We start from the raw sequence: 144,179 nt of genomic DNA, 5'->3' as shown, positions 1-144,179 counted from the left end.
GCCTTTCCCCATTGAGTCTGAGTCAGTGGCCTTTCCCATTGAGTCTTAGACAGTGGCCTTTCCCATTGAGTCTTAGACAGTGGCCTTTCCCCATTGAGTCTGAGACAGTGGCCTTTCCACATTGAGTCTGAGACAGGGGCCTTTCCACATTGAGTCTTAGACAGTGGCCTTTCCCCATTGAACCTTAGACATTGGCCTTTCCCCATTGAGTCTGAGACAGGGGCCTTTCCCCATTGAGTCTCAGACAGGGGCCTTTCCCCATTGAGTCTGAGACAGGGGCCTTTCCACATTGAGTCTTAGACAGGGGCCTTTCCCCATTGAGTCTGAGACAGGGGCCTTTCCCCATTGAGTCTCAGACAGGGGCCTTTCCCCATTGAGTCTTAGACAGGGGCCTTTCCCCATTGAGTCTTAGACAGGGGCCTTTCTCCATTGAGTCTGAGACAGTGGCCTTTCCCCATTGAGCCTTAGACAGGGGCCTTTCCCCATTGAGTCTGAGACAGGGGCCTTTCCCCATTGAGTCTGAGACAGTGGCCTTTCCCCATTGAGTCTGAGACAGGGGCCTTTCCCCATTGAGTCTTAGACAGGGGCCGTTCCCCATTGTGTCTTAGACAGGGGCCTTTCCCCATTGAGTCTGAGACAGTGGCCTTTCCCATTGAGTCTCAGACAGAGGCCTTTCCCCATTGAGTCTGAGACAGTGACCTTTCCTCATTGAGTCTGAGACAGTGGCATTTCCCCATTGAGTCTGAGACAGTGGCCTTTCCCCATTGAGTCTGAGACAGTGGCCTTTCCCCATTGAGTCTGAGACAGTGGCCTTTCCCCATTGAGTCTCAGACAGAGGCCTTTCCCCATTGAGTCTGAGACAGTGACCTTTCCTCATTGAGTCTGAGACAGTGGCCTTTCCACATTGAGTCTGAGACAGTGGCCTTTCCCCATTGAGTCTGAGACAGTGGCCTTTCCCATTGAGTCTGAGACAGTGGCCTTTCCCCATTGAGCCTTCGACAGGGGCCTTTCCCCATTGAGTCTGAGACAGTGGCCTTTCCCATTGAGTCTGAGACAGTGGCCTTTCCCCATTGAGCCTTCGACAGGGGCCTTTCCCCATTGAGTCTGAGACAGTGGCCTTTCCCCATTGAGTCTGAGACAGTGGCCTTTCCCATTGAGTCTGAGACAGTGGCCTTTCCCCATTGAGTCTGAGACAGTGGCCTTTCCCCATTGAATCTTAGACAGGAGCCTTTCCCCATTGAGTCTGAGACAGGGGCCTTTCCCCATTGAATCTTAGACAGGGGCCTTTCCCCATTGAGTCTGAGACAGGGGCCTTTCCCCATTGAGTCTTAGACATTGGCCTTTCCCCATTGAGTCTGAGACAGGGGCCTTTCCCCATTGAACCTTAGACAGGGGACTTTCCCCATTGAGTCTGAGACAGGGGCCTTTCCCCATTGAACCTTAGACAGGGGCCTTTCCCCATTGAGTCTGAGACAGGGGCCTTTCCCCATTGAGTCTTAGACAGGGGCCTTTCCCCATTGAGTCTTAGACATTGGCCTTCCCCATTGAGTCTTAGACAGGGGCCTTTCCCCATTGAGTCTGAGACAGTGGCCTTTCCCCATTGAGTCTTAGACAGGGGCCATTCCCCATTGAGTCTTAGACAGGGGCCATTCCCCATTGAGTCTTAGACTCTTAGACAGGGGCCTTTCCCATTGAGTCTTAGACAGGGGCCATTCCCCATTGAGTCTGAGGCAGGGGTCTTTCCCTATTGAGTCTGAGACAGTGGCCTTTCCCCATTGAGCCTTAGACAGTGGTCTTTACCCATTGAGTCTGAGACAGGGGCCTTTCCCCATTGAGTCTGAGACAGTGGCCTTTCCCCATTGAGTCTGAGACAGGGGCCTTTCCCATTGAGTCTTAGACAGGGGCCATTCCCCATTGAGTCTTAGACAGTGGTCTTTCCCTATTGAGTCTGAGACAGGGGCCTTTCCCCATTGAGTCTGAGACAGGGGCCTTTCCCCATTGAGTCTGAGACAGGGGCCTTTCCCCATTGAGTCTGAGACAGGGGCCTTTCCCCATTGAGTCTGAGACAGTGGCCTTTCCCCATTGAGTCTGAGACAGGGGCCTTTCCACATTGAGTCTGAGACAGTGGCCTTTCCCCATTGAACCTTAGACAGGGGCCTTTCCCCATTGAGTCTGAGACAGTGGCCTTTCCCCATTGAGTCTGAGACAGTGGCCTTTCCCCATTGAGTCTGAGACAGTGGCCTTTCCCCATTGAGCCTTAGACAGTGGTCTTTACCCATTGAGTCTGAGACAGGGGCCTTTCCCCATTGAGTCTTAGACAGGGGCCATTCCCCATTGAGTCTGAGACAGTGGCCTTTCCCCATTGAGTCTTAGACAGTGGCCTTTCTCCATTGAGTCTTAGACATTGGCCTTTCCCCATTGAGTCTGAGACAGGGGCCTTTCCCCATTGAGTCTGAGACAGGGGCCTTTCCCCATTGAGTCTTAGACAGGGGCCTTTCCCCATTGAGTCTGAGACAGTGGCCTTTCCCCATTGAGTCTGAGACAGTGGCCTTTCCCCATTGAGTCTGAGACAGGGGCCTTTCCCCATTGAACCTTAGACAGGGGCCTTTCCCCATTGAGTCTGAGACAGTGGCCTTTCCCCATTGAGCCTTAGACAGGGGCCTTTCCCCATTGAGTCTGAAACAGTGGCTTTTCCCCACTGAGTCTTAGAGAGTGGCTTTCCCCCATTGAACCTTAGACAGTGGCCTTTCCCCATTGAGCCTTAGACAGTGTCCTGTCCCCATTGAACCTTAGACAGTGTCCTGTCCCCATTGAACCTTAGACAGTGGATTTTCCCATTGAGTCTCAGACAGTGTCCTGTCCCCATTGAACCTTAGACAGTAGCCTTTCCCCATTGAGCCTTAGACAGTGTCCTGTCCCCATTGAACCTTAGACAGTGGCTTTTCCCACTGAGTCTCAGACAGTGGCCTTTCCCCATTGAGCCTTTGTAGTGGCCGCCTTCATTACATCCTTTAGCATGTCCTCTTGGAGCTTGGAATGTGCCAGTCTGCAACACAGTCTGCACCACAGCTCTTCGCACAAACGAACACGTTTCGGGCAGACCAACGAGTGTATTTGACAGAGTTGTAGGTCCTTCAGCAGCAGTGTTGTTGGTCTTAGTGTACGTCCCTGTGAGCAGCCCTAGAGCACATAGTCACGTGTTACAGTGGTGATCAGGATGAACATGGACACAATCCACTGCATCTCTTTGCGGACCTGCTTCACAAAGGCACATTTTGGGAGGTGTGTGAGGCCTTTTCTCAACAGCCGTGCCACCGAGAAAGGTTTGGGGGATTTGCCCTTGGTTCAGCTGCCAACTGCCACATCGCTTAATTTACATGGAAATGTTTACATATCAACGCACACACACGCACACACACACACACACACACACACACACACACACTATAATGAATGACAGTTTCCAGACAGATACACTCGAGGTTAAGATGCACACTCATGGTGACGGATCAGAAAACACCGTCACGACCATAATAACACAAAGCCCCCGAACGGACAACGCCAGACCAATCACAATCTTTCAGCAAGGAATGTTCTGACAGGTGTGAGTTGGTAGAAATTCCCACGTGAATAATTCTAATTGTAGGTGGCCTGTAAACTGCCTCTGCGTCTCACTGTTTGGAGTTTTTGTCCAGTCTGCAAAATACAATGTCCATTTAACACCTGCTTATCAGCAGGACTTAACAGGTGGGCACACGGTAGCACAAGTGGTTAGCACTGTGGCTTCACAGCGCCAGGGTCCCAGGTTCGATTCCGGCTTGGGTCACTGTCTGTGCGGAGTCTGCACGTCCTCCCCGTGTCTGCGTGGGTTTCCTCCGGGTGCTCCGGTTTCCTCCCACAGTCCAAAGACGTGCAGGTTAGGTGGATTGGCCATGATAAATTGCCCTTAGTGTCCAAAAAGGTTGTGAGGGGATATTGGGTTACGGGGATAGGGTGGAAGTGAGGGTTTAAGTGGGTAGGTGCAGAAGCAATGGGCCGAATGGCCTCCTTCTGCACTGTATGTTCTATGTTCTAAAGGTGCAGTGGTTAGCACTGGAGCTGAGGACCTGGATTTGATCCCAGCCCTGGGTTACAGTCTGTGTGGACTTTGCACATTCTCCTTTTTTCATAAGTTACTTTTTTTTCCAATGAAGGGGCAATTTAGCGTGGCCAATCCACCTACCCAGCACATCTTTGGGTTGTGGGGGCGAAACCCACGCAGACACGGGGAGAATGTGCAAACTCCACACGGACAGTGACCCAGAGCCGGGATTGAACCCGGGACCTCGGCGCCGTGAGGCCTCAGGAAGTATTAACAGCTTTGGAGACAGTTTTGAACCTCACAGTTGCTAGGAGTTTATAAAGACAAGGATTGATTCTATTGTACCGTCACTGGGATGGTTTCTCATTGGCCCAGATTTTAACATTTGCTGTCATTCCTCCTCTGAGGTGGATAGCAACTTCTGCAGTCCTCATATGTACAATTCAACATGAAAATTGCTGCCAGCAATTCTATGCTTCTCTCAAGGGTGTGCTGTTGAGATCCCTTCCAGACAACAATCAATTAGAACGCACTGAAGTGGGGCGGCACGGTGATGCAGTGGCTAGCACTGCTGCCTCACGGCACCGAGGACCTAGGTTCGATCCCAACCCCGGGTCCCAGTCCGTTATGTTAAATAGATTTGCATATTAAAAATAATTCTATTTGTTTCTGATATTTTAGCTTCTAACTTAATCTCATGTGTATTTTCCAATCTGTTATCTCACTATTTGTAAAGTTTTAAAATGAAAACGGGATTCTCCGCTCGCGGGATTCTTCGTTGCGCCGGGAATGCACCCACGCCCGCAGGTTTCCCATGGCGTCGGGTGGCCACAATGGGAAATCCCATTGGCGGTGGGCAGGAACGGAGAATCCCACTGCCAGCGAGGGCGTGCCACCCAGGAAAACGCGGCTGGGGGAACCGCTGGTCCCGCTCGAAGGCTCTCGGTGTTTTTTAATTTCCTGGTTTGCTGTCAGAGAGAATACTTTGACGTGATTGGCTTTGCTTGATGACAGCACTGCTGCTGGGTGCCTGGAGATGCCCTTGACACCAGATTCAGGCTAAAGTGGGGAAAAGTTTGATTTTAGAGGCAGGAGGAGATCATTCAGCCTTTGAGTCTTCTCCTCTATTCGATAAGATCATGACTGGCCTTATTATGGTCTCACCTCCAGCAAAGGGGGATGCCTGCACCACAGAGAGTGTCAGGTCTCTGTGGGCAGCTTCCTTCAAGGTCGGAGGTGAGTGTCACTGTACCCATACTCAGCATACATGGCAGGGGTGGAACATGCAACCTTGCAACAGAATATGACAGACATTTTGATTTTTTTTTTGCATAGTTGGAGGTCCATCTGCAAACTGTATTCATTTGGTGATGGCTTTTAATGAGTGCTTTGAGTGTATTTGAGCAACTCGCCTGATAAAGTGCCACACTCTTTTTCATAGTACACCTGTCACTCCTCTCCTCTGACTGGTGTGCTACAGACAGAACATCCACTGCAAAACTAGTTTTCACTTTCACCCATTGCGCAACTTGGGGCCTCAGTTGCAAAGGTCCTTAGTGACAATTCTAATTGCCTCACTTGGTCTAAGGAAATGCAATCTGAGCTCAGACCCTTCCCTATCTTTCTCCCATGCACTACAATGCCCTGACTAACCCTGTCTGTTTCCCATTCACACTCTGGCTGAGCAAAGCACCCAGTGAGTAATGCGGTGGGGGAGTTCAAATTGATTTACTGATTGTGAGGTTTTTGTACGCAAGGTTGTAACTTGCGTAATCAAGCAAGGTAATAATAACTCCAGAGCTTATCACTCTTTGCTTGGCAGTTGAGCCGCTCCCTATTCTGCTCTCCCTGTTCAATTTGCATTGCTGTCAGTCATTCCTCCAGCAAAGCTCACAAAGAACTAACTGTACGCTGAGCATTGCAGTGGGCTAACATGCTGCCCTTTGAACCGGGAGAGAGGGCGTTGTTCAAGTCCAGCTCAGAGAAAAGTCACAGAATCACAGAAAATGTGCAGAAGAGGCCCGTCGGACCATCGAGTCTGCAGTGACGCATGAAAAACACAGGGGGCAGGATTCTCCCAAATCCCCCGATGGCCAGACGCTGGCGTACAAAAATGGCGCGAACCACTCCGGCGTCGGGCCAACCGGAAGTTGTGGAATCCTCCGCACTTCCGGGGGCTAGGCCGGAGCAGGATGGGTTGGTGCCGCGGCAACCGGCGCCGAAGGGCTGGCGCGAGTTAGCGCATGCGCAGAACCGCCGGCGTGGTTCCGCGCATGCGCAAGGGGGGTGTGTTTTCCGCGCCGGCCATGGCGGAGCCTTACAGAGGCCGGCACAGAAGGAAGGAGTGCCCCCATGGCACAGGCCCGCCCGCAGATCGGTGGGCCTCGATCGCAGGCCGGGCCAACTTGCCCCCCGCCCCGGGGGCCGGATCCCCCCGCGGCCCCCCGAGGACCGCACCAGCCAGGTCCCGCCGTGTGGGTCCATGTCCAATCCACGCCGGCGGGACTGGCCAGAAACCGACGGCCGCTCGGCCCATCGGGGCCGGGAGAATTGCCGGGTGGGGCCGCTGCCAACAACCCCCGACCAGCGTGGCGTGATCCCCACCGTCGCCTGAAAACCGGCGCCGGAGAATACGGCGGCAGCCAGCGTCGGAGCGGCGGGGCGGGATTCACGCCGCCCCCCCCGGGGTTCTCCGACACAGCGGGGGGTCGGAGAATCACGCTTCTGACCTGTCTACCCAATCCCACTTGCCAGCACTTGGCCCTATAGCCTGGAATGTTGTGACGTGCCAAGTGCCCATCCAGGTACTTTGTAAAGAATGTGAGGCAACCCGCCTCTACCTCCCTCCCAGGCCGTGCGTTCCAGACCCTCACCACCCTCTGGGGAAAAAGGGTTTCCCTCAAATCCTCCCTGAACCTCCTGCCCCTCACTTTGAACTTGTTCCCCCCTCGTAACCGCCCCTTCAACTAAGGGGAACAGCTGCTCCCTCTCCACCCTGTCCACGCCCCTCATAATCCTGTCCACCTCGATCAGCTCGCCCCTCAGTCTTCTCTGCTCCAGCGAAACAACCCAAGCCTATCCAACCTCTCTTCATAACTGAAATGTTCCACCCCAGGCAACATCCTGGTGAATCTCCTCTGCACCCCCTCCAGTGCAATCACATCCTCCCTAGAATGTGGTGACCAGAATTGCACACAGTGCTCCAGCTGTGACCTCACCAACGTTCTACACAACTCCAACAGGACCGCCCTGCTTTTGTAATCGATGCCACGATTAATAAAGGCAAATGTCCCATATGTCTATTTCACCACCCTATTAACCTGCCCTTCTGCCTTCAGAGATCTGTGGACAAACACTCCAAGGTCCCTTTGTTCCTCAGAGCTTCCCAGTGTGATGCCATTCATTGAATACTTCCTTGTCACATTACTCCTTCCAAAGTGTATCCCCTCACACTTTTCAGAGTTAAATTCCATCTGCCATTTATCTGCCCACTTGACCATCCCGTCTCTATATCTTCCTGTAACCCAAGACGCTCAGCCTCACTGTTAACCGCTCGGCTAATCAAAGACTTACTGATTCTATCCCCCACATAGTCATCTATGGCAGGCTTGGTCAAACTTGGGGGCGCGACCCGCAGGCGGGTGTCGGGAGGTTTGCGGAGCCGTCCGTCGTGGCGCTCCAGATCGCGCAAATCTGCGCGCAACAGCTGCAGCAGCCGGCTGTTAATAACGCCAGCTGCAAGCGGCCTTCAAAATGGCCGCGAACATGTAAAACAAAAGTGGCCGCACTGCGCATGCGTGCCAGATCATCGGCGCACATGCGCAGTGCGGCCACTTTTTTAAAAAACGGTCGCACCTTTTTGTTTTACAAGTTTGGGAGGGTTTTATTCATTTTATTCATTTATTTTATTTATTTAATTTTTATTTTTTTCATTTATTTTTTTTTATTTTTATTTTTTTTACAAGTTCGGGGGGATTTTATTTGATAAAACGTTACAGGAAAAAAATTCAGAACTTTGGACAGGTGGGGACCCCATACTTTCCGACACCAGAAGGCTTCACCTTCATCCAAGGTTCCATTGGAGGAGCATGTACGAGGGCCAAAGGGACCCCAAACCATTTCCTCCATTTTTGTCAGCAGCAAACAAGGTAAGAGAAAATGGTGGGTCGCGCAGGTCGGCCGGCGTGGGTCGCGAAGGTCGGCCGGCGTGGGTCGCGAAGGTCGGCCGGGTTGGGTCCCAAAGGTTGGCCGGTTGGTAAAAATGGGTCCCCGGAAAAAAAGTTTGAAGAACACTGATCCATGTCATTTATATAAATGACAAACAATAGGGGGCTCAGCACGGATCACTGTAGTACGCCACTGGTCATTGGCTTCCGGTCACTATAGCAGCCGCCTGTTATCACCCTCTGTCTCCTACAACTAAGCCAATTTTATATCCACCGTATCAAATTACCATGTATCCCATGCGCATTTGCCTTCTTTTTGTCTCCCATGTGGGACCTTTGCAAAGACTTTGCTGAGATCCATGTAAACTACATCAACTACACTACCCTCATCTACACACCTGGTCACATGTAAAATCGTCGGCTCCAACGCACCCCTCCCTGATGAGCTCAACGCATTCTATGCCCGCTTTGAGCAAGAGGTCAGTGAGAGTGAGCCCTCCGCCCCAGAAGCCGCGGATGAACTTGTATCTGAGATCACCACTGCAGACGTCAGAGCCGCCTTCTCGAAGGTCAACCCACGGAAAGCCACTGGCCCGGATGGGTACCCGGACGAGCACTCAGGTCTTGCGCGGATCAGCTGGCGGGGGTATTCGCAGACATCTTCAACCTCTCTTTACAACAATCTGAGGTCCCTATCTGCTTCAAGAAGACGACCATCATTCCTGTACCAAAATAAAGTTAAGCAGCGTGCCTTAATGACTATCGTCCAGTGGCTCTGACATCCATCATCATGAAGTGCTTCGAAAGGTTAGTCATGCACGAATCAACTCCAGCCTCCCGGATTGCCTTGATCCACTACAGTTCGCCTACCGCTGCAACAGGTCCACAGCAGACGCCATCTCCATGGCCCTGCACTCTACCCTGGAACACCTAGATAACAAAGACACCTATGTCAGAGTCCCATTTATCGACCACAGCTCAACCTTCAACACCATCATTCCTACGAAACTCATCTCCAAACTCCGTGGCCTTGGCCTCAGCTCCTCCCTCTGCGATTGGATCCTGAACTTTCTAACCCACAGGCCACAATCAGTAAAGATAGGCAACAACACCTCCTCCATGATCATCCTCAACACCGGTGATCCACAAGGCTGTGTCCTCAGCCCCCTACTATACTCCTTATACACCTATGACTATGTGGCCAAATTCCCCTCCAACTTCCAGCAGAGGGCAGTAGAGCGGAGCTGCTGATTGGCTGTTGTGGGGGAAATTTGCAAACGTCTGTTGTGCTCACCCTAATTTGAAGGTGTATCTGAGCAAGAGACCCTAGCTGTTCAAGTGAAGACAAGCATCCAGCAGAGGGCAGTAGAGCGGAGCTGCTGATTGGCTCTTGTGGGGGAAATTTGCATATGTCTGTTGTGCTCACCCTAACTTTTGGTTTGTGGAGGAGCTGTTGTCAAGTGACACTTAAACCCGCAACACTTTTTCAGTGTTTCCCTCCCTACCCCCTCCTCTAACCAAAAAAAAAACAACCGCTGTAAAGATCAAGAGGAAGGCTCGAGGTCAGGTAGAAGTAGAAAGAAGTTGAACCGTGACGTCACTGCCTGCAGGTAAGGGATTGGCTGGTGACTAGTAAGTAGTTTTTCTTTTATTTTCCCTCAGGTGTTATCGTGCGGGGCGCAGAGGTTGCTGAGTGAGTGCTTGCTGAGAAGGGGAGTGAATAACAGGTAAGCTCTTTCTTTCTTTTTATTTTTTTATTGAGAGGGGATGGCAGGGAAGGTAGTGCAATGTTCCTCCTGCAGAATGTTTGAGGTGAGGGATGTCGTCAGTGTCCCTGCAGATTTCATCTGTGGGAAGTGCACCCATCTCCAGCTCCTCAGAAACCACGTTAGGGAACTGGAGCTGGAGCTGGATGAACTTCGGATCATTCAGGAGGCAGAGGTGGTCATAGATAGAAGCTTCAGGGATGTAGTTACTCCGAAGAATAAAGATAGATGGGTGACGGTGAGAGGGGCTGGGAGGAAGCAGTCAGTACAGGGATCCCCTGTGGTCGTTCCCCTTAGTAACAAGTATACTGCTTTGGATACGGTTGTGGGGGGGGGGGGGGGGGGGGGAGGGGGGGGGGCTTACCAGGGGTAAGCCATGGGGTAAAGGTTTCTGGCACAGAGTCTGTCCCTGTTGCTCAGAAGGGAAGGGGGGAGCGGAGTAGAGCATTAGTCATTGGAGACTCCATAGTTAAGGGGAACCTGAATTGTAGCTCCAGTATACAGGAGGTTGAGAGTAGTGAGGTCATGAGTAAGGTTTCAAAGTTGCAGGAGTGTACCGGCAGGCAGGAAGGTGGTTTAAAGTGTGTCTTCTTCAATGCCAGGAGCATCCGGAATAAGGTGGGTGAACCTGCGGCATGGGTTGGTACCTGGGGCTTCGATGTTGTGGCCATTTTGGAGACATGGATAGAGCAGGGAGAGGAATGGTTGTTGCAGGTGCCGGGGTTTAGATATTTAGTAAGCTCAGGGAAGGTGGTAAAAGAGGGGGAGGGGTGGCATTGTTGGTCAAGGACAGTATTACGGTGGCAGAAAGGACGTTTGATGAGGACTCGTCGACTGAGGTAGTATGGGCTGAGGTTAGAAACAGGAAAGGAGGGGTCACCCTGTTAAGGGTTTTCTATAGGCCTCCGAAAAGTTCCAGAGATGTAGAGGAAAGGATTGCAAAGATGATCCTGGATAGGAGCGGAAGCAACAGGGTAGTTGTTATGGGGGACTTTAACTTTCCAAATATTGACTGGAAACGCTACAGTTCGAGTACTTTAGATGGGTCCGTTTTGTCCAATGTGTGCAGGAGGGTTTCCTGACACAGTATGTAGATAGGCCAACGAGAGGCGAGGCCACATTGGATTTGGTACTGGGTAATGAACCAGGACAGGTGTTAGATTTGGAGGTAGGTGAGCACTTTGGTGATAGTGACCACAATTCGATTACGTTTACTTTAGTGATGGAAAGGGATAGGTATATACCGCAGGGCAAGAGTTATATCTGGGGGAAAGGCAATTATGATGCGATGAGGCAAGACTTAGGATGCATCGGATGGAGAGGAAAACTGCAGGGGATGGGCACAATGGAAATGTGGAGCTTGTGCAACGAACAGCTATTGCGTGTCCTTGATAAGTATTTACCTGTCAGGCAGGGAGGAAGTGGTCGAGCAAGAGAACCATGGTTTACTAAAGCAGTCAAAACACTTGTTAAGAGGAAGAAGGTGGCTTATGTAAAGATGAGACGTGAAGGTTCAGTTAAGGTGCTTGAGAGTTACAAGTTAGCTAGGAAGGACCTAAAGAGAGAGCTAAGAAGAGCCAGGAGGGGACATCAGAAGTCTTTGGCAGGTAGGATCAAGGATAACCCTAAAGCTTTCTATAGATATGTCAGGAATAAAAGAATGTCAAGAGTAATATTGGGGCCAGTCAAGGACTGTAGTGGGAAGTTGTGCTTGGAGTCCGAGGAGATAGGAGAAGTGCTAAATGAATATTTATTGTCAGTATTCACACAGGAAAAGGACAATGTTGTCGAGGAGAATACTGCTACTAGGCTAGAAGGGCTTGAGGTTCATAAGGAGGAGGTGTTAGCAATTCTGGAAAGTGTGAAAATAGATAAGTCCCCTGGACTGGATGGGATTTATCCCAGGATTCTCTGGGAAGCTAGGGAGGAGATTGCTGAGCCTTTGGCTTTGATCTTTAAGTCATCTTTGTCTACAGGAATAGTGCCAGAAGACTGGAGGATAGCAAATGTTGTCCCCTTGTTCAAGAAGGGGAGTAGAGACAACCCCGGTAACTACAGACCAGTGAGCCTTACTTCTGTTGTGGGCAAAATCTTGGAAAGGTTTATAAGAGATAGGATGTATAATCATCTGGAAAGGAATTATTTGATTAGACATAGTCAACACGGTTTTGTGAAGGGTAGGTCGTGCCTCACAAACCTTATTGAGTTCTTTGAGAAGGTGACTAAACAGGTGGATGAGGGTAAAGCAGTTGATGTGGTGTATATGAATTTCAGTAAAGCGTTTGATAAGGTTCCCCACGGTAGGCTCCTGCAGAAAATACGGAGGCATGGGATTCAGGGTGATTTAGCAGTTGGGATCAGAAATTGGCTAGCTGGAAGAAGACAAAGGGTGGTGGTTGATGGGAAATGTTCAGAATGGAGTCCAGTTACTAGTGGTGTACCACAAGGATCTGTTTTGGGGCCACTGTTGTTTGTCATTTTTATAAATGACCTGGAGGAGGGCGTAGAAGGATGGGTGAGTAAATTTGCAGATGACACTAAAGTCGGTGGAGTTGTGGACAGTGCGGAAGGATGTTACAAGTTACAGAGGGACATAGATAAGCTGCAGCGCTGGGCTGAGAGGTGGCAAATGGAGTTTAATGCAGAAAAGTGTGAGGTGATTCATTTTGGAAGGAATAACAGGAAGACAGAGCACTGGGTTAATGGTAAGATTCTTGGCAGTGTGGATGAGCAGAGAGATCTCGGTGTCCATGTACATAGATCCCTGAAAGTTGCCACCCAGGTTGAGAGGGTTGTTAAGAAGGCGTACGGTGTGTTAGCTTTTATTGGTAGAGGGATTGAGTTTTGGAGCCATGAGGTCATGTTGCAGCTGTACAAAGCTCTGGTGCGGCCGCATTTGGAGTATTGGGTGCAATTCTGGTCGCCGCATTATAGGAAGGATGTGGAAGCATTGGAAAGGGTGCAGAGGAGATTTACCAGAATGTTGCCTGGTATGGAGGCAAGATCTGATGAGGAAAGGCTGAGGAACCTGAGGCTGTTTTCGTTAGAGAGAAGAAGGTTAAGAGGTGACTTAATTGAGGCATACAAGATGATCAGAGGATTGGATAGGGTGGACAGTGAGAGCCATTTTCCTCGGATGGTGATGTCTAGCACGAGGGGACATAGCTTTAAATTGAGGGGAGATAGATAGAGGACAGATGTCAGAGGTAAGTTGTTTACTCAGAGAGTAGTAAGGGCATGGAATGCCCTGCCTGCAACGGTAGTGGACTCGCCAACACTAAGGGCATTCAAATGGTCATTGGATAGACATATGGACAATAAGGGAATAGTGTAGATGGGCTTTAGAGTGGTTTCACAGGTCGGTGCAACATCGAGGGCCGAAGGGCCAGTACTGCGCTGTAATGTTCTATGTTCTTTGTTCTATGTAACTCGATTTTAAAATTTGCTGATGACACCACCGTACTGGGTCGGATTTCAAACAATGACGAGACAGAGTACAGGAATGAGATAGAGAATCTGGTGAACTGGTGCAACAGCAATAATCTCTCCCTCAATGTCAACAAAACGAAGGAGATTGTCACCGACTTCAGGAAGCGTAGTGGAGAACATGCCCCTGTCTACACCAATGGGAACGAAGTAGAAAGGGTCGAGAGCTTCAAGTTGTTAGGTGTACAGATCACCAACAACCTGTCCTGGTCCCCCCATGCTGACACTATAGTTAAGAAAGCCCACCAACGACTCTACTTTCTCAGAAGACTGAGGAAATTTGGCATGTCAGCTACGACCCTCACCAGCTTCTACAGATGCACCATAGAAAGCATTCTTTCTGGTTGTATCACAGCTTGGTATGGAGCCTGCTCTGCCCAAGACCGCAGGAAACTAGAAAAAGGTTGTGAATGTAGCCCAGTCCATCACGCAAACCAGCCTCCCATTCATTGACTCTATCTATAATTCCCGCTGCCTCAGAAAGGCAGCCAGCATAATTAAGGACCCCCGCACCCCGGACATACTCTCTTCCACCTCCTTCCATCAGGAAAAAGATACCAAAGTTTGAGGTCACGTACCAACCGACTCAAGAACAGCTTGTTCCCTACTGCCATCAGACTTTTGAATGGACCTACCTCGTATTAAGTTGATCCTTTCTCTACACCTTGCTATAACTGTAACATTATATTCTGCAGTCTCTCCTTCCTTCCCTATGTACGGTATGCATTGTTTGTACAGCATGCAAGAAACAATACTTTTCTCTTTATACTAATACATGTGACAATAATAAATCAAATCAAAATCAAATTCCCCAGCGCATGAAAGCATATTTTTTGTGTATCGGGCCTCAGCCACATCCCTAAGGCTGCATGTGTGCTGCAAAATTGCCATGTTTCAGTCTGAATGGAGGATGTTACACAGAGGTTCAGTGCAATGGTGACCTTGACAACCACAAGCAGCGCTGTCCATGCCCTGCATTGAGGCTGCAACAGGTCAACATGTTTCAATCAAGGCCCGCTTCGTGAAGTGACAGCTCCTTAATGGAGCAGAGGCTTATCTTCTGTGGATAAAGGCCACGTGCCCTCCTCCTCTTGTGGCAGCTTCTCCTGCTCTGCTGTGTCTTGCTTCATGCTCTCAATCTCAGAGGTTGCCCTACCAGGCCTCCATGAGTGCAGAAAGGTAATATAAACAGCTTAACAGCGAAGAGTAGCCGAGCTTCGCTCTCGATTAACTGAAGTTGTAATTGTTCTAGAACCAAATCGAAACATGTATGTCGCCGCCAAATATAATAATACTGCTACTTCCCTTCAACTCCTGTATGATCCCTTGAAATAATAATAATAATCTTCATTATTGTTACAAGTAGGCTTACATTAACACTGCAATGAAGTTACTGTGAAAAGCCCCTCGTCGCCACACTCAGGCGCCTGTTCGGGTCACAGAGGGAGAATTCAGAATGTCCAATTCACCTAACAAGCACGTCTTTCGGGACTTGTGGGAGGAAACCGGAGCACCCGGAGGAAACCCACGCAGACACGGGGAGAACGTGCAGACTCCGCACAGACAGTGCCCCAGTCCATGTGAAGTTTGCACATTCTCCCCGTATTTGCGTGGGTTTCACCCCCACAACCCAAAGATGTGCAGAGTAGGTGGATTGGCCGCGCTAAATTGCCCTTTAATTGGAAAAAAAGAATTGGGTACTCTAAATTTATAATAAATAAATAAATATTTGCAGCAAGACATCTCTGCTCCTGTACTCGAATCCTCTCACTATGAAGGCCAACATACCATTTGCCTTCTTTACCGTCTGGTGTTCCTGCATGCTTACCTTCAGTGACTGGTGTACGAGGACACACAAGTCTCATTGCACATCCCCTCTCTCAGTCTATAGCCATTCAGATAATAATCTGCCTTCCTATTTTTGCTACCAAAGTGGATGGCCTCACGTTTATCCACATTACACTGTATCTGCCGTGCATTTGCCCACTCACTCAACTTGTCCAAATCACACTGAAGGATCTCTGTAGCCTCCTCACAGCTCACCCTCCCACCCAGCTTTGTGTCATCTGCAAATTTGGAGATATTACACTTAGTTTCCTCATCTGAATCATTAATATATATTGTGAATAGCTGATAGCACCGATCCCTGTGGTACCCCACTTGTCACTGCCGGCCATTTGGAAAAAGGCCAGTTTATTCCTACTCTTAAAAAAAAAATTTAGAGTACCCGATTCCCACGCAAACACGGGGAGAATGTGCAAACTCCACACGGACAGTGACCCGGGGCCGGGATCGAACCTGGGACCTCGGCGCCATGAGACTGCAGTGCGTTTATTCCTACTCTTGTTTCCTATCTGCCAACCAGTTTTCTATCCGTCTCAAATACACTGCCCCCAAATCCATGCACTTTGATTTTACATGCTCATCTCTTACATGAGATTTTGTCAAAGGCCTTCTGAAAGTCCAAATCAACAGGCTCCCCCTCATCATCTCTACCAGTTGCATCCTCAAAGAATTCCAGTAGATTTGTCAAGCATGATTTCCCTTTCGTAAAACCATGCTGACTCGGTCCGATTCTGCCACTGTTGTCCAATTGCTCTGCTGGGACTGTAGAATTTTCCCCACTACTGACGTCAGGCTTCCATTTTCTCTCTGCCTCCTTTTTAAAATAGTGGAGTTACATTACCTACCCTCCAATCTGGAGGAACTGTTCCAGAGTGTATAGAGTCCTGGAAGATGACCACAAATAGAACATAGAACATAGAACAATACAGCGCAGTACAGGCCCTTCGGCCCACGATGTTGCACCGAAACAAAAGCCATCTAACCTACACTATGCCATTATCATCCATATGTTTATCCAATAAACTTTTAAATGCCCTCAATGTTGGCGAGTTCACTACTGTAGCAGGTAGGGCATTCCACGGCCTCACTACTCTTTGCGTAAAGAACCTACCTCTGACCTCTGTCCTATATCTATTACCCCTCAGTTTAAAGTTATGTCCCCTCGTGCCAGCCATATCCATCCGCGGGAGAAGGCTCTCACTGTCCACCCTATCCAACCCCCTGATCATTTTGTATGCCTCTATTAAGTCTCCTCTTAACCTTCTTCTCTCCAACGAAAACAACCTCAAGTCCATCAGCCTTTCCTCATAAGATTTTCCCTCCATACCAGGCAACATCCTGGTAAATCTCCTCTGCACCCGCTCCAAAGCCTCCACGTCCTTCCTATAATGCGGTGACCAGAACTGTACACAATACTCCAAATGCGGCCGTACCAGAGTTCTGTACAGCTGCAACATGACCTCCCGACTCCGGAACTCAATCCCTCTACCAATAAAGGCCAACACTCCATAGGCCTTCTCCACAACCCTATCAACCTGGGTGGCAACTTTCAGGGATCTATGTACATGGACACCTAGATCCCTCTGCTCATCCACACTTTCAAGAACTTTACCATTAGCCAAATATTCCGCATTCCTGTTATTCCTTCCAAAGTGAATCACCTCACACTTCTCTACATTAAACTCCATAAACAGTGCCTTCAGGGGAGAAGTGGAAAAAATTAGTGAAGCAATTATTGTGACATTAGAAATTGTGTAAATATTAATCAAGCAGTGAATGATGCAATGAATAACTTTTTTCCTCAAATTATTCTAAAAACTGGTTCTACTGCGTGGCTGATATCACAAGACCGATCTTCCTTGAAGGACACCATGAAAAATGCATCCACTATTTCTAGGGCCACTTCCTTAAGTACCCTGAGATGTAGATTAACAGGTCCTGGGGTTTATTGACCTTCAATCCCATCAATTACCCCAATACTACTTCCACACTAATACTGATTTCCTTCAGTTCCTCCCTCTCACTAAACATTGTGTTCCCCAACATTACTGGCTCGTTATTTGTGTCCTCCTTTGTGAAGACAGAACCAAAGTATATATTTAGTTGATCAGCCATTGCTTTGTTCCTCATTATAAATTCCCCTGTTTCTGACTGTAAGGGACCTACATTTGTCTTCACCAACTTTTTCTCTTCACAAAACGGCAAAGGAGGTCTCCATCGTGAAATCATGAAGGGTTTAGATTGGGTAAATTAGGAAAAACTGGTTCCAGCTGATGACCAGAGAGCACATAGTTAAGGTGACTGGCAAATGAATCAGAGACGACATGAGGGAAAACATTCTTATGCATTGAATGGTTTGGATTTGGAATCCACTGCCTGAGAATATGTTGGAGGCAGTTTCAGTAGCAGCTTTTGAAAGGGAATTGGATAAATACTTCAGGAGAAAAAGTATTCTGGGGAACGAGCAGGAGAGTGGGATTAACTGAAGTATTGTTGCAAAGAGCCGGCACAGGCTCGGTGGTCCAAGTGTCCTCCTTCTTTGCCATACTGTTCTGTGCGATAGACATTAGACAGCATTAGACAACGTCAGAGCACCCCCAATGGAATTGTAACACTTCTATCCTTCGTCGCCCGAGTCACTTGTTATGAGATGAGTTCATTAATGTTGTGTAATTATGAATTGGGAGTGGTTACTGTGCAGAAACATGCTGCATGGACCTTGGTATGGGCATTGTACTCGACGTCTAGTTTGCCAACGGCTTTACCTGACATCCAGTCTGTTTGTGTAGGTAGATTAGACTGATTTGGGACACTCAGCAGAATTCCTATCTCCCCCACCCCTGTCCACTCACTCCCTGTCAAATTTTATAACTGCTCAGTTTGTTGGTATAAACATTTTTTTAAAAGCTTTATCGTACCCAATTCATTATTTCCAATTAAGGGGCAATTTAGCGTGGCCAATCCACCTACCCTGCACATCTTTGGGTTGTGGGGACGAAACCCACGCAGACACGGGGAGAATGTGCAAACTCCACACGGACAGTGACCCAGAGCCGGGATCGAACCTGGGACCTCGGCGCCGTGAGGCAGCAGTGCTAACCACCGTGCCGCCGTGCTGCCCCCTTGTTGGTGTTAAGATAAGTACAAATTGAATGAACCACCCAATACTTTGGGGGGCGATTCTCCGATATTGAGCCCAAGTGTTTGCGCCGTCGTGAACACCGTCGCGTTTCACGACAGCGCAACCCGGCCCGGGTACGATCGATTCCCCCACAGGGGGCCAGCACGGCGCTGGAGTGGTTCACGCCGCTCCAGCCTCCTTTCGCGGCGCCCACTTGGCGCCCCGCCAACCCGCGCATGCGCGGGGGACTTCATTAGCGCGCCGGCCCAGACTCAAGATGGAGTCGGTGTTCAGGGGCCGGCCGCGCCAGAAAGTAGGCCCGGTGGGCGGGGGGGGGGGGGGGGGGGGGGGGAGAGGCCGGCCCGCCGATCGGTGGGCCCCGATCGCGGGCCAGACCCCCGACCGTTCGCGCAGAGTTCCCGCCGGCAGCGACCAGGGGTGAACGGCGCCGGCGGGACTCTGTCGTATCGGCGCGGCCGCTCGGCCCATCCGGGCCGGAGAATCGGCGGCCCCGCCGATTCCAGCCGCCCGCGGCCAGCGCCGCGTCAAACGCGCCGGCGCAAATGGCGCCGATTCTCCACACCTCGGAGAATCACGCGCCAGCGTCGGGGCATCGTGGCGCGGTTGCGCCGATTCTCCGGCCCGGCGCGGGTCTCGGAGAATCGCCCCCTTTAACTTCAAATCTCTTTTGGGTATAGTCATGTCTTCAGTGTCATGAAATCCCAATTCAGACAAGGAACAGGGAGGTTTTCCCTGTAATTAATTTTTAAATTCATTGACGGGATGTGGGGGTCGCTGGGCTGGGTCAGCACTTGTTGCCCATCCCTAATTACCCTTGAACTGAGCGGCTTGTCAGGCCATTTCAGAGCGCAGTTAAGAGTCCACCACATTGTCAATGAGTGGCTGACAAGCAAAAAATGTCTCGGCAACCACTTTCTGAGAATTACAGTTTAAATCAGCCAGTCATTAATTAGGTGCCAGTGGCCTCTCGAAGCCAGAAGGTTGTAGGTTTAATTCAGCTTCAGAGACTTGAGCGCAGGCCAGTGCAGTACTAATGGAGTTCCAATCCACCTAACCTGCACATCTTTAGGCTGTGGGAGGAAACCGGAGCACCCGGAGGAAACCCACGCAGACACGGGGAGACTGTGCAAATTCCACACTGACAAGGCCGGAATTGAATCATGGTCCCTGGCCCTGAGAGGCAGCAGTGCTAACCACTGTGCCACCCATGGAGAGGAAATTTGAATGTTTCTGTTTTGAGAACCAAGAACAATTTCTCCCGGTGTCAATCGGAAGAGCTGAACTGGGCTGAGGTCAAGGGTCATGGATGATTAATGTTCATCCAGTGTCACCTGTCTGTTGGAGGTTCCTCCGCCATTTTGTCCTGAGAAATGATCTTTTTTTTTTCTCACAAGCTTTTGGTCATCTCTTTCGTACTGACCAGTGTTAGTACCCACTCTATGCCCTGTACACTCTGTGGGCACTAATTTTCAAAGCTTACATATACACACACACACGTGAACAATGATTGATTGGGCGAGACAGTGGAGGGCAGTTAGGGACCTATGGCTGGAACCACGGTAACAGTGCCTTCAGGGGAGGAGTGGAAAAAATTAGTGAAGCAATTATTGTGACATTAGAAATTGTGTAAATATTAATCAAGCAGTGAATGATGCAATGAATAACTTTTTTCCTCAAATTATTCTAAAAACTGGTTCGACTGCGTGGCTGATATCACAAGACCGATCTTCCTTGAAGGACACCATGAAAACTGATGACATAATGGACAGCTGAAAATGTAAACATCAGTTAGACACTCTGTAAAGACTTTAATGCCTGTTACTTTTATATCAAAGGCATACCAGACACCAGTTTGAGAATTCAAGGCTTGAATCCGTGGTGGGGTTCAAAGGGTCACGCAGGGCTCCAAGGTCCTGATTGGCCATCGGCCAAACGTTTTATATTTAGATAATGCAAATACCCAAAGCCGATGATAGCCTCCTCATTTACTGAGGTTGAGGTGATTACTCGGTGATTAGTCTGTAGAGGGGACATTCCTTGGGAATGTGCAGCACTGTGCCATAGGAATTGTCACAGGCGGGTCAGAAAACTTGACGGACCATTTAAAGGTCCGTTGACCTTGGGCGGGAATTTCTGATGTCCGGGCGGGGTGACCGGAAAGTCCCGCCCATTGTTTGCATCCCGCCACGAGTGCAGAAGAGATTTGTGCTGAGGCCCCAGTGGTGGAGGTTGACTGCACAGCGGCCCTGGCCTGTCCTGGATCTGTTTAGCAAGGAGGCCTGTCCTGGCAGTTCAAAACCATTCAACAGATAGGGGCGGCGTTCTCCAATAATGGGGCTATGTCCGCACGCCTGCGAAAAAGCACACGGAATCACTCTGGACTTACCTGGAGTAAGTCCAGGGTGATTCTCCGATTTGCAGGGGGCTAGCAGGACCCCGGAGTGCTCCTCGTAGCTCCGGCTGCCGATATGGGGCCCTGCACTTCCGGTCGGGGGTCCGCGCATGCGCCCGGCAGCCTGCGCGGCCGCCCTGCGTGACATGGCCGACCCACACCGTGGACCGGCACCAAGAAGATAGGCCCCCCCCCCCCAGATACCACGCTCCCGCGAATCGGTGGCCCCCGATCGCTAGCCTGGCCATCCTGGAGGCCCGCCCCCGTGAATGATCCCCCCGCCCCCCCCACCAGGGCGGCCACGGACTGAGTCCGCAGCCGCCACGCCGCGTTCCCACCGGGTGGAACCCATGAGAGAACCACGCCTTCAGGAACACGGCCAGCTGCACTTGGTGAATCGCCGTGGGGGCTTCTTTCAATGGCCCCCGACCGGCGCCGCGTCGACCGCGCACGCCCGATTGGCGGCAATTCTCCGGGGACCGGAGGATCATGGGAGCGGCGTCGGACCCGATCTCGGGTTTCACACCCATTCTCCGCCCCTGCGCCGATCGCCATTTTGTTTGTGGTGTTTGTGAGGACTGGAAGCCAGGGGAGAGGTGTTGAGTGGAGAGTTCCAGTTATGATGAACATTGTTGCATTCAGCAGAGTATCAACAAGTTATGTCTGTGATGACATTTGCCAGACAGGAGCACGATACTCTGCTGTGGAGTATGATGGCGTGCTGAGGTCAGGAGAGTTGTGACAGCAGCGTCCCAGGTAGATCCAGCAAATTTGGGTTGTGGATTATTTCTGGTTTTGACCGTTGCTGCTGTTTTGTTCAGACGTTCCTGGAAAGGCAGAGTCCTATCTAGAGTCACTCCCAAGTATATTGGGGTCGGATCATGCTTTAGTCTTTGGCCATCTTTGTAGATACGCAATTCTTTTTTTAGCTCTGGCATTGTGGAGGTGGAATATGCTGGGTATGATTTTCGAGGCGTTTAATGCGAGAGGCCACGGGCCAAGAGTTGGGAAACGGAATTAGAATACTTCGTGATTGTTTGTGACCGGCACAGACAATGGACCAAAAAGCCCTTTTCTGTGCTTTGTGTATCTTTGACTCTCGGCCATGTGCCATGTCCGTCAACTCTGAAACATAATAATCATTTATTGTCACAAGTTGGCTGCAATGAAGTTACTGTGAAAAGCCCCTAGTCGCCTGTTCGGGGAGGCTGGTATGGGAAGGCTCTGTTAATGATCTGGTCCAGAATGCAGAAGGATGGAGTTTGGGTAACTGATCAGGCTGGGTGAGCTTGCGCGATACAATCGTCAGGGGAAATGATCCTGTGCTGATCCAAACACCTTCCCAACCCATATAGGAAGGGGGTGAGAGATCATTTAGTGACCGTGGACTTGTCCATGATGGTGTTTGGCGAACTCCTGCAGTTATTTGCTGTTACCTTCTGCAGTATCAGGAAACTCTCCCACTCCTACCGCCTGCCATCGAGTGTATCGGAAGGATTTACAGACTGTTCACGTTGTGAACACAACTTCCACGGCCAAGAAATCCTGAAGTGAGATTCGAACCCAGAGCTTCTGGCCTAGGGGTAGGGATGGCACCACAGCAGCACAAGACATCCGTAGCAGAGGTCGATCACAGGCCCAATTTTAACTGTGACAGCGGGTGGGTTATGAGTGAGTTTAAATCGTGTCCAGTGATGAGGAATAGGAAAAGGACTTTTTCCTTTCTTTCTGAGAGGCACTGAGGACAATTGTTGTCTCCTCCAACTACTATCTAAGACAAAATCAGGCAACTTAGCTTAGATGGTGGATGGATCCTGGGGGATTCCTAGTCTGTTAGCCTCAGTGCCATAGCTTGGAGCATTTTCACTCACCAATTGATTAAAGAACCCTTTCCAGGTGGGCTGTTAGGATCCCATGGTAATAATCACTGATAATTCCACATTACTGTGTGGGAAAAAATTTGCCACGTGGATTCGAAAGGTTCAGGAAGACTGTCGTCTTCTCGGGGCAGTCTGGAATGGGCGAAAATAGGGCCTTGAAGGGTGGCACGGTGGCGCAGTGGTTAGCACTGCTGCCTCACGGCGCTGAGGTCCCAGGTTCGATCCCGGCCCCGGGTCACCGTCTGTGTGGAGTTTGCACATTCTCCCCGTGTTTGCGTGGGTTTCAACCCCACAACCCAAAGATGTGCAGGGGAGGTGGATTGGCCACGCTAAATTGCCCCTTAATTGGAAAAAAAAATACTTTAATACTCTTAATTTAAAAAAAAAAATCGGGCCTTGCTCGCACTGCCCATATTCCAAGAATCAAACCAATCCCATGCCCCTGGTGCAACCATGGAACTGAGGTTTAACTAAGGTACTATCTAGATACGTCCTGTAATCTTATTGAACTATGCTGGATGAATGCCTCCAAATAGACAAATATTTATACACATTTTTATATTCCGGCCACACCAAACTTCAATGTTGACATGTATACTATTAATCAGCAAACTCAATGATTGTGCAGGACATCCAGTTTTCCAATCTGCTTGTATTTTTGCTGTCATGGCCACCGTTCGTTTCATGCGATGGACGGACTTTGGAGATATTTCCAAAATGGGTGTTTCCTGCCAGAAAATGACTCCACTTCTATTCCATTAAGAGTTTGGATGCTTATTCAACCCATCCCAGTTAAATGGTGTTGTGAAAGATAACACCTGGAGCTTTGTGTAAAACTAATCGCACTTTTCAAAAGGAAACTCCAGGCTTCAATCCAGCATTAGGATCATAATCAGACCACTCCTCCAATATCTTGTTGCAGCCATTGTGCATTCTAATTATTTTGTTCTTTACAGTAAAGGCTATGCGGCAAAAGGAAGGTTTTCGGCTACCTTGAGAACTGCTTTGGAGAAACCTGCCAGCTCCCGCCTTAAATTACACCGTAATTTGGGCATTCTGTGAGCCTGGAGCATTTTATCCTCCTTTGCCACAGTTTAGGGCGGTTATTAATCCACAGAAACATACCTTTAATTATTTACTAGAATCACCTTTGTGATCATTTCTTCGACCCTTTAAATTCATAGCCCCTGAGAGCACTGACTTGTGATGGGGCCTTGTTCTCCAGTCTCCTGCAGTCCATCGTCAAAGTGCTTCTCTTCCAGCCTGTTGTCAGCCCCCACCTACTCTTCATCTAGTACAGTGATTAGGTAACCGTCTTACATTCCATCACTAATTTATCATTGCCTTGCATCAAATTACTTCAATTAAGGGTAATCCAGGGAGCGAATTAGTAGCCTGAGGAGAATTAACACAACAAAGCAGCAAATAAAGGAAAGGACATTAATCATGTTTATTCCACAGTTCAAGTATAATCCATTCCATTGTGAGTGTTATTCAGCCTTTCACATTTCCTGAGGAAAGGTTCATAATTTGCTCTCCATAGAAATTAATGGCGCGTAATATCAGGCAGAGTGTAAAACTACTGTCCAACCCGATCCTGTTGGTTTCCTACCAGGTGAATGAGGTTAAAATAGCCCCCGTTTTGTGCGCAGTGATTAGTGTTAACAATCTACCTTTGTACTGTTGAGCTCTACACCAAGATTGTATACATTCTCCATTAACACCCCTGGTAGAACGCAACACGAAGAGACCAGCATATATTTCAGGCTAAACCATGAATGGCATTTATTTTGAGTTGCACATTTATACAGAAGCAAAATACAATTGGGAGATGTCAACATTCTTGTGGCTAAGTCCGTCATATGTCCAATGTATAATTCCAGTCATTGCACTAGTTCACTTGTGTGGGGTCCATGTGTGTGGCATCGGATCCTCGCGTGCAGCCAGCTGCGCCCCAAAGATAAACTTGACAGAATTCGCTAAGGATGGTAGACCTGGCTTCAACTAATCCTGGCACATTTACTTTCAGGATTAAGGCAGCTGTACACAATCTGTGTGGGTGTACTGTACAGGCCAAGGTAAAGGGGCTGGAGGTAGAAATCTTCCCCTCCAGATCATCACATCTTGTAGGTCCTGCTGCAGGATCCACAGCAGTAGAAAGTACCTACATATGCAGGTAAAGGCTTTCTTATAAAAGCAGAGGCTGCAAGAATATATCTGGTGAAACAGGGAGCAAGTGTGTAAGAAGGTTTTAGGTATCAGGAAGGATGCCAGCAACAGTGTACCACTGTCTGGAGATTATGGCTGGGATTTTGCAGCAGGCGTCAATGGTGACGAGGGTGCAAAATATTGCGAGAGGTGAAAAATGCGATTTGCGCTGGTGGGATTTCCTGGTTCTCACCATACAACGTCAAGAACCCCATTTTAATTCATCTGCATGTCATTATCAGGCCTTCCCGCAGTGTTTACCAGAGAATCATAGAGGAGGCCATCTGGCCCATCGAGTTTGCACCGACCCGCTGAAAGAGCACCCTCTCGGCCCACTCCCCAGCCTTATCCCCATAACCTAACCTCGCTAGGTTATCTTTGGACACAAAGGGACAATTTATCACGGCGAATCCATCTAATTTGCATCCCTTTGGACTGCGGGAGGAAACCGGAGCACCCGGAGGAAACCCACGCAGACACTGGGAGAACGTGCAGACTCCGCACAGTCACCCGAGGCTGGAATTGAACCCGGGTCCCTGGCGCTGTGAGGCAGCAGTGCTAACCTCTGTGCCACCGTGCCGCCCTACACTATTTCCCTACATTAGAAAGTTTGCCCATGATGGCATGATGTCACTACGGCGCCATTTGCGACAGATGTTTAAAAACGGGAACCTGGTAAGCTCATCTCCAAGGGGAGTTCAGACGTGAAGAAAGGGGAAGAGAGGGCACTTGCAAGGGGCGAGGGAGATCCAGCATCGGGCCTCCGGGTTCAGCGGCAGTGGGGGGGGGGGATGGCTAAGGGCCTCAGGGTTCGGGCAGGTAATGGATGAGGGGGGTTGCAATGGCAAGGGGGGGGCCAAGCGCAAGGCAATGTGGGCAGAAGGGGTGTGGGGGTGTTGACCCGGCAAGGTTTTCACTTGGCGGAGGTTACATGGCCTGGGGGGGGGGGGGGGGGGGCAACAAACACAGGAGGTAACTCGGCAGAGGGGGACAGCAGGCAGAGGGGGGCAGCGGGCACCGGCCTCGTTGCCAGCATGGGGAATGAGTTGAGTCCTCAAAAGGAAGGACCTATCGGCCGAGCGGGAAGAAAGCCAAGTTTAAAACTGACCCACCCTGAGGCGGCACTCTTCAGCAGCTGGGCCTTCTTGGACGGCAGATCATCAACCACAAAGGCATCACTCCCTCAATGTTCAGCTCGTCTGCGACCGCACAAAGCACATCCTCCAGGTATGTGCCAGGTTCCCGGCAAGTGTTCACGATTCATACCCACTTAGCCGATCTCAGATCCCCGATGTTTCTGAGGGCGCACAGCGGCTCCTCAAGGTGAAGGGGTACACCTGAGGACATGGCCTGATGTGTCCAGTGCAGAGGCCACAGCAGAGACCAGATACAACAAGGCTCATGCTGCTGCTTGCACCTTGGTGGAGCAGACCAATGGTATGCTGAAACTGTGGTTCCGGGCCTGGACAGGTCTGTCGGAGCCCTTCAGTACAGTCCGCAGAGGTTGGCACGCATCATGGTTGTCTGCTGTGATCTCCACAACCTCTGGCGCTTCAACATGGTGGAGCTACCCAAGGAAGAGATGGAGGAATGGCACATTGCCTCTGATGAAGAGGACGTCGAGGTGGACAATGATGTCGTCATGGAGAGATCGACATAAGGTCGTGGCGATGGCCAGAATTGGCAGACGAGCACAGGCCACACACATATCCTCCCGTTTTATTGAAAGTGCTCATGAGGGCCAATAAAAAATCCCATCATCCTGCAGTCCCATCCGTGTGCACTGCTCTCCCATCTGACTACTGCCTCATGTGATGGGGAGAGTGCAGTTACCCATCGTCTATGTTGCTGGAGGAAGGGGCAGCACAGTGGCGCAGTGGTTAGCCCTGCTGCCTCACGGCGCCGAGGTCCCGGGTTCGATCCCGGCCCTGGGTCACTGTCCGTGTGGAGTTTGCACATTCTCCCCGTGTCTGTGTGGGTCTCACCCCCACAACCCAAAGATGTGCAGGGTAGGTGGATTGGCCACGCTGAATTGTCCCTTCATTGGAAAGAATGAATTGGGTACTCTAAAATTTAAAAAACAAAACGTTGCAGGAGGATGGAGTTGACTTGCATTTGTCACGATGGCTCATTGGTCCTCATAGAGCCACTGCAAATGTATGACTCCTGTCTGACTGAAGGCATTTCGCTCACTTTTGGTGACCAGCGTCATATCAGAGTGGAGTTTCATCTTATAGTTTTCTTATAGAACATACAGTGCAGAAGGAAGCCATTCGGCCCATCAAGACTGCACCGACCCACTTAAGCCCTCACTTCCACCCTATCCCCATAACCCCTCCGAACCTTTTTGGTCACTAAGGGCAATTTATCATGGCCAATCCACCTAACCTGCACGTCTTTGGACTGTGGGAGGAAACTGGAGCACCCGGAGGAAACCCACGCACACACGGGGAGAACGTGCAGACTCCACACTGCCAGTGACCCAGCGGGGACTCGAACCTGGGACCCTGGCGCTGCGAAGCCACAGTGCTAACCACTTGTGCTACCCTGACCTAGACTCCTCCTTTGGAATGTGTGCCCCTGAGTTTCAGTGTCACTGGAGGCAGATGCACATTTAACATAAGGTTTTAGCCTCTGAGAGAACACATTGACAATGACTAGGTTGAGTGGCGGCAGCCCTGAATATTGTATGGGACGTCCTCATTACCAGGGAGACACTGACATGACTGATGTGTTCTGTCTCTGTGAGGGGCCACCAACCAATCTACTGGCAACCATTCAGAGAGCAGATGGCGGAGGCTCTGGAATGAGAACTCAGCCTTTCTGTGGATCACAGATGCTGTTATCTCAGCAATACGACAGGAAGAAATCTCATGAGATCATAGAGCAAGGTTGCGATAAGTGAGATTTATTTCATTTACTGAGATGGGTGCTTACGTGCATAGCTGGACGCTATCTACAAGTGCTTCAGTCCCAAGCCCACGCTGTGCAACTAGACCATATTAACTTCGCTACCTCTGCTCTTATGCCTTAGTGTATCCCCAGGATCCACAGCTGAGGCCTGTTGTCTGCCACGCCCTGTTGTCTGTGATTGCCTTGGCGGGCGTTCTCTTGAGGGCCCCGGCCTGCTTTCGGGGTGCTGTTGTGTGGCAGTGCCACACTCCTCGGCCTGTGCGGCTGGAGCTGAATCAGTCATCGGAGGAGGGGAGTCAGATGTGTTGGGCAATCCTGGGTGGATGTCGCGGGTTATGCACCAGCTATTCCTGCTCCCAATGAGTGCTCAAAGGCCCCTGGCGTATTCCTTGGAGATTGAGGGGGAGCTGGAGTGAATCTGAGAACCCCTGCTGTCCTCTGGCGCCGGTCCTCGTGGATGCCCACTAGTGCCCTCCACCAGTGAAGGACAGAAGTCCTGCACCAACGTCTCCACTGCGGCTGTCACCCTCATAGTGCTGACCTGGTTACCTTGGAGTGCCAGCATGATCTCCTTGGACAGAAGGCGATGGGACTCCTCCATTCAGCCTTTCAATCTGAGGCATGTTATTAGTGAATGGCTGGGGAATGACGCTAGAAGAGACAGGACCTCACTTTAGCTGTCGTGATGGATGATGGTGTTCAGGGTCCTCACTTGGCATTTTGGTGCCCACCACTGTTATGGGCCGGGGTTTAGAGAACCTCAAAGTGTATCATGGAATTCACCTGACCCACAACTTTTACTAGATTGTGGCACAGGGAGCACACGGCCCACTCTACAGGTGTGGGACAGCAGAAATGGAAAACTATTTTTTAAAGCAAAACAATGTTTATTCTATGAACTCAAGTTAACCTTTTTAAAACATACAATGAACATCTTCGCAACCATTAATTCAAATACAACCCCAAAAGAATACAACACTAAGTAATCCTTAATAACTTCCCAAACAACATCCAGAAGACATTAAAAAAACTTTAGGCACATCAGGTTTAAATTCACTACTGAGAACAGTTATCACTCTGAATTCACCAAATGATCAAGAGATAGTCTTTACATGGCAGAGAGATCAACATTACACCTTCTCTGGCTGACTGCAGCTCCAACACTGAAAACAAAACCAAAAAAACACAGACGCACCCAAGCTTTTTCTCAAAGTGAAACTAAAAGCTGACAGACTGCCCAACTCCACCCACACTCTGACATCACTGCAGTAATAAACACCCATTTCTTAAAGGTACACCCACTACAGTTATTCGATAAAAAACACCCATTTCTTAAAGGCACTCTCACATGACACCACAACATTGGCACAGGCGTGGTCATCTTCCTCCCAAGCCAGCTGGAGGGTGAGAGGATTTTACACTCGGGCATCCCTCTGCCCATCTGGAATGTCTCCTTTTCATTATCTGCCACCTTGTCCTGTGTGAAAACAGATGGTGAGAGTGTAAGCAGGCCGCGTGCCAGGGCGGATGGTAAGGATGCCTGGCATGCGCGGTTGGTGAGTGGCAGCAGGGAGGTGATGGAGTCAAGCTGCAGGGAATATGAAGATGTGTGTGAGGGAGTGGTTGGTGGGTTTCCTTAGAGGTGACAGTGAGTGAGATTCCTGTGGATGTGTGCTGGGTTTGGGTGTGTGTTAGTCGAGATGAGACGAGTGACTTACCCTGGCAGAATGGAGGAAATCATTCATCCTCTTCCTGCATTGGCTGCCCGTCCTCCTTGGCAGGGAGCTGGCACTTACCAGCGCAGACATAGCCTCCCGTGCGGTGGCGCTCACCTTGTTTTATGCTCTCCTCCATGTGAGTGGGGTCACGATGTGCTGTCACTGCCTTCAGCAGCTTGCCAAGGGAGATCTTCACTGCCATTTTCATCGATGCGACATGAAGAACATATGTACATACGAATGAGGGGCAGGAGGAGGCCGCTCGGCCCCTCGAGCCTGTTCCGCCGTTCAATAAGATCGTGGCTGGTCTGATTGTCAACCGCACATTCCCACCTACCCCCGATACCCCCAGTAACCTTTCACCCCCTTGTTAATCAAGAATCTATCCCCCTCTGCCTTAAAAATAGTCAAAGATTCTGCTTTCACAGCCTGCTGAGGAAGAGAGTTCCAGAGACTCACCCCCCCCTCTGAGCGAATAAATTCCACCTCATCTCAGTCTTAAAGGACCGACCTCTTATTTTTAAACGTTGTCCCTCTAGATCTAGATTCTCCGACCAGAGGAAACTTCCTCTCCACATCCATCCTGTCAATACCCCCTCAGGATCTTAAAGGTTTTGATTAAGAGGTTGCTTTAAATGGCGCTCCCTGCCGATTGAAGGGCTCAGTTGATGGCAGTGTAGTCGAAGCCGAATGTCTTCCTGTCGGAGTCGCAAAAAATACGGTGTGTAAATCTACCAACTCCCCATCCTTACTGAACTAGACCACATAAAACATCAGCATCGTCTTCAACCAGGAGCAAAGCTACAAATCTGATGACCTATCCATCGGCAAGATTTGAAGTATTAACTGCTCCTGTCCCGACCTCTGTCCCCCTTTTGATGCGACCTTTATCCCTGCTTTTGTCTCCTCGATACTCAATTATTCCAATGGCTTCCTTACTGGTCTTCCCTCTTCCACAACTTCCAACTTGTTTGAAAACAGAAGCCCTTCACTTATCCGGCACTTTTGCCTGGTGCTTGTGCCCATCAACCTGGAGATTCAATTAAACAAAAACCCTTCTACCTCAATCTTAGAACCCTTCCTGAGCCTGAGCCTGCTCGATCTCTGGAGCCTCCTGCAGTTTCATATCTTCCCACCATCTTTTTATATGTTCTCATTCCCCTCTCACCCACCTTTGCTCGCATTGGGCTTTACTGTTGCAATCCTGCCGACATTTCCCATCTTTAAAAACCTTCCCAAAACTGTGACCACCGTCCAGCCTAATCCCAACCTGTTCTCATCTGTTAAATCACCTGGGGCTGATCCGTAAATGAAAGGCATGGGAGAAATGTCGGATGTTGGTGTTGTAAACTGCCTAGGAAGCAGTATGCACTATGTGGAGATAGAATGTCAGCCTTTGCACACAAGGTTTTGATGGTAATTCCACTGCAGGGCACACTTTCAAGGATGTATATCTGGCTCTGACTCCCAGACATCAATCTTGTGAGGCGTGTGCCCTGGAGCACCCGGAATCTGCATTCATTATTGTCATCGGCAGGTGAGGATATAGGTCTGCTTTTGAACATACCTGTATGGCTGCCTTTCCACGTTCAAACATCTGAATAAAGCAACACATCGCATTCATGTGAAATTCACAACTGGAGGGGCACTTTTACAGATATCTCCACGATAAAACCTATCCCTTTGACCAGGTTTTTCAGTAATGACTGATTGGAGGAGACAAAGATAGAGAAATAGAAAGTTTTCGGGGAGGGAATTCCAGAGCTTTAAAAGAAATTGTTTGTGTTATGTGGGCTTCGCTGGCTAGGCAGAGCATTTATTGCCCATTCCTAATTGCCCCTTGAGAAGGTGGTGGTGAGCTGCATTCTTGAGCCGCTGCAGTCCCTGTGGTGTAGGTACACCCACAGTGCTGTTAGGGAGGGAGTTCCAGGATTTTGACCCAGCGACAGTGAAGGAACGGCCGATATATTTCAAGTCAGGATGGTGAGTGACTCGGAGGGGAACCTCCAGGTGGTGGGGCTCCCAGGTATCTGCTGCTCTTGTCCTTCTAGATGGTAGCGGTCGAGGGTTTGGAAGGTGCTGCCTGAGGAACCTTGGTGAGTTGCTGCAGTGCATCTTGTAGATGGTACACACGGCTGTCACTGTGCGTCGGTGGTGGAGGGAGTGAATGTTTGTGGATGGTGCCAATCAAGAGTGCTGCTGTGTTCTTTGGGCCTTGGCGATTGAAGAGACTGTCGCCAAAGGTGGAGTGATTAAAATCGGGGTGCGGTTTGCCATTGCTAGCGGAACAATAGCTAAGTAAGTCAATTGATTCAGGAAGAGGGGAGAATGATATTTATTCCAACCCTTTTCATAGTATCACACAAACCAGGGGCGGGATTCTCCGCCCCCCCACGCCGATTTCGTAATCGGCGATTGGGCGGAGAATCCGTTTTAACGATGGAATCGGGGGCGGCGCCTGTTTGACGCAGTTTTCGGATGCTCTGCCCCCTCTGAAACGGCGTCATCGCGGCGCGCGCCGCACGCCATTGGGACGGCCTCAGGACGTCACCCGAAGGCCCTTCCCTCCAATACCCCGCCCCCGATGGGCCGTGTTCCCGACGACGCGGAGGACGTGTGGTCCCAACTGCCCGTGAACGCGGCGTGGCGGCTGCGGACTGTGTCCAGCGGCGCCACACTTGGCCAGGATCCGTGCTGCTGGCTGGAGGGGGGTTCTCCGAGGGTTGGGGGGGACTGGTAGGGGGTGGCTGGGGGGGGGGGGGGGGGGCACTATCTGGCAGGTCGGGTCCGCGCACGGCCGGCGGTTGTACGCCGAGACCGCTGTAGGCCGTCGCCGTGCGCGGACACTGACCCAGTCATTCTCCGGCCGTTTATTTTGTGGAGGCCGGGAGTTTTACCCAGCGTGGCTACTTAGCCCCCCATCGGTGAGGGGGCGCCGCCGATTTTTTTTCCACGTCAAACGCCACGGAACCCCCGCACTTAGTCTCAGAATTGGTGAATCGGGCCCCAGGTGTGCGATCCATTTAGGTTAATGTGGGCAGTTCACATTGCCTGGAATGTACAATTCAATCAATGGGGAGTGATTCTCCCCCTGTGCAGCGATCAGCACACATCCTGGAGCCTGGGCCCTCAATGGGGTTCACGCAGGCTGCCAAACGCCGATCGATGCTCCTGGCCATGATACCAGGCACAGTTTGGTTCATCCCTCACTGGGCGTGAACCAGATTTGCATATTTAAATGAGAATTTAAATGCATTTACATACGCGTTTCCGTCTTTTAGCCAAAGTCTCTCGGCTCCCGGGAAAGCCCGCCCCCTCGGGCAGTGTGAGGCTGGCAGGAATCACGACTGGTCTCCATCAAGAGATCCCGTTGGAGCCCCCGGATGATCGGGGGACAGGGCAGTGTCCTGGTACTGCCCCATGGCACCCTGGCAGTGTGCCGAGAGGCACTGCCAAGGGCCAGGGCCTGAAAGGCGGGGGGAGGGTGCCTTCGGAAAGAAAAGGGGCGGGATTCTCCGAGCCCCGCGCCGGGCCCAAGAATCGCCGGCACCGCACCACGCCGCCCCGCCGCGTGATTCTCCGAGGAACGGAGAATCGCCGCCATTTGCGCCGGCGCGTTTGGCGCGGCGCCGGCCACGGGCTGCTGTCCGCAGCCGAGCCGCCGATTCTCCGGCCTTGATGGGCCGAGCGGGCACGCGGAAACGGCAGAGTCCCGCTGGCGCCGGCCACACCTGCTCGCAGTCAGCGGGAACTCTGCGCGTAGGGTCGGGGGGCGGCCTGTGGGGGGTGGTGGAGGGGTGGGGGGCTCCTTCACCGGGGGGGGGGGGGGAGCCTCCGATAGGGTCTGGCCCACGATCGGGGCCTACCGATCTGCGGGCCGGCTTCTCCAGCACCAGCGCTATTTTGTTACGCGGCCGGCCCCTGAACCCCCGCGCCATGTTGCGTCGGGGCCGGCGCGTTGAGGAAGTCCCCCGCGCATTCGCGCGTTGACGCGGGCCAGCTGCGCATGCGCGCGTTGGCGCGGCGCCCAGTTGTCGCTGGGAAGAGAAGCTGGAGTGGCATGAACCACTCCAGTGCCATGCTGGCCCTCTGTGGGGGCCAGAATCAGTAGTGCCCGCGCCCGTTTTTCAACCAAGAAAAAGGCCGTGGTTTGATCCCTGGCCTCTGGTGAGTCAGCTGCCCCCAGTGGGGCAGTGTGAATGGGGCAGGCCCTAAAGAACAGGCCTGGCATAAATCCCACTTTCCCCAGGGGCGTCTACAGCCATGAGTTTACCAGCTCGTGCCTTCGCCCACTTTGACCAAGGAAGAAGGTTTGCAGAAAGGAATTGAAGCAGTAAGCTTCTGTTAATATTTTCCTCAGAATCTCTGATCAGTAAATATGAGGAGACGCTGGAATAAAACCGAAAACAAAGAGGGCAGCAGCCGCCATACTGCGCTGACATAAAACATACTCGTCCGTGAAAGCAAAATAGCACAGGGCTCAGGATTGAGTTACCAGGCAACACCTCATCTGCAAATCGTCTGGTCTTCGCTGGATTTGCATGCAACTTGTTTGAAGGTATTCTCCAGCCGTGGGTGCTCTGCTTGATGGCCTCTGGTCCTTATCACTGATACCCGGGACTGGAGTTCCTCCAGATATCAGTACAAATGAGGTTAGATAGCTGTGGATCTTAAATATTTATATAATCCTAAATTCCTGCTCATGTGTTGATCCCGATAGCAATTTAGCAGCTGAATTCTCACCCAAGCGACTTATAAGAATTTAAATAGGAGTTCGCCATTCAGCCCCTCGAGCCTGCTCTGTCATTTATTGAAATCATGCTTAATCTTCGACGTCAACTGTACTTTCCCACCTGACGCACTGTAAATCCCATCGCATCCAGAAATCGACTGATACCTGTCTTGAATATACTCAGTAACTCAGCACCACGACCTTGCATGACCACCAAACAGGTCAAAGTACTTTATGGCCACTTTTGAGGTCTAATCACGGCCGTAATGTAGGAAACTCAGGAGCTAATTTTACACAGCAAGATCCCACAAGTAGTAATGCGATAATAGCCAGATTCTCTGTTTTTTTTGTGACCTTAGTTGAAGGATAAATATATTGCCCAGGACAACAGGGAGAACTCCCTTGCCCTTCTTTGAAAGTGTACCACAGGTTCTTTCATACCTTGTTGAAGGTTTTTAACAGACATTTAAAATACCCAATTCATTTTTTTTTCCAATTAAGGGGCAATTTAGCGCGGCCAATCCACCTACCCTGCACATCTTTGGGTTGTGGGGGTGAGACCCACGTAGACACGGGGAGAATGTGCAAACTCCACACGGACAGTGACCCGGGGCCAGGATTGAACCTGGGACCTCAGCGCTATGAGGCAGCAGTGCTAACCACTGCACCACCGTGTCCCCCTATCATAATAATAATCTTTATTGTCACAAGTAAGCTTACATTAACACTGCAATGAAGTTACTGTGAAAATCCCCTCGTCGCCACATTCCGGCGCCTGTTCGGGTACACCAAGGAAGAATTCAGAATGTCCAATTCACCTAACAGCACGTCTTTCGGGACTTGTGGGAGGAAACCGGAGCACCCGGAGGAAACCCACGCAGACACGGGGAGAACGTGCAGACTCCGCACAGACAGTGACCCAAGCCGGGAATCGAACCTGGGTCCCTGGCGCTGTGAAGCAACAGTGCTAACCACTGTGCTATTGTGCTACAGCTCCAGGCATTTGCCTCCCCAGCAAGCCTGAAGGCAATGAAAAATACTCTTCCTTCAAAGAAGATTTAGGTAACCAATTCATTTTTTTTCCATTTAAGGGGCAAATTAGCGTGGCCAATCCACCTAACCTGCGCATCTTTGGGTTGTGGGGGTGAAACCCACGCAGACAATGTGCAAACTCCACACAGACAGTGACCCAGAGCCAGAATCGAACCTGGGACCTCGGCGCCCTGAGGCAGCAGTGCTAACCACTGCGCCACCATGCTGCCCTTCCACTGTGCTGCCTTATTGAAACTTACAGGATACTGCGGGGCCTAGAAAGAGTGGATGTGGAGAGGATCGGGCGGGATTCTCCGATATCGGCGCGATGTCCGCCGACCGGCGCCAAAAACGGCGCGAATCAGTCCGGCATCGCGCCGCCCCAAAGGTGCGGAAGTCTCCCCATCTTGAGCGGCCGAGCCCTCACCTTGAGGGGCTAGGCCTGGGCCGGACTGATTTCCGCCCCGCAAGCTGGCGCGAAACTGACTTTGCCGTGCGGTGCATGCGCGGGAGCGTCAGCGGCCGCTCACGGCATCCCCGCGCATGCGCAGTGGAGGGGGTCTCTTCCGTCTCCGCCATAGTGGAGACCACGGCGAAGGCGGAAGGAAAAGAGTGCCCCCACGGCACAGGCCCGCCCGCGGATCGGTGGGCCCCGATCGCGGGCCAGGCCAATGTGGGGACACCCCCCGGGGCCAGATCGCCCCGGCGCCCCCCCCCCCCGCCCCAGGACCCCGGAGCCCGCCCGCGCCGCCGTGTCCCGCCGTCCCAAAGGTGGGTCAATCCACGCCGGCTGGCGTGGGTTGACAGCGGCGGGACTTCGGCCCACCGCGGGCCGGAGAATCGCCGGGGGATTCCCGCCGACCGGCGCGGCGCGGTTCCCGCCCCTGTCGAATCTCCGGTGGCGGAGAATTCACGACACGGCGGGGGCGGGATTCACGCCGGCCCCCGGCGATTCTCCGACCCGGTGAGGGGTCGGAGAATCGCGCCCGATGTTTCCGCTAGTAGGAGAAAGTAGAACCTGAGGACACCATCTCAGACTAAAGGGACGATCCTTTAAAACAGAGATGAGGAGGAATTTCTTCAGCCAGAGGGTGGTGAATCTGTGGAACTCTTTGCCGCAGAAGGCTGTGGAGGCCAAATCACTGAGTGTCTTTAAGACAGAGGTAAATAGGTTCTTGAGTAATAAGGGGATCAGGGGTTATGGGGAGAATGGGTATGAGAACCATATCAGCCATTATTGAATGGAGTAGACTGGATGGGCCGAATGGCCTGATTCTGCTCCTATGTCTGATGGTCTTATGGGCTTATATCGACCTGAGTGGACAGACAAGGCTTTCAGTTTGATACCTCACCTGAAAGACAGCAGTTCCGACAGTGCAGCTCTCCCTCAGTACTGCACTGGAGTGTCAGCCTAGATATTGGTGCTGAAGTCTGCCATGATATGCAAACATGCAGCTAATGAACACATAGAATAGGACACGACCAATGAGCAGTCAGGACACTCAGGGGTGGTATCTCACTATAAAAGGGATGAAGCACTCACACCCCGCCTCTTTCCACAGACCGACATCTACAGAATGAGACAGGGTGTATCCTCAGCATCACACCCCAATACGTGGCTCAGACCAAGGCTGGCTCAGTTAGACTGAGTTACTACATTTAGATTAGCAGAGAGTCGAACTCATTGAGAACTGTGCTAATAGTTCAACAAAACACATTGAACTCACTTCAAAGTCTGGAGCATCTTTTACTCAAAACTGCATCAAGTGGCAGCTTGTGTTGTTCCAAATTGCACAACACAACATACCAGGAGTCTGTTCAATCTAGTTTGTTCAACTCAGCAAGATCCGTGACGACCAGTGAATGTATACCGGCACAATGGAAAAGATTCCGGCTCCTCACCAGCTCAGGACCTCCGGCAATCTCAGTGCCAACTGGCGGACATTCAAGCAGAAATTTCAGCTTTACGTCGAAGCATCAGACCTCAATCGTGCGCCTGATGCACGGAAGATAGCTCTTCTCCTCACCACAGTGGGTGATCACGCCTTGGAAATATTCACCTCCTTTCACTTCGCCGAAGACCAGGACAAGACAAAGTTTCAGACCATCCTGGATAAGTTTGACAGCCACTGTGAGGTGGACACCAACTAAATCTTCGAGCGCTACATATTCAAGCAGCGATTGCAAGGTAAAGACAAATCCTTCACCTCATATTTAACTAACCTTAGACTGCTAGCGCAATCCTGCAACTTCGGTGATATCACTGACTCCATGATCAGAGAGCAAATTGTTTTTGGAGTTCACTCTGATCCTCTGAGAGAGCAGTTACTGAAGATCAAGCACATGACCCTGCCAGTCGCGATTGAAACATGCACAGTGCATGAGCACGCTACAAATCGCTATTCCCAGTACAAAATGGCAGAAAATTATAAACTAGCCTCCCACGAGGCGGAGAGTGTGCAGGCCATCTCCCGGATGCAACGCCTCAACATTGATGAAAGCGGCCATTTTGCTCGTCCCGCGGCCCGACGCATGCGTGATGCAAACAGGATAACGAAGCGGCCGAAACCCGCACTGCACAAGTGCAGACGTCTGAGAACCGCACTGCGCATGTGCAACGACGCATGGAGCGTCAGGACGCCGACGTCATGACGTGTTCGAACTGTGGCACCGCCCATTTAAAGAAACACTGCCCTGCAAGAGGCAGGCGCTGTTTAAGCTGCGGGAAGCCAGGCCACTGTGCAGCCCTGTGCAGATCTGCACCACCAGTCAGCAGCCAGCGTTCCCAACTCCGGCGACGGCACATCCGGAGTGTGAAACATCGCCGACAGGATTCTGATCCCGGCAGTGCAACGGATCCAGATGATGAATGCCTGGACAGCGCCTACCGTGTGGGCATTATTACAACGTGTGAATATGCCACACCAGACCCATCGCAAGTCCAATCGATCCTCGCTGTGGATTCCGAGGACGAATGGCGAGCAGTGATGAAGGTCAACCACTGCCCCATCCAGTTCAAGCTGGGCACAGGTGCCTCTGCCAACCTCCTCTCACAGGCAGACTTCAGACGCATTAAGAAGCCCCTCACGGTCCTCCCAGCTGCCTGCAAACTCCTGGATTACAACGGGAATGCCATCACGGCATTGGGATCCTGCCATCTGCATGTATCCAACCGACACACACAAGCACGGTTGGGCTTTGAAATTGTTAAGCCGGACAGGGCATCCCTACTAGGAACGCACGCCTGCAAGCAGCTGAACCTCATTCAACAGGTTTACACCACAACATCCTCCCATGTGGATCTTCAGGCCGGCATCGACGACATCCTCGCCCAGTATCCAGATGTGTTCGACGGGCTGGGCACGCTGCCGTATCAATACAAGATTCTGCTACGGCCTGATGCCAAGCCAGTGGTCCACGCACCACGATGAGTGAAAGTGAAAATCGCTTATTGTCACAAGTAGGCTTCAAATGAAGTTACTGTGAAAAGCCCCTAGTCGCCACATTCCAGCGCCTGTTCGGGGAGGCTGTTACGGGAATTGAACCGTGCTGCTGGCCTGCCTTGGTCTGCTATCAAAGCCAGTGATTTAGCCCTGTGCTAAACAGCCCCTTTGTGTTTCAAGGAGAACAATCCCAGCTTCTTCAGTCTCTCCGCTTTAAGTGAGATGGCACACACGCGCCTCTTCACCAAGTTGGATGCATCACAGGGATTTGGGCAAATCCAGCTGGAAGAGTCCAGCAGAAGGCTCTGCACCTTCAACACGCCTTTTGGCAGATACTGCTACAATCGCATGCCCTTTGGCATCATCTCGGCATCTGAGATATTCCATCGCATCATGGAGCAGGTGATGGAAGGCATTGAAGGGGTTCGTGTGTACGTGGATGACATCATCATATGGTCCACGACCCCTGAAGAACACGTGTCCCGTCTCCAGAAGGTATTCCGCCATGTACATGCCAACGGCCTAAAGTTAAACAGGTCCACATGTTGTTTTGGCACATCGACGCTCAAGTTCCGAGGTGACCAGACCTCACAGCATGGCGTGCGCCCGGACACAGACAAAATCAAGGTCATCGAGGCGATGAAGATCCCCGAGGACAAAAAGGCGGTGCTGCGCTTCTTGGGTGTGGTCAATTTTCTGGGCAAGTTCATTCCAAACATGGCCACACACACCACAGCCCGCCCAACCTGGTGAAAAAGTCAACTGCCTTTGAGTGGAAGGCGGCACACCAGACAGAGTGGCTGGAGCTGAAAGCCAAGGTCACCACTGCACCTGTCCTGGCATTCTTCGACCCGGACCGGGAGACAAAGATATCCACAGATGCCAGTCGGGATGGCATCGGTGCGGTGTTGCTTCAGCGAGATGACACATCATCCTGGGCACCAGTAGCCTACCCATCAAGGACGATGACGGCCACTGAAAGCAGATATGCACAGATTGAGAAGGAGTGCTTGGGTCTTCTCACCGGCATCCTCAAATTTCATGATTATGTCTACGGCCTGCCGACATTCACTGTCGAGACGGATCATAGGCCTCTGGTCCACATCATCCACAAGGACCTGAACGATATGACGCATCGGTTGCAGAGAATCCTGCTTAAACTTAGGAGGTATGACTTCAACTTGGTGTACACACCTGGCAAGGAGCTCATCATCGCTGATACGTTGTCCCGCTCCGTCACCTCACCCAGTGAGCCGCTGGAGATCACCCAGCACATCGAATCGCAGGTGCAGCTGTGTGCTAGCATTCTCCCGGCGACAGATGAGAAGGTAGTTCTCATCCGTGATGAGACAGCCAAAGACCCCCTCTTGCAGCGCGTCATCCACAACCTCACCAATGGCTGGCAGATAGGGCAGTGCCCACAATTTTACAATGTGAAGGATGACCTGACGGTGATTGATGGTATCCTCCTCAAGCTGGACAGGATCGTCATTCCGCTCAGTCTCCAGAGCTTGGTGCGGCGCCAGATTCATGAGGGACACCTGGGCGTCGAGAAGTGCAGACGCAGAGCCCAGCAAGCTGTCTACTGGCCCGGGACCAGCCGGGACATCACGAACATGGTCCTGAACTGTGCTACCTGTCAGCGGTTCCAGCCAGCACAGAGCAAGGAGACGCTCCAACAGCTTGACATAGTGACCTCTCCGTGGTCCAAGGTTGGCATCGACCTCTTTCATGCGAATGGTCGCGACTACGTATTGATCATCGACTATTCCTCGAATTACCCCGAGGTGCTGAAGCTCCCGGACCTCACCTCTCGGACCGGCATCAAAGCCTGTAAGGCGACGTTCTCAAGGCATGGCATCCCAATGACCGTCATGAGCGACAATGGCCCGTGCTTTACCAGTCGAGAATGGTCCATGTTTGCCAGGTCATACAATTTCCGGCATGTCACCTCCAGTCCACACTATCCGCAGTCCAATGGAAAAGTCGAGAAAGGGGTGCACATTGTGAAACAGCTGATCTGCAAGGCCGCGGACTCTGCTTCCGACATACACCTTGCACTGCTCGCGTACAGGGCGACTCCATGGTCCACTGGCATGTCGCCGGCTCAACTCCCGATGAACAGGGACCTGCGGATGACGCTTCCAGCCATACGCCTGCCCAACCTGGATCACCTCCCGGTGCTGCAGAAGATGCAGCAGATCAGAGACCGTCAAAAGCAGGGCTATGATGCCCATGCCTCCGATCTGGCCGTGCTATCCCTGGCAGACACTGTCAGGATCCAGATACCGGATGGTGGGTGGTCTGCCCCGGCTGTCGATGTTCGACAGGCCGCGCCCCGCTCTTATGTTGTACGTGTGGCTGATGGCTCCATCGTGTGAAGGAATCGACGGGCACTGCGCAAAGTGGCCTGCCCACAACCACTTTCCCCTCCATTTCCATATGTTGAATTGCCACCTCCTGATACCTCGCACCACGAGGCCACCAGTCAGGCTTCCATCCCGCCTGTCAAGGCACCATCGTCCCCTCCGCTACCTCTCCGGCGGTCGACCAGGATCAGACGCAAGCCTCAGAGACTGGACTTGTGAACGTTTGTTTTGTTTGCTCTGTTCTGTTGTCCTCCGTCAGTCACGTTAGACAGACTCATTCACATGTAAATACATTCACAAAACATTTTTTAAAAAGGGGAGATGTCATGATATGCAAACATGCAGCTAATGAACACATAGAATAGGACATGACCAATGGGCAGTCAGGACACGACCAATGAGCAGTCAGGACACTCAGGGGTGGTATTTCACTGTAAAAGGGATGAGGCACTCACACCCCGCCTCTTTCCACAGACCGACATCTACAGAGTGAGACAGGGTGTATCCTCAGCATCACACCCCAGCACGTGGCTCAGACCAAGGCTGGTTCAGTTAGACTGAGTTACTACATTTAGATTAGCAGGGAGTCGAACTCATTGAGAACTGTGCTAACAGTTCAACAAAACACATTGAACTCACTTCAAAGTCTGGAGCATCTTTTATTTAAAACTGCATCAAGTGGCAGCTTGTGTTATTCCAAATTACAGAACACAATAAAGTCTTAGAGTGGGAACATAGAACATAACTCGGAGGCAACAGCGCTACCAACTGAGCCAGGGCCGATAAAGGACTCAGCACCTTGCAGAACCTGCCCAATTTCAGCCCCATTGAAATCAATCAGGATGATAATCAGGCAACGAGTGGGTCATTTCCTTCCGCCAATTTTAGCGACCAGGCTGTGGCGTTGAGAATGACCCCTGGGTGTTTGGTGTGCTCTCTGGCAGGGTTTTACTTCAAACAGGGTTCCTCGTGCCCCTCCCTCGGGCACCAGCTGGCGCAGGGTGACTCTGGGTCTGTCTGGGAGCTGGCAGCTGAGCCATTCTTGCAAAGGGCCAACATCCATGCCTCTTTGGTCCTTCAGAGCATGAGTCACAGGTGAGAGAATCAGGTAATCCAAGCCAATTACGTTACGAGCTCACCGCACAGCAGATTTGCATCATTCACAAGTCTCAAAGTCATACTGCTTTGCAACTTGATGTGAATTTGGATGGTAAGGCCAGGATACCTGGCTCCTGGCTGTATGTGTGGACGAGTTGGTGCTGAACATTTAACCCAAACTGACTCAAAGCACGGCCATTTTGTGAAATTTTCCAAATGCTTGAAATGGAGCTTTGCACCATTCCGTAAAGAAAGGACTTGGCCTAACCCATTTCTGAGCACATGTCCTTTCCTGTGTCCCTGTCATATATACAGGGGCAGCCTATCCCTGACCAGTACAGTCACAGTACAGTCACAGTGCAGTCACTCGGCCTAGTCGGGCGAGACACGGGCAACGGGAAAGTCCATTGACCGCGGGTAGAATTCTCTGGTCGCTGGGCGGAGAGTCTCTAAGTGTGTCATGGGATCTTTGACATCCACCTGAGAGGGCAGACATCTCATCTGAACAATGGCACTTCCAGCAGTGCAGCACTACATTGAAATAGCGGCCCAGATTAGGAGTTCAGTCCTGGAGAGTGGCATGTCCCTTTTGAATCAGAAGCAGGAGTGTTACAGCTCAGCAAAGCACACTTAAAGGCAATTGGTGGTGTGTACATGAATGAAATGAAAATCGCTTATTGTCACAAGTACGCTTCAAATGAAGTTACTGTGAAAAGCCCCTCGTCGCCACATTCCGGCGCCTGTTCGGGGAGGCTGCTACGGGAACATGTCAGGCAGCGGCGCAGTGGTTAGCACTGCTGCCTCACGGCGCCGAGGACCCGGGTTCGATCCCGGCCCCGGGTCACTGTCCGTGTGGAGTTTGCACATTCTCCCCATGTCTGCGTGGGTTTCGCCCCCACAACCCAAAGATGTGCAGGGTGGGTGGATTGGCCACGCTAAATTGCCCCTTCATTGGGAAATAAAATTGGGGACTCTAAAATAAATGTTTAAATGGTGTGTCCATGTCATGTGCTTTGGAACATGTGTGCCCTCACGTTGTGAAGTGAATTGGAGAAATGGTTGGGTGTTTGTGAATTAACTTGGAATAGTTCTAGCTCTGAAACAGAACGGCTGATAAAGATTCCCTGCTCAGATCAATGGGGTGAATTCTCTCAGGGCCGTCCCCGTTCTGCCACAGGGGAAAGTTGGCTGAAACTTGTGCACAGCAAGAATGAGCAATGTGGTAATGATTAGATAATCTGTTTTAGTGATGTGGGTTGAGGGATGTGGTGAACATATTGTGTTAACCATTCACCATGTATTACACTGGATCATGCTGTTGCCCATGTGGGCTCCACCTCCATTGTACGATATTACACAGAATGTATCATGTTGGTGCCCTTGTGGGCTCCGCCCCTGGCTCCACCCCTTGAGGGGAGGTATAAAGAGCAGCGGCCCTGTAGGCGGCCCTCACTAGCAGAGCAGTCGCAGGCAGGCACTGTTCTAGTCGATTAAAGCCTCTGTTCACTTCTATTCTCTGTCTCGAGTGAATCGGTGGTCGCATCAAGGGATAGATATTGGTTAGGACACGTGGGAGAACTCCCCTGTCTCCTGCAAAATGGCAGCATGGGAACTTCCACCTGAGAGGGAGAAATCGGTTCAACATGTCATCTGAAAGATAGCACCCCTAACGGTGTAGCACTCCCTCAGCACTGCACTGAAATCAACATGGATGATGTCACTGGAATGAGGAACTGCTGACCAACTGACCCACACCTGATACTGATGTTAAAACTGTGATTGTCACGTCAACCTGTACCAGGAAATGGCATGTGGCACAAGGAATAAGAGAGCAGAACTTCTAAAGGGAGCATAAATAAATAAAAAGACGATGATCAAAAGCTCGGAAATGAATTTGGCTGTCACAGTGTGCAATTCTATCCTAAATGGCTGTTATTCTACCTTTAACACATGGACCACAGACAGCTCCACACAGTGATTAAATAATGCATCGCCATTGTAAATGCACCCTTTCACCAGCTGCTTAGGTTTTGGAAGAACCCGCCACTGCCTTTATTTGTCTCATTTTCATCCTATTGAATGAATTTTCCTTTTGAAGGCAATCCCATGTAACTCACTCAGTAAGCCGCTGAGATATTTAGATCGGAAAGGATCCTCGCTTGATGCTGCACTGAGTTAATACACATGTCGGATCATAGAATTTATAGCACGGAAACAGGCCATTCGGCCCAACAAGTCCTTGCCAGTATTCCCCATGAGCCCCCTCCCACTCGATTTACTTCCATTAACCCCATCAGGATATCCCTCTCCCCCTTATGTGCTTATCCAGTTTCACCTTTGATACACTATCCACCTCAACCACTTTGTGTGGGAGTGGATTCCACATCCTCACCATTCTCTGGGTAATCATAGAATTTACAGTGCAGAAGGAGGCCATTCGGCCTATCGAGTCTGCACAGGCTCTTGGAAAGAGCACCCTACCCAAAGTCAACACCTCCACCCTATCCCCACAACCCAGTAACCCCACCCAACACTAAGGGCAATTTTGGACACTAAGGGCAATTTAGCATGGCCAATCCACCTAACCTGCACATCTTTGGACTGTGGGAGGAAACCGGAGCGCCCGGAGGAAACCCACGCACACACGGGGAGGACGTGCAGACTCCGCACAGACAGTGACCCAGGCCGGAATCGAACCTGGGACCCTGGAGCTGTGAAGCAACAGTGCTAACCACCATGCTACCATGCTGCCCCGGGGGGGCCTTCAGGGGGGGCCTTCAGGATAGCCAGGCTCATGACTGGGGACCACCGATCGGCGGGCGCACGTGATCTGGGGGGGGGGGGGCCTATATTGTTTGGGCCGGTCCGCTGTGTGGGTCCCCCCATGTTGCGTGGGGCCGCATGTGCAAGCATGCGGCCGGAAGTGCAGGGCCCCATATTGGCAGCCGGAGCTGCCGGGAAGCACTCTCGGGCTCTCCAAGCCCCCTTCAAAATGGAGAATTACTCTGGACTTTCTCGACTTTCCAGAAAAAAGTCCAGAGTGATTCGCACTCGTTTCTTCGCGGGCGTGGGGACATAGCCCCATTATCAGAGAATTCCGTCCTGGATTTCGTAGTGGCTAGGGTATTTGTGATGTATTTCTGTATACATCCCCACCTTCAGAAGAGTCTAAAACCATCACTGCAAAATTGCATGTTTAGGCACATCAAGCTTCCTCCCCGCAATATAATTGATGATCGAATCCCGCAGCCTAAGTTACAATACGTTGGTGTCTCACTGTAATCTCAGTATAACTATCTGATTTTAGTTTCTGACATACAGGTGGTTGCCATGTTCATTCTGCTGGGAGGCCCAGTTGAATTTGCCAATCAAGCCTCATTGAAATACGTGTGACGAACCATCAGCGCCAATCAGGTGGATGCTCGGCAGTTCACCATTTGGGAAGGTAGGCAATCCGGCACAAACCATTTCTTCAAGGGGAGGTTGTGGAGCAACAGGCACAATGTCGCTGGCCAAGGAACTCTGATTTTAGGATATTGGGTGGGGATGCTTATTGACAAGGTCAGGGCCAGAAAGGAGGTCCTGTTTCCTTTAGGTGGCAGACGGGTGCTACACCAAGTAAGAAAGGAACCGAGAGAGTGAGGTGGCCGGGCAGGTCAATGCCACAATGTCATTCCCAGTAGTGGACTGTAGTGCTGGCTGCAATGTTTAATCACCTTACCAGGTCTACCAATGTAACACTCTGCTGCATATCTCTCTAATCTGAACACAACACAACCATGTTCTTCCTCAGCACGTCCAATCCTTCTCTCCACTTCTGCACAACTCTCTCCTCCAATCACAGGACAGGACACTGCGCAATCCTGCTTACCTCCAACACCATACTGCCCTTAAGACTGACACACACAATATTCTGCTTTTATTTTGTGTGAACTTTGATGCTTTCTCAGGTATCTCTGAAATTCCTTGATACTTCCCATCGTACATACTTCCCTTTAAGAACAAAGAACTGTACAGCACAGGAACAGGCCCTTCGGCCCTCCAAGCCTGTCTCGTTCATGATACCACCCTTGGCCAAAACCCTCAGCACTTCCTAGTGCCGTGTCCCTCTATACCCGTCCTGTCCATGTGTTTGTCAAGATGCCTTTTCAATGCCGTTAGTGTATCAGCTTCCACAACCTCCCCTGGCAACGCGTTCCAGGCACTCACCACCCTCTGCGTAAAAAACCTGCCTCGCACATCTCCTCTAAACTTTGCCCCAAGGATCTTAAACCTATGCCCCCTGGTGACTGACCCCTCCACCCTGGGAAAGAATGCCTGCCCATCCACTCTATCTATGCCCCTCATAACCTTGTAAACCTCTATCAGGTCACCCCTTAACCTCCGTCGTTCTACTGGAAACAGTCCGAGTCTATTCAGCTTCTCCACATAGCTAACACCCTCCAGACCAGGCAACATTCTGGTAAACCTCCTCTGCACCCTCACCAAAGCCTCCGCATCCTTCTGGTAGTGTGGCGACCAGAATTGTGCGCAATATTCCAAGTGCGGCCTTACCAAGGTTCCAACTGTATGACTTGCCAGTTTTTATACTCGATGCCCCGTCCAATGAAGGCAAGCATTCCGTTTGCTTTCTCGACGACCTTGTCCACTTGTGTTGCCCCTTTCAAAGATCTGTGGACCTGCACGCCCAGATCTCTCTGACTTTCTATATTCCTAAGAGTTTCGCCATTTATAGTATATTTCACCTCTATGCTAGACCTACAAAGATGCTTTACCTCACATTTGTCTGGATTAAACTCCATTTGCCATTTCTCTGCCCAAGTCTCCAACCTATCTATGTCCTGCTGTATCCTCTGACAATCCTCAACACTATCTGCCGCTCCACCAACCTTGGTGTCATCCGCTAACTTACTAATCTACATTTTAGTAAGCTACATTTTCCTCTGAATCGATTATGTACACTACAAACAACAGAGACCCAAGCGCAGATCCCTGTGGAACACAATTAGTCACAACCTTCCATTCAGAAAAATACTCTTCTACTGCTACCCTCTGCCTCTGTGACCGAGCCAGTTCTGTATCCACATTGCCACCTCACCTCTGATCCCATCTGACCTCACCTTTTGTACCAGTCTGCCGTGAGGCACCTTGTCAAAGGCTTTACTGAAGTCCATGTAAACAACATCCACCACCTCTCATCAATCACCTTTGTCACCTCCTCAAAAAACTCGATCAAGTTAGTGAGGCATGGTCTCCCCTTCACAAAACCACGCTGTCCATCGCTGATGAGTCCATTTGTTTCCAAATGGTTATAAATCCTGTCCCTGAGAATTCTCTCCAATAATTTGCCTGCTACCGACGTGAGGCTCACCGGCCTATAGTTTCCAGGATTATCCCTGCTACCTTTCTTAAACAGCGGTACCACATTAGCTGTTCTCCAGTCCTCTGGGATCTCACCTGTAGCCAATGAGGATACAAAGATGTTAGTCAAGGCCCCAACAATTTCCTCCCTTGCTTCCCTCAGTATTCTGGGGTAAATCCCATCCAGCCCAGGAGAGCTATCTACCTTAATATCTTTTAAAAGACCCTGGCCGGGATGCTCTGAAATCCCGGCCAAGTGTTGACGCCGTCATAAACACTGCAGTGGTGTACGCCAGCGTCAACGGGCCTCTTGGCCCAGTAATTCTCCATTTTTTAGGGGGCTAGAACGGCGCCCGAGTGCTGCGCGCTGCTCTGGCGCCGAAGCCCGTGATCGCGGGCCTGGACCTGTGGAGGCCCACCCCCCCCCCCCAGAGTCAGATCCCCCTGCGCTCCCCCCCCCCCAATCAGGACGTCCACAGCAGTCGCGGGTCCGAGCTCTCGCCGGGTGGTACCAGGTTTGAACCACGCCGGCGGAACTCGGCGGGAGTTCGGCCGGTCGCCCGCGGAGAATCGCCGCGGGAACCTATTTCAGCGGCCCCCAACTGGTGCCATGGCGACCGCGTGGGCGTGCTTGGCGCCGATTCTCCGGTTGGCGGAGAATCGGTGGCCCGGCTTCGGAGTGGCGTGGTGGGAATGTCGCCGGCGCGGGCTCGGAGAATCCCAGCCCTAATACCTCCTCCTTTTCGATGTCAACATGACCCAGGCTGTCCACACACCCTACCCAAGAATCCTTTTCTTTGGTGAACACTGATGGAAAGTACTCATTTAGTACCTCACCCATTTCCTCTGGCTCAGCACATAGATTCCTCCCACTGTCTTTAAGTGGTCCAATCCTTTCCCTTTATCCAGCCACTTTCTACACTTGCACACTCTTTGCCCCATCCATTGTAGGATCTACCTCAGTCCCTTCAGCTACACCAATAGATAGTGTGAGACCAGCCGGTGTCAAGAGATGCTTCTTTGAGATCCAGTATTTGAGGTTTTTCAACTAGAAGGTTTTCAACCTTGAATCACCGAGTCCTCTACATTTCATTAAATTGTGACCCAGTCACCACTTATTCAAATTTCAGTCAGTAGTTTGGATATCTGGCACAATGAAAAGTTCTATATGTCGATAATGACTCAGAGGAGACTGATGAGAAACGTAAGGTGGATTTAATTACAAGTATTTACAATGGTCTTCACAATACAGCGTCTCGCCCCAGTGCAATCCTAGCTGGGATGGATTTCTCCCACTTGGCCCTGCTTTGTTTTCGGTTTTTCCAATTAAGGGGCAATTTAGCGTGACCAATCCACCTACCCTTGGGTTGTGGGGGTGAGACCCACGCAGACACGGGGAGAATGTGCAAACTCCACACGGACAGTGACCCGGGGCCAAAATTCAACCCGGGTCGTCAACGGCAGTGCCAACCACTGCGCAACTGTGCCGCCTGCCTGTGCCTGCTCATAATGAGCCCCAGGTGGTAAGGCCACGCCCTCTACCTGGGGAGTTTATACTCCATGAGTACCACAGGGAGGTCAATGGTGCTTTCTCCATGGACCCGATGGGGGTTATGACAATGTAAGACTTCTGTCGGTGTGGTCACTTAGTATAACCGACAATAGAATCATAGAATTTACAGGACAGAAGGAGGCCATTCAGCCCATCGAGTCTGCACCGGCCCTTGTAAAGTGCACCCTACTTAAGCCCACACCTCCACCCTATCCCCATAACCCCACCTAACCTGCACATCTTTGGACACTAAGGCACAATTTAGCATGGCCAATCCACCTAACCTGCACATCTTTGGACACTAAGGGCAATTTAGCATGGCCAATCCACCTAACCTGCACATCTTTGGACACTAAGGGCAATTTAGCGCGGCCAATCCACCTAACCTGCACATCTTTGGACTGTGGGAGGAAACCGGAGCACCCGGAGCAAACTCCTGTATGATCCCTTGAAATAATAATAATAATCTTCATTATTGTCACAAGTACGCTTATATTAACGCTGCAATGAAGTTACTGTGAAAATCCCCTCGTCGCCACACTCGCGCTCGGCTGAGTGGGTCTCACCCCCACAACCCAAAGATGTGCAGAGTAGGGTTGGCTGTGCTAAATTGCCCCTTAATTGGAAAAAAAAATTGTATTGGAGACACAGGGAGAATGTGCAAACTCCATATGGCAGTGACCCAGGGCCGGGATTGAACCCGGGTCCTCGGCGCTGTGAGGCAGCAGTGCTAACCACTGCACAACCGTGATGCCCCTGTGTTAGAGTCAACCCAATACAGTCAGCCGTGGGTACCCTCAATATACATAGATTGCGGGTTCAAGTCCCATTCCAGACTCATGAGCGTAACATCGACTGACATACTGAGGGAGTGCTGCTCCATTCTAGCTGCTGTCTTTCACAGAGGCGTTAAACCAGGCCTCCATCTGCCCTCTCATGTGGGCGGGAAAGATCCCATGGCATTATTTGAAATGGAAGAGCAGAGTTCCCCCTCAGAGCATGCCAATGTTTATCACTCAGCCAAGATCACTTCAAAGAAAATCGGATTATCACCAGGTAGCAGTTTGTGGAATCTTCGAACATAAAACATAGAACATTACAGCGCAGTGCAGGCCCTTCGGCCCTCGATGTTGCGCCGACCTGTGAAACCACTTTAAAGCCCATCTACACTATTCCCTTATCGTCCATATGTCTATCCAATGACCATTTGAATGCCCTTAGTGTTGGCGAGTCCACTACTGTTGCAGGCAGGGCATTCCACGCCCTTACTACTCTCTGAGTAAAGAACCTACCTCTGACATCTGTCCTATATCTATCTCCCCTCAATTTAAAGCTATGTCCCCTCGTGCTAGACATCACCATCCGAGGAAGAAGGCTCTCACTGTCCACCCTATCCAATCCTCTGATCATCTTGTATGCCTCAATTAAGTCACCTCTTAACCTTCTTCTCTCTAACGAAAACAGCCTCAAGTCCCTCAGCCTTTCCTCATAAGATCTTCCCTCCATACCAGGCAACATTCTGGTAAATCTCCTCTGCACCCTTTCCAATGCTTCCACATCCTTCCTATAATGCGGCGACCAGAATTGCACGCAATACTCCAAATGCGGCCGCACCAGACTTTTGTACAGCTGCAACATGACCTCATGGCTCCGAAACTCAATCCCTCTACCAATAAAAGCGAACACACCGTACGCCTTCTTAACAACCCTCTCAACCTGGGTGGCAACTTTCAGGGATCTATGTACATGGACACCACGATCTCTCTGCTCACCCACACTACCAAGAATCTTACCATTTACCCAGTACTCTGTCTTCCTGTTATTCCTTCCAAAATGAATTACCTCACATTTTTCTGCATTAAACTCCATTTGCCACCTCTCAGCCCAACTCTGCAGCTTATCTCTGTCCCTCTGTAACGTTTTACATCCTTCCGCACTGTCCACAACTCCACCGACTTTAGGGTCATCGGCAAATTTACTCACCCATCCTTCTACGCCATCCTCCAGGTCATTTATAAAAATGACGAACAGCAGTGGCCCCAAAACAGATCCTTGTGGTCCACCACTAGTAACTGGACTCCAGTCTGAACACTTCCCATCAACCACCACCCTTTGTCTTCTTGCAGCTAGCCAATTTCTGATCCAAACTGCTACATCACCCTGAATCCCATGCCTCTGTATTTTCTGCAGTAGCCTACCGTGGGGAACCTTATCAAACGCTTTACTGAAGTCCATATACACCACATCAACTGCTTTACCCTCGTCCACCTGTTTGGTCACCTTCTCAAAGAACTCAATAAGGTTTGTGAGGCACGACCTACCCTTCACAAAACCGTGTTGACTATGTCTAATCAAATTATTCCTTTCCAGATGATTGTACATCCTATCTCTTATCAACCTTTCCAAGACTTTGCCCACAACAGAAGTAAGGCTCACTGGTCTATAGTTACCGGGGTTGTCTCTACTCCCCTTCTTGAACAAGGGGACAATATTTGCTATCCTCCAGTCTTCTGGCACTATTCCTGTAGACAATGATGACATAAAGATCAAAGCCAAAGGCTCAGCAATCTCCTCCCCAGCTTCCCATAGAATCCTAGATTAAATCCCATCCATCCCAGGGGACTTATCTATTTTCACACTTTCCAGAATTGCTAACACCTCCTCCTTAAGAACCTCAAGCCCTTCTAGTCCCTTTGCCTGTATCTTAGTATTCTCCTTGACAACATTGTCTTTTTCCTGTGTGAATACTGACGAAAAATATTCATTTAGCACCTCTCCTATCTCCTCGGACTCCACGCACAACTTCCCACTACTGTCCTTGACTGGCCCTACTCTTACCCTAGTCATTCTTTTATTCCTGACATATCTATAGAAAGCTTTGGGGTTATCCTTGATCCTATCTGCCAAAGACTTCTCATGTCCCCTCCTGGGTCTTCTTAGCTCTCTCTTTAGGTCCTTCCTAGCTAACTTGCAACTCTCGAGCGCCCTTACTGAACCTTCATGTCTCATCTTTACATAAGCCTCCTTCTTCCTCTTAACAAGTGATTCAACTACTTTAGTAAACCATGGTTCCCTCGCTCGACCACTTCCACCCTGCCTGACAGGGACATACCTATCAAGGACATGCAGTAGCTGTTCCTTGAACCAGCTCCACATTTCAATTGTGCCCATCCCCTGCAGTTTCCCTCCCCATCCTATGCATCCTAAGTCTTGCCTTATCGCATCATAATTGCCCTGCGGTATATACCTATCCTTTTCCATCGCTAAAGTAAATTTAATCGAATTGTGGTCACTATCACCAAAGTGCTGACCTACCTCCAAATCTAACACCTATCCAGGTTCATTTCCCAGTACCAAATCCAATATGGCCTCGCCTCTCATTGGCCTATCTACATACTGTGTCAGGAAACCGTCCTGCACACATTGGACAAAAAAAGACCCATCTAAAGTACTCGAACTATAGTGCTTCCAGTCAATATTTGGAAAGTTAAAGTCCCCCATAACAACTACCCTGTTGCTTTCGCTCCTATCCAGAATCATCTGTGCAATCCTTTCCTCTACATCTCTGGAACTTTTCAGAGGCCTATAGAAAACTCCCAGCAGGGTGTCCTCTCCTTTCCTGTTTCTAACCTCAGCCCATACTACCTCAGTAGACGAGTCCTCATCAAACGTCCTTTCTGCCACCGTAATACTGTCCTTGACTAACAATGCCACCCCTCCCCCTCTTTTACCACCTTCCCTGAGCTTACTGAAATATCTAAGCTCCGGCACCTGCAACAACCATTCCTGTCCCTGCTCTATCCATGTCTCCTAAATGGCCACAACATCGAAGTCCCAGGTACCAACCCATGCCGCAAGTTCACCCACCTTATTCCGGATGCTCCTGGCATTGACGAAGACACACTTTAAACCACTTTCCTGCCTGCCAGTACACTCCTGCAACTTTGAAACCTTACTCATGACCACTACTCTCAACCTCCTGTATACTGGAGCTACAATTCAGGTTCCCAGACCCCTGCTGAACTAGTTTAAACCCTCCCAAAGAGCATTCGCAAATTTCCCCCCCAGGATATTAGTACCCCTCTGGTCCAGGTGTAGACCATCCCGTTTGTAGAGGTCCCACCTACCCCAGAATGAGCCCCAATTATCCAGGTATCTGAAACCCTCCCTCCTGCACCATCCCTGTAGCCATGCTTTCAACTCCTCTCTCTCGCTAGCATGTGGCACGGGTAACAACCCAGAGATAATAACTTTGTTTGTCCTAGATCTAAGTTTCCACCCTAGCTCCCTGAATTCCTGCCTTACATCCCTATCCCTTTTCCTAGCTGTGTCGTTGGTACCTATGTGGACCACGACTTGGGGCTGCTCCCCCTCCCCCTTAAGGATCCCGAAAACACGATCCGAGACATCGCGCACCCTGGCACCAGGGAGGCAACACCAACCGCGAGTCTCTCTCGTTCCCACAGAATCTCCTATCTATCCCCCTAACTATGGAGTCTCCAATGACTAATGCTCTACTCCTCTCCCCCCTTCCCTTCTGAGCAACAGGGACAGATCTGTGCCAGAGACCTGTACCCCAAGGCTTATCCCTGGTAAGTCATCCCCCCAACAGTATCCAAAGCGGTATACTTGTTATTCAGGGGAACGACCACAGGGGATCCCTGTACTGACTGCTTCCTCCCAGCCCCTCTCACCGTCACCCATCTATCTTTATTCTTTGGAGTAACTACATTCCTGAAGCTTCTATCTATGACCACCTCTGCCTCCTGAATGATCCGAAGTTCATCCAGCTCCAGCTCCAGTTCCCTAACGTGGTTTCTGAGGAGCTGGAGATGGGTGCACTTCCCACAGATGAAATCTGCAGGGACACTGACGACATCCCTCACCTCAAACATTCTGCAGGGGGAACATTGCACTACCTTCCCTGCCATCCCCTCTGGATGAAACAAGAAGAAATAAGAAAAAAAAAGAAAAGAAGAGCTTACCTTATATTCTCTAAACCCCTTAGGTTAGAGGAGGTGGAAGGGTGGGGGACACTACAAGTGTCGTGTCTCAGGTTTAGCAACCGCCCAACTTATATACAGAACCTACCTGATTCCCAAGCTGCACTCCGGCTCCCTCTCTCTCTCCCGCTCCTGGAAATGAAGGCCGCTGGAACCTGGGGGTAAGTTTAAACACTTACCTTATTCACAAGCTGCACTCCGGCTCCCTCTCTCTCTCCCGCTCCTGGAAATGAAGGCCGCTGGAACCTGGGGGTAAGTTTAAACACTTACCTCATTCACAAGCTGCACACCGGCTCCCTCCCTCTCTCCCGCTCCCGCTTGCTGTGTGCAAATTGGCTGCCGGGTCTTCTACATTACAGCAAAGACTGCACTTTGAGAAAATAGTTAACTGACTGCAAACTGCTTTATCGGGGTGTGGGGGGGTGCTATAAGTTCATGAAAGGAAGTTCTTTCATAAAGAATCAAACATGATCATCAAACTGAGTTTTACAAAGTCATCGTGCTGTGCCTGTTCTCCCCCTGAAAGCATTATTTTACAAACAATTATTCCCCAATCCTCAGTGCTGAAGCCAAACAGTGTCAGTAAAAGGTTAAGCTGTGTTTAGACTGATTACAGAAACAAGGGTCAATGTAGTCTTTTAAAAGGAATTCGACGTATGGGACACTTTTGGTAGCAGGTGAGTTTGCTTATCTCTCATCCTGCAGTATGGTAACGTGTTTGGTAAACTCACGATGAATAAGCTTGGAATGCAGTTCAACAAGATATCCTTCCAACTTCTGGGAGCGGGATCATGCTGGCTATGTCCTCCTTTCCATGTCGTAACCTTCCTTGCCTCTTCCTGCTTTGCCAACACTATCATAGTCAATGTTCAACAACTGCTGGTATTTATTTAGAGCCTTTAACGTAGTAAAATATCTCAAGGCTTCACACATGTGATAATTGAACAAAATTTGACACCGATCCACAGAAGGTATTAGGGCCGATCATCAGAAGCTCAGTCAGAAAGAATCACAGAATTGTTAAGATGCAGAAGGAGGCCATTTGGCCCATCGAGTCTACATCGAGGCCCTTGGAAAGAGCACCCTACTTAAGCCCTCACCTCCACCCTGTCCCCGTAATCCAGTAACCCCACCTAACCTTTGGTCCCTAAGGGCAATTTATCATGGCCAATCCACCTAACCTGCACATCTTTGGACTGTGGGAGGAAACCGGAGCACCCGGAGGAAACCCACGCAGACACGGGGAGAACGTGCAGACTCCGCACAGACAGTGACCCAAGCCGGGAATCGAACCTGGGACCCTGGCGCTGTGAAGCAACAGTGCTAACCACTGTGCATTGTGCCAGAGCTCCAGGCATACACCAGCAAGCCTGAAGGCAATGAAAAATGTTCTTCCTTCCTCGCTCCCCCTCAAAGGCCATGGTGCCAGCACCGTATTTGTAAATACACGCACCAAGTCACACCCCTGTGACTCCCAGCTGGGAGGGGTGGAGCATTAAGGAGGGGGTGGGGTTTGCAGATTCGGGCTTCTAGCCTGTTAATGACATTCAGCCGCTATGGCTGGCGGGATGGGACATCCCAATCAAGTAAGAAATCTCACAACACCAGGTCAAAGTCCAACAGGTCGATCCGCAATCCCAAGCTTCCGGAGGGCTGGAAATCGGAGATGCGCACGAGGTCACAATTGGAGGAAAGTAAAACATTCAGAGGGTTGTGGGGCTGGAGGAGGTTGCACATCGACAGGGGGCCAATCATCGATTCTTGGGGGACACCAGTGACGATGATGCAGGAAGGGAAGCCATTGCAGAGATTCGCGAGCTGTGTCCAGACAGATGGAACCAGGTGAGTAAAGAAGCAGCCAGCAGGGGACAGCAGTAGAGGCTTGGAGGAGAACGGACTGGCCAGCCACGGATGCAGAGAGGTTGAGAATGGTGAGGAGGGATAATACCCTACAGGTCACACTCACAGTGGATTTATTTTGTGGATTTGACGAGGGCCGATTCAATATCGTGGCAGGCATGGATGGAGCGGTTCCGACATGGATTACGGGAAAGACGGATGCACATTTGGGAGCCAACAAGGGCTTTGGGGGTTGAAGATGGTGTGGCGCATGGCAATGACAGTGGGGTCAAAGGTTGATATTTTAAGGTGGGAAGATTGGAGATTTGACAAAAAGGGGAGATTGAGCATTTAACAATATAAGCGAACATGGGTTTAAGGGAGAGAAATTGGGCAATCAGTTGTCGAAAATAAGGTTAAGGGAGTAGAAAATGAATCTCGTGCACAAGGTGAGCTTGCAGAAGGCGTGAGGGGAGATAGGACTAGTGCCTCCAATCCTCTTAGAATAGAATCAAAGAGGTTTACAGCATGGAAACAGGCCCTTCGGCCCAACCAGTCCATGCCGCCCAGTTTTTACCATTAAGCTAGTCCCAGTTGCCCGCACTTGGCCCATAACCCTCTATACCCATCTTACCCATGTAACTATCTAAATGCTTTTTAAAAGACACAATTGTACCCGCCTCTGCTACTACCTCTGGCAGCACATTCCAGACACTCACTACCCTCTGAGTGAAGAAATTGCCCCTCTGGGCCCTTCTGAATCTCTCCCCTCTCACCTTAAACCTATGCCCTCTAGTTTTAGACTCCCCTACCTTTGGGAAAAGATGTTGACTATCTACCTTATCTATGCCCCTCATTATTTTATAGACCTCTATAAGATCACCCCTAAGCCTCCTACGCTCCAGAGAAAAAAGTCCCAGTCTATCCAGCCTCTCCTTATAACTCGAACCATCAAGTCCCGGTAACATCCTAGTAAATCTTTTCTGCACTCTTTCTAGTTTAATAATATCCTTTCTATAATAGGGTGACCAGAACTGCACACAGTATTCCAAGTGTGGCTGTACCAATGTCTTGTACAACTTCTACAAGACGTCCCAACTCCTGTATTCAATGTTCTGACCAATGAAACCAAGCATGCCGAATGCCTTCTTGTTTTGTGACTGATACTCTTGTGTACATTGCTGGCCTGGAAATTTAATGCGCTCTAATTTTTCAATATATTTAACAGCTATTGTTATTTCTAAGGACTTGGTAGCATTACGTGTATTTGAAACTCGAGCTAGTGCAAAAGCCAATGCATTTCTATCACCACAATGTGTTGGGACATGCATGTCGATTCAACTAAGTGCTGATGAGATATAAAAGTTGATCTCATAAAGTATCACCTAACATAAACAGATATCACTCAGATTCTACACACTGGCCATTTTCACACACACACACACACACACCCAATGGCATTAATTTAAATTAGCCTTTGTTAACCCATCAGAATGTCTCACCACAGGTATTTCTCTGAAAAAGGCTGGTTGTGATTAAATGCAATTGTGGTAGTTCGGCCCCTTTAAGGGGGAGGGCTTTGCGGTCCACATGACTGGTTCGAGATCAATTGTGTGGGCGCCCCGACCAATGGAGAGAAAGCATGGGGTCCTGGGAACAGGTCCGGGGCAGTGTGGACCCCGGAGCTGAAGAGTTAAGATGTTATCCAGCATTGCTCTGTGCCTGTATATAGCTGCCTTTGCCAACTGTTAATAACCCCCCCTTTAGTTGTTACTGGAAGTCTCCAATGTGTCTCGAAACACCACAGCAACATGTTTTAAAGCGCCTGGGATAGTCACAATTATTTCTTTTTAAAAACTAAACTTAGAGTACCCAATTCGTTTTTTTTTTCCAACTAAGGGGCAATTTAGCGTGGCCAATCCACCTACCCTGCACATCTTTGGGTTGTGGGGGCGAAACCCACGCAGACACGGGGAGAATGTGCAAACTCCACACGGACAGTGACCCAGAGCCGGGATCAAACCTGGGACCTTGGCGCCATGAGGCAGCAGTGCTAACCCACTGCGTCACCGTGCGGCCCCATTCGCAACCATTTCACAAACAATGATGCCTTATTAAACATAAGGTAAGAAATAGGAGCGAGGGTGGGCCCTTTGATCATGTCCGGCCATTGAACAAGATCGTGACTGATCCTTCACCTCAACTCCACCTTCCTGCATTATCCCTCATTTCCTTAGTATCCCAAAATCTAGCGATCTCAGCCTCAAATATACTCAACAATTGAGCATCAAAGTTCTCTGGGGGTAGAGGATCCCAAAGATTCATGATCGTTTGAGTAAAGAAATTTCTCCTCATCCCAGTCCTAAATGGCTGACTCTTAATTCTGAGACTGTGACTGTGTCCTCGATTCGCTAGTCAGCAGAGCCATTTTTGCAGCATCCATCCTGTCAGCCGCCTTAAAAATTGCCCTGCCACAGGGCAGCACGGTGGCGCAGTGGGTTAGCACTGCTGCCTCACGGCGCTGAGGTCCCAGGTTAGCTCCCGGCTCTGGGTCACTGTCCGTGTGGAGTTTGCACATTCTCCCCGTGTTTGCGTGGGTTTCGCCCCCACAACCCAAAAGATGTGCAGGGCAGGTGGATTGGCCACGCTAAATTGCCCCTTCATTGGAAAAAAAATAAATTGGGTACTCTAAATTAAAAAAACTTAAAAAATTGCCCTGCCAGACACATCACCACGACGGCAGAAAGTGTAATGGGGTCGATTCCTCCACTCGCACATCTGGGGGAACTTTACTCTCTCATCCTGTGTGATACTAATCGCTTATTGTCACAAGTAGGCTTCAATGAAGTTACTGTGAAAAGCCCCTCGTCGCCACATTCCGGTGCCTGTTCGAGGAGGCCGGTACGGGAATTGAACCCACGCTGCTGGCCTTGTTCTGCATTACAAGCCAGCTTTTTAGCCCACTGTGCTAAACCAGCCCCTTGTACAGTTAAAAGTTTGTCACATTGGCTTCCTGCTACATTGATGTCCATTGATGTGGCCATGAATCCAGCGGGCTGGAATTTCCATTAAAAATAGGTGGGTACCTCATGTGTCCAGGCACATTGGGGTGAACTAATGCCATTGAGGTCCCAATATTGTTTCCTTCATTCAATGGCTGGCTATTGACTGCTACTGCTCTTGCCCACCAATGTTGACACTTCCAGACTATCCCCCCCCCCCCAAAAAAAGAGATTTGTTCCGTGTATGACAAAGTCTCGGGGCCATGGCCACCCTGAATTAAATTCTTTATTGACCTGTCTGAGGGCACCTCCATTTTGCGCTGCACTCCCCTCTCCCCGGTCCCCGACTTCCTCAGCAGCCTCCTCCTCTCCCAGTGTGGACGCTGAATCATCAGAAGCCTGTCCGTCATCCTTGAAAGGAGGTCACCTCCAGTAAAATCACTTCCAGGCACAACGGACAACCCCTTTAAGTTCCCAGTTGTTCTCAGGTAAAATCATCTGGAGTTTAGGGGCCTATGTTTCTGCCAATTTAGGACTTTCTGTTAATTCATTCTAAAGCCAGATGGTGGAATAAGAAACCAGTGCTTTCCTTAATGCTAGATTTATTTCCAGAATTCAACATTACAAATGTTTGCCTCCTTCCTAACCTACACCCAGTGATCCAGCAGTCTCTCTTTATGTGTGCTCAATGCAGTTAAATTTCTTCCCATAAATTTAGAGTACCCAATTCTTTTTTCCCCAATGAAGGGGCAATTTAGTGTGGCCAATCCACCTACCCTGCACATCTTTGGGTTGTGGGGGTGAGACCCACGCAGACATGGGGAGAATGTGCAAACTCCACACGGACAGTGACCCGGGGCCAGGATTCGAACCCGGGTCCTCAGCGCTGTGAGGCAGCAGGGCTAACCACTGTGCCACCGTGCCGCCCATCAAGGTACTTAATTAACCAATGCTCTCACCTGTATATCCCTAAGCTTAATAATGAAACTGTTGCCTGTTGCTCCATAGTGTTCCTTCTCTGGGTTCCGGACTGAAAAATACACATCCTCTTTGAGTTATAACCAGCAGTCTTCATAGAACTTACAGTGCAGTAGGAGGCCATTCGGCCCATGAGTCTGCACCAGTTCTTGGAAAGAACACCCCACTTAAGTCCACCCTATCCCCGTAACCCAGCTAACCTTTTTAGGACACTAAGGGCAATTTACCATGGCCGATCCACCTAACCTGCACATCTTTGGACTGTGGTCTTGATGGGTTGTTACAATGCTCGATTCCCGGCTCCAAGTTGGCAAGTGGCCTGATGGGGCAACTTTCCCACTGGCATTTCACCAACTCCATGGTAAAGAAAACATTTGCAGAGCTAGATGGGAAAAAGGCAGAGGAGTGTGGCAGAGAATTGCAGAGAATCGGCATGGATACAATGGGTGAATCACCTCCTGTGTAGTAACCGTTCTATGATAATGAGGGCTGACCCTTACATAAGATTGCGGCTGAATTCTGCTGGGGGGGGGGGGGGGGGGGTCGCCGTGTATATCCCGCTCATCGCCTGCCAAAATCGCTTGCTAGTTTAGCCAACAGACAAAGATAGCCTCCTTCACTGCTCATGCCATTGGCTCTCACTAATACTCTACCAGCTAACAGGGAGGTACATGATCCTGTAATTTAGTATTGAGTAAAGGAGACTTTATAAAGGAGTCTGCCAGAGAACACAGGAACATTGTACTGGAATTATGTACTGCAACAATAATCAACAGGACGTCTGCTTTCAAAGAATTGGTGGGAAGAGAGAATCGGAGAGGGAGCAGGACCCAAAGGTTCCCTCAGCAATGCCAGATTTAGACGTGTACTGGCATGTCACACATAAAGGGGAACCGTCTCACGTGCTTTTATATTTGTTGATGGGATGTATGTGAGCATCACTGGTAACATCAAGATTTGTTGCCAATAATTATAACCAATAGAATGACTCTCTTCTCAAACCACAGTATTACAGGGGCACTATTTTCATCAGAAAGAAATAACTTGACCCTAACATGTGTCGGGTTCTCGAAAACCGGCACGAGCCTCCAGGCCCAGTCATTCACCCCTTCTTAGGGGGCTAGTATGGCACCGGAGTGCTCTGCGCTCAAAAGCTGGCACGACACGGCCGGCGGGATCCGTGCATGCACGCCACGGCTGCCATGGGTCCGTTCATGCGCGTGGGTTGCCTTCTCCGCGCTGGCCCCCGGGCAATTTGGCGGAGCCCTACAGGGGCCCGGTGTGGAGGAACGTAGCCCACCCCCTCTGGAATCAGCCCGCCCACCGATCAGTAGGCCCCGATAGCAGGCTAGACCACCGTGGAAACCCCCCCCGGAGTCAGATGCCCCCACTCCACCAGGACGCCCCCGCAGCCAGAACTCTGAGGTCCCGCCGGGTAGGACCATACGTAACCAATGCCGGCGGGCACTCGGCCCGTCGAGCGTGGAGAATCGCCGGGGGGGGGGGGCTTTCAACGGCCCCCGACAGGCGCGGCGGCGACCCCGTGGGCGAAATTGGTGCCGATTCTCCGGCGGGGCGACCCAGTGCCGGAGCGGCGTGGCGAGATTCTCACGACCCCCGCCGATTCTCTGACCCGGCGCGGGGTCGGAGAATCCCGGTCATGACATCAAGGTGCCCCAACGTCCATGAAATACTTTTGAAATGTAGTCACTGTTATCCTGTAGGAAAACGCAGCATCCATTTTGTGCACATCAAGGTACCAAAAACAACAATGGGATCAATGATTCGATTTGGGTTTTTTAGTTTTTCTAATTAAGGGGCAATTTAGCGTGGCCAATCCCCCTACCCTGCACATCTTTGGGTTGTGGGGGTGAGACCCACGCAGACACGGGGAGAATGTGCAAACTCCACACGGACAGTGACCCGGGGCCGGGATCGAACCTGGGACCTTAGCGCCGTGAGGCAGCAGGGCTAACCACTGCACCCCATTAGATTAGTTTTAATAATGTTGCTTAAAGGATAAATGTGCACCAGGACACAGGGGAGAACTATCTTACTCTTTTATAAAATAAGCAATGACATCAATATTAAATAAAGAAACATTGTTTGGCGCAGTGTTTTTTTGTTCTTGCACAATAGATTTCAGCATCAAAATCTAGGCTGACGATCCAATTAAGTATCGAAGGGGCGTTGCTGTCTTTAAGATGGGACGTTAACACCCCAAAAAACACTCTTCAGAATGAGAGACACTGGAAAAGAACGGGAATGGGCATTGGCAGTTGAAAATAAAAGAAAGATTGGAATTTCACAACCTCGGGAACATCCCATCATGCTTTACAGCCAATGATGTACTTTTGAAGTGTAGTCACTGTTGTAATGTGGGAAACACCACACACAACATTGTGATAGTGACCAGATAATCTGTTTTTAGTGATGTTGATTGGGAGATGGATAGTGGCTAAAACACTAAGGTTAACTCCCTGCTCTTCTTCAAACAGATGGAATCCTTTCTATCAACGCCAGAGAGCAGGCAGGGCCTCAACTGAGAAACAGAGACCAGAAATCTCTGGTCATCGGGATTCACCGCTCCCTCCTGCGGGTTTCCAGGTGGTGTGGGGGTGGCATCAATGGAAAATCCAATTGACAAGCAGCGGGAAGATGGAATCCCACCGCCAGCGAACAGCGCGCGGCCGAGGAACACGCGGGTTTTGCGAAGGGAAGGCAGCTGTCGAGTAATATTAGATGTTTATTGAATGTGGTAATGACGAGGTGTATGGATGCGGACAAGATGTTTGATAGGGTAGAGTGGGGGCATTAGTTCAAGGTTCTGGGGGGGGGGTCGGGTTTGGGCCCACATTGTTATATGCGGCCCCCATGGCTAACGTTAGGAAAAATGTGCTTAGTTTGGGAGATTTCCAGTTACACAGGGTACGTGGCATGTGTGCCCGTTATCGGTTTTCACTGGCTATCGAACCCTTAACTATTGCGCTACGGGCATCAAGGGTGTGGTTGGGTATTGTAAGGTGAGTCAGGGAGCACAGGGGATCGCAGTATACAGATGATTTGTTGCTGTACATTTCCATTGCATTGGATTGTATGATAGGATAATGGGCATATTGGAGAGGATAATGGGCATATTGGAGAGGATAATGGGCATATTGGAGAGGATAATGGGCATATTGGAGAGGATAATGGGCATATTGGAGAGGATAATGGGCATATTGGAGAGGATAATGGGCATAATGGAGAGGATAATGGGCATATTGGAGAGGATAATGGGCATATTGGAGAGGATAATGAGCATATTGGAGAGGATAATGGGCATATTGAAGAGGATAATGGGCATATTGGAGAGGATAATGGGCATATTGAAGAGGATAATGGGCATATTGGAGAGGATAATGGGCATATTGGAGAGGATAATGGGCATATTGGAGAGGATAATGGGCATATTGGAGAGGATAATGGGCATATTGAAGAAGATAATGGGTATATTGAAGAGGATATTGGGCATATTGGAGAGGATAATGGGCATATTGGAGAGGATAATGGTCATATTGGAGAGGATAATGGGCATATTGGAGAGGATAATGAGCATATTGGAGAGGATAATGGGCATATTGATGAGGATATTGGGCATATTGGAGAGGATAATGGGCATATTGGAGAGGATAATGAGCATATTGGAGAGGATAATGGGCATATTGGAGAGGATAATGGGCATATTGGAGAGGACAATGAGCATATTGGAGAGGATAATGGGCATATTGAAGAGGATATTGGGCATATTGGAGAGGATAATGGGCATATTGGAGAGGATAATGGGCATATTGGAGAGGATAATGGGCATATTGGAGAGGATAATGGGCATATTGGAGAGGATAATGGGCATATTGAAGAAGATAATGGGTATATTGAAGAGGATATTGGGCATATTGGAGAGGATATTGGGCATATTGGAGAGGATAATGGGCATATTGGAGAGGATATTGGGCATATTGGAGAGGATAATGGGCATATTGGAGAGGATAATGGGCATATTGGAGAGGATAATGGGCATATTGGAGAGGATAATGGGCATATTGGAGAGGATAATGGACATATTGGAGAGGATAATGGGCATATTGGAGAGGACAATGGGCATATTGAAGAGGACAATGGGTATATTGGAGAGGATAATGGGCATATTGGAGAGGACAATGGGTATATTGGAGAGGATAATGGGTATATTGGAGAGGATAATGAGCATATTGAAGAGCACAATGGGTATATTGGAGAGGACAATGGGTATATTGGAGAGGACAATGGGTATATTGAAGAAGATAATGGGTATATTGAAGAGGATAATGGGCATATTGAAGAGGATAATGGGCATATTGAAGAAGATAATGGGTATATTGGAGAGGATAATGAGCATATTGAAGAGGATAATGGGCATATTGGAGAGGATAATGAGCATATTGGAGAGGACAATGGGTATATTGGAGAGGACAATGGGTATATTGAAGAAGATAATGGGTATATTGAAGAGGATAATGGGCATATTGAAGAGGATAATGGGCATATTGAAGAAGATAATGGGTACATTGAAGCGGATAATGGGCATATTGGAGAGGATAATGTGTATATTGGAGAGGACAATGGGTATATTGGAGAGGACAATGGGTATATTGAAGAGGATAATGGGCATATTGAAGAAGATAATGGGTATATTGAAGAGAATAATGGGCATATTGAAGAGGATAATGGGTATATTGAAGAGGATATTGGGCATATTGGAGAGGATAATGGGCATATTGAAGAGGATATTGGGCATATTGGAGAGGATAATGAGCATATTGAAGAGGATAATGGGTATATTGGAGAGGATAATGAGCATATTGAAGAGGATAATGGGCATTTTGGAGAGGATAATGGGCATATTGGAGAGGATATTGGGCATATTGGAGAGGATATTGGGCATATTGGAGAGGATAATGAGCATATTGAAGAGGATAAAGGGCCTATTGGAGAGGATAATGGGCATATTGAAGAGGATAATGGGCATATTGAAGAGGATAATGAGCCTATTGAAGAGGACCATGGGCATATTGGAGAGGACAATGGGTATATTGGAGAGGATATTGGGCATAGTGGAGAGGACAATGGGTATATTGGAGAGGATAATGAGCATATTGGAGAGGATAATGGGCATATTGAAGAGGATATTGGGCATATTGGAGAGGATGATGAGCATATTGGAGAGGACAATGGGCATATTGAAGAGGATATTGGGCATATTGACGAGGATATTGGGCATATTGAAGAGGATAATGGGCATATTGAAGAGGATATTGGGCATATTGGAGAGGATAATGAGCATATTGGAGAGGATAATGGGTATATTGAAGAGGATATTGGGCATATTGAAGAGGATATTGGGCATATTGAAGAGGATAATGGGCATATTGAAGAGGATAATGGGTATATTGGAGAGGATATTGGGCATATTGAAGGGGATATTGGGCATATTGAACAGGATAATGGGTATATTGGAGAGGATAATGAGCATATTGGAGAGGACAATGGGCATATTGGAGAGGATAATGGGCATATTGGAGAGGACAATGGGTATATTGGAGAGGATAATGGGCATATTGGAGAGGATAATGGGCATATTGAAGAGGATAATGGGCATATTGGAGAGGATAATGAGCATATTGAGAGGACAATGGGTATATTGGAGAGGATAATGGGCATATTGAAGAGGATAATGGGCATATTGGAGAGGATAATGGGCATATTGGAGAGGATATTGGGCATATTGAAGAGGATAATGGGCATATTGAAGAGGATAATGGGCATATTGGAGAGAACAATGGGTATATTGGAGAGGATAATGAGCATATTGGAGAGGATAATGGGCATATTGAAGAGGATAATGGGGAAGACTTCCGGGTGCGGCGATGACCAGCTGAGTCGCACGTTTCGGCAGCTCCCGGTGAAACGGACTTTTGGGCTCTTGATAGGAGCCCCAACGGCAATTTTGACGGCTAAAAACACTGTGCGGTAAACCAGAAGGGAATCCCCCCTGGATACGGATGAAAAAAGGAGGAGAACGTGGCCGGATTGCAGTGGATCCTTTAGAACAATGGCAAGGAAGGCAAGCAAAAACCAAGATGGCGTCGGAAGGTGGCAGTTTAACATGGGGCCCTGAACAACAAGAGTTCTTGAAATGCTGTGTGGAAGAGCTCATAAAGGAAATGAAGAAAGAGCTGTTGGCCCCGATACTACAGGCGATCGAAGGGCTAAAGGAGGAACAAAAGACCCAGGAGCGGGAGCTTCGGATCGTGAAGGCAAAGGCAGCCGAGAATGAGGACGACATACAGGGCTTGGTGGTGAAGACGGAGACGCATGAGGCACATCAGAAACGATGTGTGGAAAGGTTGGAGGCACTGGAGAACAACGCAAGGAGGAACAACCTGAGGATTCTTGGTCTTCCTGAAGGTGCGGAGGGAGCGGACGTCGGGGCATATGTGAGCACGATGCTGCACTCGTTAATGGGAGCGGAGGCCCCGGCGGGTCCGTTGGAGGTGGAGGGAGCATACCGAGTGATGGCGCGAGGACCGAGAGCAGGAGAAATTCCCAGAGCCATAGTGGTGAGATTCCTCCGTTTTAAGGATAGAGAAATGGTCCTTAGATGGGCAAAGAAAACTCGGAGCAGTAAATGGGAGAACGCGGTGATCCGCGTTTATCAAGACTGGAGTGCGGAGGTGGCGAGAAGGAGGGCGAGCTTCAATCGGGCCAAGGCAGTGCTTCATAAAAAGAAGATAAAATTTGGAATGCTGCAACCGGCAAGACTGTGGGTCACATATCGAGGGAGGCACCACTACTTTGAGACGGCGGATGAAGCGTGGACTTTTATTGTGGAAGAAAAACTGGAATGAGCGGGTTATTAAAAAGAACGTTTGAACAAAGTGGTGGGGCGAATGTGGGGGGCGAAGAGGGGGGTTAAAAAGGGGGGAAAGAGGAGTTTTATGTACTAATCCTGCGATGTGGTAACTTTTCTCTCTTCCACAGGTGGTGATGGGGGGAGGAGGGGAGGTGGAGGAGATGGGGCGTTGGCCATTGGGGGCGGGGCCAAGGGAGAAGCGCGGGCTTGGTTCCCGCGCTATGATAATCATGGCGGGAATAGAGAAGCAGGAAGGAGGGGGCGTCGCACGGTGCGAGCCGAGGTCACGGGGGGAAGCCGAGGTCGGCCAGAGTTTGCTGACTTCTGGGAGCAACATGGGGGGAGTAATTACGCTAGCGGGGGATCTAGCGGGGGGGGGGGGGTGGGAGGGGGGAATTACTGGGTTGCTGCTGCTGGGGAGAGGGGGGAGCTGGTATGGGAGGGGATGGGCGGGGGGGCACCGCCTGGGGGAGATACAGCTGCGTGGGAACCGGGTGAGGAGCTGGAAAAAGGGGATGGCTAATCGACAAGGGTGGGGGGGGGGGGGCCCCCAACCCGGCTGATCACGTGGAACGTGAGAGGGCTGAACGGGCCGATAAAGAGGCCACGGGTACTCGCACACCTTAAGAAACTTAAGGCAGATGTGGTTATGTTACAGGAAACGCACCTGAAACTGATAGACCAGGTTAGGCTGCGTAAAGGATGGGTGGGGCAGGTGTTCCATTCGGGGCTAGATGCGAAAAACAGGGGGGTGGCTATATTAGTGGGGAAGCGGGTAATGTTCGAGGCAAAGACTATAGTGGCGGATAACGGGGGCAGATACGTGATGGTGAGTGGCAAACTACAGGGGGAGACGGTGGTTTTGGTAAACGTATATGCCCCGAACTGGGATGATGCCAATTTTATGAGGCGGATGCTAGGACGCATCCCGGACCTAGAGATGGGAAAGCTGATAATGGGGGGAGATTTTAATACGGTGTTGGAACCAGGGCTGGACAGGTCGAAGTCCAGGACTGGAAGGAGGCCGGCAGCAGCCAAGATACTTAAAGATTTTATGGAGCAGATGGGAGGTGTAGACCCGTGGAGATTTAGCAGACCTAGGAGTAAGGAGTTCTCGTTTTTCTCCTATGTCCATAAAGTCTACTCGCGAATAGACTTTTTTGTGCTGGGAAGGGCGTTGATCCCGAAGGTGAGGGGAATGGAGTATACGGCTATAGCCATTTCGGATCACGCTCCACACTGGGTAGACTTGGAGATAGGGGAGGAAACAGGAGGGCGCCCACCCTGGAGAATGGACATGGGACTAATGGCAGATGAGGGTGTGTGTCTAAGGGTGAGGGGGTGCATTGAAAAGTACTTGGAACTCAATGATAATGGGGAGGTCCAGGTGGGAGTGGTCTGGGAGGCGTTGAAGGCGGTGGTTAGAGGGGAGCTGATATCAATAAGGGCACATAAAGGGAAGTAGGAGAGTAAGGAACGGGAGCGGTTGCTGCAAGAACTTTTGAGGGTGGACAGACAATATGCGGAAGCACCGGAGGAGGGACTGTACAGGGAAAGGCAAAGGCTACATGTAGAATTTGACTTGCTGACTACGGGCACTACAGAGGCACAATGGAGGAAGGCACAGGGTGTACAGTACGAATATGGGGAGAAGGCGAGCAGGTTGCTGGCACAACAATTGAGGAAAAGGGGAGCAGCGAGGGAAATAGGGGGAGTGAGGGATGAGGAAGGAGAGATGGAGCGGGGAGCGGAGAGAGTGAATGGAGTGTTCAAGACATTTTATAAAAAATTATATGAAGCTCAACCCCCGGATGGGAGGGAGAGAATGATGGGCTTCTTGGATCGGCTGGAATTTCCCAAGGTGGAAGAGCAGGAAAGGGTGGGACTGGGAGCACAGATCGAGGTAGAAGAAGTGGTGAAAGGAATTAGGAGCATGCAGGCGGGAAAGGCCCCGGGACCGGATGGATTCCCAGTCGAATTCTATAGAAAATATGTGGACTTGCTCGCCCCGGTATTGACGAGGACCTTTAATGAGGCAAAGGAAAGGGGACAACTGCCCCGACTATGTCTGAAGCAACGATATCGCTTCTCTTAAAGAAGGAAAAGGACCCGCTACAATGCGGGTCCTGTAGACCTATTTCCCTCCTAAATGTAGATGCCAAGATCCTGGCCAAGGTAATGGCAATGAGAATAGAGGAATGTGTCCCGGGGGTGGTCCACGAGGACCAAACTGGGTTTGTGAAGGGGAGACAGCTGAACACGAATATACGGAGGCTGTTAGGGGTAATGATGATGGCCCCACCAGAGGGGGAAACGGAGATAGTAGTGGCGATGGATGCCGAGAAAGCATTTGATAGAGTGGAGTGGGATTATTTGTGGGAGGTGTTGAGGAGATTTGGTTTTGGAGAGGGGTATGTTAGATGGGTGCAGCTGTTGTATAGGGCCCCGATGGCGAGCGTGGTCACGAATGGACGGGGATCTGCATATTTTCGGCTCCATAGAGGGACAAGACAGGGATGCCCTCTGTCCCCATTATTGTTTGCACTGGCGATTGAGCCCCTGGCGATAGCGTTGAGGGGTTCCAAGAAGTGGAGGGGAGTACTTAGAGGAGGAGAAGAACACCGGGTATCTTTGTATGCGGACGATTTGCTACTATACGTGGCAGACCCGGTGGAGGGGATGCCAGAAATAATGCAGATACTTGGGGAGTTTGGGGATTTTTCAGGGTATAAATTGAACATGGGGAAAAGTGAGTTGTTTGTGGTGCATCCAGGGGAGCAGAGTAGAGAAATAGAGGACCTACCGTTGAGGAAGGTAACAAGGGACTTTCGTTACCTGGGGATCCAGATAGCCAAGAATTGGGGCACATTGCATAGGTTAAATTTAACGCGGTTGGTGGAACAAATGGAGGAGGATTTCAAGAGATGGGATATGGTATCCCTGTCACTGGCAGGGAGGGTGCAGGCGGTTAAGATGGTGGTCCTCCCGAGATTCCTCTTTGTGTTTCAGTGCCTCCCGGTGGTGATCACGAAGGCTTTTTTTAAAAGGATTGAAAAGAGCATCATGGGTTTTGTGTGGGCCGGGAAGTCCCCGAGAGTGAGGAAGGGATTCTTACAGCGTAGCAGGGATAGGGGGGGGGCTGGCACTACCGAGCCTAAGTGAGTATTATTAGGCCGCTAATATTTCAATGGTGAGTAAGTGGATGGGAGAGGAGGAGGGAGCGGCGTGGAAGAGATTAGAGAGGGCGTCCTGTAGGGGGACTAGCCTACAGGCTATGGTGACAGCCCCATTGCCGTTCTCACCGAGGAACTACACCACAAGCCCGGTGGTGGTGGCTACACTGAAGATTTGGGGACAGTGGAGACGGCATAGTGGAAAGACTGGAGCCTTGGGGGGGTCCCCGATAAGAAACAACCATAGATTTGCCCCGGGGGGAATGGATGGGGGATATGGAATGTGGCAAAGAGCAGGAATAACGCAACTGAAAGATCTGTTTGTGGATGGGAAGTTCGCGAGTCTGGGAGCGCTAACCGAGAGATATGGGTTGCCCCAAGGGAATGCATTCAGGTATATGCAACTGAGGGCTTTTGCGAGGCAACAGGTGAGGGAATTCCCGCAGCTCCCGACACAAGAGGTGCAGGACAGAGTGATCTCAAAGACATGGGTGGGGGATGGTAAGGTGTCAGATATATATAGGGAAATGAGGGACGAAGGGGAGACTATGGTAGATGAACTAAAAGGGAAATGGGAAGAAGAGCTGGGGGAGGAGATCGAGGAGGGGCTGTGGGCAGATGCCCTAAGCAGGGTAAACTCGTCGTCCTCGTGTGCCAGGCTAAGCCTGATTCAGTTTAAGGTATTACACAGGGCGCATATGACTGGAGCACGGCTCAGTAAATTTTTTGGGGTGGAGGATAGGTGTGCGAGGTGCTCGAGAAGCCCAGCAAATCATACCCATATGTTTTGGTCATGCCCGGCACTACAGGGGTTTTGGATGGGGGTGACAAAGGTGCTTTCAAAAGTAGTGGGGGTCCGGGTCGAACCAAGCTAGGGGTTGGCTATATTTGGGGTTGCACAAGAGCCGGGAGTGCAGGAGGCGAGAGAGGCCGATGTTTTGGCCTTTGCGTCCCTAGTAGCCCGGCGCAGGATATTGTTAATGTGGAAAGAAGCCAAGTCCCCGGGGGTGGAGACCTGGATAAATGACATGGCGGGGTTTATAAAGCTAGAGCGGATTAAGTTCGTTCTAAGGGGGTCGGCTCAAGGGTTCACCAGGCGGTGGCAACCGTTCGTCGAATACCTCGCAGAAAGATAGATGGAATGGAAAAAAGAAGGCAGCAGCAGCAGCCCAGGATCGGGGGGGGGGGGGGGGGGGGGGGGGGGGGGGAGGGGGGGAGGGGGGGGGGGAGGGGGGGAGGGGGAGGAGGAGGAACCAGAAGGACTCTCAGGGTTGTTAATATATACTGTATAATATGTATAGGTTGTTGCTACAGATAATTATATATTGGACTGTTAAATTATATTTTTGGAGAGTGTTACTTGTGATAAGGCAGTTGCCAATTAGGGTTAGTTTTCATTTTTGTTATTTATTATTTATTCTTTTTTTTGTTTATAAAATAGGTCATTGTTACTTGTGTTGTTATAATATTGTGTAAAGGATGCACAATGTACTGTGTTGGTTGACCAAAAATTTTCAATAAAATATTTGTAAAAAAAAATATTTTTTTTATATTGGAGAGGATAATGAGCATATTGGAGAGGATAATGAGCATATTGGAGAGGATAATGAGCATATTGAAGAGGATAATGAGCATATTGGAGAGGATAATGGGCATATTGGAGAGGATAATGGGCATATTGGAGAGGATAATGAGCATATTGGAGAGGATATTGGGCATATTGGAGAGGATAATGGGTATATTGAAGAGGATAATGAGCATATTGGAGAGGATAATGGGCATATTGGAGAGGATAATGAGCATATTGGAGAGGATAATGGGCATATTGGAGAGGATAATGAGCATATTGGAGAGGATAATGAGCATATTGGAGAGGATAATGGGCATATTGGAGAGGATAATGGGCATATTGGAGAGGATATTGGGCATATTGGAGAGGATAATGAGCATATTGGAGAGGATAATGGGCATATTGGAGAGGATAATGAGCATATTGGAGAGGATAATGAGCATATTGGAGAGGATATTGGGCATATTGGAGAGGATAATGGGTATATTGAAGAGGATAATGGGTATATTGAAGAGGATAATGAGCATATTGGAGAGGATAATGGGCATATTGGAGAGGATAATGAGCATATTGGAGAGGATAATGGGCATATTGGAGAGGATAATGAGCATATTGGAGAGGATAATGAGCATATTGGAGAGGATAATGGGCATATTGGAGAGGATAATGAGCATATTGGAGAGGATAATGGGCATATTGGAGAGGACAATGGGTATATTGGAGAGGATAATGAGCATATTGGAGAGGATAATGGGCATATTGAAGAGGATAATGGGCATATTGAAGAGGATAATGGGCATATTGGAGAGGACAATGGGTATATTGAAGAGGATAATGAGCATATTGGAGAGGATAATGAGCATATTGGAGAGGATAATGGGCATATTGGAGAGGATAATGAGCATATTGGAGAGGATAATGGGCATATTGGAGAGGACAATGGGTATATTGGAGAGGATAATGAGCATATTGGAGAGGATAATGGGCATATTGGAGAGGATAATGAGCATATTGGAGAGGACAATGGGTATATTGGAGAGGATAATGAGCATTTTGGAGAGGATAATGAGCATATTGGAGAGGATAATGGGCATATTGGAGAGGACAATGGGTATATTGGAGAGGATAATGAGCATATTGGAGAGGATAATGGGCATATTGAAGAGGATAATGGGCATATTGAAGAGGATAATGGGCATATTGGAGAGGACAATGGGTATATTGAAGAGGATAATGAGCATATTGGAGAGGATAATGAGCATATTGAAGAGGATAATGAGCATATTGGAGAGGATAATGAGCATATTGGAGAGGATAATGGGCATATTGGAGAGGATAATGAGCATATTGGAGAGGATATTGGGCATATTGGAGAGGATAATGGGCATATTAGAGAGGATAATGGGCATATTGGAGAGGACAATGGGCATATTGGAGAGGACAATGGGTATATTGGAGAGGACAATGGGCATATTGAAGAGGATATTGGGCATATTGGAGAGGATAATGGGCATATTGAAGAGGATAATGGGTATATTGGAGAGGATAATGGGCATATTGGAGAGGACAATGGGTATATTGGAGAGGACAATGGGCATATTGGAGAGGACAATGGGTATATTGGAGAGGATATTGGGCATATTGAAGAGGATATTGGGCATATTGAAGAGGATAGTGGGCATATTGGAGAGGATAATGGGCATATTGAAGAGGATAATGGGTATATTGGAGAGGATAATGGGCATATTGGAGAGGACAACGGGTATATTGGAGCGGACAATGGCATATTGGTGAGGATATTGGGCATATTGAAGAGGATATTGGGCATATTGAAGAGGATAGTGGGCATATTGGAGAGGATAATGGGCATATTGGAGAGGACAATGGGCATATTGGAGAGGACAATGGGTATATTGGAGAGGACAATGGGCATATTGAAGAGGATATTGGGCATATTGGAGAGGATAATGGGCATATTGAAGAGGATAATGGGTATATTGGAGAGGATAATGGGCATATTGGAGAGGACAATGGGTATATTGGAGAGGACAATGGGCATATTGGAGAGGACAATGGGTATATTGGAGAGGATATTGGGCATATTGAAGAGGATAGTGGGCATATTGGAGAGGATAATGGGCATATTGGAGAGGACAATGGGCATATTGGAGAGGACAATGGGTATATTGGAGAGGACAATGGGCATATTGAAGAGGATATTGGGCATATTGAAGAGGATATTGGGCATATTGAAGAGGATAATGGGCATATTGGAGAGGACAATGGGTATATTGGAGAGGATATTGGGCATATTGAAGAGGACAACGGGTATATTGGAGAGGACAATGGGCATATTGGAGAGGACAATGGGCATATTGGAGAGGACAATGGGTATATTGGAGAGGACAATGGGCATATTGAAGAGGATATTGGGCATATTGAAGAGGATATTGGGCATATTGAAGAGGATAATGGGCATATTGGAGAGGATAATGGGCATATTGGAGAGGACAATGGGTATATTGGAGAGGACAATGGGTATATTGGAGAGGACAATGGGTATATTGGAGAGGACAATGGGTATATTGGAGAGGACAATGGGTATATTGAAGAGGATATTGGGCATATTGAAGAGGATATTGGGCATATTGGAGAGGATATTGGGCATATTGAAGAGGATAATGGGCATATTGAAGAGGATAATGGGCATATTGGAGAGGACAATGGGCATATTGGAGAGGACAATGGGCATATTGGAGAGGACAATGGGCATATTGAAGAGGATATTGGGCATATTGAAGAGGATATTGGGCATATTGAAGGGGATATTGGGCATATTGAAGAGGATATTGGGCATATTGAAGAGGATATTGGGCATATTGAAGAGAAAAGTGTCAAACTGTGGGGACTGTGTTGTGTATTTGAAAGATACGTTCATGTTTATGTGTGCCCTGGTTTGAATAAAAATATTTTTAAACAACGACCTACTCCTATTTCAGTAGTAGGATTTTAAATGAAATTAAAATCGCTTCTTGTCACAAGTAGGCTTCAAATGAAGTTACTGTGAAAAGCCCCTAGTCGCCACATTCCGGCGTCTGTTCGGGGAGGCTGTTACGGGAATTGAACCGTGCTGCTGGCCTGCCTTGGTCTGCTTTCAAAGCCAGCAATTTAGCCCCCCGATGTTTCAACTTATTATTTAAGTGTTACGGTGCTGGTTCATGCATCATAGGGGAAATCAGAAGGCGACCACAGAATTGTTTTTTTTCTAAACAGGAAAGATTTTGGTCGTGGATCATGTAACCAACAATGATCACATTAGATGTTGGAGTTTCACTCCTTTCTGCACACCGTACAATATTACAGGTCGCAGTCACAAACTACCTTTTCTCGTTCCGTTTGAGAGAAATCAAAAGGAGATTGTGCTCCCCTCACTTGTAGAATTATTTGAGAATGATTTTTAAAAAGACAAGTTGATTTTTAAAAATAAAAATCCAACTTTCCACTGGTCTTGTAGGTCGCGTCTTCAGAGTTCGAACGACAGTGGCAATCCTTTAAATCGCAGCAAAAAGCAAGACTTGGGGTTTCTGTTAACTATTTGAGTCCTGACTGGGTGTCGTTGGGGTTACCAAAGCCAGAAGCTTTTGCAACAGTGGCCCAGATCCTCATGTTGCAATTACTGAGTTGATTACGGGCACATTACATGCTCATTCATTTGAACAACAACTTACATTTATATAGCCCCCTTAATGTAGTAAACATCCCTATATGCTTCACAGGGGCGGAATCAGATTAGAATTGACACTGAGCCAAAGAAGGACGAGGACATTTTGGATTGGTAATAAATGCTGGTGTTGCCAGCAACACTCACATCCACGAGTGAAAATTAAATTAGGGCAAACAACCAAACATTTCAAAGTGATAGGTTTTAAAGAGCAGAGAGCTTAGGGCCTTGCAGCTAGTTGAAGGCTATGTGGATGGGTTGGGTTTGTGTCCTGTATAATTGAAGCCAGAGTGTGAGCCATTTGGGATGTTTCAATGTGAAAGGTGCTATATAACCTCTCACACACACAAACACATACACATGATTGAAGGTGAATGCTTATAAATGGTATAAATAATTCAGGTTAGAACCATAGACTTCCGTGGGCAGCACGGCGGTGCAGTGGTTAGCACTGCTGCCTCACGACGCCGAGGACCTGTGTTCGATCCCGGCCCCGGGTCACTGTCCGTGTGGAGTTTGCACATTCTCCCTGTGTCTGCGTGGGTCTCACTCCCACAACCCAAAGATGTGCAGGTTAGGTGGACTGGCCACACTAAATTGCTCCTTCATTGGAAACAAAGAATTGGATACTCTGAATTTATTTTTAAAAACCATAGACGTCCTACATTGCAGGAGGCCACTTGGCCCATCGAGTCTGCACTGACCCTCTGAAAGAGCACCCTACCTGGGTCCACTTCGCCTCCCCATAACCCCACCTAACCTGCACATCTTTGGACTGTGGGAGGAAACCGGAGCACCCGGAGGAAACCCACAAAGACACGGGGAGAACGTGCAAACTCCACAGTCACCCAAGGCCAGAATTGAACCCTGGCGTTGTGAGGCAGTAGTTCTAACCACTGTGCCACCCCGGTTAAAGGTTGAAGCTTTAACATTTATTGCTCAACTGGTTAATTGGGATTTAATTTTATAGAATACAAGCTAGTTAATGGTGTTTGCCAAGATTGTCTATTCAGTATACAAACCCAACCCACCCACATAGCAGGCAAACTGCTCTGTAACTGGCCAAAATACAGAAGTGAAAGAGATAAAAACAGATGAGTAAGAAATAAAAGCAGAAAAAAAGGTAAAAGATCACAGAGGGTGGAGACACAACAAACTTGGCTCCTCCAAACCTCTGCTGCCACTATCCGGACATGTACCCAAGTCCCATTCACCCATCACCCTTGTGCTTGCTGACCCACAGAGTCCAGCACTGCCTCAGTTTTCAAATTCTCATGTGTTCAAATCCCGAAATGGCTTCTCTCTCATCTCCAGCCCAACACCCCTGCAATCCTCCAACATGATTTCCTTTGCCCCTTTGGCAGCCATGCCTTCAATAATCTAGATGCAAAGCTCAGGAATTACCTCCTCAAACCTCTACTCCCTCCTTCTTGAAGATATATCTCTTAAAATATACCTTTTTGACCAAGATTGTGGTCACCTGTCCCAATATCTCCTAATGTAGTGTAGTGTCAAAGTTGATCTGATAACACCTCTTTGAAGTGCTTTGGGACATTGTACTATAGTTAATGAAAGTTGCTGTTGAAGCAGAGCACTTGTTTCTGCTACTGGGGTGGGAAGAGGCCTATACGAGGCATAAACACTACCACAGACTGAATGGCCTGTTTCTGTGTAAAGTCTATTTAATTCTATCTGGAGGGAATCAAAGAATGAAACATCACAGGGCTGATGAGTGATCTGGATTTGATCCACACCACCCCCGAAGGTTGAATAATTCGGACCTGAGCAGTGGCTGAAGGATTTTTATCAATATACATTACAGCTTGACGTTTTGCTGTAGCAGCTTTTGTTCATATCCCATTGAAGATGATTTTCCTCCTGCCCTTTTAAAAAGACGAGTCAAGATTGAAGGTCAAGCAGGGTCTTTATTTTTGATAACATTCAAAAAGCTAACAAACAGCAGATGATTACATTTTCCAACGCAGCTACAAGGGATCTGTCATGACAGTTGAAAGGTCGGCGTGGCTTTGTGCCAGTTAGTTGATTTGGACGGTCTCATCAGACACTATTTTGCCATCAACCACTTTCTGAGTGGTGACGATTGTCTTCTTGATAGTTTGTGAGGTTACACCTGTTCATGCAAATAAATGACATTGTGAGCGGGTTATGTTGAAGCACAGTTTATTACACAACAGATTACCATCCTTGCTGGCTGGATCACCTATCCTTGTACAATTACACACAAGTCTCATCCCAACAGAATGCAAAATAGGTGGGTTTCATAAGGAAATCTACCCCAAGACCTTTGCACCAGGAACATGTATAAAACTACACATATAAATTTCCTAAAAGCAATGGTATGTCTTACCTGAAGTTGACTCAACAAGTGTGCTGTGAAAACAAGGGGAAAGAACAGGTCAGACAAATAAACTAAGGTGTGTGTGTGTGTGTGTAATGGTAACAATCTTTACTTTTTCTTAAAACCATTTCTGCTGATGCTACTTACTTGATATCCTCTCCATCCAGTAGGCGTCTGTATGTTGCTATTTCAGCCTCGAGTTTCATCTTAATGTTAAGTAGGATTTCATACTCTCTGACCTGGGACTGCATATCGCCACGGATCTGAAGTAGATCTCCCTCCAGCTTGGCGATCATTCCATTTATAGTCTGCAGCTCCATCTCAGACCTGAGTTCTGTGTCCCTCAGCGAGCCTTCCAGTGAGTTTTTCTAAAATGAAAAAAAAAACGTCAGAGTGGCGGATTTTCTACCTGATGATTCGTTACGCTCATTCAATGAGACATCAGCCAGTGTTGCATTCGATGCGATTGCAGGCTTGTGTTTGAGGGACACACAGTGGAGTCCTCACCATGCTTAGAAGACTCTCCAGCTCAACTTCTAGAGACTGTATCTGGCGATGCAGTTCAGTGACTTGTAGTTTTGCACTGCGTAACTCGTCAGTATTGTGTTTAACTTCAACTTTGTAGCTGTCCATCTGGAACACAAAGAAATGTAATCAGACACAGCACTTTTCACCAAATTTCCCAGATATTTTGATGTAATTTGCAGTCCCATCTAAGTCTTTCTGCTTGGAACTGGCCAATTCATCGTGTTATCAGTGGAAGCATTATGCAGAGTTGTGCAGGTTTGTTTTAGTTTAAAATATCATCTCATTTACCTGGTTCTTGTACCAGCTCTCCGCATCATCCTTGTTTTTCTGTGCAACCCCTTCATATTCTTTCCTGATTTCAGCAAGGACCTTAGACAGATCTGGACCCGGAGTAGAATCCACTTCCACATGTACGCTAGAGTCAGCAACCTGGGAACGGAGAGCTCTGACTTCCTGTGGAATCAAAATACACATTATTTCTACTCCTTCTTTACCAAACCGTCCTGCTCCAAATCTAGAATGCAACGGATTGGAGTCAAAATGGGGCAGAAATACATAATTTCAGAGCCCATTTCCTGCACTGAACTCCCATTATACATGAATTTACCTTCTGCACAGATTGTTATTTATATTTTGCACCAGTAATTAGTTTCCCAATAGTATATGGAAATCTCTCTACTTATCCAATAGACTGCTAGGCACAGACGAATCGAGTCATTATTATCCTTATAGCCCCTTACAAACGAGAGATTAGTGGGACTCACCTCCTCGTGGTTCTTCCTGATGTAGATGAGCTCCTCTTTCAGAGACTCGATCTCGGTCTCCAGGTGCAGCCTGCCAATGTTGGTGTCGTCGATAACTTTGCGCAGTCCGTTGATATCATTCTCCACAGACTGCCGGATGGTGAGTTCAGATTCCCATCTGCCCAGGATAGGGAAAAGAGGCCGTGTTAAAGCTCGGACCAGGGGAGACCTTTGGCACCCACCCCCCTGAAACCCCTTTCACCTCATTGATCCAAAAGGGGGCTCAACAAGGACAACCTCAAAGCACCACCCAACAGAGAGGGGGAAATTGACACAAAGAAATCACCAACTTTCCAGCTCTGTTTGTGACATTGTTACAGTATGTTTGTGAGTCTGTGTGTGTGTGATAAGAGAGAGAGAGAGAACTCACTTCACTCTAAAGTCGTCAGCAGCCAGGCGAGCATTGTCGATTTGAAGTATAAAACGTGCGTTATCTACGGTCATGTCATAGACCTGGAAGATTTAAATGCATAGCATTAAAACATGATTTGCAAAAGAGAAAGGGCAAATGTGCCTGGGATGAAGTGGCACAGGAGGCGGTTAACGCCAGCAGAAAATCTCTGCTCCGGGTTAACAGTGCAGGAGGGTTTCAAACTTCTGCTGAACTCCACATTGCTGTGTGAACCCTCTCTTGCTGGGCAAGGAGGGTGGGCAAAGCACCATGTGCGAGGCAGACCGCCCCCCCCCCCCCAACCACCCCCCGCCCGCCTCCAAACTCACTCACCCCAGCAGTTAGATTTTTTTAATTTACCTCTTTACGAAGCTCATTCAACGGCTTCTCGTAGATGCTCCAGTCGCGAAAGCTGGGCCCCCTGGCGTCCAGATGCTCCTTAATCTGCAGCTCCAGCTTGGCGTTGCCCGTCTCCAGGCTGCGCACTTTCTCCAGGTAGGTGGCCAGGCGGTCGTTCAGATCCTGCATGGTCTCCTTCTGGCTGCCCACACCCCCCATGCCAATTCCGGCGGCGCTGCTGCCCAGGTTGGCCACCCGGGACATCCGGCTCACAGTCATTCTCTGCCCATAGCCACTGATGCTGCTGGCACTGGACTGCAGAGGCATTGACCTCCGCATGGACATGGAGCCACCGTGAGAGGACAGTGAGGTATAGCCCCTGTAGGTCATCCTGACTGCAAAGTGGTAGTGGCGATGGGGGGACTAGATGTTTGCAGAGACGGAGGAAACTCCAGTAAGCAACTTGTAGCGAGTTGAGAAACTTTATACCTTCTGACCAGTCGCTGATTGGCCCAGAGTTGGGTCCAATCACCATGGCAACCCGCTTCTGACACCATTTCCCTCCAATAGGAGCGCCAAGAAGTTTGCTATATACCACCCAGCAACTAACGGGAGCACACTTGCCGCGGGGCAAACAAGATTGGATAAGTTCTTGGTGAATTTCACCCCCTCCTCCTCCAAGTTGCACTCGTCAATTTCCACAACAGCAACATGTCCAGCCGCTCGTTCCGCTCCCGCAGCCACTTCAGCAGCCAGTCCTACACCCCCGGCTCCAGTATGCAGCGGGTGAGCTCCATTCGCGCCGTCCCCGGGCTGGGGCTGGGGATGGCAGGTGGCCAGAGACTGGTCGCTCTGACTGCCGGCAAAATCTCCCTGGAGGCTCCCCCAGCGTTCGAAGGTGGCCAAGCTTTCCAGGAGCTTCGAAGCCGAGAGAAGGACCAGATCAAAGGGTTAAATAACCAGTTCGCTCGCTTCATCGACAAGGTAAACACCCCAAATAATGTTCCTTGATTACAAAGAACTAGTCAAATCTGAAACTGAAATATTAACGGTGCCTTAAATTGTAACAAGATGTTCAACTGGGAAATAATTGAGCGTTTTCAAAGTATTGAACGAACCGATAAAGTCTGATTTCAACATATTCTGAGTCTGGCATCTTTCCATCCTTGCAAACCCGCAGAAACTTCGACTGGGCTCTTAAACGAGGTAGCCCCAGGGCGAATGCACCTTGTGTCACAAGAACCGTTTGTTTCATCTCATTGTTTCTCCTGAAATTCCTCCTTCCAGACTGCGTCGTTCTGTTGCAGTTTTTGACTGTTTAGGGTGAAGAATGACGGCCGAGTTATTGTAAGAAAGATGAGATTGTGCTTTCAACTCTCTTGCGGAATATCACATTTGACATGTGTAGCCATTTCACCGCCTCAACTGAGGGAGTTGCAAACGGAATCTCATTTTCTTGAGTGCCATTTGAAATCTTTGACTTATTCTTTCACCCAGTTGGACTTTTAAGATCGAATTTCCTGATGTTTGACAATGAAATATTCCTAGCATTTTTATACATGTTTATGACTTTTCTATATTGGTGCTGATATTGATGAGTTGGGTTTAAAAGTGTCACAAACAATGCTTCAAAATCCTAAACTATTAAACCATGATTTAAAACCTCATGTGCTGAGCAGTTTTTTTTTTAAATATAAATTTAGAGTACCCAATTCTTTTTTTTTCCAATTAAGGGGCAATTTAGCGTGGCCAATCCACCTACCCTGCACATCTTTGGGTTGTGGGGGCGAAACCCACGCAAACACTGGGAGAATGTGCAAACTCCACACGGACAGTGACCCAGAGCCGGGATCAAACCTGGGACCTCGGCGCCGTGAGGCTGCAGTGCTACCCACTGCGCCACCGTGCTGCCCCCTAAGTATCCTTACCCCCCCCCCCCCTCACCGTACATTGGTACTGAGGGGAGGGTACCCTGTTCATCCAGCACAAAATTAGTGTTTGTACCGTTTGGCCTTGTATATATTTTTTACTGTTGAAAAAAAGATATGGCCAATCCACCTAACCTGCACATTTTTTGGGTTGGGGGCGGGGGGTGGGGGTTAGACCCACGCAAACACAGGGAGAATGTGCAAACTCCACACAGACAGTGACCCAGAGCAGGGATCAAACCCGTGTCCTCGGCACCGTGAGGTGACAGCGCTGACTACTGTGGCACTGAAAACTGTTTTTCTAACCCCCCAGTGTATTTGCTTGTGTTTCAAGGTGCGGACATTGGAGCAACGCAACAAGCAGTTGGAAATGCACTGGAAGCTATTACAGGAGAAAGGTGTGCGCAGTTCCAACATTGATGGCCTGTTCCAAGTTTATTCCAACAACCTCAAGCAGCAGATCGATGCCTTGGCCCAGGAGAGGCATCGTCTACAAGACGAGCTGGAGAGCATGCAGGGGCTGGTGGAAGACTACAAGACCAAGTATGTGCAAAAATGGTCAAAAATGGCTCTTGATGTCTTTTTTGAATAGGGAGAGGGTGAAATTCCTCTGTGCGCTATTTGGCGTATGGCAGCTGATAGAAAATGGGTTGTTTTCACCGTGCTAGAATAGGCATGAATTTTATCAATGGGGAGAGAAACACCAATCTGACGCTGAATTTGTGCAAATTGGGCAGTGTAATACAAGTTATATTTTGTTTATAAGTTTTATTTTAATATTAGTTAGAAATATATTAGCAATCCGATAAAATTCCTCTGGCTGCTGGTTAAGCAAAGCTGCAAACCATTTTAAAAAGGTTTAGCTTGCTTTAAAGTAATAAAGTCACCATAGTCCCAGATGACCATAGGCTGTTTTCCCCTTTGAGGGGGGAGAGCTGACTGGTGTAGATTTAACCTGAGGGTCACCACAGGTTGAGAAGGCGGGGCTTTTATGAATAACCTCAGCCGGACGGGGAATTGAACCCGCGCTGTTGCCCTCGCTCCACATCACAGACCAGCTGCCCAGCCAACTGAGCTAAAAGAGGGGACAAGGAACATGTGTTCACACACATTATCTATCTGTGTGGTGCCAAGGAATTGGATTGCAAGGCATCTGGATTGGACATTGAATCTGTAGTGGAACTACAGTGGTTAGCACTGCTGCCTCACAGCGACAGTGTTACGGGTTCGATTCTGGCCTCGGGTGACAGTCTGTGTGGAGTTTGCACTTTCTCCCCATGTCTTCGTGAGTTTCCTCCGGGTGCTCCCACAGTAAAGATGTGCAGGTTAGGTGGATTGGCCATGCTAAATTGCCCCCTAGTGTCCAGATGTGCAGGTTAAGTTGCGGGGATTGGATGGGTAGGTGGGCATTGGTCGGGTGCTCTTTCAGAGGGTTGGTGCAGACTCAATGGGCCGAATAGCCTCCTTCTGCATTGTAGCAATTATGATTCAATGACCTACAGACAGACTTAAGGAGTGAAAAGTGACCTTGGGGGCCATCATAGTCATGCAACCAGTGTCATTACCATTGAGAATTTCCTTAAGGGTTCTTTCGATTGACCACTGGAACTATCTGGGAAGATCAGAGTAAATTTTGTTTAGCTTGGGTAGCCAGGGTTCCTGACAAGGTTAAGGGGGGGGGAGAAAGGGGAGGCAGTTTAATTTGTTGCTCCCCATTCACAGGGACTCTTAAGATTATCCGCAGCCAAAACAAAAGAGGTGGTGAAGCACAAAAGGCATTTTGTAAAGCAATTCAAGGATTGATTTTGCCACACATTAGGTTTCCGTACCCAGCGGTCTTGCCAACACCAGACACCAGTCATGTTCCTTTTAGCAAAAGGACCAGACAGGAGATTTTTTTTGAAGATAAAGCAGTGAGCCATTATGATCTGGAATGCACTGCCTGAACAAGTGTGAATTTATCATAGCTTTCAACGGTGAAATAGGTATCTACTTAAAAAAGAGGGGGGAGGGGGCTCAGCAATGGGGAAAGAGCAAAGGAATGGGGTTAATTAGATTGCTCTTTCATCCAGCCAGTACATACAGGATGGACCTAGTGGCTTCCCAGCTCTCATTCCCTGGACACACCACACTTTTTATAGCAGTATGAGGCGAGTAGAACTGCCACATCTGACTGAACAGGACTTCATTGACAAAGATCCCTTTAATTCAAATTTGTTTTTTTTTAAATTTAGAGTACCCAATTAATTTTTTCCAATTAAGGGGCAATTTAGCGTGGCCAATCCACCTACCCTGCACATCTTTGGGTTGTGGGGGCAAAACCCACGCAGACACGGGGAGAATGTGCAAACTCCACACGGACAGTGACCCGGTTTAATTCATTTCCCTAATTAGTTTGGCTGAGGAATTATGTTCCAGCTGAAGATTTGGACAGTATTCTTTGAACAGAAAACTCAAATGATTTGACTTATTTTAAATAAAAATCTCTTTCAGGAACACTGTACATAACAAAGATTAAACCGAACTGAGCTCCCCATCAATATTTGAGGCGAATCCAGAATATCATAGAATCACTACAGTGCAGAAGGAGGCCATTAGGCCCATTGAGTCTGCACTGACCTAGCCCGCACCCCGAACCCCACCCAGCCTTTTGGACACTAAGGGCAATTTAGCATGGCCAATCCACCTAAACTGCACATCTTTGGACACTAAGGGACAATTTAGCATGGCCAATCCACCTAACCTGCACATCTTTGGACACGAAGAGCAATTTATCATGGCCAATCCACCTAACCTGCACATCTTTGGACTGTAGGGGGAAACCCACGCAGACACTGGGAGAATGTGCAAACTCCACACAGACTGTCAACCGAGGTTGGAATTGAACCCGGATCCCTGGCGCTGTAAAGCAGCAGCGCTAACCACTATGCCACCGTGTTGCCCTTTACAGTGCAATGGGCAGAAAGCCATGAGCCAATGTCTCTAAGCCCCACAGCCTCTAAGCTGTGCATGTACACAGTTGTACAGCAGCATCAAGGTGCCATACAGTTGGGCAAAAAAAGATTGAAAGGTGCCATGCATTGAAGGGCAGTGACAACATTTTGCAGGCAACATTCATGCGAACCCCACTCCTAACAGCCCCCCGAAGAAAAGACGGAAATGTGATCTCTTGAAAATTAGTTAACATCCAGAGGGGAATGACCACCGTCTCTGTGGGCTAGGGTTAGGTATGCCTCCAGCCAGCTCCAATGAGCAGAGATCAAGTAAAAGGTTGATGGGACGCCTTAGCTATGTTTGCACCCCACCAAGGAGAAGATACCTCAGAGATTAAAACCCATGCGGAAAGCAACAGGAAACCACCTCAGCTATATTTCTCTAGTAAGTGGCTCAGGAAGTTCACGTGGCATGCTTGAATTAGGACATGCCACAGGGGCAGGACACAATGAACGGGTGGACTTTGCAAACAGTACTGTTATGGCACCATTACCGTCCGGCTTCAGTGTAAGAAATCTCCCTTCGCAACCTCACCTTCCCAAAGCACTTCACAGCAAATGAAGCACTTTGGGAGTCTTTTCCCCATTGTAGCGTCAGGGGAGGTGAGGGGCGATTTAGGCACAGCAAGATCCCACAAACTGCAGTCTGATAACTGACTAGGTCATTTGTTTCTCGTATTTTGGTTGAGGGATAAAAAACAATCAAGGCATTGGGAGATGCAACAAAACATAGAAAGTTTATGGGACAATTTGCCTTCCTGGCATAAATATATGACTAGTAAAGTTGCATATGAATTGTTTGTGATGCTTAACTTTAATCCTTGTACAATGAGTTCCGTTACTTACAAGTCTGGGCTTGTTGATTGTTTTTATGTTTCACTTGGCATACCATTCTGACACATGATAGGATTCTACTGTTCTAAAGGGTGTGTATTCATATACCACTTTTAACATCCCAAGGATGTGCCAAAATGTTACACTGCAAAATAAGTGCTTTGGAAGTGTAGTCACAGTTGTCATGTAGGGAAATGCAGCAACTACTCGGCGTAACCCAGTATGTCTAATTCAACTATTAGCCACCAAATTGGTTCTTTTGAAGAGGTGTTTGCACCTCACTTGAAGGTTCAGTGCAGACTGAAATTATACAGGTCATAGACTCCCAGATTCAATCCTCATACAGTTTGTGCAGTGGTCGTGGGTCGATGCCGGAAAAGGTTTGATTCACTTTGGTCAGCAGAAGGAGATCCCATGACGGATTTGAGTCCAGACATGCCAAACATCAGAGCACCCTTAAAGGTTTTGAGACCCGTTGTCACCAGCAAGGTGTGAGCTCCCATCCTTGCTTGCACCGAATCTGGCTTCATGTGTGACACACGGATCTTGGAATGCTTCATTATAACAATCATGCTCTTTAAACTATTGACTTACAATTTGTTCAATAGCATAACCCAAAGAGAGACGTTATGGGGGTAATTGTGACAGAGAAATTGATTGTTTGCCTAAGGAGGGACGTCAGTGCTGTTCAATTATATGTGCTGTACGACAGAAGCAATTATATAGTAATCATGTTGGAGGAAACTTTTTCTTATTCCCTGTTCAGCTGAGGTTGGAATCAAACCAGTACTTTTCTGCTCTGTTTTGGCCCAGTGCCCATGCAGACATAGTCGGTAATATTAAAAAAAAAGAAGATAATTTCTCTTAGCATTACTTCCTCTAGCAACACATCTCAAAGTGAACTGGCAGTAGGTAACGTTAGCTGGAGTACTGGGCGACACGGTGGCGCAGTGGTTAGCACTGCTGCCTCACAGCATTGAGGTCCCAGGTTCGATCCCGGCCCCGGGTCACTGTCCGTGTGGAGTTTGCACATTCTCCCCGTGTTTGCGTGGGTTTCGCCCCCACAACCCAAAGATGTGCAGGGTAGATGGCCACGCTAAATTGCCCCTTAATTGATAAAAACATAATTGGGTACTCTAAATTTAAAAAAAAGTTGGTTGGAGTAGTTCAGCTATCTTTCAGCACACCATATCTGCACCTGGACAACCTGAGGAATAGCTTTGAAAATGTTCCCTTCAATGGCAACTATGGCCACAGAAAGCACTTTATTTCAATCGATCTACAGCCAGTTCTGTTAGCCCCCCCACACTAGGTGCTTTAATTCTCCCTGAAAGCAGATGGGTTAATGGGTCTGCATAAAAGGCTTGTGGCTATATTGTGATGATCTGCCCAAGGCCAAATTCTACAAACATACAAAACAGGGGCAGAAGTTGGCCATTCGGCCCTTCCAGTCTGCTCTGCCATTCATTAAGATCATGGCTGATCCGTTTGTGTTTCTAATTCCACATTTTGATTCTCGGCTCATTCTCTTCCACCTTACTGTCCTGTGCTTTCCTCTTCGGCTGCTCATGGGTATCTCCTATGTTTCAACCTCAGTGAGCAATGTGACGAGGTGGCTTCTCCTTCCCTTCCTCATTGTGTTTTAAGCCAGCGCAAGTCCCATTCCCAAAGGATCCTTTGCCTGCAAGTAGCCAGTGTTCCTCAAAGTTCGAGCTCTGCTGCCATCACTACCGGAAATCCGCTGATGTTTAAAACAAATGAGAACTGATTTTAAAAAATACATAAATTTCGAGTACCCGATTCATTTTTTCAATTAAGGGGCAATTCAGCGTGGCCAATCCGCCTACCCTGCACATCTTTGGGTTGTGGGGGTGAAACCCACGCAGACATGGGCAGCACTGTAGCATTGTGAATAGCACAATTGCTTCACAGCTCCAGGGTCCCGGGTTCGATTCCCGGCTTGGGACTGTCTGTGCGGAGTCTGCACGTTCTCCCCGTGTGTGCGTGGGTTTCCTCCGGGTGCTCCGGTTTCCTCCCACAGTCCAAAGATGTGCAGGTTAGGTGGATTGGCCATGATAAATTGCCCTTAGTGTCCAAAATTGCCCTTAGTGTTGGGTGGGGTTACTGGGGACAGGGTGGAGGTGTTGACCTTGGGAAGGGTGCTCTTTCCAAGAGCCGGTGCAGACTCTCTGGGCCGAATGGCCTCCTTCTGCACTGTAAATTCTATAATAATGTGCAAACTTCACACGGACAGTGACCCAGGGCTGGGATCGAACTCGGATCCTTGGCACCGTGAGGCAGCAGTGCTAACCATTGCACCACCATATCACCCTAGATCAATGATCATTTTAACAATTTCCTTTGATGGGAAGAAAGAATTAGTAGAATGCCATTTTATAATCCCAGGGACTGCCAAAGTGCTTTACAATCAACAAATTACTTTGAAGACAGTCGTGGTTGTTTCACAGGCAAATGCTGCAGCTAGTTTGTGCACAGTAGTGTCTCAAAAGGACCGTGAGGTAAATGACTAGTTAATCTGTTTGGTGATACCCGTAGAATATCCTTTATCTGTAAATCCAAAAATCAAACCCATCTAAAGCTCGCACTTTTTCCTGAACCTCATTGACCTTTGGCCCAGGGAGTCTAGTTGTTTGTGTGCACTGTATACCTGACAATTTTAGGTGAACATCTACCCTGGATTTATTATTCAGTGATACAAGTGTAGGCTATTGTAATGTCAGTTTATGTGTGGTATCCATAAAGCAAAATGATCTGAAATCCGAAATGCCATTGGCCCTGGCGGTATCAGGTAAAGGACAGTTTACCCTGTAATGTTTGAATAAGAAATGTTGGTCAGGACACTCAGCCGATCTTCTGCAAATAGTGAGAAGGGCTATTTTACATCCACCTGGGAGATCAGACAAAGCCTCGAGTTTAAAGGCTCACCTGAAAGACAGCAGCTCCGACAGTGCAGTGTTCCCTCAGTACTGCACTGGAGTGTCAGCCTGGATTATGAGCTCAAATCTCTGGAGTGGAACTTGGAGGAAAGAGTGTTACTTCTTCAGCCACGGCTGGTATACGACCACACATTTCTCAAAACCACACACGGGGTCTAATCTGTTCCAGCCGTTGACTGGTTGACCACATTCACATCAAGCTGAACAACTGCATTGAAACCGTGCACAAAGGGATTTTATGTGAGCATGTCACCCCGTGCATGGCAGCACGGTAGCATTGTGGATAGCACAATTGCTTCACAGCTCCAGGGTCCCAGGTTCGATTCCGGCTTGGGTCACTGTCTGTGCGGAGTCTGCACATCCTCCCCGTGTGTGCGTGGGTTTCCTCCGGGTGCTCCGGTTTCCTCCCACAGTCCAAAGATGTGCAGGTTAGGTGGATTGGCCATGATAAATTGCCCTTAGTGTCCAAAATTGCCCTTAGTGTTGGGTGGGGTTACTGGGTTATGGGGATATGGTGGAGGTGTGGGCTTGGGTTGGGTGCTCACTCAGAGAGCTGGTGCAGACTCAATGGGCCGAATGGCCTCCTTCTGCACTGTAAATTCTAATCCTATGATGATCAAAAGAATTCAAAGGCCCCATGACACATGAACAAGCACCAAAATTATGACATAAAATAAAGCACCACTGAACTGGTCATGTAATTATTGACTTCTGGTTAATACCTTAGTGTCACTCGGTAACTGTTTTTGTGGATTCCATATCTACAAGTCCTGGCACTTCAGCATGTCCCAAGAACACTGTAGACGCCAAAGTCTAAAGGGCAATCCCAAAGAGCAAATAAGTGGCTTTACACAGACCGTATGAATTTAATATTAGCTTGCCCTGACAAACGCTTGTGGAAAGACTATAGGGCTGTGAATAGGACTTGTAGGGTTGTGAATCTTTGGAATTCTGCACAGTACCTCAGAGAGCTATGGGTGCTCAGTCAATGTTCAGCAATGGGATGGATGGATTTTGGGCACTAAAATCAGTGGTTAGCACTGCTGCCCCACAGCTCCAGGGTCTCAGGTTCGATTCCCGGCTTGAGTCACTGTCTGTGCGGAGTCTGCACGTTCTCCCCGTGTGTGCGTGGGTTTCCTCCGGGTGCTCCGGTTTCCTCCCACAGCCCAAAGATGTGCAGGTTAGGTGGATTGGCCATGATAAATTGCCCTTTAGTGTACAAAGATGTGGAGTTATGGGGATAGGGCGGGGGATTGGGCCTGGATAGGGTGCTCCCCCCCCGGGGAGAGAACACCAGAGGTGATCGTCTCCCTGGACGCAGAAAAGGCCTTTGACAGAGTCGAATGGAAATACGTCCTCACGGTACTGGAACGGTTTGGGCTAGGAGCGGGGTTCACTGCCTGGGTGAGGCTCCTTGAGCGGGATTCGCCGCCTGCGTGAGGCTCCTGTACAACGCTCCCAAAGCAAGCGTCCGAACTAACACCACCAGCTCTGAATACTTCCAGCTACAGAGAGGAACAAGACAGTTGTCCCCACTCTTGTTCGCGCTAGCGATCGAACCCCTGGCGATAGCCCTGCGGGACGCGAAAAGCTGGAAGGGAGTCCATAGAGGAGACAGAGAGCACAGAGTCTCACTCTATGCAGATTACCTGCTCCTCTATGTCTCGAAGCCACAGGAGGGATTGAAGGCAATACTGCAAAGACTGAAAGAGTTTGGAACCTTCTCGGGCTACAAACCCAACCTGGGCAAAAGCGAGACATTCCCAGTGAACCCGAACGGGGGAGGGAGAGAGCTGGAGGGGCTCCCGTTCAAAATGGCCCAGAACAGATTCCGCTACCTGGGGATCCAGCTAGCCAGAGTCTGGACACAGATCCACAAGTGAAACCTGACAAAGAACAAAGAAATGTACAGCACAGGAACAGGCATCTTCGGCCCTCCAAGCCCGTGCCGACCATGCTGCCCGACTAAACTACAATCTTCTACACTAAAGAGTAATTCATAGAACATAGAACATACAGTGCAAAAGGAGGCCATTCGGCCCATCGAGTCTGCACCAACCCACTTAAGCCCTCACTTCCACCCTATCCCCATAACCCAATAACCCCTCCTAACCTTTATGGACACTAAAGGCAATTGATCATGGCCAATCCACCTAACCTGCACATCTTTGGACTGTGGGAGGAAACCGGAGCACCCGGAGGAAACCCACGCACACACAGGGAGAACGTTCAGACTCCGCACAGACAGTCACCCAGCGGGGAATCAAAACTGGGACCCTGGAGCTGTGAAGCAACAGTGCTAACCACTTGTGCTACCATGCTGCCCTAATAATATTAGCTTATTTTCAGAAGTAGGCTTCAATTAAGTTACTGCGAAAATCCCCTACTCGCCATATTACGGCGCCTGTTCGGTGAGGCTGGCACAGGAATTGAACCGGCCTTGCTCTGCATTACTAGACTGCTCTTTAGCCCACTGTGCTAAACCAGTCCCTGACCAGCCTGGTGGAGGAAGTAAGAAAAGACCTTCAACGGTGGGGCTCACTCCCACTCTCCCTGGCGGGGAGAGTGCAGACGATCAAGGTGAACGTACTGCCAAGGCTCCTCTTCCTGTTTAGATCCATCCCGATCTTCATCCCCAAGGCCTTTTTCCAAAACATAGACAGGCTAATCATGGCGTTTGTGGGGGGATGGGGGGGGGGGGGGGGGGGGGTGGACCCAACCCCGAGAATTCCCAAACAGACACTGCAAAGAGGGAAAGTCAGAGGGGGCCTGGCTCTACCGAACTTACAATACTACCACTGGGCAGCAACGGCAGAAAGAGTGAGGGGATGGGTACCAGAACCCGACACAGATTGGGTACAACTGGAGGAGGCATCCTGTAAAGGAACGACCGTCCGGGCCCCGGCCACAGCAGGACTCCCATCCTCCTCAACAAGGTACACAATGAGCCCAGTGGTAGCGGCCACGCTGAGAACGTGGACCCAGTTGAGACAACACTTCGGAATAACCAAAATGTCCCTTATGGCTCCCATCTGCGGCAATCACAGATTCCCCCCCAGCCATGCTAGATACCACCTTCAAAAGGTGGAGGCAGGACTGACGGTCGGGGACTTCTACGTAGGGCACAGACTGGCGACACTGGACAAACTGACGAGGAAGTGGAAACTAGCAAAAGGACAGGAATTGAGACACCTTCAAATAAAACACTTCCTCCGCAAAGAGACAGTAGGGTACCCCAGGGCCCCAGAAACCACACTACTAGAGGACCCGATAGGCACAAGCAACGAGAAGCTATGTGGGAAAATATACGGACTGCTACTGGACAGAGCCTGGACTCCACTGGATGAGACCAGACAAAATTGGGAGGATGAACTGGGGACAGAGGTAGGGTGGGAACTCTGGAGCGAAGCACTGAGCAGGGTGAGCTCCTCCTCCTCCTGCGCAAGGTTAAGCCTCATGCAGCTCAAAGTGGTGCACAGAGCGCACCTGACCAGAACCCAAATGAGCAGGTTCTTCCCGGAGGTGGAGGACAAATGTGAGCGGTGCCAGAGGGGCCCGGCCAACCACACCCACACGTTCTGGGCCTGCCCCAGGCTTGTCGGGTTCTGGACAGCCTTCTCCGAGGCAATGTCCAAGGTTGTGAGGGTGAAGTCCTGCCCGAGAGTGGCAATCTTCGGGGTATCGGAACAGCCAGAGCTACACATGGGGAAGGGGGCCAACGCCCTCGCTTTCGCTTCCCTAATCGCACGCCGGAGAATCCTGCTCGGCCGGCGATCAGTAGCACCACCCAGAGCTGCAGACTGGCTCGCTGACCTCTCGGAATTTCTCCACCTGGAGAAAATTAAGTACGTCTTCCGAGTCTTCCTGGATGCTTGGGGGAAGTTTGTCGGCCTGTTCCAAAATCTGTTCGAAGGCAGCAACGAGGAATAAGCTGATAAGAATTTTTTTAAAATATGAGAAATGCCAATAAAAAGATTTTTTGTAAAAAGTTAGAAACAAACTCTTTGACTGTTGCGAACAAGCACTGTGTGAAAGTTTAGAAGTTAAACAACAACAATGTATATTTATGTAATTCCTTTGACATAATAAAATATTTACAGGCGCTTAACAGGAGCTTTTAAAAACGAAATATGACACTGATCCTCATAAGGAGTTATTGGGTCCAATGGCGAAAATCCTGGTCAAAGAGGTACAAAGAACAAAGAACAAAGAAAAGTACAGCACAGGAACAGGCCCTTCGGCCCTCCACGCCCGTGCCGACCATGCTGCCCGTCTAAACTACAATCTTCTACACTTCCTGGGTCCGTATCCCTCTATTCCCATCCTATTCATGTATTTGTCAAGATGCCCCTTAAACGTCACTATCGTTCCTGCTTCCACCACCTCCTCCGGCAGCGAGTTCCAGGCACCCACTACCCTCTGTGTAAAACAACTTGCCTCGTACATCTCCTCTAAACCTTGCCCCTCACACCTTAAACCTATGCCCCCTAGTAATTGACCCCTCTACCCCGGGGAAAAGAATCTGACTATGCCCCTCATAATTTTGTAGGCCTCTATCAGGTCGCCCCTCAACCTCCTTCGTTCCAGTGAGAACAAACCAAGTTTATTCAACCTCTCCTCATAGCTAATGCCCTCCATACCAGGCAACATCCTGGTAAATCTCTTCTGCACCTTCTCTAAAGCCTCCACATCCTTCTGGTAGTGTGGCGACCAGAATTGAACACGATACTCCAAGTGTGGCCTAACTAAGGTTCTATGCAGCTGCAACATGACTTGTCAATTCTTATACTCAATGCCCCGGCCAATGAAGGCAAGCATGCCGTATGCCTTCTTGACTACCTTCTCCACCTGTGTTGCCCCTTTCAGTGACCTGTGGACCTGTACACCTAGATCTCTCTGACTTTCAATAATCTTGAGGGTTCTACCATTCACTGTATATTCCCTACCTGCATTAGACCTTCCAAAATGCATTACCTCACATTTGTAATGCAGAACAAGGCCAGCAGCACGGTTCAATTCCCGTACCAGCCTCCCCGAACAGGCGCCTAGGTTTTAAAGAGTGACTTCAAGGAGGACAGTGAGGCAGAGCAATTTGGGGAGGGAATTCCACAGTATGGGGCTCAGGCAGCTCCCTTCTCTCTCCACAGATGCTGTCAGACCTGCTGAGATTGTCCAGTATTTTCTGTGTTTGTTTCTAATTCCAACATCCGCAATCATTTGCTTTTATTTTAATATTGGCATTCTACTTTATGATTTCAAATTTTGTGATTTTATCAGTAGCACACTATGTTGTAGAGTGCCAGTTATGTAGAAAAATACAAGAATAACATGTATATATATTCTGAGGCGTTTGAAAGATTTTACTTCCCATTCCGTGTAGTCTCCAAATCTGTAATTTGGGTTCCCGTGAGTTTCCAGGGATTAACAACAACTTGCATTGATATGGTGCCTTTAATGTAGCAGAAATGTGCAAAGGGTCATTATTAATAGACAATTTTACACTGCAAACCTCCTCTAGACAGGAAAATGGTGAAGTGCTGTAGTGTAAAGTGCAGGACACCAGTGAGAATGGGCAGCACGGTAGCATTGTGGATAGCACAATTGCTTCACAGCTCCAGGGTCCCAGGTTCGATTCCGGCTTGGGTCACTGTCTGTGCGGAGTCTGCACGTCCTCCCCGTGTCTGCGTGGGTTTCCTCCGGGTGCTCCAGTTTCCTCCCACAGTCCAAAGATGTGCAGGTTAGGTGGATTGGCCATGATAAATTGCCCTTAGTGTGCAAAATTGCCCTTAGTATTGGGTGGGGTTACTGGGTTATGGGGATAGGGTGGAGGTGTGGACCTTGGGTAGGGTGCTCTTTCCAAGAGCTGGTGCAGACTCGATGGGCCGAATGGCCTCCTGCACTGTAAATTCTATGGATGCAGCGGGTCACAAATTGGTAAGCAGTACCCTGGATATTAAAACAGAGGCTGGTAAGCTCATAGGAGGGCGTTTGTCATCTGTGCACTCTATACATATGCTTTCTAAAGTGATTAAACATGGTTCATGATTATTGTAACTTCTATTGAGAAATACTTTGCAGATTGCACATCTGGAATGCACTGCCTGAGAGTGTGTTGGAGGCGGGTTCAATCATGGCTTTCAAAAGGGAATTGGATAATTAGCTGAAGAGGGAAAACGTGAAGGGCCAAAGGGCAGGGACTTGGGAGCGGGATGAGATTAGTTGTTCTTGCAGAGCTCAATGGGCCAAAGGCCTTCCTTCTGTGCTGTAACCATTCTGTGATTCTACAGTTAATTGCTTGGAATTTCCACAGACAGCCCTGTCAAGCAATCAGTTAAGATGACGTTTCTCTTTCTTCTGAAGGTATGAAGATGAAATCAACTTGCGTACGGAGAGGGAGAACGAATTTGTAATGATCAAGAAGGTGGGTTCAAGCTGAACGTCAATCCCCTCAGAAAATACAGGACATCTCTGCCACTCAAGTAGGCAGCGTACCATCCAGTATGACAAAATGGGCTTGGTCCCCAACTTGATCCAAGTTACCTGCTCTCAGCCAAGGTGGCAATCAGATGCTGCAATGGCATTTAGGTGCGCGCGCCCATGTGTATATCCATCCACCCATCCATCCACCTGCCAGTCCTGATAATCAGCTGTGATGACTCCCCACCTCCCACCACCAAACTCCACATTTGAAAACCTGCTGATGTTTGCAAGGAATTTATGATGTGGAGGGGTGGATGGTATTTACAGCAACTGGGTGCACAAAGTAGGGTGAAGACCCTTTACACTAGATCCCCATCCATTTCTATACTTGGCAGATTTTCCTGGCATCACTCGTGCCCAATGCCGCAAGCGCTTCCTCACAAATGGACAGAGAGGGGTGTTTAAATCAGGTAACAATGATGGCATCAGAGTTCATTGCCCCCTCAGATATGTCGGAGGTAACTTGCACCTCATTATAGCAGACATTTCCAGCACTGCCAGGTACTGGGAAATGTGAAAAAGCTTCAGTGGGCACAGCAGACGCTTCGATGGGGAGATGGATGGAATTTTGCTCTTTAAGGCCACTGCAAGATTAACAGTGGAGACTTTGCCTGGCCCTCTAAGTTACTGCAGGAGATTCAGCTGCTATTTTCCTCATACCTGCCTCTTCCCATCCCCACTACAAGCCAGGGGATCAGCACCCAGTTACAGTCGACAAAACCTTGGCAAATCTGCTGAAAACAAGTAAATTAAGCTGACTGTAGAACATTCACTGGGGTCAAGGCTAAGTCCATTGGGTAGGCATGTATCCTACCATACTTAGACCAATGAGGAAAATCAAAGAATATGTAAAGAATGCTCACGGTGGCATGGCACTGGAAGTGTCTGACCATTGTGAAATTGGTTTTTAAACAGAGCGAGCATCTTCAGGAGAGCAGGGATGAAAATTGGAGGAGAATGAAAACCAATGGAGACCTTTCAAACCCCACCCGACCCATCCCCGTATAACTCGCATACTTTACGCTTCTCTCCTTCTTTGCCATATAGGATGTTGATGAAAGCTATCTCAACAAAGTTGACCTGGAAGCTAAGCTCGAGAGCCTTACTGATGAAATCAATTTCCTGAAGGACATATTTGAAGAGGTAAAGAACAATTTAAGCACAGAGAGTTTGCACAGTGAACACTCCGTTTTCAACCGGTAAGTTCAGGGATTCAGAGGAGAGGAAGCTGTGATTTGGCCCCGTCCCCTCGGGCAATACGGATCTTTTGTCATGTTTGTACTGAATAAACACTGTTACAATAGCACCAGCAGAAGTGACCTTTATCACAATGTTTTGCAATTTGTGCTATTGACACAACTTGGATTGGATTGGATTGGATTTGTTTATTGTCACGTGTCCCGAGGTACAGTGAAAAGTAATTTTGTGCGAGCAGCTCAACAGATCATTAAATACATGGGAAGAAAAGGGAATAAAAGAAAATACAACATACAATGTAACTACATAAGCACTGGCACAGATTAAGCAGACAGGGTGTAGTGTTAATGAGGTCAGTCCATAAGAGGGTCATTTAGGAGTCTGGTGACAGTGGGGAAGAAGCTTTTTTTGAGTCTGTTCGTGCGTGTTCTCAGACTTCTGTATCTCCTGCCCGATGGAAGAAGTTGGAAGAGTGAGTAAGCCGGGTGGGAGGGATCTTTAATTATGCTGCCCGCTTTCCCCAGGCAGCGGGAGGTGTAGATGGAGTCAATGGATGGGAGGCAGGTTCGTGTGATGGACTGGGCGGTGTTCACGACTCTCTGAAGTTTCTCGCGGTCCTGGGCCGAGCAGTTGCCATACCAGGCTGTGATGCAGCCCGATAGGATGCTTTCTATGGTGCATCTGTAAAAGTTGGTCAGGGTTAATGTGGACATGCCGAATTTCCTTAGTTTCCTGAGGAAGTATAGGTGCTGTTGTGCTTTCTTGGTGGTAGCGTCGACGTGGGTGGACCAGGACAGATTTTTGGAGATGTGCACCCCTAGGAATTTGAAACTGCCAACCATCTCCACCTCGGCCCCGTTGATGCTGACACGGGTGTGTACAGTACTTTGCTTCCTGAAGTCAATGACCAGCTCTTTAGTTTTGCTGGCATTGAGGGAGAGATTGTTGTCGCTACACCACTCCACTAGGTTCTCTATCTCCCTCGTGTATTCGGACTCATCGTTATTCGAGATCCGACCCACTATGGTCGTATCGTCAGCAAACTTGTACATGGAGTTGGGACCAAGGTTTGCCACGCAGTCGTGTTTGTACAGGGAGTAGAGTAGGGGGTTAAGTACACAGCCTTGCGGGGCGCCGGTGTTGAGGACTATTGTGGAGGAGGTGTTGTTCATTCTTACTGATTGTGGTCTGTTGGTCAGAAAATCGAGGATCCAGTTGCAGAGTGGGGAGCCAAGTCCTAGGTTTTGGAGCTTTGATATGAGCTTGGCTGGGATTATGGTGTTGAAGGCGGAGCTGTAGTCAATAAATAGGAGTCTGATGTAGGAGTCGTGGAGCGAAATTCTCCTACCCGCCCCGCCACATTTCTGCCCCGACCCGCCGGCGGGATGCTCCGTTACACCGGCCGGTCAATGGGGTTTCCCATTGTGGGGCAGCCCCACGCCGTCGGGAAACCCCCGGGCGGCGGCAAAACGGAGACTCCCGCCGGCGGAGAATGATGCCCCTTGTTTTCGAGATGCTCTAGGGATGAGTGTAGGGCGAGGGAAATGGTGTCTGATGTGGACCGGTTGCAGTGGTATGCGAATTGCAGTGGATCAAGGCGTTCTGGGAGTATGGAGGTGATGCGCTTCATGATCAACCTCTCGAAGCACTTCATTACGACTGAAGTCAGGGCCACTGGATGGTAGTCATTGAGGCACGTTGCCTGGTTCTTCTTTGGTACCGGTATGATGGTGGTCTTCTTGAAGCAGGTGGGGACCTCGGAGTGGAGTAGGGACAAGTTAAAGATGTCCGCGAATACCTCCGCCAGCTGGTCCGCGCAGGCTCTGAGTGCACGAGCAGGGATCCCGTCCGGGCCCATCGCCTTCCGAGGGTTCACTTTCAGGAAGGCCAATCTGACTTCGGAAGCTGTGATGGTGGGTATGGGTGAATTATGGGCTGCTGGGGCACTCGCCAGCGGATTGTTGGTTACCCGCTCGAACCGAGCATAGAATGCATTGAGTTCATCGGGGAGGGGTGCGCTGCTGCCAGAGATACTGTTCGGCTTCGCTTTGTAGCCCATTATGTTGTTTAGTCCTTGCCACAACCGCCGAGAGTCTGTCTGTGACTCTAGCTTAGTTTGATATTCTCTCTTGGCATCTCGGATGGCTTTGCGGAGGTCGTACCTGGATTTCTTGTATAGGTCAGGGTCGCCTGTCTTGAACGCCTCAGATCTGTCCTTCAGTAGGGAGTCAATCTCGCGATTGAGCCATGGTTTCCGGTTGGGGAACTGCTTTCTTTGACACGCAGTCGTCCACACATTTGCTGATGAAGTCTGTGACGGTGGTGGCATACTCATTTAGGTTGGTCACTGAGTTCTTAAATATGGACCAGTCCACTGTCTCCAAGCAGTCACGTAAGAGCTCTTCTGTTCCCTCGGACCATCACTGCACAACCTTCTTCGCTGGATTCTCCCGTTTGAGTTTCTGCTTGTATGCTGGGAGAAGGAGCACCGTCTTATGGTCTGATTTCCCAAAGTGCGGTCGGGGGATGGAACGGTAGGTGCCCTTGATTTTTGAGTAGCAGTGGTCAAGAGTGTTGTCGCCCCTGGTTGGACAGGAGATGTGCTGGTGGAATTTTGGCAGTACACTCTTGAGGTTGGCCTTGTTGAAGTGTCCGGCCACGATGAACAAGGCCTCCGGGTGTTCTGTTTCGTAGTTGTTTATTACTGTGTACAGTTCGTCCAGGGCCTTCCTCAATTCTGCCTGGGGTGGGATGTGGACCGCTGTGATAATGGCTGAAGTCAACTCACGTGGAAGATAATATGGGCGGCACTTCACGGTCAAGTATTCCAGGTCCGGGGAGCAGTAGGTCGCCAGGGTCGCCACATCCAAGCACCAGGAGGAGTTTTAAAAAATTTTTTAATTCTCCTTTTTCACGCTTTCTCCCACATTTACACCCATCAACAATAACCAATAATCAGCAAGATATGTCAGTCCCCATAATAACAACGATCCCATCCGCCCACCAACCCCCAATCCTCAACCCGCATGTTTTTATAAACAAATGACAAAAAGGAATCAGGGATTACCCGTAGTCACCCTTAATCTACACGGCTCTCCACCCCCCCCCAACCAACGCCACCCAGCCTCTAAGAGAGTACCGTGCATGATACCCCACAGTTGTACGCCCCCCCCCCCCCAAGTCTCCAGCTCCTCCCGTCCACTGCCTCTTGTAAAACTCCTCCTCCCAACCTCGGTTCCCTCCCCCAACCTCGGTTCCCTCCCCCCAACTTTCCACCCCGGCTAGACCACTCGGACCCTGTTCTGTCAGGCTCCGATGGCTGCAGCCCCTCCCCCCACCTCACTCCCGTTCACTGGCCGGCTTAAACCGGCCAGCGTGGAGGCCCCCACCCGGGTCCCTTTCCCCCTTGCCCGGCCCTAGGAAAGCCCAAAGATCCCCTTCTAGCACACAAACCCCTCATATCCACCTACACCCCAAAGAGCCCTCCTTTCGAGTGAAAGTCCCGTCCCTTCCCTTGTCCAAATCTATGCAACATTGGCTCCTTTAGCCCCTACCCCCGCTCGCATTGATACAAAAAAAAAAGAAGAAAATACAGTCATGAGGTTACATCGGCACATGGCCATTCCTCAATTTGTCAGTTCTGCCACAGTCCTTCTGCTTTCGCAAACTCCTCCGCTGCTTCCGCCGTCCAAAATAAAAGTCCCTGAGCTTGTAAATCACCCTCAGCTTCGCTGGATATACAATGCCACACTGCACCTTGCTAATGTACAGTGCCCTCTTCACCCGGTTGAAGGCAGCCCGCCTCCTCGCCAGCTCCACCGTAAAGTCCTGGTATACACGTATACCAGCTCCAGCCCACTGCACCACCCGCTTCTGCTTGGCCCAGCTCAGGACCTTCTCCTTCACCCTGTACCTACGGAAGCACAGAGTCACTGCCCTTGGCGGCTCACTCACCTTTGGTACAGGCCTCCACGACCGATGAGCCCGATCCAGTTCATATCAGGAGGGGTCCTCCCTCTCCCCCAGTAGTTTTGCCAGCATCGCGGCAAAATACTCAGTCGGCTTTGGTCCTTCAACTCCTTCGGGCAGCCCCACGACCCTCAGATTCTGTCGCCTGGATCTGTTTTCCAGATCTTCCATTTTTCCTCGCAGATTCTTGTTCGTGTCCATCACCTTCCGCATCTCCTTCCCCATCGAGGCAAGTTGATCACCGTGCTGCAATAACGTCTCCTCCACTTCCTTCAGCACCTCCCCTTGCTCTCGCACCTCCGCCACTGCGCTCGCCACCTCCGTCCTCACCGGGGAAACCGCCTCCTCCACCAGCGCACTCAAAACCTCCCTCATCTCCTTCCTCACCGTTTCCATTTCGCAATCTGCGCCAACTGCTTTTGGAATTCTGCAGCCATCACCTTAGTTAGTTCTTCAGCCGTAAGCACTGCGGCCTCCCCTGGTGCTCCAGCCTCCATTTTCTTTGTTGACCCCGCGGTGACCTTTCCCCTCTCCAACGGACTTTCAGCCGCTTTTTTCCCGGTCGTTTTTTTGGTGAATTTCGACATCCTTCTTCTCCTTGTGCTATCCCCCGACTTTTACTGCCGTCGCTGGCCCTAGGACCGGGCGTTACTCCGCGAAAATGCCGTTCCCGAACGGGAGCCCTCCAACGCGCGGCTGCCTCCCGCCCGCCGTCACCGGAAGTGCACCAAGAGGAGTTGATGAGGAGGCACACCCCACACTTTCACATGGTGTGTAATGCAAATGTGGTCTGCTTTTCTGATTTTTATTTAAATGAGAGCTGTAACTGTTAAGTGGGACACTGGCATTGTTAAATTGAAGTACATTTGCCCATCCAGGAAATCCACGATCTGCAGGCCCAGATCAAGAACACTGCTGTTACTGTGGAGGTTGACACCAGCCGTAAACTGGACCTTTCCAGCATCCTGAATGATGTCCGGTCTCAATATGAAGGAATGGTGGTTAAAATCCGCCAAGACACTGTGACCTCGTGGGAAAACAAGGTAATGTTTGGCTCAAAACGTATCTCCAGTTGGAGAACAGGCACCAGAATTGGCACCCACTTCTATGATGCTGTGATTCACATAGAGAAAGAGACAATCTTACTATCTTGTGTGGACATAAATACCGAACTTCAAAGAGAAATAATGAATAACATGGGGAGAATCTACTGCACATATTTGCACCTTTTTCCTAATGTCCCACCGTGTAATTTCAACAAACTTTCCAGTTACATCTCACCTATTGGTATAGCACAGAAGGAGGCCATTTTGCCCATTCTTTGTCTGAGTCAGCTATTGGTGAGGGTTCTGCATTTACTTACACTCCCCTGCTTCTTCCCCATAATTCCTTCTCTCAAATTACCCTTTTGAAAGGTACTATTGAATCTGTTTCCACCACCCTTTCAGGCAGTGTGTTCCTGATCGCAACTCACTGTGAAAATTCTCCTTGGATAGAATTTGAAGGATGGCGGGCAATCAGCCGCTGCCTCTCGAACTCCCACTGCCACTTAATGCTCACTTGAGCGTTGATTGGCAGTGGACAGGACTTCCATCCGCCCTTAGAAGGAAGTCCTGCCCGTGAGAGGTGTCATCAATCAGAGTGGCTGACGGCTCTTCAACCCAGCCAAGCACAGTGCTGCAGTTCAGGACCTTTGAAAAGGTCAATTCTGGGGGTCTTGAGGGTGCAAGATCGAGGCACCCTTGGACCCCCCCCCCCCCCCCCCCCCCCGAGTTGGGGAAAGTGCAAATGTCACTTTCCCCACACTACCCGCTTCCGCCAGCCTAAATATTGAGGCTGGGTGGGATAAAGCCCTTAAAGTGGCCATTAAAAGGTCATTAAATGGCCACTTTAAGGGCCTTAATAGGTGAATGGTTGGGTGGGTTTCCCACCCAAGGCTCTGCCACCCAAACTTGAAATTATGCCTGGGTTTAGGTGGGCAGATTCCATTCAATTCCACCCCCGCCCCCGGCCATGAGATTGGTGAATAATGGTCATTTCAAGTGCTTGTTTGTTTCAAGATAAGGCTCTACATAAATGTAAGTGACGGCCTTGAAAGTTTGAGGGAATTGTTCAACTTTTCACTCCTTCTGGTAGGAGACTGCTCCACTTCCCACAGGGTAATTGCTGAGTCCTTGGCAAAGCCAGGTCTGTGTGATCTATCCATGGATTGCGGCACTGGTCTCCTTCCAGCTCGCTGAATCACATTTTGCTTGATACATTCCTTTCCATTTCAAAGTCTTCAAAAATGTTGCATGGATATTGCTCATGAAAATCTCGAACATCACCCATTAAGTCGAAATTCCTTCACTTGGCAGCATGGTGGCACAGTGGGTTAGCCCTGCTGCCTCACGGCGCTGAGGTCCCAGGTTCGAATCCCGGCCCTGGGTCACTGCCGTGTGGAGTTTGCACATTCTCCCCGTGTCTGCGTGGGTCTCACCCCCACAACCCAAAGATGTGCAGGGTAGGTGGATTGGCCATGCTAAATTTGCTCCTTAACTGGAAAAAAAAAAATTGGGTACGCTCAATTTTTTGAATGCCTTCAAATTACTTTATTGCATATTGCTGGATGATAATCCACCACCTTGTACTCTCACATAAGAACATAAGAACTAGAAGCAGGAGTAGGCCATCTGGCCCCTCGAGCCTGCTCCGCCATTCAATGAGATCATGGCTGAACTTTTGTGGACTCAGCTCCACTTTCCGGCCCGAACACCATAACCCTTAATCCCTTTATTCTTCAAAAAACTATCTATCTTTATCTTAAAAACATTTAATGAAGGAGCCTCTACTGCTTCACTTGGCAAGGAATTCCATAGATTCACAACCCTTTGGGTGAAGAAGTTCCTCCTAAACTCAGTCCTAAATCTACTTCCCCTTATTTTGAGGCTATGCCCCCTAGTTCTGCTTTCACCCGCCAGTGGAAACAACCTGCCTGCATCTATCCTATCTATTCCCTTCATCATTTTATATGTTTCTATAAGATCCCCCCTCATCCTTCTAAATTCCAACGAGTACAGTCCCAGTCTACTCAACCTCTCCTCGCAATCCAACCCCTTCAGCTCTGGGATTAACCTAATGAATCTCCTCTGCACACCCTCCAGTGCCAGTACGTCCTTTTTCAAGTAATGAGACCAAAACTGAACACAATACTCCAGGTGTGGCCTCACTAACACCTTATATAATTGCAGCATAACCTCCCTAGTCTTAAACTCCACCCCTCTAGCAATGAAGGACAAAATTCCATTTGCCTTCTTAATCACCTGTTGCACCTGTAAACCAATTTTATGCGACTCATGCACTAGCACACCCAGGTCTCTCTGCGCAGCAGCATGTTTTAATATTTTATCATTTAAATAATAATCCCTTTTGCTGTTATTCCTACCAAAATGGATAACCTCACATTTGTCAACATTGTATTCCATCTGCCAGACCCTAGCCCATTCACTTAGCCTAGCCAAATCCCTCTGCAGACTTCCAGTATCCTCTGCACTTTTTGCTTTACCACTTATCTTAGTGTCGTCTGCAACTCCAAATCATCTATGTAAAATGTAAACAGTTGTGGGCCCAACACTGATCCCTGAGGGACACCACTAGCTACTGATTGCCAACCAGAGAAACACCCATTAATCCCCACTCTTTGCTTTCTATTAATTAACCAATCCTCTATCCATGCTACTACTTTCCCCTTAATGCCATGCATCTTTATCTCTTTTTAAAAAATATTTTTATTCAGGTTTTTTAACAACACAATTTTTTCCCCTACAGACAATAACCCCCCCCCACCCCGGAACAAAATAACGCAAATTCTCCCTGAGCAAGATATATACATGGCAAGATGGTATATTTACATAGCTTTATACACTGGCTCTTGGCCGCGCGTACTGTTTCCCCCCACCCTCCATGTTACCTCCCGCTCGTCCATCCCCTCAAACAGTCTCTCGTTACCCCCTCCCCCCCCCCCCAGGGTTGCTGCTGCTGCTGATCGACCTTCCTCTAACGCTCCGCGAGATATTCTAGGAACGGTTGCCACCGCCTGTAGAACCCCTGTGCAGACCCTCTCAAAGCAAACTTAATCCTCTCCAACTTTATGAACCCCACCATGTCGTTTATCCAGGCCTCCAGGCTGGGGGGGCTTCGCCTCCTTCGACAATAGCAAGACCCTTCGCCGGGCTACTAGGGACGCAAAGGCCAGAATTCCAGCCTCTTTCGCCTCCTGCACTCCCGGCTCATCCACTACTCCAAATATTGCTAGCCCCCAGCTTGGCTTGACCCGGACTTTCACCACCTGAGATATTGCTCCCGCAACTCCCCCCCAGAACCCCTCCAATGCCGGGCATGACCAAAACATATGGACATGGTTCGCCGGGCTCCCTGAACATCTTTCACATCTGTCCTCTACCCCAAAGAACCTACTCAGCCTCGCCCTCGTCAAATACGCTCTGTGAACCACCTTAAATTGTATCAGACTGAGCCTGGCACACTAGGAGGAGGTATTAACCCTACCCAGGGCGTCGGCCCATAGCCCTTCCTCAATCTCCTCCCTCAGCTCCTCCTCCCATTTTCCTTTCAGTTCTTCTACCAGTGCTTCCCCCTCTTCTTTCATCTCTTGGTATATTTCCGACACCTTGCCCTCCCCGACCCATACCCCCGAGATCATCCTATCTTGAACTTCTTGTGCCGGGAGCAACGGAAATTCCCTCACCTGTAGCCTCACAAAAGCCCTCACCTGCATATATCTAAATGCATTTCCCGGGGGTAACTCAAATTTCTCCTCCAGTGCCCCTAGGCTCGCAAATGCCCCGTCAATGAACAGGTCCCCCATTCTTCTTATCCCCGCCCGATGCCAGCCTTGGAACCCCCCGTCCATCTTCCCCGGGACAAACCGGTGGTTACCCCTGATCGGGGACCACACCGATGCTCCCATTGTACCCCTGTGTCTTCTCCACTGGCCCAGATCTTTAGTGTTGCCGCCACCACCGGGTTTGTGGTGTATTTTGTCGGCGAGAGCGGCAGCGGTGCCGTTACCAACGCCCCCAGGCTCGTTCCTTTACAGGACGCCATCTCCATCCTCTTCCATGCCGCCCCCTCGCCCTCCATAACCCACTTACGGATCATCGCCACATTTGCTGCCCAGTAGTAACTCTCTAGGTTTGGCAAAGCCAACCCTCCTCGGTCCCTGTTGCGTTCCAAGAACCCTCTCCTAACCCTCGGGGTCTTATTTGCCCACGCATACCCCATAATACTCCTACCTACTCTCTTGAAAAAGCCCTTGGTGATCACAATGGGGAGGCGCTGAAACACGAACAAAAACCTCGGAAGGACCACCATTTTGACCGACTGCACCCTACCCGCCAACGAGAGCGGGAGCATGTCCCATCTTTTAAAATCCTCCTCCATTTGCTCCACCACCCTCGTCAAATTCAGTTTATGTAGGGCCCCCCAACTTCTGGCTATCTGGATCCCCAGATACCGAAAACTCCTCTCCGCCCTCCTCAGCGGTAGGTCCCCTATCCCTCTTTCTTGGTCCCCTGCCTGTAATACAAAAAGCTCACTCTTCTCTACATTAAGCTTGTAGCCCGAAAACTCTCCAAACTCCTTCAGAGTCTGCATGACCTCCACCATCCCCTCCATTGGGTCCGCCATGTATAGCAGCAGGTCATCCGCATATAGCGATACCCGATGCTCCTCACCCCCGCGGACTATCCCCCTCCATTTCTGAGACTCCCTAAGTGATATGGCCAAGGGTTCGATCGCCAATGCAAACAACAGGGGGGACAGGGGGCACCCCTGTCTCGTCCCTCGGTACAGCCGAAAGTACTCTGACCTCCGCCGGTTTGTCACTACGCTCGCCACCGGGGCGCTGTAAAGGAGCTTAACCCATCTAATGAACCCTCCCCCGAACCGAAACCTGCGCAATACCTCCCAGAGGTACTCCCACTCTACTCGGTCAAAGGCTTTTTCCGCGTCCATAGCTGCCACTATCTCCACGTCCCTTGCAACCTACCACTCACCATCACATATCTCCCTCCATTATCCGCTACGATAGTCTTGGCCTCAAATGACACATGTTTTCCCACCAGAATTGCCACCCCTCTATTTTTTGCGTCCAATCCCGAGTGAAATACCTGTCCTACCCATCCCTTTCTTAACCTGACCTGGTCCGCCACCTTCAGGTGTGTCTCTTGGAGCATTGCCACATCTGCCTTCAGTCCCTTCAAGTGCGCGAACACTCGAGCCCGCTTCACCGGCCCATTCAGGCCCCTCACGTTCCACGTTATCAGCCGGATTGGAGGGACTCTCACCCCCCCCCCCCCCCCCCCCCCCCCGACTAGCCATCTCCTTTTCTGGGCCAGTCCCTTGTCCGCGTCTCCCTCACTCTCCAGTCCCCCAGCTGGGGGACCCCCGTCCCAGCCACCTCTTCTGTGTCCCGTTCTCTTTCGGCCAGTGCAGCAGCAACCCTTTTTCCCCCCCCCTTCCCCCCCTCCCTCCTCTCCCCCCCTCCCTCCTCTCCCCCCCCTTCCCCCCCCCTCCCGCTAGATCCCCGTCTAGCTTTTTTACTCCCCCCATATCCCTCCCGTAAGTCAGCTGACACCTGCTGACCCCGGCTTCCCCCGCCATCCCTTTAACCCTCCCCGTGTGGGAATCTCCCAATCAATGTACATTCCTTTGTTCCCCTTCCCGCCCTTTTTTTTTGTTGCCGCGCGCGGGAAAGACAACCCCGCGCTTCCCAAAGCCTGCCCCCCCCCCCCATGGCGCTGCTCCTGTCATGGCCTTGTCCCTCTCCCCCAGCCCATATATCCTTTCCTGCGCGTGGTTGACCCCCTATGTACAACAACCATCATACTTCACCCCTCAAACACCCCTCTCCCACACAAACCCTCAATTAGAGTCCAATTTTTCAGCTAGTATAAAGGTCCACGCCTCTTCGGGCGTTTCGAAGTAGTGGTGTTGGCCATTATGTGTAACCCACAGTCGCGCTGGCTGCAGCATTCCAAATTTCACCCCTTTCCGATGCAGCACCGCTTTGGCCCGGTTGAAACCCGCTCTCCGCTTAGCGACCTCCGCGCTCCAGTCCGGGTACATTCTGATCTCCGCATTGTCCCACTTGCTGCTCCGTTCCTTCTTGGCCCATTTCAGGACCCTCTCTCTGTCCGTAAACCGGTGAAATCTCACCACCATCGCCCTTGGCGGCTCTTTTGCATTGGGCTTCCTCGCCAGCACCCGGTGTGCCCCGTCCAGCTCCAGCAACCCCGGGGGGGGCCTCCGCACCCATCAGCGTCCCGATCATTGTGCCCACATATGCCGTGGCATCGGCCCCCTCCATTCCTTCTGGGAGTCCCAGGATCCTCAAGTTGTTTCTCCTTGATCTGTTCTCCAGGTCTTCGAGTCTTCCCGCCCACGTCCTGTGCAGCGCCTCGTGCCGCTCCACTCTCTCCGCCAGGCCCACGAGCTCGTCGCCGTTCTCACTCACTTTTTCCTGGATCTCCTGGATCTTCACCTCTTGGGCTTTCTGGGTTGCTCCAGGTTTTTCCACCATTGCCAGTATAGGCGCCACCATCTCCTTACGCAGCTCCTCGAAGCAGCACTTGATGAACTCTTTCATCTCCTCTCTGTCTGTGGGATCCGCCATTTTGTTTTTTTCTTCTTTCTTCTCCCGCTGCTCCAGGGCCGCTTTCCTCGCCGTTTCACTGCGGGTCCGGTCCATGCAGGTCTGTAGGGGACTTCCTCCGTTCTTCCCCACGGGTTGTTTTTTTTTTTACAGGTCCGTTGGGGCTCCGTTAGCGGGTCCAAAAGTCCATTTCTGCGGGAGCTGCCGACTCGCGCAGCTTAGCACCGCATCGCCGCGACCCGGAAGTATGCATCTTTATCTTATGCAACAACCTTTTGTGTGGCACCTTATCAAAGGCTTTCTGGAAATCCAGATATACCACATCCATTGGCTCCCCGTTATCTACCGCATTGGTAATGTCCTCAAAAAATTCCACTAAATTAGTTAGGCACGACCTGCCCTTTATGAACCCATGCTGCGTCTGCCCAATGGGACAATTTCCATCCAGATGCCTCGCTATTTCTTCCTTGATGATAGATTCCAGCATCTTCCCTACTACCGAAGTTAAGCTCACTGGCCTATAATTACCCGCTTTCTGCCTACCTCCTTTTTTAAACAGTGGTGTCACGTTTGCTAATTTCCAATCCGCCGGGACCACCCCAGAGTCTAGTGAATTTTGGTAAATTATCACTAGTGCATTTGCAATTTCCCTAGCCATCTCTTTTAGCACTCTGGGATGCATTCCATCAGGGCCAGGAGACTTGTCTACCTTTAGCCCCATTAGCTTGCCCATCACTACCTCCTTGGTGATAACAATCCTCTCAAGGTCCTCACCTGTCATAGCCTCATTTCCATCAGTCACTGGCATGTTATTTGTGTCTTCCACTGTGAAGACCGACCCAAAAAACCTGTTCAGTTCCTCAGCCATTTCCTCATCTCCCATTATTAAATCTCCCTTCTCATCCGCTAAAGGACCAATATTTACCTTAGCCACTCTTTTTTGTTTTATATATTTGTAGAAACGTTTACTATCTGTTTTTATATTCTGAGCAAGTTTACTCTCATAATCTATCTTACTCTTCTTTATAGCTTTTTTAGTAGCTTTCTGTTGCCCCCTAAAGATTTCCCAGTCCGCTAGTCTCCCACTAATCTTTGCTACTTTGTATGCTTTTTCCTTCAATTTGATACTCTCCCTTATTTCCTTAGATATCCACGGTCGATTTTCCCTCTTTCTACCGTCCTTCCTTTTTGTTGGTATAAACCTTTGCTGAGCACTGTGAAAAATCGCTTGGAAGGTTCTCCACTGTTCCTCAACTGTTTCACCATAAAGTCTTTGCTCCCAGTCTACCTTAGCTAGTTCTTCTCTCATCCCATTGTAATCTCCTTTGTTTAAGCACAAAACACTTGATTTTACCTTCTCACCCTCCATCTGTATTTTAAATTCCACCATATTGTGATCGCTCCTTCCGAGAGGATCCCTAACTATGAGATCATTAATCAATCCTGTCTCATTACACAGGACCAGATCTAGGACCGCTTGTTCCCTCGTAGGTTCCATTGCATACTGTTCGAGGAAACTATCGCGGATACATTCTATAAACTCCTCCTCAAGGCTGCCTTGACCGACCTGGTTAAACCAATCGACATGTAGATTAAAATCCCCCATGATAACTGCTGTACCATTTCTACATGCATCAGTTATTTCTTTGTTTATTGCCTGCCCCACCATAATGTTACTATTTGGTGGCCTATAGACTACTCTTATCAGTGACTTTTTCGCCTTACTGTTCCTGATTTCCACCCAAATGGATTCAACCTTATCCTCCATAGCACCGATGTCATCCCTTACTGTTGCCCGGATGTCATCCTTCAATAACAGAACTACACCACCTCCCTTACCATCCACTTCCGAATAGTTTGATACCCTCGGATATTTAACTCCCAGTCGTGACCATCCTTTAACCATGTTTCAGTAATGGCCACTAAATCATAGTCATTCACGATGATTTGCGCCATCAACTCATTTACCTTATTCCGAATACCACGAGCATTCAGGTAAAGTACACTTATGTTGGCTTTTTTACCTCTGTTCTGAATCTTAACACCTCGATCAGTAACCTCTCCTAAGTTATATTTCCTCTTAACCTTTCTCCTAATTTTCCTTGTCGTTGAACCCGTATCGTCATGTAACAAACTGCCGCGTCGCTTACCATTAATGTTTTCACTTCCAGTTTTAATCCATTTAGTCTTCCTGGTCCTATTCACTGAGCTCCCCTCAGTCACTGTACCTTGTACTGACACCCTTTTTGATTTTTGACTATAGCTTCTCTGCCTTACACTTTCCCCCTTACTGCGATTTGTTTCTGTCCCTGTTTTAGTACCTTCCAACTTCCTGCATCGGTTCCCATCCCCCTGCCACATTAGTTTAAACTCTCCCCAACAGCTCTAACAACCCCCCCCCCCGCCCCCAGGACATGGGTTCCAGTCCTGCCCAGGTGCAGACCGTCCGGTTTGTACTGGTCCCACCTCCCCCAGAACCGGTTCCAATGCCCCAGGAATTTGGGAGTGAGTTTACAAGTTGCTCTTTTTAAATTGTCCTGAATTGACTCCCCTCCCCCACCTGCTTTTAGATCAAAGTAGATTAAAGTGACTGACACTTAACTGCCAACCAGTTATGTGAGTGGGTGGGGCAACCCTTGTTAACCTACACTGCACAATACTAGCTTAATTTAAATTAATTTAAACTCCTGAAATTTGAAAGAGAATGCTGTTTCGTAAAGTGATCACATTCAACCTCTCCAGCCTGTGTACTCGATCTCCTGTTTCTCCAGCCTGTGTACTCGATCTCCTGTTTCTCCAGCCTGTGTACTCGATCTCCTGTTTCTCCAGCCTGTGTACTCGATCTCCTCTTTCTCCAGCCTGTGTATTCGATCTCCTCTTTCCCCAGCCTGTGTAATCGATCTCCTCTTTCCCCAGCCTGTGTACTCGATCTCCTCTTTCCCCAGCCTGTGTACTCGATATCCTCTTTCCCCAGCCTGTGTACTCGATCTCCTCTTTCCCCAGCCTGTGTACTCAATCTCCTCTTTCCCCAGCCTGTGTACTCGATCTCCTCTTTCCCCAGCCTGTGTACTCGATCTCCTCTTTCCCCAGCCTGTGTACTCGATCTCCTCTTTCCCCAGCCTGTGTACTCAATCTCCTCTTTCCCCAGCCTGTGTACTCGATCTCCTCTTTCCTCACACAGCCTGTGTACTCGATCTCCTGTTTCTCCAGCCTGTGTACTCGATTTCCTCTTTCCCCAGCCTGTGTACTCGATCTCTTTCCCCAGCCTGTGTACTCGATCTCCTTTCCCCAGCCTGTGTACTCGATCTCCTCTTTCCTCACACAGCCTGTGTACTCGATCTCCTCTTTCCTCACACAGCCTGTGTACTCGATCTCCTGTTTCTCCAGCCTGTGTACTCGATCTCCTCTTTCCCCAGCCTGTGTACTCGATCTCCTGTTTCTCCAGCCTGTGTACTCGATCTCCTCTTTCCCCAGCCTGTGTACTCGATCTCTTTCCCCAGCCTGCGTACTCGATCTCCTCTTTTCCCAGCCTGTGTACTCGATCTCCTCTTTCCCCAGCCTGTGTAATCGATCTCCTCTTTCCCCAGCCTGTGTAATCGGTCTCCTCTTTCCCCAGCCTGTGTACTCGATCTCCTCTTTCCCCAGCCTATGTACTCGATCTCCTCTTTCCCCAGCCTGTGTAATCGATCTCCTCTTTCCCCAGCCTGTGTACTCGATATCCTCTTTCCCCAGCCTGTGTACTCGATCTCCTCTTTCCCCAGCCTGTGTAATCGATCTCCTCTTTCCCCAGCCTGTGTACTCGATCTCCTCTTTCCTCAGCCTGTGTACTCAATCTCCTCTTTCCTCAGCCTGTGTACTCGATCTCCTCTTTCCCCAGCCTGTGTACTCGATCTCCCCTTTCCCCAGCCTGTGTACTCGATCTCTTTCCCCAGCCTGTGTACTCGATCTCCTCTTTCCCCAGCCTGTGTACTCGATCTCCTCTTTCCCCAGCCTGTGTACTCGATCTCCCCTTTCCCCAGCCTGTGTACTCGATCTCCTCTTTCCCCAGCCTGTGTACTCGATCTCTTTCCCCAGCCTGTGTACTTGATCTCCTCTTTCCCCAGCCTGTGTACTCGATCTCCTCTTTCCCCAGCCTGTGTACTCGATCTCCCCTTTCCCCAGCCTGTGTACTCGATCTCCCCTTTCCCCAGCCTGTGTACTCTATCTCCTCTTTCCCCAGCCTGTGTACTCGATCTCCTCTTTCCCCAGCCTGTGTACTCGATCTCCTCTTTCCCCAGCCTGTGTACTCGATCTCCTCTTTCCTCACACAGCCTCTCTCATTGTGTTGACACCAAGACTCGTGACAGCATCACCTACTCTTCATGCATCAATGCTATGTCTCAATAATGGGGGGCACAGTGGTTAGCACTGCTGCCTCACAGCACCAGGGTCCTGCGTTCAATTCTGACCTTGGGCGACTGTCTGTGTGGCGTTTGCACTTTCTCCCCGTGTCTGCGTGGGCTTCCTCCGGATATGTAGGTTAAGTGGGGTTGTGGGGAGTGGGCCTCGGTAGAGTGCTCTTTCAGAGGGTCGGGGCAGACTCGATGGGCCGAATGTCGTACTCTTGCGCTGTTGGGATTCTATGGCACGCTGATTCTGTGGTTCTAATAACTCCCTGAGGTAGCATGTTGCACATTAGAATCACTTTCCTATTAAAGTCGTTTCTTCTGAATTCTCAATTTGATTTATTGGTGACATTTTTATATTTGTGGCGCTGTGTTTTGGTCTTCCCCTGACCCCTTCCCTTCTAGCAAGTAGAAATGTTTTGTCCACTGTATGGAGTCCTTGCACAATCTTAATGGCCTCTATTAGGTCACTCCTTCAGCCTCTCTTTTATAGAGACAAGAGACCCAGCATGTTCAATCTTTGCTGTATAAGCTCTCAGTTTGTGAATTATTTCCCACAATCCGATCTCTGTGCCTTCCTCAGTTTTATCCTTCTCACACATTCTAAAACCAAAGCCTCCTGAGTTACCTCATCCTCTTGCCTACAGGGGCAGCACGGTAGCACAGTGGTTAGCACTGTTGCCTCACAGCTCCAGGCTCCCGGGTTCGATTCCCAGCTTGGGTCACTGTCTGTGCGGAGTCTGCACGTTCTCCCCCTGTCTGCGTGGGTTTCCTCCGGGTGCTCCGGTTTCCTCCCACAAAAGACGTGCTTGTTAGGTGAATTGGACATTCTGAATTCTCCCTCCGTGTACCCGAACAGGCGCCGGAATGTGGCGACTAGGGGCGGTTCACAGTAACTTCACTGCAGTGTTAATGTAATGTGACACTAATAAAGATTATTATTATTTTTAAAAAAAATCAAACTTCATGACATCCTGGACTATGGATCCTGGCCAGTCCCTGAAGTTTGTCAATAAACAAAAAAAATAACTTGGGGAAACACTGACAGAAAGAGGGCAAACATAGCTGCAATTTGGAACTCAACAGATTATGCGGGTCCATCATTATCTGTAAAGAGTGAAATAGGTTGATATTTGGGTGTGGACCCTCTATCGTTATTGTCAGTATAATGGCCATCTTTATTGAAGGGATGGTTTGGGCACCTTTAAAGAATGATTATGAATTTTACTTTGATGATAATTCTTCATTTTAGTTCAACGATATGAAGAAAAATTCCGGAAAACATGACGATGATCTCCGTGTTATGAAGACTGAAATTTCAGACATGCAAAGGCAGGTCGGACGGATAAACTCTGAAATCCAGGCTCTGAACAAACAAGTAAGATCTCTCTTCAGAAGTTGAAAATTGTTCCGTCATTGGTTTTTCTCAATTGTAAATGGCTCCCCTCCCCACATCCATTTGTTAAATTTAGATTTTCACAGATGTGGGCATCTCTGGCGAGGCCAGTACTTATTGCCCCTTGAGAAGGTGGTGGTGAGCTGCCTTCTTGAACCGCTGCAGTCCATGTGGTGTAGGTACACCCACAGTGCTGTTGGGAAGGGAGGTTCAAGATTTTCACCCAGCGACCGTGAAGGAACGGCCAATATGTTCCCAAGTCAAAATGTCTTGGAGGGCAACTTCCAGGTGGTGGGGTTCCCAGGTATCTGCTGCGTGGTCGAGGTCAGAGGTTTGGCAGATGTGTTGAAGGAGCCTTGGTGAATTGCTGCAGTGCATCGTGTAGGTGGTATCGACTGTTACCACAGTACATCGGAGGTGGAGGGAGTCGGTGTTGATGGTGGTGAATGGGGTGCCGATTTAGCAGGTTGCATTGCCCTGGATGGTGTCAACTGCACTCATCCAGGCAAGTGGAGACTATTCCATCACACTCTTGACTTGTGCCTTGTAGATGGGAAACAGGCTTTAGGGAGTCAGGAGACTAGTTACTCGCTGCAGAATTCCCAGCCTCTGACCTGCTCTTGTAGCCATGGTATTTATATGGCTGGGTCCAGTTCAGTTTCTGATCAATAGTATCCACAGGAATTCCCATCTTGCTTCTCCGAGAAGTGTTTATTTTCCGGTTCCACAGACGCCAATTGTCCTCCAGTACCTAATGTCTGACATTACTGAAAAGGACTATTGTCATGACCGGCTCGATTGATGGGAAGTCACTGGGTTGTATAAATGGATGGTCGATCTGTTATCATTCATTTTCCACCAAGTCAACCTTACGAGCAGGAACTGCTGAGCAACAGAGCTGGAATGAGAGCCTGGTAGATTGTCTCTTCTCTGACCTTGGGTAGCTGTACCATTCTGAGGACAGCTGACTCACCACAGACCACAGATGGAGTCTGGAACCTTTCTGATTTGGCTGGCTCAGTTCCACACTGCCTGGTAAAAGTAGAAATGGAAGTGGGGGGGGGGGGGGTGGAATGTAAAGACATTTCTACCATTATACATGTGGAATTGTGACTCCTTTGTGTTCACTGTCAGTGAATATGACACTTTGAAATCCATGAAAACATTCTTTTGAATTTAAAATGACTAAAGGGGCGTCATTCTCCGCCGGCGGGAGTCTCCGTTTTGCCGGCGCCCGGGGGTTTCCCGACGGCGTGGGGGTGCCCCACAATGGGAAACCCCATTGACCGGCCGGTGTTACGGAGACTCCCGCCGGCCGGTCGACGCAGAAATGTGGCGGGGCGGGTAGGAGAATTTCGCCCAAGGTTGTTGGTACTAACTCCCATTTTGTTTTTAACAACATGACAAAATGTACTTACAAGGAGAAAGGGAACTTGCAACATAAATGAGCCTGGGCTACATTGGCTGACGAACTAAGAGAGCATTGGCAGAGGCCAGTTGGTTTCCGATGTTATAGCTCAAGAAATGGGAGTGGAGGATTACAACCAATTAAATGTTTTATGAAGTAGAATCACTGCTGGAACGGAAGAAGCATGGCAAACATTTTGCACACCGCACACTCCCTCAAACAGCAGTTTTTGTTGTGCTGTTAATTGAGGAATATACATTGGCTTGGACACTAGGGAGTAATCCCCATCTCTTCTTCAAAATAGTGCCATGGGCTCGTTTCACCCGAGAGGGCAGACAGGGCCCCAATTTAAGATCTCAGCTGAAAGATGCCCCTCCGACAGGGCAGCATGCCTTTAATACTGCGCTGCCATGTCAGACTTGGTCTCCTTGAGTCTGTTCCACCATTTCATTTGTTTATGGTTGAGAACAATTGCTCAACAAAAAGAATCTGTCAATCTTGGTTCTGAAATTGTTGATTGACTCCCCCCCCGCCCCCCTAGCCTCATTGGCTTTTGTTTTTGGGGAGACAGGGGAGGACCTGGTACCAGACTCTCTTTTCCCACCCTGCCCATTGGAAGATGCAGTTTCTCTCAACTCAATCATAACCTAAGATGGGGCCTGGCTCACTTAGCATTGACAGTTTTTTCATATGTCATAGAAAGAGCAGCTGGAGGCAGCAATCGCAGAAGCAGAGGAACGTGGTGAAATCGCTCTTGTGGCAGCTAAAAAACGCATTGCCGACTTACAGGAAGCCATAGAGAAAGCTAACAAGGAAATGCTTCGCCAGGTCCGAGAGTACCAAGATCTGATGAACACTAAACTTGCCTTGGACATTGAAATTGCCACTTACAAAAAACTGCTTGAAGGAGAAGAGAGCAGGTTAGTACATTGAGTACCTCTTGACCTGGTTGAATTCAATGAGTTTGTCTGTTTTCCAGAGGGCCGCATTCAGCGATGCACAAAAGAAGGGTTCTAGTTAAGGTTATCCTTGTTAGGGTGTTGCACAATGTGGCCCTAGAGAAAGAGAGAGATATGGAGACAGTTGAATTTCTGGTGTCGGCCCAATGGAACCCATGGAAGGTGGCCAAGGACATGGTTTCCTTTGGTGTCTGCCATTTCCAGTTCTTCCTGGGCAGCCTTGCTAGGGAGTCAACCTCTGCCCACTCCATGCCAGGTAAATAACACCAAGGGGGAGGGGGGCGCACCAGCCTCTCGGGCCAGAGCCAGGGTTAGGGACTCTCTATGCCAAGAGTTCATAGAATTTATAGTGCAGAAGGAGGCCAGCCGGCCCATCGAGTCTGCACCGGCTCTTGGAAAGAGCACCCTACCCAAGCCCACCCCATCACTCTATCCCAGTAACCCCACCCAACCTTTTTGGACACTAAGGACAATTTATCATGGCCAGTCCACCTAACCTTGCACATCTTTGGACTGTGGGAGGAAACCGGAGCACCCGGAGGAAACCCACACAGACACGATGAGAACGTACAGACTCCGCACAGACAGTGACCCGAGCCGGGAATCGATCTTGGGACCCTGGAGCTGTGAAGCAACTGTGCTAACCACTGTGCTAACGTGCTGCCTGTTACCTGCTCCTCTGGCTCAGTTGGGTTCCAGTATTGGGCTGGAGACCACTATCCTGAGTGAAATGACATGCACCAGCCTCCAGGTGGCCATAAGTGAGTTATATCAGGGAGTCCTGTCAGAAGGGAAGGAAGGCCTGGAGCCCAAAACAATAAGGCAAATAGTTTTTCACCAGTCCATTTGGGCATGGCTGATATCTTGATGTTGTGGGTAGGGGAGGGGGATGGGCACCTCCTTGCCCCACTTTCACCTCCAATCCCATGATCAGCAGATGCCAGATCATTTGGGTTGCATGGAGCAAGTGAGCATGGACAGTATGTGTGCCATGGCTTATGTGCCTGCCAACCTGAAGCACATATGATGCTGCTGTCCCAACCTAAAGTTATTCCAAATCTCTGTCTCGCTACTTGTGTATTGATGACGGGGCCACTACATCTTTAAGTGCTGCAATGTGATGCATCTTTAACAATATAAACCAATCAGAGTCCTGGCAAGTGTTTTCACAAGATTAGGAGGCCCACTTGTCTGTCAGCTGGGTGAATGCTGCGGAATTCAAGTAGAATCTGCCACCCTAGCAGCTTTTGTTGTGACTATTACAGCTCCCACAGCCAGCAAGATGAGAACAAATGCTTAATGATTTTTGTTGCCCTGGATGAATTTGCTCGGTTGTTAATTGAAACAGCTCCGATGTACTACCTCACATTTGTATAATACTTTAAATGCAGGGGAGGGCACCCGAGTTCAAACTGACAATGATTCTTGATAATGACTGTCTATTTCTGGCCTTAGCCTGTACGTTTTCCTGAACAAAAGGAAGGGCCCGTTCCACACTAGGAACCGGAGCATTCAGACTATCGAGACTGGTCTGTTGTTCAAGTTGATCATGGCTGATCTGTATCTCAACCCCATTAATTTGCCTAAGTTCCATATCCCTTGATAGCATTGCCTCTGAAGATTGGAGCAAAACCTCCAGTTGTCCCCCCTCCCCCAGCATCCACTGCCTTTTGGGGAAGAAAGTTCCAGGTTTCTGCAAACCATTTGCGTGGAAAAGAACTTCCTATCTTCATCTGAAGCGGCCGAGCTCCAATTTGAAGGTTATGGGCGGGAATTCCCAACGGCAGAGGTGGCCCACCATTCGACAGCAACAGGACCTTCCTATATAGATATAGATGTTTCAATAAGATTAGGGAGGGTGGTAAAAGAGGTGGGGGGGTGGCATTATTAATTAGAGATAGTATAACAGCTGCAGAAAGGCAGTTCGAGGAGTATCACCCTATTGAGGTAGTATGGGTTGAAGTCAGAAATAGGAAAGGAGCAGTCACCTTGTTAGGAGTTTTCTATAGGCCCCCCAATAGTAGCAGAGATGTGGAGGAACAGATTGGGAAACAGATTTTGGAAAGGTGCAGAAGTCATAGGGTAGTAGTCATGGGCGACTTTAACTTCCCAAATATTGAGTGGATACTCTTCAGATCAAATAGTTTGGATGGGGTGGTGTTTGTGCAGTGTGTCCAGGAAGCTTTTCTAACACAGTATGTAGATTGTCCGACCAGAGGAGGGGCAATATTGGATTTAGTACTTGGTAATGAACCAGGGCAAGTGATAGATTTGTTAGTGGGGGAGCATTTTGGAGATAGTGACCACAATTCTGTGACTTTCACTTTAGTAATGGAGAGGGATAGGTACGTGCAACAGGGCAAGGTTTACAATTGGGGGAAGGGTAAATACGATGTTGTCAGACAAGAATTGAAGTGCATAAATTGGGAACATAGGCTGGCAGGGAAGGACACAAGTGAAATGTGGAACTTGTTCAAGGAACAGGTGCTACGTGTCCTTGATATGTATGTCCCTGTCAGGCAGGGAAGAGATGGTCGAGTGAGGGAACCATGGTTGACAAGAGAGGTTGAATGTCTTGTTAAGAGGAAAAAGGAGACTTATGTAAGGCTGAGGAAACAAGGTTCAGACAGGGCATTGGAGGGATACAAGATAGCCAGGAGGGAACTGAAGAAAGGGATTAGGAGAGCTAAGAGAGGGCATGAACAATCTTTGGCGGGTAGGATCAAGGAAAACCCCAAGGCCTTTTACACATATGTGAGAAATATGAGAATGACTAGAGCGAGGGTAGGTCCGATCAAGGACAGTAGCGGGAGATTGTGTATTGAGTCTGAAGAGATAGGAGAGGTCTTGAACGAGTACTTTTCTTCTGTATTTACAAATGAGAGGGGCGATATTGTTGGAGAGGACAGTGTGAAACAGATTGGTAAGCTCGAGGAAATACTTGTTAGGAAGGAAGATGTGTTGGGCATTTTGAAAAACTTGAGGATAGACAAGTCCCCCGGGCCTGACGGGATATATCCAAGGATTCTATGGGAAGCAAGAGATGAAATTGCAGAGCCGTTGGCAATGATCTTTTCGTCCTCACTGTCAACAGGGGTGGTACCAGGGGATTGGAGAGTGGCGAATGTCATGCCCCTGTTCAAAAAAGGGACTAGGGATAACCCTGGGAATTACAGGCCAGTTAGTCTTACTTCGGTGGTAGGCAAAGTAATGGAAAGGGTACTGAAGGATAGGATTTCTGAGCATCTGGAAAGACACTGCTTGATTCGGGATAGTCAGCACGGATTTGTGAGGGGTAGGTCTTGCTTTACAAGTCTTATTGAATTCTTTGAGGAGGTGACCAAGCAGTGGATGTAGTGTACATGGATTTTAGTAAGGCATTTGACAAGGTTCCCCATGGTAGGCTTATGCAGAAAGTAAGGAGGCATGGGATAGTGGGAAATTTGGCCAGTTGGATAACAAACTGGCTAACCGATAGAAGTCAGAGTGGTGGTGGATGGCAAATATTCAGCCTGGATCCCAGTTACCAGTGGCGTACCACAGGAATCAATTCTGGGTCCTCTGCTGTTTGTGATTTTCATGAATGACTTGGATGAGGGAGTTGAAGGGTGGGTCAGTAAATTTGCAGACGATGCGAAGATTGGTGGAGTTGTGGATAGTAAGGAGGGCTGTTGTCAGCTGCAAAGAGACATAGATAGGATGCAGAGCTGGGCTGAGAAGTGGCAGATGGAGTTTAACCCTGAAAAGTGTGAGGTTGTCCATTTTGGAAGGACAAATATGAATGCGGAATACAGGGTTAACGGTAGAGTTCTTGGCAATGTGGAGGAGCAGAGAGATCTTGGGGTCTATGTTCATAGATCTTTGAAAGTTGCCACTCAAGTGGATAGAGCTGTGAAGAAGGCCTATGGTGTGCTCGCGTTCATTAACAGAGGGATTGAATTTAAGAGCCGTGAGGTGATGATGCAGCTGTATAAAACTTTGGTAAGGCCACATTTGGAGTATTGTGTACAGTTCTGGTCGCCTCATTTTAGGAAGGATGTGGAAGCTTTGGAAAAGGTGCAAAGAAGATTTACCAGGATGTTGCCTGGAATGGAGAGTAGGTCTTACGAGGAAAGGTTGAGGGTGTTAGGCCTTTTCTCATTAGAACGGAGAAGGATGAGAGGCGACTTGATAGAGGTTTATAAGATGATCAGGGGAATAGATAGAGTAGACAGTCAGAGACTTTTTCCCCGGGTGGATCAAACCATTACAAGGGGACATAAATTTAAGGTGAAAGGTGGAAGATATAGGAGGGATATCAGAGGTAGGTTCTTTACCCAGAGAGTAGTGGGGGCATGGAATGCACTGCCTGTGGAAGTAGTTGAGTCAGAAACATTAGGGACCTTCAAGCAGCTATTGGATAGGTACATGGATTATGGTAAAATGATAGTGTAGATTTAGTTGTTCTTAAGGGCAGCACGGTAGCATTGTGGATAGCACAATTGCTTCACAGCTCCAGGGTCCCAGGTTCGATTCCGGCTTGGGTCACTGTCTGTGCGGAGTCTGCACGTCCTCCCCGTGTCTGCGTGGGTTTCCTCCGGGTGCTCCGGTTTCCTCCCACAGTCCAAAGATGTGCAGGTTAGGTGAATTGGCCAATGATAAATTGCCCTTAATGTCCAAAATTGCCCTTGGTGTTGGGTGGAGGTGTTGAGTTTGGGTAGGGTGCTCTTTCCAAGAGCCGGTGCAGACTCAAAGGGCCGAATGGCCTCCTTCTGCACTGTAAATTCAATGATAATCTATGATTAATCTAGGACAAAGGTTCGGCACAACATCGTGGGCCGAAGGGCCTGTTCTGTGCTGTATTTTCTATGTTCTATGTTCCTGCCGAGGAAATTTTGGCCTATGTCCCTTGTTTTTTGTTTTCCCACTGGAGACAATATGTTCTCTGTATCTATCCTGATAAATATTTATAAAATTGTTCATACCTCGATCAGGCCACCTCTCAATCTCCTCTCTTTAAGGGAATACAAGACAAGTTTATGCAGCCTATCCTAATAATTTAATCCACAAAGCTGAGTGTGCCTGCCTGCATGTGTATGGTTGCGTTCAGTCCAGTAACTGTTACACTCTGATTTTAGGCTGTCAACACCAGTGAATGTGACCTATCACCAATCATCCAAAGGTAAGAGAACTCAAGAATTACTTAAATGACAAATCTGTCATTTTGTGCAATGCAAGATACATTTTGCCTGGCATGGCAGTGAGTCCGAAGAACCAAATTGTTCTCTTAGCTGTAGCCTGGGCTGGGATGAGGTGTTAAATGGTGTGCGGGGTTGGGGGTGGGTGGGACTGGTGTCCGAAGGTGGTTGGGTGAGGTGCCAAATTAACCTTTGTCCTTTTGAGTCAACAATGAACCACCGTTGCACAGTGCTCAAGCCCAGACAACTTTTCGTTGACTTCAATGGAGAGGAAACCAGGCCATGATCCATAATTTTTCCAGCCAGAAGTTAAAATTAACTTCCCTTTAAGTAGAGGGATATTCAAACTTGACTATGATGTACCCCCCCACCCCAATTTTAAAGTAAAATGGCTTGTTTTCATTCACTGCTGGGGCTCACATACAAAGAAGAACAAAGAAAATTACAGCACAGGAACAGGCCCTTCAGCCCTCCCAGCATGTGCCGATCCAGATCCTTTATCTAAACCTGTCGTCTATTTTCCAAGGATCTACTTCCCTCTGTTCCCCGCCCGTTCATATATCTGTCTAGATGCATCTTAAATGATGCTATCGTGCCCGCCTCTACCACCTCCGCTGGCAAAGCGTTCCAGGCACCCACCACCCTCTGCGTAAAAAAACTTTCCACGCACATTTCCCTTAAACTTTCCTCCTCTCACCTTGAAATCGTGACCCCTTGTAATTGACACCCTCACTCTTGGAAAAAGCTTGTTGCTATCCACCCTGTCCATACCTCTCATAATTTTGTAGACCTCAATCAGGTCCCCCCTCAACCTCCGTCTTTCCAACAAAAACAATCCTAATCTACTCAACCTTTCTTCATAGCTAGCACCCTCCATACCAGAAAACATCCTGGTGAACCTCCTCTGCACCCTCTCCAAAGCATCCACATCCTTCTGGTAATGTGGCGACCAGAACTGCACACAGTATTCCAAATGTGGCCTAACCAAAGTCCTATCTTTAGACAGATATATGAACGGGCGGGGAACAGAGGGAAGTAGACCCTGGAAAATAGGCGACAGGTTTAGATAAAGGATCTGGATCGTCGCAGGCTGGGAGGGCCGAAGGGCCTGTTCCTGTGCTGTAAATTTTCTTTGTTCTTTGTTCTTTATACAACTGTAACGTGACCTGCCGACTCTTGTACTCAATACCCCGTCCGATGAAGGCAAGCATGCTGTGTGCCTTCTTGACCACTCTATCGACCTGCGTTGCCACCTTCAGGGTACAATGGACCTGCACTCCCAGATCTCTCTGTACATCAATTTTCCCCAGGACTATTCCATTGACAGTATAGTCCGCTCTTGAATTGGATCTTCCAAAATGCATCACCTCACATTTGCCCGGTTTGAACTCCATCTGCCATTTTTCCGCCCAACTCTCCAATCTATCTATATTTTGCTGTATTCCCTGACAGTCCCCCCCGCTATCTGCAACTCTACCAATCTTATTATCATCTGCAAACTTGCTAATCAGACCACCTATACCTTCGTCCAGATCATTTATGTATATCACAAACAACAGTGGTCCGAGCACGGACTCCTGTGGAACACCACTAGTCACCTTTCTCTATTTTGAGACACTCCCTTCCGCCACTACTCTCTGTCTCCTGTTGCCCAGCCAGTTCTTTATCCATCTACCTAGTACACCCTGAACCCCATACGACTTCACTTTTTCCATCAACCTGCCATGGGAAACTTTATCAAACGTCTTACTGAAGTCCATGTATATGACATCTACAGCCCTTCCCTCATCAATTCACTTTGTCACTTCCTCAAAGAATTCTATTAGGTTTGTAAGACATGACCTTCCCTGCACAAAACCATGCTGCCTATCACTGAGTCTATTTTCTTCCAAATGTGAATAGATCCTATCCCTCAGTATCTTCTCCAATAGTTTGCCTACCACTGATGTCAAGCTTACAGGTCTATAATTCCCTGGATTATCCCTGCTCCCCTTCTTAAACAAAGGGACAACATTAACAATTCTCCAGTCCTCCGGGACCTCACCCGTGCTCAAGGATGCTGCAAAGATATCTGTTAAGGCCCCAGCTATTTCGTCCCTCAGTAACCTGGGATAGGTCCCATCCGGACCTGGGGACTTGTCCACCTTAATGCCTTTTAGAATACCCAAAACTTCCCCCTTCCTTATGCCGACTTGACCTAGAGTATTTAAACATCCATCCCTAACCTCAACATCCGTCATGTCCCTCTCCTTGGTGAATACCGATGCAAAGTACTCATTAAGAATCTCAGCTATTTCCTCTGACTCCACGCATAAATTCCCTCTTTTGTCTTTGTGTGGGCCAATCCATTCTCTAGTTACCCTCTTGCTCCTTATATACGAATAAAAGGCTTTGGAATTTTCCTTAACCGTGTTAGCCAAAGATATTTCATGACCCCTTTTAGCCCCCTTTATTGCGCGTTTGATATTTCCCGATATTCCTCCAAAGCTTCATCAGTTTTAAGTCGCCTAGATCTTATGAATGCTTCCTTTTTCATCTTAGCTAGTCTCACAATTCCACCCGTCATCCATGGTTCCCGAATCTTGCCATTTCTATCCCTCATTTTTACAGGGACATGTCTGTCCTGCACTCTAATCAACCTTTCCTTAAAAGACTCCCACATTTCAAATGTGGATTTACCCTTAAACAGCTGCTCCCAATCCACATTCCCCAGCTCCTGCTGAATTTTGTTATACTTGGCCTTTCCCCAATTTAGCACTCTTCCTTCAGGACCACTCTCGTCTTTGTCCATGAGTATTCTAAAACTTATAGAATTGTGATCGCTATTCCCAAAGTAATCACCGACTGAGACTTCAAAACCACCTGGCTGGGATCATTCCCCAATACCAGGTCCAGTATGGCCCCTTCCCGAGTTAAAAGAAAATAATGGTCAAGTATTGGACAGGATTTGTAGAACTGTACCCCCCCCCCCCCCCCAAATAATCTGAAGGATAAGGCATTATTGTACCTATGCAGCTAGGGCCTTTTTGAATATTTTGCCATAATAGATTCAGCATGGTCCATAGATATAAATTACCTCTTGGTTTGTTAATGTGCTAAAAAATAATTATTTGGGGTGTAAGCTCTGTCAAAAGCATTTTAATTGTCTCCTAGCCCAGTGATACTTTGAATACACCCAGGAAACCTTGGTGGTCTTCCTTCCATTGGCCACGGTGCCCTCCTGTTCACCTCTGGACCTCTGTGAATAGCCTGCCCAGCTGCAGGATGCCAGCTGAACTGTGAACCAATACCATTTCATGGCCTCTCACTTGCTCCATTGCATTCCCTTTCTGCCTTTTACTATGACAACAACTACAACATGAACAACTTGCATTTGTGTAGCACCTTCACTATAGTAAAACACCCCAAGGTTGTTAACCAAATTTATCCAGGGCCATATATGGCTATATTTGGACAGATGGTCAAGAGCATGGTCAAGTAGGTAGGTTTTGAAGGAGGACAGATTAAGAGAGGAAATTCCTGAGAATAGGGTCTAGGCAGTTGAAGGCACAACTGCCAATGGTGCAGCAGTAAAATTGGGATGTGCAAGAGGGCATAATTGCAGAAGCACAGATCTTGGAGGGCTTTAGGGCTGGAGGATTTTAGAGATGGGGAGGGATAAGGCCATGGAGGAATTTCGGAAAGGTGGATGAGAATTTTAAGCTGGATCTTGTATCTTAAATCTTGTACAATTCGACTGGGAACCCAATGGGCCTAGCCGCCCTTCCTGCCTGCATCCACCCAATCGTTACCTTCACCTCCCCCACACCTATTAGCTCCTCCAGCCCTACCCTCTCCACCTCCCCCAACCTCTAACCCACCCAGAAACTCCCTCATCTCCTGCACCTCCTCTGGTGGCTCCGACTCATACAAGTCCCTATAGAATTCCTTAAACACCTTATTAATATATTCCGGAGCCACCACCAACTCCCCCATCTTGTCCTGCACCCAAACTATCTCCCTCGCCACAGCCTCCCTACAGAGTTGACCTGCCAACAAGAACCTTGCCTTCTCCCTGTACTCATAAGACAGCCCCCCTCGCCCTTCTCAACTGACGTACTGCCTTTCCCGTGGACAATAGGGCAGCACGGTAGCTTGGTGCTTAGCACAGTTGATACACAACTCCAGGGTCCCAGGTTCGATTCCCGGCTTGGGTCACTGTGTGTGTGGAGTTTGCACTTTCTCCCTGTGTCTGCGTGGGTTTCCTCTGGGTGCTCCGGTTTCCTCCCACAGTCCAAAGATGTGCAGGTTAGGTGAATTGGCTATGCTAGATTGTCCTTAGTGTCCAAAAAGGTTAATTGGGGTTACTGGGTTGAGGGGATGGGGTGGAGGAGGCGTGTGCTTGAGTGAGATGCTGTTTCCAAGGGCCGGTGCAGACTCGATGGGCCGAATGGCCTCCTTCTGGACTGTAAATTCTATGAAATTTTCTATGAAATAGGTCAAACTTTGTCTGCAACTCCTTCCTCTTTGCTAGTAGCCCCGGTTTCCCCTGTGTACCTCCCATCCACATCGATCTATCAGTCGTTGTCATTCTTCACCACCATCTTCAGAGCCTCCCAAATCACCGACCACAAGTCCTCCCCTGTGCAATTGAACCCCACATACTCCTCCATCACCCTCCCTATCTTGCCACAGAAACTCTGATCCGCCAATAACCCCACATCCATCCTCCACCCTGGCTTCAGGGCTGCCTCCTTCTCCAATACCACGTCCATCCAATGCGGTGCGTGTTTCGAGATCACAATTGCCGAGTACTCCGCCCTCTTAACTCTGGCCAACAGCGCCTTTCCCACCACGAAGAAGTCAATCGTCAAACACTTTGTGCACCGGGGAGAAAAATGAATATTCCCAATCCCTCGGGTGTAAAAATCTCCATGTCCAACCACCCCCCCCCCCCATCTCCCTCAAGCCCTGCCTATGCTTTCACCGCCTCTGCCCCCCCCCCCCCCCCCCACGACTGAGTCAGTGAGCATGGCTGGGACCTGTCCACCCTCGCCTCCAGCACTGTGTTCAAACACCCCCCCCTCCTCCCATTATCAGCTCATGAGTATCCAGATCGAGGATAGCACCCAATGCTCTCTTCACGAACCCCGCATCATCCCAATTTGGCCCTGGACGCTTACCAGCCTCCCTTCCAATGCACCTGTCACTATCACATACCTGCCCCACCACCACCTTATCCATCAGAAACCTCACCCGCTTGCCCACCAAGATCACCACTCCCTGAGCCCTACTATTAAACCCCGACTGAAACACCTGACTCACCCACCCCAGCTTCCATACACCGCATAAAAGAGCCCTATTGTCAAAAGGAGCAAATTGGTCTGATCATCGGATTTTTCCTTTTGCTTTCTGTTGTTTCGAGAGTGCTGGCCTTCACTTGCCACGGAATTTTATTTGGGCAGATCAGGACCAAAGCCTGAATCCTTTCATTTACTCCTGTTGCAGTATCCCTTAATGTGGAATCTAGAGTCAGACATCGATTGTGATTGACGCTTGACTGAAAGTCAGTAATGTTGCACCAATCTGATGGGCCCAGAAAAGTCACAGTGCCTCTCCGTCCGTCTGATACAGATGCACTGCATCAGTGTTTAATGTTGGTGACAGTTACTGCTTAATAGGTAATAATAGGTAGATGAGGAAAGCTGTGTTTCCAGTGCAATTGTTATCCTCTTTCGTCTGTACCCTTTCAGCAGCATACGGCCTTCCGCAGTTACAGTTCGATAGCTTGAACCGTGGAGGGTTGGAAACGAGTGGATTGAACAAATCCCTTATCGTTAAGACGATTGAAATCAAGGATGGCAAAACACTCTCCGAGTCCTCTTATCCAAGAAAATGAAGCATTTGTGTTTTACAGAAAGATATGTCTGGTCATTTCAATCATATTTTAATTTCCTGAGGTATATTTTAACCAACAACATTTGAATCTCAAGACCTCATTAATGTGTCCTTTAAAGGATCTTGATTATAAGGAATTATGAAGGATTTTGCCTCATTCTTGGTGTCAAATGTGAAATAAAACTTGATAATCTAGTACATAGTACATATGTGTTCTCTGTTTTGTGTAATATTCCAATGCACTTGCATCAGATGTTAGACATCTTCTTTGCTGACATTTAGAAAACTAATTGATTTGCACATTCAGAAATGGACAGTCACTTATGAATTCTCTCAAAGAACTAGGTTTGGTTTCCAAGTGACATCGGGCTGGATTCTCCCAAAATGGAGTTATGTCCGCATGCCGGCGCAAAAATGCAGGCGTTGCACTCCCGAGTTTCCTGGAAAACAAACAAACCGATTCACTTACCTACAGGGGGCTAGCAGGGACCCGGGGTGCTTCACGCAGCTTTGGCTGTGGATACGGACCCCCGCACTTCTGGTTCTGAGTCCGCGCATGCGCACGGGAGCGGCCGTGCCGAGCGCCATGGCGCACTCGGACCGCGGAGGCAGCTCCATAATGTAGGTCTCCCCCGCTCGGCCGCACGCACGTGCATCGGACCATAGATCATAGAATTTACAGTGCAGAAGGAGGCCATTCGGCCCATCGAGTCTGCACCGGCTCTTTGAGAGAGCACCCCACCCAAGGTCAACACCTCCACCCTATCCCCATAACCCAGTAACCCCACCCAACACTAAGGGCAATTTTGGACACTAAGGACAATTTATCACGGCCAATCCACCTAACCTGCACATCTTTGCACTGTGGGAGGAAACCGGAGGAAACCCACGCACACACCCACATCCACCCCAGCCCGATCTGTGCTGCAGCCGCCCATAAGGCACCCCCCCCGGTGCCCAATCCCCCTGCCCCCCACCAGGACGGCTGCGGACTGAGACCGCTGCCGCCACACGAGAGTCCCGACCGGCCATACCATGTTAGTTCCGCGCCGTGGGGAACTCGGCCGGTCAGGAGCGGAGTATCGCTGGGTGGGCCTCTGGCAATGGCCCCTCAGCCGGGCGGCGCAATTCGCGGACGCGCGGATATTCAGGGCCCGGAGAATTGCCGGAGCGGTGCCGGGTCCGATTCCGTCAGGAAAGTTGATTCTCTGCCCCCACGCTAAACACGATTTCGGCGCAGGGCTGCGGACAATCCAGCCCACTGTTCTTGTAAAATATAGAGAGGCAATGGAGAAGATGGGACCAGAACTGAAAGATGCACTAATTACGAAAGGTGTCAGGCGGGATTCTCCGTTTCTGAAACTAAGGGCTGGATTCTCCGATTTTGCAGCTCAGTGCTGACGCCAGCATGGGAACCGTGGGGCGGGATTCTCCGACCCCCCCGCCGGGTGGGAGAATCGCTGGGGGTCGGCATGAATCCCACCCCCGCCATCCTCCCAATTCTCCCGCTCCCCAAAATCCGGCCCAGCGTGAGTCGCGCCGCCCCGGAGAATGGCGGGGTCAGGCGTGACTCAATGGGCGCCGGGGCTGCCCGAATTCTCCGGCCTGCGATGGGTCAAGGTCCCGCCCGCCTGTAGCCAGTCCCACCGGCGTAAATCAGAGTAGGTCCCTTACCGGCCGGACCTGGCGGCGCGGGCGGGTTCCTGGGGGGTCGTGGGGGGATCTGGCCCCAGGAGGAGCCCCCAAGGTGGCCTGGCCCACGGTCGGGGCCCACCGATCCGCGGGCGGGCCTGAGCTGTGGGGGCACTCTATTCCTTCCGCATGTGGTCCTCCGCGATGGCCGATGCGGAAGTGAATCCCTGTGCGCATGCGCGGGGATGACGCCAGCACGCGCTGGCGCTCCTGCGCATGCGCTGACTCATGCCGGACAGCGGAGAGCCTTCGGCGCCAGTTGGCGTAGCGCCAAGCCCCTAACCCGCCGGCCGGCGGGGCGCCAACCAATCCGGGGCAGGCCTAGCCCCTGAAGGTGCAGAGGATTCCACACCTTTGGGGCGACCCGACACCGGAGTGGTTCACGCCGCTCCGTCCCGCCGGGACCCCCGCCCTGCCGGATATGGGAGAATGCCGCCCATGGTGTTTTACGACATCAAAATCGGCACCGAACCCTCACCAATCCAGGGACCGGTGAGGGGCTGGCAGCGGCACCGCGTAAATCGCCCGGCTCCCGCTCCAAAAGCGGCCAGAGAATGGGTGGGCCCGTGGCTGTGCAATCGCATGGTGATCAGCAGCGGTCGCGCCGTACAACCAAGTGCTGGCAGTGCATGAACCCGACCTGCCAAATACTTCCCCAGAGGACAACACCTGGCCACCCCCCCACCACACCAGCCCTCACGAAAGCCCTCCCGGCCAACAGCATGGCTTCCAGCCGACATTATGCGGCACTGGACACAGTCCATGGCTGCCATGCCCGGTTCCCGACCTCTGAGACCACACGTCAACCGCGCGGTCGGGAACTCAGCCCATCAGGGGAGGACCTTTTGATGACGCGGCAACATCGCTCCAACACGTGTGACGCGCAATGCGATGACGCCACTCCGGAGGAGGCGGAGAATAGAAAACCGGCGTCAAACCGGCAGCGCCCCTGATTTGGCCGACGGAAGAGATTCTCTGCCCGATCGGCGACTGCGATGTCGCCGTCAGGCAACGGAGAATCCCGCCATTAGTGTTGACGCCAACACCTGGACCGAATCTGCTACTATCTGCGTCAGGTCCGTGATCGACACTCGGGAGGCTGACAAGCTGCAGCCACACACACACATTACATTCCCCACACACACTCATCCCAGCCACACACACACATTACACTCCCCACACACACTCATCCCAGCCGCACACACACATTGCACACGCCACCCACACTCATCCCAGCCGCACATACACATTACACTCCCCACACACACTCATCCCAGCCGCACACACACATTACACACCCCACACACACTCACCCCAGCTGCACACACACATTACACTCCCCACACACACTCAGCCCAGCCACACACACACATTACACTCCCCACACATACTCATCCCAGCCGCACACACACATTACACTCCCCACACACACTCAGCCCAGCCACACACACACATTACACTCCCCACACACACTCATCCCAGCCGCACATACACATTACACTCCCCACGCACACTCATCCCAGCCGCACACACACATTACACTCCCCACACACACTCATCCCAGCTGCACACACACATTACACTCCCCACACACACTCATCCCAGCCACACACACACATTACACTCCCCACACACACTCATCCCAGCTGCACACACACATTACACTCTCCACACACTCATCCCAGCCGCACACACATTACACTCCCCACACACACTCATCCCAGCCACACATACACATTACACTCCCCACACACACTCATCCCAGCTGCACACACACATTACACTCCCCACACACACTCACCCCAGCCACACCCACGCAGACATGGGCAGCACGGTAGCATTGTGGATAGCACAATTACTTCACAGCTCCAGGGTCCTAGGTTCGATTCCGGCTTGGGTCACTGTGCGGAGTCTGTACATCCTCCCCGTGTGTGCGTGGGTTTCCTGCGGGTGCTCCGGTTTCCTCCCACAGTCCAAAGATGTGCAGGTTAGGTGGACTGGCCATGATAAATTGTCCTTAGTGTCCAAAATTGCCCTTAGTGTTGGGTGGGGTTACCGGGTTATGGGGATAGGGTGGAGGTGTTGACCTTGGGTAGGTGTTCTTTCCAAGAGCTGGTGCAGACTCGATGGGCTGAATGGCTTCCTTCTGCACTGTAAATTCTATGAAATTCTATGAAATTACACCCCCCACACACACTCATCCCAGCCACACATACACATTACACTCCCCACACACACTCATCCCAGCCGCACATACACATTACACTCCCCACACACACTCACCCCAGCCGCACACACACATTACACTCCCCACACACACTCATCCCAGCCGCACATACACATTACACTCCCCACACACACTCATCCCAGCCGCACATACACATTACACTCCCCACACACTCTCATCTCAGCCGCACACACACATTACACTCCCCACACACACTCATCCCAGCCACGCACACACATTACACTCCCCACACACACTCATCCCAGCCACACACACACATTACACTCCCCACACACTCTCATCCCAGCCGCACACACACTTTACATTCCCCACACACACTCACCCCAGCCACACACACACATTACACTCCCCACACACACTCATCCCAGCCACACACTCACATTACACTCCCCACACACACTCATCCCAGCCACACACACATTGCACTCCCCACACACACTCATCCCAGCCGCACAAACATATTACACTCCCCACACACACTCATCCCAGCCACACACACACATTGCACTCCCCACACACACTCATCCCAGCCACACACACACATTACACTCCCCCACACACACTCATCCCAGCCACACATACACATTACACTCCCCACACACACTCATCCCAGCCGCGCACACACATTACACTCCCCACACACACTCATCCCAGCCACACACACACATTGCACTCCCCACACACACTCATCCCAGCCACACACACACATTACACTCCCCCACACACACTCATCCCAGCCACACACACACATTACACTCCCCACACACACTCATCCCAGCCGCGCACACACATTACACTCCCCACACACACTCATCCCAGCCGCACACACATATTACACTCCCCACACACACTCACCCCAGCCACACACACACATTACACTCCCCACACACACTCACCCCAGCCGCGCACACACATTACACTCCCCACACACACTCATCCCAGCCGCACACACATATTACACTCCCCACACACACTCACCCCAGCCGCACATACACATTACACTCCCCACACACACTCATCCCAGCCACACACACACATTACACTCCCCACATACACTCACCCCAGCCGCACATGCACATTACACTCCCCACACACACTCACCCCAGCCGCACATACACATTACACTCCCCACACACACTCATCCCAGCTGCGCACACACATTACACTCCCCACACACACTCATCCCAGCCGCACACACATATTACACTCCCCACACACACTCACCCCAGCCGCACATACACATTCCACATTACACTCCCCACACACACTCATCCCAGCCACACACACACATTACACTCCCCCACACACTCTCATCCCAGCCACACACACACGTTACACTCCCCACACACACTCATCCCAGCCGCGCACACACATTACACACCCCACACACACTCATCCCAGCCACACACGCACATTGCACTCCCCACACACACTCATCCCAGCCACACACACACATTACACTCCCCCACACACACTCATCCCAGCCACACACACACATTACACTCCCCACACGCACTCATCCCAGCCGCGCACACACATTACACTCCCCACACACACTCATCCCAGCCGCACACACATATTACACTCCCCACACACACTCACCCCAGCCGCACATACACATTACACTACCCACACACACTCATCCCAGCCACACACACACATTACACTCCCCACACACACTCACCCCAGCCGCACTTCACATTACAGTCCCCACACACACTCACCCCAGCAGCACACACACATTACACTCCCCACACACACTCATCCCAGCCACACACACACATTACACTCCCCACACACACTCATCCCAGCCACACACACATTACACTCCCCACACACACTCATCCCAGCCACACACACACATTGCACTCCCCACACACACTCATCCCAACCACACACACACATTACACTCCCCACACACACTCACCCCAGCCGCACATACACATTCCACATTACACTCCCCACACACACTCATCCCAGCCACACACACACATTACACTCCCCACACACACTCATCCCAGCGCCACACACACACATTACACTCCCCACACACACTCATCCCAGCCACACACACACATTACACTCCCCACACACACTCATCCCAGCCACACACACATTACACACGCCACCCACACTCATCCCAGCCGCGCACACACATTACACTCCCCACACACACTCATCCCAGCCGCACACACACATTACACTCCCCACACACACTCACCCCAACCGCACACACACATTACACTCCCCACACACACTCACCCCAGCCGCACACACACATTACACTCCCCACACACACTCATCCCAGCCACACACACATTACACTCCCCACACACACTCATCACAGCCACACACACACATTGCACTCCCCACACACACTCATCCCAACCACACACACACATTACACTCCCCCACACACACTCATCCCAGCCAATAACACACGTTACACTCCCCACACACACTCATCTCAGCCGCGCACACACATTACACACCCCACACACACTCATCCCAGCCACACACACACACATTGCACTCCCCACACACACTCATCCCAGCCACACACACACATTACACTCCCCCACACACACTCATCCCAGCCACACACACACATTACACTCCCCACACACACTCATCCCAGCCGCGCACACACATTACACTCCCAACACACACTCATCCCAGCCGCACACACACATTACACTCCCCACACACACTCATCCCAGCCGCACAGACACATTACACTCCCCACACACACTCATCCCAGCCAGACATACACATTCCACTCCCCACACACACTCATCCCAGCCGCACACACACATTACACTCCCCACACACACTCATCCCAGCCACACCCACACATTACACTCCCCACACACACACACATCCCAGCCGCACACACTTTATACTCCCCACACACACTCACCCCAGCCGCACACACACATTACACTCCCCACACACACTCATCCCAGCCGCACACACACATTACACTCCCCACACACACTCATCCCAGCCACACACACTCATTACACTCCCCACACACACTCATCCCAGCCGCACACACACATTACGTTCCCCACACACACTCATCCCAGCCGCACACACACATTACAGTCCCCACACACACTCATCCCAGCCGCACACACACATTATACTCCCCACACACTCTCATCCCAGCCGCACACACACATTACACTCCCCACACACACTCATCCCAGCCGCACACACACATTACATTCCCCACACACACTCATCCCAGCCGCACACACACATTACACTCCCCACACACACTCATCCCAGCCGCACACACACATTATACTCCCCACACACTCTCATCCCAGCCGCACACACACATTACACTCCCCACACACACTCACCCCAGCCGCACACACATTACACTCCCCACACACACTCATCCCAGCCGCACACACACATTACACTCCCCACACACACTCATCCCAGACACACACACACATTACACTCCCCACACACACTCACCCCAGCCGCACACACACATTACACTCCCCACACACACTCATCCCAGCCGCACACACACATTACAGTCCCCACACACACTCATCCCAGCCGCACACACACATTATACTCCCCACACACTCTCATCCCAGCCGCACACACACATTACACTCCCCACACACACTCATCCCAGCCGCACACACACATTACATTCCCCACACACACTCATCCCAGCCGCACACACACATTACACTCCCCACACACACTCATCCCAGCCGCACACACACATTATACTCCCCACACACTCTCATCCCAGCCGCACACACACATTACACTCCCCACACACACTCACCCCAGCCGCACACACATTACACTCCCCACACACACTCATCCCAGCCGCACACACACATTACACTCCCCACACACACTCATCCCAGACACACACACATTACACTCCCCACACACACTCACCCCAGCCGCACACACACATTACACTCCCCACACACACTCATCCCAGCCACACATACACATTACACTCCCCCACACACACTCAGCCCAGCCACACACACACATTACACTCCCCACACACACTCATCCCAGCCGCACACACACATTACACTCCCCACACACACTCATCCCAGCCGCACACACACATTACATTCCCCACACACACTCATCCCAGCCGCACACACACATTACACTCCCCACACACACTCATCCCAGCCGCACACACACATTATACTCCCCACACACTCTCATCCCAGCCGCACACACACATTACACTCCCCACACACACTCACCCCAGCCGCACACACATTACACTCCCCACACACACTCATCCCAGCCGCACACACACATTACACTCCCCACACACACTCATCCCAGACACACACACATTACACTCCCCACACACACTCACCCCAGCCGCACACACACATTACACTCACCCACACACACTCATCCCAGCCAACAGGATGGCACTGGTTGTGCTGGCGTGCACCCATACAGCTGATGGGTTGGCTGGGGCCAGCGGGCACCCGGGCAGGTGCCCTGGGGGGGGACACCTCTCCGACCCATGGCACCAGGTTCACAGCGGGCAGTTGGCGGTGTGCGGAGCTGCATGGCTGCCTTGCCGGCTGCGGCAATGGTGCTCTGTGCCCATCCACCCCGACCCCACAGACCACCTCCTCACTAACCCCCTCTACTCCCCCCTTGGCCCTGGCAGGAAACCCCTGATCAACGGCACAACTGTCAGATAACTATGGCGATGTTGGACACATTCCGTCCCCCCTCTCTCTCCCTCAGCAGCGCCACACCTGGTTTCACCATTTTTAAATGCACAAGTGAACCTCTCCGTCAGGAACTCGGCCCATCGGAGGCGGAGAATCGCGGAGACCCTGGAGAGTGCCGGGTCGGGCCCGCTAATGTTATGCAAACGGCGCCTACTGTACGAGCGGAGTGAAACGCATTGACGCCATTTGCGAGCTGCTGGAGCGTGGTGGTTTGGCGTCAAATCGGCGCCTGCCGCGATTTCGGCGTCGGAACCAATTTTCCGTCCGATTGCCTTTACTGATTTTGACGTCGGCTAATGGAGAATCTCTTGGTTTTTAAAAAATATTTTTATTCTCGTTTTTTCACATTTTCTACCAAATTTACACCACCAACAATAAACAATAAGCAGTAACGAATACAATGTCATATCATTGTATCCTGTAACAATAACAATATCAATATTGATATATCAATAACATCAATAACAACGACCCCATCCTCCCACCAAACCCCAAACATCGGCCCGCATGTTCACATAAACAAATGGCAAAGAGGAACCAGGAATCACCCATCGTCACCATTAACACACACAGCCCCCCTCCCCCCGACCCTCCCAGCTCCCCCCCCCCCCCCAACTAATGTTTGATGTTATCCAATTGTTGAAAGTGCATCATGAAGAACGCCCATGAATTGTAGAACCCCTCCATCCTTCCCCTTAGTTCAAATTTGACCTTCTCAAGAGTCAAGAATTCCAGCAGGTCCCCCTGCCACGCCTGGGCACAGGGTGGTGAGGCTGCTCTCCATTCCAGCAGGATCCGCCTTCGGGCAATCAACGAGGCGATGGCTACATCATCTGCCTCCGCACCCGTTTCCAACCCCGGCTGGTCCGACACCCTGAATATGGCCTCCCGAGGGCCCGGGTCCAGTTTCACATGCACCACCTTGGAAATTACCCTAAAAACCTCCTTCTAGTAATCCTCCAGCTTTGGACAGGACCAAAACATATGAACATGGTTTGCGGGGGCCCCCCTGCAACGCTCACACACATCTTCTACCCCCTCAAAGAGCAGGCTCATCCTCGCCCTCGTGAGGTGCGCTCTGTATACCACCTTCAGCTGTATCAGCCCCAACCTCGCGCACGAGGTGGAGGCATTCACTCTCCGGAGCACCTCACACCGGAACCCCTCCTCCATAACCTCTCCCAACTCTTCCTCCCACTTTGCCTTGATCCCTTCCAGTGGTGCCTTCTCCTCTTCCAAAATAGCTCCGTAAACCGCCGACACTACCCCCTTCTCCAGCCCCCTGTCGTCAGCACCTCCTCCAAATTCTCAATGAAGCTATTATTACTGGACTCCCCGAGTATTTCTCCAGGGCCATTGGGAGCGGCACTGTTGCTAGCACCTTCAATCCCGACCCCCTACTCAAACTCTCCTCCATTCTGACCCACTGGGAATCAACCCCTCTGACCCAGCTCCGCACCTTCTCCACATTCGCCGCCCAGTAATAATACATCTGGTTCAGAAGACCCAAACCCCCTGCCTGCCTTCCCCTCTGTAGCAGCACCTTTCTAACTCTGGCCACCTTTTCTCCCCATATGAACGAGGTAATCCTTCCTCAATCTCCCTGACAAAATGCAGGAAAATCGGTAGGCATTGGAAAATAAACAAAAACCGCAGCAACACATTCATTTTAACCGCCTGTACCCGACCTGCCAGCGACAGAGGGAGACCATCCCACCTTGTCAGGTCTGCTTTCACCCTCCCCACCGAACTAGTAGTGTTGCACCTACAGAGCCCCCCCCCCCCCCCCCAATCCCGTGCCACCTGCACCCCCAGATATCTAAAGTGATATCTCCCGAATTCCCCCCCGGTGGCTCCGACCAATACAATCTCTCATAAAACTCTGCAAATACGCTATTAATCTGATCCGGAGCCACCACCAACTTCCCTGCCCTGTACCGCACCTGAACAATTTCCCACGCAGCAGCCTCCCTACGGAGCTGACCCGCCAACATACGCCTTCTCTCCATATTCGTAAACCGCTCCCCTTGCCTGCCTCATTGACACACCGCCTTCCTGTGTGTCAAATCTCGCCTGTAGCTCCTTCCTCTTTTCCATCTTCGCTGGATCCCTGTCTTCTGCATAACTCCTGTCTACCTCCAACATCTCATCTATTACCCTTTGACGCTCCAACCCCTCCTCCTTATCCACCTTTACCTTAAACGAGATCACCTCACCACCGTCTTTAGAGCTTCCCAAACCACCACCTGCAAAACCTCCCCCGTACGATTGAACCCCACATAGTCCTCGATTACTTTCCCAATCTTATCACAGAACCCTCGGTCCCCCAACAGCCCCACATCTAATCTCCACCCCTGCCTCTGGACTGCCCTCTTCTCCAACCATATCCACCCAATGTGGCGCATGATCCGATATCGCAATTGCCGAGTATTCTGCCCCCTTAACCCCTGCCTTCCCCACCACAAAAAAGTCAATTTGCGAATAAACCTTGTGGACCAAGCAGAAAAACAAGTAGTCCCGCTCACTAGGGTGCAGAAACCTCCAAGGGTCCACCCCTCTCATTTCTGCCATTAGTCCAGCCAACGCCTTTGTCCCCCATGACGGGACAAGCGAATGCAGCTGTGACCTGTCCAATCTCGGCTCCTGCGCCAAGTTCCAGTCCCTACCCACTATCAATTTGTGTGAATCCAAGTCGGGGATGGCCCCACACACCTTCTTCACAAATTCTACATCATCCCAGTTGGGACCATACACGCTTACCAGCGCCACTAACCTCCCCTCCAATGCCCCGTCACTATCACATACCTGTCTCCCTGGTCTGCAACCACTTTCTCCATCTGGAACCGTACTTTTTTGCTAACCAGAATCGCTACCCCTCGAGCCCTACCATCAAATCCCGAATGAAACACCTGGCTGACCCAACCCTTCCTAAGCCTCACCTTGTCCTTCACCCTCAAGTGAGTCTCCTGCAGCATCGTCACATGGGCCTTCAAACCTTTCAGATGCGCAAGCACCCTTGACCTCTTGACCGGACTTCCTCTCACGTTCCACATAACTGTCCTGACCGTGGGTCACTCACCCCCCCTCTCTTCTTATCTACCATCATCGTAACACCGGGCCCTGCCCCATGAGCCTGACCCGCCCCTATCCATTGTTAACATTGAACCCCATTCCCCCTCCCAGATTCCCCCCACCCCTGCACTTCCTCTTGAAAAACCCTCACCCAGTATCGATCCCCCCCCCCCCTCACACCTCTTAGGCTCATCGAGACCTGCTCACCAGGCTCCAATGTCCGCAGCCCCTCCCCCTACCTAACCTCCGTTCACTAGCCGACTTAAGTTAGCTCGCGCAGGGGCCCCCACCCAAGACTTTACCTCCCCTCCCACCCTGTCCCAGTAAAACAATCAAATCCAAACATCTCAATAAAATAACATAAAACCGTCACAACAAAGAATGACAATAAAAAAAAACCCTATAACAGCGTGAAGTAAATAAAGAACAATGTAGATCAAACAATAACATATTTACACACTCTCCTAACTCCCCATTCGCAGTCCAAAACCCCTCTTCAGTTCCAGTCTTCACTTATGCCCCAGGCCTTCTGCCTTCACGAACACTTCCACCACCTCCACCGTCTCGAAGTAGAAATCTCTGGCGTAGGTCACCCTCAGCTTCGCTGGATACACCAGACCAAATCGCACCTCGCTGTTGTATAATGCCGCCTTCACTCGGCCGAAACCCGCTCCCCTCTTTGCCAGCTCAACCGTCAAGTCCTGGTATTATGCGAACCCCAGGACCAGCCCACTGCATCTCCCGCTTATGCTTCGCCCAGTTCAGCATCTTCTCCTTCATGTGGTACTTGTGGAAGCAGATGATCACTGCCCTTGGCGGCTCATTTAACTTTGGCTTCGGCCTCAGCAAACGATGAGCTCGGTCCAGTTTATACCGGGAGGGGTCCTCCCCCTCCCCCATCAACTCCGCCAACATCTTGGCGAAGTACTCCCTAGAGCCCTCTACCCCTTCAGGCAAGCCCACAATCCTCACATTTTGCTGCCTCAAGCGGTTTTCCAGGTCCTTCAGCTTCGTTCGAAGCCCCTTATTGGCCTCGACCACCCGCTGCAGCTCATCTCCCATCGAGGTGAGCTGATCGCTGTGCTGCGACATGGCCTCCTCCACTCCCTTCAACCTCTCGCTCTGCTCCCTCAACTCAGCCGATGTCTTTGCCACATCTCTCTCACCGGGGAGACTGCCTCCTCCACCAACATCTTCAAAGCCACCGCCATCTCCTTCCTCAATGCCTCCATGTGCTTCGCAAACTGCTTCTCCAGCTCCAAAGACATCACCTCAGTCATCCTCTCTGCTGTGACCAGTGCGGCCCCAGCCGGCAGCCCAGCCTCTGCCATCTTGCCAGCTCCCTGGCTGGGCCTCTCACTCGACGGTGAAAACTCCCTCCCTCTCTTCTTCACGGCAGTTTTTCTTAATCCTTTTGACATCCTTTGCCTTCCTTGTACATGCTTTCAATCAATCATTCGCAAATTGCCCCGTGACCAGACTTTAACACTCCTAAAAGCACGCCTCAAGGAGCCACCCAACATGCGACTTGCCCTCTACATGCCGCCACCGGAAGCCTATGTTCTGTCCATGTCTGGCTGAAAATTACCAGATCGTCGATGTACACCACACAATTGGGTAATCCTGAAACAACTTTGTTAGTTAACCATTGAAATGTGGCTGGGGCGTTTTTCATGCCAAATGGCATAACTTTGAATTGGTATATGCCATCTGGAGTCACAAAAGCTGAAATCCCCTTCGCCCTTACAGATAAAGGTACCTTTAAGTAAATCCAGTTTAGAAATAAAAGCTGATTGTCCCACTTTCTCAATGCAATCCTCCAAACGTGGGATGGTCCGTTCTATAGTCCACACACAACTGTTGGGTACCGTCTGGTTTAGGTACCATCACTATGGGTGAGCTCCATTGGCTGCAACCCACTTCAATTATGCCTTTTTTAAACATACTTTCAATTTCCTTGTTAACCTGTGCCAATTTTAAAGGGTTAAGTCTATATGGATGTTGTTTAATTGGAACAGTATTTCCCACATCTACATCATGTATAGCCATTTTAGTACTTCCCAATTTATCTCCACAAACTTGCCCATGTGATATCAATAACTCTTTCAGGTCAGTTTGTTTTTCCTCTGGAAGGTAACTCAACAATTTATCCCAATTTTTAAGAGCATCCTCGTTATCCAATTTAATTTGAGGAATGTCAAATCCAGAGTCACCTGGATTTGGTTCTTCACATTGAGTTAGAATCACTAAAACCTCCTCCTTTTTCCCTCCTTCCCTTTCAAAATACCTTTTAAGCATATTCACAGGACACATTCAGTAAGTTTTCGTTCTATCTGACATTCTTACAAAATTATTTACTGCACTCAATTTCATTTCAATCTGATAAGGTCCACAAAACTTGCTTTTAAAGGTTCACGTACCACTGGTAACAATACTAAAACTTTATCTCCACTGGCAAAACTACGAACCTTTGCATTCTTGTCCGCTTCCTGTTTCATCACATGCTGTGCAACTTTTAAATGTTGTCTAGCCAACTCACCTGCTCTATTTAACCGTTCCCTAAAATTTGACACGTAATCCAAGAATGTAGTTTCAGACTGCTCACTCACCAATTTCTCCTTAATCAATTTAAGTGGTCCTCTTACCTCATGACCAAAAATCAGTTCAAAAGCACTGAATTTGGTTGACTCATTAGGTGCATCCCTAATTGCAAACAGTACGAATGGAATTCCTTTATCCCAATCCTCTGGATAATCTTGACAATAAGCCCTCAGCATTGTCTTTAGCGAGGCAACATGGTGGCGCAGTGGTTAGCACAGCTGTCTCACAGCGCTGAGGTCCCAGGTTTGATCCCGGCTCTGGGTCACTGTCCGTATGGAGTTTGCACATTCTCCCCGTGTTTGCGTGGGTTTCGCCCCCACAACCCAAAGATGTGCAGAGTAGATGGATTGGCCACGCTAAATTGCCCCTTAATTGGAAAAAATTAATTGGGTACTCAAAATGTATGAAAAAAAAACAAAAACATTGTCTTTAATGTCTGATGCCACCTTTCTAATGCTCCCTGAGATTCTGGATGGTCCGCGGTTGATTTAAATTGTGTTACTCTGAAGCTATCCATAACCTCCTTGAATAACCTCGAGGTAAAATTTGATCCTTGATCCGATTGTATTTCTGTGGGTAGTCCAAATTTGGTAAAGAATTTAAGGAACTCCTCCACAATCTTTTTAGCTGTAATATTGCGTAATGGAATGGCCTCTGGAAACTTAGTAGGCACATCCACTATCGTCAAAAGATATTGATTCCCACTTTTCGTCACATGATAAGAGACTAAACCTTTCTTAAAGGGACACTCAAATGACAAGGGAAACAGGTCATATGGAATTTGAATCCGAGTGAATGGCCTCAACAATTGATCAGAGTGTTGCTGCATATTCGGTTGACTTAATCTTTCGTGCTTCCATGTCTTAAACCGCACCAAGTCCCGTTCCCCGAGCACCTCTGTGTTTTCTGGGTCTCAGTCTTGCAACATCTTGATTTTAAAATTCTCATTCTTGTTTTCAAATCCCGCCATGGCTTCTCCCTATCTCAGTAATCTCCTGCAGCCCATTACCCTCCGAGATATCTGTATTCATCTAAAGCATTCTCCTCTTGAGAATCTACAATTTTTAAGGCTTCACCATTGGTGGTCGTGCCTTCAGTTAGGTGCCAAGCTCTGGAATTCCCTCCCTAAACCTCTACCCTCTCTACCTCACTTTAAGATTGCGGATGACACTAAAGCCGGTGGAGTTGTTGACAGTGCGGAAGGATGTTACAAGTTACAGAGGCACATAGATAAACAGCGCTGGGCTGACAGGTGACAAATGGAGTTTATGCAGAAAAGTGTGAGGTGATTCATTTTGGAAGGAATAACAGGAGGACAGAGTACTGGGCTAATGGTAAGATTCTTGGCAGTGTGGATGAGCAGAGGGATCTAGGTGTCCATGTACATAGATCCCTGAAAGTTGCCGCCCAGGTTGAGAGGGTTGTTAAGAAGGCGTACGGTGTGTTAGCTTTTAGAACATAGAACATAGAACATAACAGCGCAGTACAGGCCCTTCGGCCCTCGATGTTGCGCCGACCTTTGAAACCACTCTAAAGCCCATCTACACTATTCCCTTATCATCCATATGTCTATCCAATGACCATTTAAATGCCCTTAATGTTGGCGAGTCCACTACTGTTGCAGGCAGGGCATTCCACACCCTTACTACTCTCTGAGTAAAGAACCTACCTCTGACATCTGTCCTATATCTATCTCCCCTCAATTTAAAGCTATGTCCCCTCGTGCTGGACATCACCATCAGAGGAAAATGGCTCTCACTGTCCACCCTATCTAATCCTCTGATCATCTTCTATGCCTCAATTAAATCACCTCTTAACCTTCTTCTTTCTAAAGAAAATAACCTCAAGTCCCTCAGCCTTTCCTCATCAGATCTTCCCTCCATACCAGGCAACATCCTGATAAATCTCCTCCGCACCCTTTCCAATGCTTCCATATCCTTCCTATAATGCGGCGACCAGAATTGCACGCAATACTCCAAAAGCGGCCGCACCAGAGTTTTATACAGCTGCAACATGACCTCATGGCTCCAAAACTCAATCCCTCTACCAATAAAAGCTAACACACTGTATGCCTTCTTAACAATCCTCTCAACCTGGGTGGCAACTTTCAGGGATCTATATACATGGACACCGAGATCCCTCTGCTCATCCACACTGCCAAGAATCTTACCATTTGCCCAGTACTCTGTCTTCCTGTTATTCCTCCCAAAATGAATTACCTCACATTTTTCTGCCTTAAACTCCATTTGCCACCTCTCAGCCCAGCTCTGCAGCTTATCTATGTCCCTCTGTAACATGTTACATCCTTCCGCACTGTCCACAACTCCACCGACTTTAGTGTCATCAGCAAATTTACTCACCCATCCTTCGACGCCATCCTCCAGGTCATTTATAAAAATGACAAACAGCAGTGGCCCCAAAACAGATCCTTGTGGTACACCACTAGTAACTGGACTCCAGGCTGAACATTTCCCATCAACCACCACCCTTTGTCTTCTTCCAGCTAGCCAATTTCTGATCCAAACTGCTAAATCACCCTGAATCCCATGCCTCCGTATTTTCTGTAATAGCCTACCGTGGGGAATCTTATCAAACGTGATAAACTGAACAAGTGACTGAACAGGTAGACGAGGGTAGAGCAGTTGATGTGGTGTATATGGATTTCAGCAAAGCGTTTGATAAGGTTCCCCACGGTAGGCTATTGCAAAAAATACGGAGGCTGAGGATTGAGGGTGATTTAGAGATGTGGATCAGAAATTGGCTAGCTGAAAGAA

The 144,179-nt window shown here is 49.6% G+C and overlaps 2 protein-coding genes across 4 annotated transcripts; one reads left to right on the top strand and one right to left on the bottom strand.

Moving 5' to 3' along the window:
• Nucleotides 1-77,306: 77,306 nt before the first annotated feature.
• Nucleotides 77,307-80,289, bottom strand: krt18a.1 (keratin 18a, tandem duplicate 1). 2 transcript variants are annotated; one of them, XM_072493720.1, is made up of 8 exons: nucleotides 79,843-80,288; nucleotides 79,462-79,544; nucleotides 79,053-79,209; nucleotides 78,577-78,741; nucleotides 78,268-78,393; nucleotides 77,908-78,128; nucleotides 77,770-77,792; nucleotides 77,307-77,532 (listed from the first exon to the last, which is right to left on the bottom strand). In XM_072493720.1, the coding sequence occupies exons 1-8, from the start codon at nucleotides 80,209-80,211 to the stop codon at nucleotides 77,438-77,440; spliced, it is 1,239 nt and encodes a 412-aa protein (XP_072349821.1). In that variant the 5' UTR covers nucleotides 80,212-80,288; the 3' UTR covers nucleotides 77,307-77,437. The 2 variants fall into 2 exon arrangements, with proteins under 2 accessions (XP_072349821.1, XP_072349823.1); XM_072493722.1 differs by lacking the exons at nucleotides 77,307-77,532; nucleotides 77,770-77,792 and having other exon boundaries at nucleotides 77,904-78,128; nucleotides 79,843-80,289.
• A 141-nt stretch (nucleotides 80,290-80,430) lies between these two features.
• On the top strand, nucleotides 80,431-127,237 carry LOC140405384 (keratin, type II cytoskeletal 8-like). Of its 2 annotated transcripts, none has more exons than XM_072493719.1 (9): nucleotides 80,431-80,805; nucleotides 82,084-82,292; nucleotides 94,894-94,954; nucleotides 96,061-96,156; nucleotides 101,058-101,222; nucleotides 113,468-113,593; nucleotides 115,719-115,939; nucleotides 121,096-121,139; nucleotides 126,891-127,237. In XM_072493719.1, exons 1-9 carry the CDS (start codon nucleotides 80,533-80,535, stop codon nucleotides 127,031-127,033), a joined length of 1,338 nt encoding a protein of 445 aa, XP_072349820.1. In that variant the 5' UTR covers nucleotides 80,431-80,532; the 3' UTR covers nucleotides 127,034-127,237. The 2 variants fall into 2 exon arrangements, with proteins under 2 accessions (XP_072349820.1, XP_072349819.1); XM_072493718.1 differs by having other exon boundaries at nucleotides 80,432-80,805; nucleotides 126,888-127,237.
• Nucleotides 127,238-144,179: the final 16,942 nt, after the last annotated feature.

The sequence above is a fragment of the Scyliorhinus torazame genome, chromosome X (assembly GCF_047496885.1).
Source record: "Scyliorhinus torazame isolate Kashiwa2021f chromosome X, sScyTor2.1, whole genome shotgun sequence".
NCBI classification, from domain to species: Eukaryota; Metazoa; Chordata; class Chondrichthyes; order Carcharhiniformes; family Scyliorhinidae; genus Scyliorhinus; species Scyliorhinus torazame.
This window is presented reverse-complemented; position numbering and strand designations above follow the sequence as displayed.

Bases quoted from the DNA above. Each gene is read 5' to 3' on its own strand.
- LOC140405384 (XM_072493718.1), top strand. From the start codon at position 80,533: ATGTCCAGCCGCTCGTTCCGCTCCCGCAGCCACTTCAGCAGCCAGTCC. The intron at 96,157-101,057 runs GTAAAGAACAAT...TTGCCCATCCAG, and splicing joins TGAAGGACATATTTGAAGAG to GAAATCCACGATCTGCAGGC. The intron at 121,140-126,887 runs GTAAGAGAACTC...GTACCCTTTCAG, and splicing joins CTATCACCAATCATCCAAAG to CAGCATACGGCCTTCCGCAG.
- krt18a.1 (XM_072493720.1), bottom strand. From the start codon at position 80,211: ATGACCTACAGGGGCTATACCTCACTGTCCTCTCACGGTGGCTCCATG. The intron at 79,210-79,461 runs GTGAGTTCTCTC...TATCCTGGGCAG, and splicing joins GCTGACGACTTTAGAGTGAA to ATGGGAATCTGAACTCACCA. The intron at 78,129-78,267 runs GTGAGGACTCCA...TTTTCATTTTAG, and splicing joins TGGAGAGTCTTCTAAGCATG to AAAAACTCACTGGAAGGCTC.